Source organism: Bos taurus, chromosome 12 (genome assembly GCF_002263795.3).
Source record: "Bos taurus isolate L1 Dominette 01449 registration number 42190680 breed Hereford chromosome 12, ARS-UCD2.0, whole genome shotgun sequence".
NCBI lineage: Eukaryota > Metazoa > Chordata > Mammalia > Artiodactyla > Bovidae > Bos > Bos taurus.
This window is the reverse complement of record NC_037339.1, coordinates 24722915-24867093: the sequence shown is the minus strand read 5'-3', so window position 1 is coordinate 24867093 and position 144179 is coordinate 24722915. Positions and strand designations below refer to the sequence as shown.

The window sequence follows — 144179 nt, the reverse complement described above, 5'->3', positions numbered from 1 at the left end:
ATTCCATGGAATTCTCCAGGCCAGAATACTGGAGTGGGTAGCCTTTTCCTTCTACAGGGGATCTCCCCAACCCAGGGATCAAACCCAGGTCTCCTGCCTTGCTGGCGGATTCTTTACCAGCTGAGCCACAAGGGAAGCCCAAGAATACTGGAGTGGGTAGCCTATCCCTTCTCTAGTGGATCTTCCTGACCCAGGAATCAAACTGGGGTCTCCTGCATTGCAGGTGGATTCTTTACCAACTGATCTATCTACTTATGGATACCACCAACACCTGGGATGACATCTCTACAGCTATTTTTCATTATTTCTTTTCCAAAGACACCTTTGTGTCTATGTCTTACATTTCCCTTCCAGAAGAACCACAATAGAATCATGACCAAGAGACAAAGATCTCTGCCACTTTAAAAGGCTTCCAAGAGACTCCCCTGGTGGTCCAGCAGTTAAGACTCTGTTTCCACTGCAGGGGGCATGGATTTGTTCCCTGGTCAGGGAACTAAGATCCCAAGTGCCACATGGCATGGCACCCCAAAAAATGAAATTACAGGTTTTCAAAAATGATAATTTTCTAAGTTTCTCTGGTAAACAAACTTTATAAACCAGGCTACAGAGAACTGAAGAAAAATGATGATCCTTTTACATCTTAAGGTAGATAGAGTTCTATATATTAAGGCTATAGATCAAAAAAGGCTTATTTTACAAAGGAAATCCCTTCTAAGGAAGCACATAAAGAGGCTTAGATAGACTCTTTAAAAGACAAGACAGGCTTAAGAGTATTTATCTCAGAGGGATCATTTATGTAAGATATAATGCAAAAAGAGATCTTGGAAAAATAAGATGCTGTATGAATGCAAAGACTGTTTCATTCTAACTATATTAATTTAATCCATTTACTCCATGGGGATCATGCCCTAAATATTTCAAAAGATTTAGTCACCTTTCTCTGTTACAGATTTGCTTTAAATCTTTATCTCTTCAGCTGTCTACCTTTTCGTCTAGAGGCTTTTGGTACAAAATGTTTCCATTAGAAGAAATATTTGACCAACCCTTTAAACTCTTAACAAAATAACATCTATTCTGGATTGAAGGCTGGTCTTTGAATAATAAATCTTCCTGCAGTTAAAAATGGATAATTAAGGTCTGTTTCAGACACTTGATTTTAGAGAAAGGAAGCTCAGTAATTAAAGTGAGAATGAAAAAAGTGAAAATGAAAACTGATCAGGAGTGAATAACAATTTTCCATTTCCATTTAAAGGAATCTCTCAGGCACTAAGTGTTATTCATGTTGACCTAGAGGCTACTCAAACTATCTGCTTTCCAAATAGTCTCAGATTTTGAATAAAGGAAATGTAAGCTATGTTATTTTGGTTCTATAAGATGATGAAAGTGAAAGTGGAGAGTGAAAAAGTTGGCTTAAAGCTCAATATTCAGAAAACAAAGATCATGGCATCCAGTCCCATCGCTTCATGGGAGATAGATGGGGAAACAGTGGAAACAGTGTCAGACTTTATTTTTCTGGGCTCCAAAATCAATGCAGATGGTGATTGGAGCCATGAAATTAAAAGACGCCTACTCCTTGGAAGGAAGGTTATGACCAACCTAGATAGGATATTGAAAAGAAGAGACATTACTTTGCCAACAAAGGTCCATCTAGTCAAGGCTATGGTTTTTCCTGTGGTCACGTACGGATGTGAGAGTTGGACTGTGAAGAAGGCTGAGCACCGAGGAATTGATGCTTTTGAACTGTGGTGCTGGAGAAGGCTCTTGAGAGTCCCTTGGACTGCAAGGAGATCCAACCAGTCCATTCTGAAGGAGATCAGCCCTGGGATTTCTTTGGAAGGAATGATGCTAAAGCTGAAACTCCAGTACTTTGGCCACCTCATGGGAAGAGTTGACTCATTGGAAAAGACTCTGATGCTGGGAGGGATTGGGGGCAAGAGGAAAAGGGGACGACAGGGGATGAGATGGCTGGATGGCATCACTGACTCGATGGACGTGAGTCTGGGTGAACTCCGGGAGTTGGTGATGGACAGGGAGGCCTGGCGTGCTGCGATTCATGGGGTCGCAAAGAGTCGGACACGACTGAGCGACTGATCTGATCTGATAAGATAAACAGGAATGAAAGGCAATTCTAAAGTTTATGTCGCAGTGGAGGTTGAGAAAGAAGGAAAGAAGCAAAGACGTGTTGACCAGGAGTAACTGGACAATCCCCTCTGCCCTGTCCCTCCCCACAATGGCCTCTTTCTGGGAGAATCCCAGCCGGACAAGGTCATAAACCAGTTTTAAGGCTGCTATGTCTTCAAAGCCCATCTGCCTTTCAACAGCTTCCTGCTGTAGGTCTCCAGGACAGACTGTTCTACCAGAGGACCAATGACCTCACTAACCTCAAACAAGGATTCCTTTCATCCACTCTAGGGCACAGCAGTCAAGTATGTTCAACACCATCGTGGCTTTCAGGTCAGCCCTAACAACAGGAAAGAAGAACCAAACTCCTGGGAGAGAACCCCAAAACATCTGAATCATCCTCTCCAAGAAAATCAAAATCTCACAGAAACTATCAGGAGAGAACCACAAGAGGAAAATAAGGCTCATTTCTCTTTTCAAGACTAATAACACTGACATTTCCAATGATAATCCACAGCATTCACACCAAACTAAAGTGATTAATTATCTCACTTGTCACCTTTATAAAAGTTTAAGTTCTCCTTGATATGACTGGAGAACAGCTTAGCACAAATCAAACAAACTAAAACAAAACCAGTAATTGCTCATTATCAGTTGGAGGAGTTTAATTTTTAACATAACCTCTATTCCTCAAATTCTGTTTAATGAAGAAACTAAAGTATTAAAGACATCAATCCACACAGGTAAGGCTTCAGACCTTACAAAAGATCTAAGATAATTTAAAAAAGCCTATTATTAAAGGTTCCATGTGGGACAGTAGGGGAGTCTCATGCTGCTGCTGTCGGCCCTAGGTGGGCTGGCTCTACCCAAAGCAATTTACAGATTCAACGCAATCCCTATCAAGCTACCAACAGTATTCTTCACAGAGCTAGAACAAATAATTTCACAATTTGTATGGAAATACAAAAAAACCTCGAATAGCCAAAGCGATCTTGAGAAAGAAGAATGGAACTGGAGGAATCAACCTACCTGACTTCAGGCTCTACTACAAAGCCACAGTTATCAAGACAGTATGGTACTGGCACAAAGACAGAAATATAGATCAATGGAACAAAATAGAAAGCCCAGAGATAAATCCACGCACATATGGACACCTTATCTTTGACAAAGGAGGCAAGAATATACAATGGATTAAAGACAATCTCTTTAACAAGTGGTGCTGGGAAATCTGGTCAACCACTTGTAAAAGAATGAAACTAGAACACTTTCTAACACCATACACAAAAATAAACTCAAAATGGATTAAAGATCTCAACGTAAGACCAGAAACTATAAAACTCCTAGAGGAGAACATAGGCAAAACACTCTCTGACATACATCACAGCAGGATCCTCTATGACCCACCTCCCAGAATATTGGAAATAAAAGCAAAAATAAACAAATGGGACCTAATTAACCTTCAAAGCTTCTGCACATCAAAGGAAACTATTAGCAAGGTGAAAAGACAGCCTTCAGAATGGGAGAAAATAATAGCAAATGAAGCAACTGACAAACAACTAATCTCAAAAATATACAAGCAATTCCTACAGCTCAACTCCAGAAAAATAAATGACCCAATCAAAAAATGGGCCAAAGAACTAAATAGACATTTCTCCAAAGAAGACATACAGATGGCTAACAAACACATGAAAAGATGCTCAACATCACTCATTATCAGAGAAATACAAATCAAAACCACTATGAGGTACCATTTCACACCAATCAGAATGGCTGCAATCCAAAAGTCTACAAATAATAAATGCTGGAGAGGGTGTGGAGAAAAGGGAACCCTCTTACACTGTTGGTGGGAATGCAAACTAGTACAGCCACTATGGAGAACAGTGTGGAGATTCCTTAAAAAACTGGAAATAGAACTGCCTTATGATCCAGCAATCCCACTGCTGGGCATACACACTGAGGAAACCAGAAGGGAAAGAGACATGTGTACCCCAGTGTTCATCGCAGCACTGTTTATAATAGCCAGGACATGGAAGCAACCTAGATGTCCATCAGCAGATGAATGGATAAGAAAGCTGTGGTACATATACACAATGGAGTATTACTCAGCCATTAAAAAGAATACATTTGAATCAGTTCTAATGAGGTGGATGAAACTGGAGCCTATTATACAGAGTGAAGTAAGCCAGAAGGAAAAACACCAATACAGTATACTAACGCATATATATCGAATTTAGAAAGATGGTAACAATAACCCGGTGTACGAGACAGCAAAAGAGACACTGATGTATAGAACAGTCTTATGGACTCTGTGGGAGAGGGAGAGGGTGGGAAGATTTGGGAGAATGATATTGAAACATGTAAAATATCATGTAAGAAACGAATGGCCAATCCAGGTTCGATGCACAATACTGGATGCTTGGGGCTGGTGCACTGGGACGACCCAGAGGGATGGTATGGGGAGGGAGGAGGGAGGAGGGTTCAGGATGGGGAACACATGTATACCTGTGGCGGATTCATTTTGATATTTGGCAAAACTAATACAATTATGTAAAGTTTAAAACTAAAATAAAATTAAAAAAAAAAAAACAGCATTCAGTTACATGTCTGTGTGTTCAATCTGTCTGCTTATCTTGAATACTCTTTGTTAACTGCTGTATTTATATCAGGGCTTTCCATGTAGCACCAGTGGTAAAGAACCCAGCAACCAATGCAGGAGACATACAGACGTGGTTTCAATCCCTGGTTCGGGAAGATTCCCTGGAGGACGGCATGGCAACCCACTCCAGTATTCTTGCCTGGCAATCTCATGGACAGAGGAGCTTGGCAGGCTACAGTCCATAGGGTCACAAAGATCAGATATGACTGAGTGACTTAGCTCACTCATACATATTTATATTTAATTTTTTTCAGATAGTTTTGAGTGATGTACAGAGCTATAGCCGTCTTTCCAAATGACTTTTGTATAATAGAAAGATTGTGTCCAAAGCATTGGATAGTTTGTTCCACTCTTTTTCACCATGCACGCACAAACTTAATTGGATTAATATACTTGAAGTTTCTCATACATTTTTTAAACATCTGAGCATTATAAATTACTGACCAGAATAGTGTGACAAAGTATAAGGCACAATTCTTGATGTCACAGAGGGCAGGAAGGTGAGCTCAAGTTTCTGTGGGTCAGCACCAGCTGGGACCCTGGCAAGGTGACACATGGTTCTGAATGGTAGCTGCACCACTCCAGCAACTAGAGGCTGCAGGTCCTGAGAGCTGCATTGATCTTCACGCAAGCATGAGCCTTGTACGTACAGACCTGGGGCACCTCCTTGTTGTGAGCAAAGTGGCAGCTTGGACACGCAGGGAGAAGCACCTTGGGGAAGTTCCTGCATAGCCACTGGGAGTGGGGACAGCTCCCCACCATGGCTGCTTACACCCAGCCCTATGAGGTCCATCACAGCTGCTGCCCCAATTGGGAATCCTGATTTATTTTCTAATCTGAACTCTTTTTAACTGGCAAGTTTGGTCCAAATGGAAATGCACACTTTTACTGCAGTAAAGTTCAAAATATTTCTATTGTCCTATTTTGTGTCTTCTATTTGTCCTGCTATTTTGATGCTTTTTCTCTTTCTAACTTTTTGCCTTTTGATTGATTCAATTTTTAAAATGTATCTCATTTCCTTCTGAAATTTTGAAAGCTATTCACTATATTTTTATTGTATCTAACCCTTAATAAGCTCATCTTCATATGTAACTTTAAAGTTAATATTTTCACCTTCATTTAACAAGCAAAGATCTAAGGAAGTTTTATGTAAAACCACTTGTTTGCCAGATATTCTTACCCCATTTACATTTTGATCTTAATATATTTTTACCTGCAGAATTAAATATTTTTGTCAGGGACTTAGCATTTTAGATTTATCCATGTTAATCTTTGCTCATCATTCCTTCCTGCATCTCAGACACACCTTTAGTTTATTTTTTATTCTTCCTAAAGTTATTTTTGAAGCTTTAATGAGGATCTGTTGGTAATAAAGCCTCCAAATTTGTTTGTTGAAAATGTCTTTATTTTGCTCTCATTCTTGAATGCAATTTTAACTAGACATATATTACCAGATGGATAAATCTTTTTTCTTTTCTTTCAGTGTTTTGAAAATATTGTTCTCCATCTTAGGACCTCAGTTGTTGATGTTGTTGATGTTCAAAAAAATCAGCTCTCTCACTAATCAGCACAGCCACCTACAGGGTGGTCTAGAGAGCTTGTTGGAAATGTAGCTCTCAGCCCCTACACTAGACCAAGTGAATCAGAATGATCAAGACCCTCCAGAGTATATTAGGTAAAATCTCTTAGAAAATGTTCAAGACAATTTATATTATTAATACTTAGATTTTTTTATTGTAATGTGTTTCTTTGACAAAAAAGATCCCCATGTTATAATATCTTTTGTTAATATGCAATAATTTATTTTAATTGTTTTTCAGTGAAGAAACAGCCAAGCTGAAAAAAAAAATCCAAGATCTTTGACTTTTAAATTAATAGTTGTATTCATAGACTCCACAGAACATCTCTTTTATGAAATTTCATCAAGTTCGGTGATTTAGTTATCTTCATAGGAAAGAATGTCAGCAGTTTGGGAATACTGGAACCAAATATCCTTGTCTGAGCCCCTTTGTGCTTCCCCTCCACTGGCAGACATGAGGACAGAAAGTTTGAGCAGAAATAAAACCAGACACAGAACCTAATGGGAGAGGAGACATATTTTTGTTTAAAATGCTGATGGATGAATGGGAAACTTAAGACTTGGGTGTTTTAAAAGCTGGTGCTTTTAAGACTAATTATCTGTAATGACAATATGTCTGTGTGCTATGTAAATAGGAACCCAGAATGAGACATCTGTCATGATGAAATGTGACACCGGGAGAAGATAAACTCTGCCTCTAATTAATAAAATGTCCAATTGAGATGCTTACACTGGGACTGGGATGGCAATAGGATCAGATTGCTGCAGGAATTTTTTATGGATGAGTTATGCAGATTCAACCTGACTAATTCATGAAAGCTCAGCGGAGGCTGTGAAAACCCATCCATCAGCCATCGCTATTATCTGCAGAGGGGCTCAGCAACCTCAGGGAGCTGAGGCCTAGACATTGATATTATTGCATTGGTTTATTTACATCAAGTAGCTCCTCCAAAAGAAAGTCCTTTATTCTCACTCTCTTCATCTAGAAACCCTTATAAAACAGGCAGAAACATTGTGACTGAGCCTTCCCCCGCCTCACTCACCTCTCTCTCCTGTAACATCTATCTCTCCCTTTCAGCTGGCTCCCTCTCACGAGCCTAAATCTGCACACATGTATCTCCCATCTCAAAACAAACAAACAAACAAAAAAGGAATTAGCCAAAAACAAAACAAAGGAAGTCCACTTTGAATTCTGCCTATCCACTTGGAGATAAGTTTCTCACTCTGTCCCTCCACACTCAGCTCACTAAAAGAGTTATACATTTCCACATCCTCCCTTTCACATTCCCCTTTCATTCTCAAACCCATTGCAGTCTGGCTTCTGTCTGGAATCAGCTGGGATACTCCTCTTGCCAAGATCACCAACAGCAACAGGCTGGCGATGTCTCAGTCCTTACCTGGCTGACTATCTCCAGGGCACCCAGCTCCATTGATGACTCACTTCCTTTCTTCTGGAGGTTCTTTAGTTCCTTGCCCTCAAGGACCCCACTTCTCTTGCTGCATCTCACTCACTCTCTGTCCCACTCACTGTTCCTCTTCATCAATACTCCCTTTAAACAGTAGTGAGCCCCAGATTTCCATTACAAGGCCCTTTCTCCTCCCTGTTAAGGCTGTGAATTCCAAAATCTGTTATGCACTATTCAAACTCTCTCCTCATCCATCCTCACATAGATGTTCTATAGACACCTCAAACTCAATGTGACCAGAAAGGCTTTATTTATTTATTGACCATGCATGTGGGATCTTAAGGAGATTCCCTAGTGGCTCAGATGATAAAGAATCCACCTGCAATGCAGGAAATGTGGGTTCAATTCCTGGGTGGGAAAGAACCCCAGGAGAAGGGAATGGCAACCTACTCCAGTATTCTTGTCTGGAGAACCCCATGAACAGAAGAGCCTGGGGGACTACAGTCCATGGGGTTACAACTGAGAGGCTAGGCACTTAGCACTAGTGGGACCTTTGTACCCTGAACTGGGATTGAACGTGGTTCCCTGGCAGTGAGAGGGCAGAGTTCTAACCACTGAATTGTCAGGGAATCCCCAGAAAGGCTTTATTTAAAAACAAACAAACGAACAAACATCTTCCCAGTTACTCTAAACAGTAACCACACTGAGTGGGAGACTTGGGGAAGCAGGAAGACAGCAGTGGAAGCCCTGTCGCGGATTTAGGAGCCACACGCAATGGACGACCACAAGCAGCTCTGAGAGCACACGAGCTCACCTGTAATGGGCAGAGCCTCAGATTCTCTCAGCCTCACCTGTCAACCAACCCTGGGCCGTTTGTTCTGCCACAATGACCAGTTCCATGTGGGCCCATGCAGTCCCGCTGTTGAGGCTGACCCCTGGAGTCTCTGGCCCCTCTTTCTATTCCTAGACCCAGATGAAGCACTACAAATACGATGCATGGAGTCTGGCTCTCTGGAAGGTGCCTGGTGACGCAAGCCAGAAGGGCAGGGCGTTAACACTCTGTGGGTGAACTCTGTTCAGTGAGAGACAACAGAAGGGAAGGTGCCAGCAGGTGAATTCCCTCTCTATACACCCTCTTATGGAAGACTCTGAAGTGTGGGTTTTTGGGTCAGCCCATCTGGGGGTGTTTCATGTGGCTAAGAAACTGGCCATCTCTTCATGAAGCAACAGTCAGCACCATGATGTCAGACCTTGTGCGACCTCCCATCTGCCTGTGACTCATTTCACTGTCTCTCTGTCTCACTCCCTGAGATTACCCTTCCCAGGATCGCATCAGCACTTAATCCTTGCCTTGGGTTCTGTATGGAAAAGAACCTGGACTAAGTCTCATTGAACAGCTTTACTCTACCTAAAGAAAACCTCAGGTCCGGCTCCTGCTGACACTTTCAGTCTCATTACCTGATGTTCCCCTACTCCCATCCCTTGGTAAACCAGGCAGAATAACTGAGGGTTTCTGAGCTGCTCCTTTTTTCACAGCATCATCTGACTGCATCTGCTCTTTCCTCTGCCTGAATAGTGCTCCCCTAGCCACTCCCTCTGTGAACTTCCAATCATGCCATGAGTTGAGTCAGATAACAGTCAGTCCAGTACTTCACATAACATCATTAAAATGAATGAGAATATTTAGAAGCCTCTTTTGAGTACACTTGCTTTATATTGAAAGATGAAAAAAACAACAAACCACATATGACTGGATAAACACTTCTCCTATCATGGTAAAAATACTTGAAAAACAAGGAAACAAATGTGGAGAGAATCCAAAACACATTTATCTATCAGCAAATATCACTGAAAGATTCTCAACAAACATTGAAAATGTAAAGAAATAAAAAATTAAATTGTACACTACAAGAGGTTTTTTGTATAGATAAAAAACAGTAAAGATATTCCTGACATGTCAATGTATGAGACTTCTAGTCTGGTTCAAAAAAAAAAAATACACAAATAACTCATTTTCTTATGAACAACTAAAGAAAAACATGTACTAAAGAAGATATATTCTCAACAGTAATTTCTTTAATAAAAACAATGATTTATGGAAAAATATGCTTAATGGAATAGCTACTTTAAAGGAATAAAATATATTCTGGGATAAAGTCACAGAGACATTTCCACATATGAAATTCTGCACTGCTTCATTCATAGTCAAAATGTTACAGCAAAGAAGCTGAAGCCAGAAGTGCATCAAGTGCTAGATGTCAAAAATGTAGCTACTTTCTATGAAGACAAGACCTCTAAAATAGAGTAGACTCACAGTACTTTGCAGTGATGTGGGGAATAACCATGGTCATCTTTTAAATGACAGAGTTTTAGGGAGCTATTTGCAGCAAAAGACATAAAAGACCTGTTGACTATAAAGGTATTATATTATACATATCTACAAAACACCATGCTACAGATCTGCTGTCTTTCTCTGGGATGATGAATGGCTATCAGGATATATGCTGTTTGGAAGATATTTTCAAAGACATAAACACCCTTAATCACTCCCTTCAAGGCAGAGCTGCCATTTTGATAACTTCTATTTCAGTGAGGAGTGAGAAAATAACTGGTTCTTGAAAGACACATACTCAGCAGAGGATATTTTGAAAAACAGATGTTTGAAATGATTTCACATCATTCATTACATGATGAGACAACTAAAAACAATATGTGCCACCTGTAACAATTCTCTTATGTGCTCACTTTTAAAAAGTTGAAATAAATATTTCAAACCTACTTTTGAAATCATCCACATGTGAGATTTCAGTGAACCGACATCTGTTTATAAAAATACAAAATTCAGAAACTTTTGATGACTTTGAACAAAAACCTGACTAATATCAGGGAAGATGGACACCTGGTGGGGGATTTTCAACTAAAATCTTTGCATAATCTGTGAATGGAATTGAAAAACCAGCATAACGACCTAGAAGGCACAACCAACAATGAACATCTCCAATTTGGACACATATATCTTTGTAAGGTAACTTTTTCACTAGGACCACCACTAGAAGCAACTATGGAAAGAAAATGAATTTAGAACCAGAAGTTAAAACCACGTTTTTCAAAAACAATGTAGCATATTCAATCACAGGGATATGCAGTGAAAATCGTCTAACATAATTGCTTTTTTCATCTTTGTCTTATCCTTCCAAAATTTCAATTTTTTCTTGTTTGGTAGATAAGTCATGTATATAATAAATAAATATACATGACTATTAGGCAACAATTTCTTGGATGTGACACCAAAAGCACAGGAAACAAAAGGAAAAAAAGAGATTAAACTGGACTTCACCAAACAACAAACTTTTGTGTATCAATAGACAATATCGACAGGGTGCCCTGGTGGTTCAGTGGTTAGGGCTCAGTGCTTTCACTGCCATGGGTCCAGGTTCAATCCCTGGTAAATTTCCCAGGGTAGGCAGCACGGCCAAAAAAAGAGACTATATCAAAAGAGTGAAAAGGCAACCTATGGAATGAGAAAGAATATTTGCAAATCATATATAAGGAATGAAGAGCCAGAATAATTTTTTTAACTTCTGTAACCCAACAACAATGACAAAAAACCCCCAAAGAATGCAATTTAAAAATGGGTAAAATATGTGGATAAATATTTCTCCAAAGAAAACACACAAATGGCCAATAAACACATGAAAAGATGCTCAACAGCCCTAGTCATTAGGGAAATGTAAATCACAACCACAATGAGATGTCACTTCATATCCATTAAGATGATTATTATTAGAAAAAAACAAATAAATGGAAAATAACAGGTGTTTTTGAGAATATAGAGAAATTGGAACCCTCATACATTGCTGATGGAATGTAAAATGGCACAACCACTGTGAAAAACAGTATGGAAGCTCCTCAGAAATTTAAATATAGAATGATCATATGTCCCAGCAATCCCATTCCTAGATATATACCCAGAGAAGTTGAAAACAGGGACTTGAGCAATACCTGTACACCAATATCCATGGAAGCATTATTCACAATAGCCAAAAGGGAGAAAGAACCCAAATGTCCACTGATGGATGAATAGATAAATATGATATATACAAACAATGCAATACTATTCAGGCTTCAATTAGATATTCTGAGACATGCTACGATATGAATGAACCTTGAGTACATTATGCAAAGTGAAATAAGTCAGACACAGAAGGACAAATACTGTATGATTCCACTTATCTCAGGTACCTAGAGCAGTCAGATTTATACAGACAGAAAGAAGACGGTGGTTGTCCAGAGCTGAGGTAGGAGAGAAGGGGAAGTTACTGTTTAAGTTCAGCTTGGGAAGAGTTGGCTGAACAATAGAAATGCTCTTAAAGTCACTGAACTGTACACTTAAAATGATACCTTTTGTGCTATATGAAAATAAAAAAAGAGTCCAGGACAAAAATGTATGTATATCTGAAAGACAGATAGACATTAAGGGAAAACAATGGAGATGACTTCATCCTCAGCACAACACCTGTTCAATTAGTTCTTTTGGAAGGAAGACAGGAGAGAGAAAGAAGTCTGGCTTGGAAATAAGACATGGAGGCTTATTTCCTGTGTGTGTCTTTGAAAGAAACGACTGCTGGGCACCCTGGGCGATACCAGTCACATATTCTCCTAGTACACAGAGACTCTTCTCCATCTATCCTGCCCTTCTCCTTGCCAAATGCTGTCCCCACAGTGTTTTCAACTTCACAGCAGCTGTCAAACTTGCAAATGCTAAGTGGAACTTCTGATAACTGACAAGCACGCAGCAGTGAGTGTGGTAGGAGAAACCTGTGCCATCTTTCCTAAGCACGCAAAAGGAGCTACATTCAGGTAAAAGTCTCCCATGGAACTCATATGTAAAAGAATATTCTATCCGTGTGCCTAACACCGCGTCACAATGACCATCAGGCTCAATGAAGTAAGTCTGCTAAACCAAGACCCAGAGCCTGGTTATGATGAAATACCACGAGCAAATTTTGCTTGCTCAGTTTTCGTCCCCCAAAGCCTATTTTTGGGACTTTCAGTTCAGTTTAGTCGTTCAGTCGTGTCTGACTCTTTGTGACTCCATGGACTACAGCACGCCAGGCTTCCTTGTCCATCACCAACTCCCGGAATTTACTCAAACTCATGTCCATTGAGTCGGTGATGCCATCCAACCATCTCATCCTCTGTCATCCCCTTCTCCCACCTTCAATTTTTCCCAGAATCAGGGTCTTTTCAAATCAGTCAGTTCTTCGCATCAGGTGGCCAAAGTATTGGAGTTTCAGTTTCAACATCAGTCCTTCCAGTGAACACTCAGGACTGATTTCCTTTAGGATGGACTGGTTGGATCTCCTTGCTGTCCAAGAGACTCTCAAGAGTCTTCTCCAACACCACAGTTCAAAAGCATCAATTCTTCGGTGCTCAGCTTTTTTTATAGTCCAACTCTCACATTCATACATGACCAATGGAAAAACCATAGCTTTGACTAGACAGATCTTTGTTTGCAAAGTAATGTCTCTGCTTTTTAACATGCTGTCTAGTTTGGTCATAACTTTTCTTTCAAGGAGCAGGTGTCTTTTAATTTCATGGCTGCAGTCACCATCTGCAGTGATTTTTGGAGCCCAAAAAAATACAGTCTGTCACTATTTCCCCATCTATTTGCTATGAAGTGATGAGACCAGATGCCATGATCTTAGTTTTCTGAATGTTGAGTTTTAAGCCATTTTTTTCACTCTCCTCTTTCACTTTCATCAAGAGGTTCTTTAGTTCTTATTCACTTTTTGCCATAAGCGTGGTGTCATCTGCATATCTGAGGTTATTGGTATTTCTCCTGGAAATCTTGATTCCAGCTTGTGCTTCATCCAGTCCAGCATTTCTCATGATGTACTCTGCATATAAGTTAAATAAGCAGGGTGACAGTATACAGCCTTGATGTACTCTTTTCCTGATTTGGAACCAGTCTGTTGTTTCATGTCCAGTTCTAACTGTTGCTTCTTGACCTGCATATAGATTTCTCAGGAGGCAGGTCAGGTGGTCTGGTATTCCCATCTCTTTAAGAACTTTCCACAGTTTGTTGTGATCCACATAGCCATGGTGCTGGAGCGAATCTGAGGAGATACCCCATATCTAAGGGCAGAGAAACCCCAGCAAGGAAGTAGGAGGGGAAAAATCACATTTAGAAGCACAGCCCGTACTCGCCAGAGATGCTCAGAAGGTTCAAACATACCTTGTGCGCACCAGGACCCAGAGACTCCACAGAGACTGAGACAGAACTCTGTTTGGGTGTCTCCTAAGGAGGTACGAGTCAGCAGTGGACTGTTGCAGGGGCAGGGGCTCTGGGTGCAGCAGACCTGGGCATGGCACAAGCCCTCTTGGAGGAGGTTGCCATTAACTCTACCATAGAGCTGCCAGAACTTACACAGGACTGGGAAACAGACTAAGGGAGGGCACAAAGAGACCCTTGTGGACACCAGGACCAGGAGAAAGGAGCAATGACCCCATAAGAGACTGACCCAGACTTGCCCGAGAGTGTCCAGGAGTCTCCGGCGGAGGTGTGAGTTGGCGGTGGCCTGTTGCAGGGCTGGGGGCACTAAGGGTAGCAGTGTGTGCATGGAACCTTTTGAAGGAAGTCGCTATTATCTTCATTACCTCCATCATAGTTCGGCCTCAGGTCAAATAACAGGGAGGGAACACAGCCCCCTGACCATCAACAGAAAATTGGATTAAAGATTTACTGAGCATGGCTCTGCCCATCAGAACAAGACCCAGTTTTCCCCCTCAGTCTGTCTCTCCCATCAGGAAGCTTCCATAAGCCTCTTATCCTTCTCCATCAGAGGGAAGACAGACTGAAAACCACAATCACGGGAAACTAACCAGTCTGATCACATGGACCACAGCCTGGTCTACTCGATGAAACTATGAGCCATGCCATGTAGGGCCACCCAAGATGGACGAGTCATGGTGGAGAGTTCTGACAAAATGCGGTCCACTGGAAAAGGGAATGGCAAACCACTTCAGTACTCTTGCCTAATCCCATGAACAGTTTGGGAACTTACTTTAATGGAAATCTTTGGACCTAAATGTTACTAACAGTGTCATATACAATATGGGGTAATTCTTCTAAAAGAGAATGATATTTACAACCCTGTAATGCTTTCAGCTTAAAATATCATTCTATGCCTAGGGTGAGAGTCAAAAACAACAGTCTCCTTTTGTTAAAGATCATTCAGAAGACAGATAATATTTAGTATGTGTGATGGTAAATCTACAAAGAAAAAATATCAAAAGGCTGCTGTTAGAATCTGTGGTATCTCAGTGTTTAAACACTGAAAAACCAATAAAACATCATTCATCAAAACAGCAAGCTAATCTCCAGATATAGAAGTTAGTAGAATCTTCCTTTTTAAAAAAGGATATTATGACAGTACATTCTTATATAAATATTAATGCCTTTTATTTTACAAAAAATAAAAACTGATGTCAAGCAGCTCTGCTAGCTAGGATACAAAATTTAATTGCACAGGGAGAAAATAAAATGTCACGGGAATATGGGGTTGAAGAATCCTTGTTTTACCATTATTTTAAATTTCTCTCATTAGAAAGTAATTCCATAGGGCAGGGATTCTATCATTTTTGCTCATTTCCATATCCTCAGAACCTTTCAACAATGCCTGGCACATGGTAGGTATTTCATCATTATTGTTAAGTGAATAAATAAAAGAACAAAGTTAGGCATCCATTAATTGCATTTCAAAGGAAAATTCCCAAAATAGGCTGAAAAGTTGTTTAGTTGCAGAACTGAAACTCCATCTCACTAGAAGGACATGCTTGGACCATGACTAGTTAGTGGCAGAGTCTAAACTTAGACTAGTCTCTGCATTCCTCTCCCCTGAAATTGGTGCTAAAGTCACTTAAACTTAACGAGGGCCAAGTGCAGCCTGATCCTTTATACTGTGATATCAAGCTCTTCGGTAGCAATTGCCCAACAGCTGAGATAGAAAATTGGAAAGTGGAGGATGGAGCCCCCAGATCTCCTCTCCCACTAGGAAGAATGGAAAAGGGAAAACTTCAACAGAAGAGGTAGCAGATCCTGAAACAGCAAGGAAGAAGAAGAGGCGGGTACAGGGAGACATCCTTATCTGATCTGGGGATTCACCACCGATTTCACAATTTGTTTCATCCACTCTGATTTAACATTCTACGGGGTCCCTCTTAGTACTAACTTTCAATACCAAAGAACTGAATACAATCCTAAGTATTTTTTTCTGTATCAAATGCATACCATATTATTGAGCCTTAAGCACATGCACTGCTATACACCAAGCCAAAAATAATGCTTCATAAAATTAGGATTTGTCTTCCAACTACAGTTTTTTTAGGAAACAGTCTAAGGCTTTCTAAAAAGACTAAGCAACTTTTACTTTGTTGCAAAAGAATCAGACACAACTGACCACACACACACACACACACACACACAAAAGTTTAACTTTACTGAACAGAAAAAAATAAGTTTCCAAAGTTGCTCAAAAACATGGAAGAGGGGGAAAAAACAATTCTAAAACACAATAATACTTAGATCCAGAAAAGAGGAAGAATGTGTTTTTAAATGAATTATAAAAAGCGATGATCTAGTTAGAAAGCTCTGGTAGGTGTGCATGGCAGAAAAACTATCTCCGTTCTTCTGCCATCTCTTCAGTGTTTATAGAGCTAATGTTGAGATTTATCAGCAGCAGATGGCATGCTCAGTCACTTAGTAGTGTCCAACTCTTTGTGACCCCATGGACTGTAACCCGCCAGGCTCCTCTGTCCATGGAATTTTCCAGGCAAGAATACTAGAGTGGGTTGCTATTTCCTTCTGCAGGGGATCTTCCAGACCCAGGGACTGAACCCATGTCTCCTGCAGCTCCTGGATTGTAGGCGGATTCTTTATCACTGAGTCATCTGGGATGCAAGATTTGCTAATTCAGTCATGAAAATAAGCACAGAGTTCAGGCATGAGGGAAGAATACAATGGTACTTTTCTTTTATATTGCAAGTATTTAGTCTTCACAGTAATCTTTATGGGGGTAGGGAGGGTTGTTAGAGAAAATGAGAACTGCTCCCAAGGAAACAAGGGCCTTGCAGCCTATTCGATACAAAGATGGGGTGCCATCCTCCCAACATACACTCAACAAGTGCGTTTTGTTATTTTCCTCACCAGGGGTATTTGGTTCAGATTCTCTTTCTATACAGCAGAGGCTGTGGTGCTGGCTGACCCTTCTCAAAGTCTATCTAACAAAGAATGTTAATAGGTGCTACAAGCAAAACAAAATCTGTAATTATAAAGTGTGAAAGACCCTGGCTGAAAGAAAATTAGAATGGTTTCTTTGACACCAGTTTTTCAGACTCCTTTAATGTGCTAATGTAAATAGAGAATCTCCAAGAAGGTGATCTAAAAAGAAATGTTTTCCAAAATTTGGGGCATTTTTTCACTTCAAAGTACCATGGGAAGGGGATGTACTTCCCTCTCCACCTGTGTCAGAAAAGGCAACTCAAGCCCTTCTTAGCTCTAACTCCTTAGTGGAAGGGCTTCCCTGATGGCTCAGTGGTAAAGAATCCACCTGCCAAAGCAGATAGATGCAGGTTCAATCCCTGGGTGGGGAAGATCCCCTGAAGGAAATGGCTCCACTCCATTATTCTTGCCTGGAGAATCCCATAGACAGAGAAGCCTGGAGGGCTACAGTCCATGGGGTTGCACGAGAGTCGGATGGGACTTAGCAACTAAACAAGAATCACCTTAGTGGAAATCAATTTATCATATTACTTCCCTAATCAAAATCTGTCAGCAGTTTTAAAATATTTTAGGGTATTTTAAGAGACATTACTTTGCCAACAAAGGTCTGTCTAGTCAAGGCTATGGTTTTTCCTGTGGTAATGTATGGATGTGAGAGTTGGACTGTGAAGAAGGCTGAGAGCCGCAGAATTGATGCTTTTGAACTGTGGTGTTGGAGAAGACTCTTGAGAGTCCCTTGGACTGCAAGGAGATCCAACCAATCCATTCTAAAGGAGATCAGCCCTGGGTGTTCTTTGGAAGGAATGATGCTAAAGCTGAAACTCCAGTACTTTGGCCACTTCATGTGAAGAGTTGACTCATTGGAAAAGACTCTGGAGCTGGGAGGGATTGGGGGCAGGAGGAGAAGGGGACAACAGAGGATGAAATGGCTGGATGGCATCACCGACTTGATGGACCTGAGTTTGAGTGAACTCTGGGAGTTGGTGATGGACAGGGAGGCCTGGTGTGCTGCAATTAATGGGGTCGCAAAGAGTCAGACACGACTGAGCAACTGAACTGAACTGAACTGAACTGAAGGACACAATACCAAATTCTGACTTGGGCTTGTAAAAATGGTTCCTGTCTAAATCTGCAGTTTCTTCCCTTACTTCCCTGGAATTAAGCCCCTAAAGAGTGCCTAGCTCGCTCTCTGCGCCTTCGCAGTCAAGCCTCTGAGGCAGAGCCACTGGCCCGCCTGGGAAAGGCCCCTCTGGGCTCCCTGGCCTGGGTGACGTCACTGCCTGCCCTGGGGTCTAGGTTCTTGGTGCTTGGACTTTGGTGCTTCAGCTCTCCCCACACTTCACTTGTGTCTTTCACAAGGCTTTCTGCATAGGAGGTACCCTATAAATACTTGTTGAAGAAACTGATGGATGAATGAAGAGTTTTCACGTAACAGAAGTGATACAGAGTGGGAAGGGAGGAGTTTAATGTCAACAAGATGTTACAGAATACTGGTAATCAACACCTGGTTTTCCATATGATATTTGAATCACCCAGGAACTGGCCAAACACCCAATTAAGGTATAGAGAAAATTTCACTTTTATTTTTAACTCTATTAGATATATAAACATCACACAGTATGAAATCTACACACATATTCTTCCACCCACTGGTGAGTCACTGTTTTACGATTCTACTTCTCTATTACTAGATTCTCTTTCTTGACCCTTGAAGACTAATTAGCAAGAAGCTGATTTTTTTTTTCCAGTATTATTTTTTTAGGGAAAGAAAAAAAAATATTGATTTTTAAATAAGTATCAGACCATTGTAGAGTGGTACATTTTATGAAGTCAGACATACAGATCTAAATGAGTCTTCAGGGTTAAGGACTTAGGAGCTGTGATATTGCTCTATGTAAACGAGCTAATATCACCGATGATCAGTGACTCCTCACTTGGCTCAGCTCTCTCATTGCCCTCCGGCAGCCTTAGAGTGGCGGTCTCACCACGCTGCTGATACCACTGCAGAACTGCCAATGGCTTTGCCCACTTCTCTGCTCAAGTACAAAGGACAGACCAGGCACTAAAACTTCCAATTAGTTAGAGGGAAGGAAAAAATAAAATGCACGTTAATTTTCTGAAATAATAAACTAAGACATTTTCTTCTTTCTCATCCTGTTTTGGTTTCCTTCTTCAGTTTAATATAGTCTCAGAGTCAAATTTAAGACATGTCTTTCTATTTATATGAATTGTGGTCATCAGAAGCAGGGCTGTATTCATGCCTAAAGTAATCATCTATTTATTCAGACCACCTATGGGGTATGCTTCCCTTCTCAAAACTAATACCACTACTACCTCTTTTGAAAGCCTGAAAAATTGAGAGCTAGAGTCTAAGATAAAGTTTTTCTTTCTGAAGAAGTCTGTCAGTGTGGCCTTATGTAATACAGTGCTTTATATTAAAATAATATTTGACTCATATATATTTGCCCACTCTGAAAGAACTAAATACCTAAAGGGTCAAACTGTTTTGGAAAAATAAATCTACACCCACAAATACTTTACTTCATACTTTTGTTTAACATACATAATTCATTTTTGCCTGCCTATTTAATCTTTCACAAATCTAAGCACTCCATAAGTGTTTGGCAAATTGAATAAATCAATATCCTTGACAGTGATAAGAATTAAATATTTTAAAAACAAAATAAAGCAAAATCAGAAGTTTTCCGCAAAAGATAGAATTAATGGGTAATAAACATGTCAGAAATTTTGATTCACTGTGGCTTAGAAAGATGGTTCCAGAATAATGAGGTGAATGTGTCCTGATCCTGCAATGATGCAGACAAACTGCAGGAAAAGCAGCAGGCTGGGTTTGAGTCTGCTCTGAACATACAGACAGTCCTCGAATTCGTTTGTCTGACATCATGTGAAAAGTGAAAGTGTTAGTTGTTTAGTCGTGTCCAATTCTTTGGGAACCCACAGACTGTAGCCTGCCAGGCTCCTCTGTCCACAGAAGTCTCCAGGCAAGAATGCTGGAGCGCATGGCCATTCCCTTCTCTAAGGGATCTTCCCAACCCAGGGATCAAACCCAGGTCTCCTGCATTACAGGTAGATTCTTTACCATCTGAGCCACCAGGGAAGCCCTGTCTGACATCATATCTCTAAATTGTAATAGTTACTGAACAGATCATTGATTAGGTATGGCTTTTGCTTTGTATATGTTGACTTAACACTAGTTCTCTCTATATTACCAATCCTGAGGCAAACCAAAGTATTTCATTTTTTTTTTTTCATGTTTCAAACATTTTATTTTTTTTTAATTTTATTTTATTTTTAAACTTGACAATATTGTATTAGTTTTGCCAAATATCGAAATGAATCCACCACAGGTATACCTGTGTTCCCCATCCTGAACCCTCCTCCCTCCTCCCTCCCCATACCCTCCCTCTGGGTCATCCCAGTGCACCAGCCCCAAGCATCCAGTATCGTGCATCGAACCTGGACTGGCGACTCGTTTCTTGAAAACACCCCTTGTGGCTCTTAAGATGATTTCCTCAAAGATGTTATGGTAGGTTGAAAAATGACTTCTTAAGAGATGTTCAAGTCCCCATGCCTAGAATTTATGAATGTTATCTTATTTAGGAACAAAAGGTCTTTGCAGATGTGATTAAGTTAAGAACTTGGAGATGGGGAGGTTATCCTGGATTATGTAGTTGGGCACTAACTGATATCACATCCCAGTAAGACTTAAATGTATCCTTAAGAGAGAGAGATTAGAGACAGACACTTGGAGAGAAAAGTAATGTAAAGATGGAGCAGAGACTGGAGTGATGCAGCCATGAGCCAAGGAATGCTGGCTCCTGCTAGAAAAGGCGAGAGAGAGTTCTTCTCTAGTCTCCAGAGGGAGCATGGCCTTGCCAACACTATGATTTCAGACCTCTAGCCTCCAGAACTTTGAGAGAATAGTAAATTTCTATTGTTTTAAGTCACCAAGTTTGCGGTCATTTGTTACAGCAGCCACAGAAACCCAGGATGTAGTTTTCTCTCAAAGAAATTCCAGACTTCTAAGAAAGGCGATAAAACAGGTTCTTAAAAGATAGTCCTTGGGGACTATCACAGAATTAGTCAGAAGGATTTTTCAAAGATATGGCTTTGTGATTCATCATGTCACTGCTGCAACCCTTGGGTGTGTGGAAGAGAAACAAGGCAGAGAGGAAATGGTATAGATTCAGCTTTCCAACCAGCATCCCCACAGCACTGTGCCTTCAATGGGCTGCAGGTCTGTTGTGAGAAACTGATCCTGCAAGGCTCTTGAGTGGTCAGAGTTCCTAAGTCACCTCCAGGCATGGGCAGCTTCAGTCTGAACTCTAAAGTGAAGTGAGATCTCATGAAGTTCCCTGTAGAACCTGCACTGTTCCATGGTGGCCACCAAGAATTTGAAGAGACTGCCATTTTAAAGTCTTGACTAGGAACTGAATGCAAGCCACTCAAGCATTAAACATGTTCTAAAGAAGTTATATTCACAGAAGCAAACTCCAGTTTCTCAAAAAAAAGTTTCTTAAAAATATTTTTGGAGGTTTTCATTCTATTTTTCTTATCAGACTTATATAATAAAAAGAAACGGTTACGTTTTTTTCCACCAAACCTCCCATGTGCTTGTCAATGAAAAACTTACCTGCCATGGTATGAAATATAAAGATGCAATAAGAGGCAGTGATTGGGTCCTTAAAGGTGTCATTGCCTCCAAAAGCAAATTATTACTAGTAAAAAGTCATCCTTCCAGGGTCAAGGTCAGCTGTCAGGTGAAAAGCTTTGAAAGTTATATTTGAAGGGAAAATATGGGACCAATTTCTCATATGATTATTCAAACTCTTTAGTGTCAAACTTGGACTGAAAACATCAAGACCTTTGACCAACTAACAGCTATTTCCCACTTTGAAAAATCTGAGGAAAGAATGAACCATAAATTTAGGGGTCTTACTAAGCAGAAAGAACTGTTATTGCTTTGAATACTGTGGGTACATTTTGAGTCTGTCTTGTGGGATGTTTAGCACAACATATGAGATGGAAAGTTGTGACTGCACATGTCATATTTTTTGAGACAAAATAGAACTGCCAAGTCCTGAGATAAAAGAACGGAAAATATAAGTACACATAATGAAGACTGTAGAAATTTGACATAATAAAGTATTATGTTGTCTGATACATTGTCTCATCAACATGTTCATTATAATGCATTCTATGTTCTATTCTATTCAGAATTTCTAGCTGTCTGTTTGTGCATTGATTTTACACCTCCCACCACAAAGCTTGGAAACACTGATGAGCATCTTCCCATACTTTAAAACCTTGCAGTATGTGGAGGAGGACATTTCTATTGCTGTAATCTCTATAGATATGCTCACATGGTTCATTTGTTCAGTTCCAAGTCTTTGGTATCTTGTCACTCCTTTTAAATATACTGAATACACTTGTCACTCCTTCTGAATATATGTCCAGCCTGAGTTCCCTTTCCCAAAAGGGATCCTTAGTATAGCTTGGATTAGATTGCAAGTTGTACCAGAAAGTTTTGAAGAAGAGGTATGTGTGAAGGAGTATGGACCATGAATCTAGAGGTGTGTCTGTATCATTCCAATACACCATTATCAAGACCAAATTACCTACCATCAGTAACTAATTCTCCATGGTGGTAAATTAGTTTGTGGTCACTTACCTCCTCCCCTCATCCCAAAGTCTCTGCTTCTATGTTTAGCATCTCCAAGTTTCTAAATAAAAGCCCAGATTAAAAGCGAGACCCCTTGCTTCGTATGATTCCTAAGCTTCACAGGAATAGACAGGATGAAGTGAAACAAATGGAAGGAGTTAGGACTGGTTCTGGTCTCTGAGGAAGTTGGTGCTGAAGTAATGCAGTAGATGATGGGTGAGAGCTCAGCTGCTGAACAGAGCAGACGAAGCAGACAGAAGGCAGCTATGGACCAAAAACTACGCAGTGGGTTAAGGGAAAGACGGCAAGCGCAGGGAACATGTAGGCTGGAGTTCGGGCAATAGAGGTAAAGTGGAGACAGTGCAGAGAATTAATGAAAAGGAAGAGAATTAAAGAAAAGAATAGAGAAATATATGAAGAAGTAATACAGTATGGCTTTCCGATTTATTGTTTATGGGAGTGAGAAGGAAAGAAAACGGAACAGAGTAATGATTTCCAGGTTTTTAGTTCCATGGATGAGGTATCTGCCAATAGCTGAGGTAGAGAATAAAGAGCAGAAGTGAGTTTGCAGGAGAAGATGAAGAATTTAGTTTGGAATATGATTGAGTGGCTGTGGGATATTCATGGAAGGATGTAGATCTGACAGTAGGGTGTAAGAGTTTGATATGTGAAGGAAAGGTCTTCCCCAGTGTTCACTGAAGCATTATTTACCATAGCCAGGACATGGAAGCAACCTAAATGTTCATCAACAGATGAATGGATAAAGAAGATGTGGTACATACATACCATGGAATACTGCTGCTGCTGCTGCTGCTAAGTCGCTTCAGTCATGTCCGACTCTGTGCGACCCCAGAGACGGCCTCCTACCAGGCTCCTCTGTCCCTGGCATTCTCCAGGCAAGAACACCAGAGTGGGCTGCCATTTCCTTCTCCAATGCATGAACGTGAAAAGTGAAAGTGAAGTCACTCAGTCGTGTCCGACTCTTAGCAACCTCATGGACTGCAGCCTACCAGGCTCCTCCGTCCATGGGATCTTCCAGGCAAGAGTACTGGAGTGGGGTGCCATTGCCTTCTCTGCCATGGAATACTACTCATCCATAAAAAAGAATGAAATAATGCCATTAGCAGCAACGTGGATGGACCTAGAGATTGTCATACTGAGTGAAATAACTCAAGACAGAGAAAGACAAATATCATATGATATCACTTATATGTGGAATCTAAAAAACTGGTACAAATGAACTTATTTACAAAGCAGAAATGGAGTCACAGATGTAGAAAAGAAACTTATAGTTACCAAGGGGAAAGGGAGGAGAGGGATAAGTTGGGATATTGAGACTGGCATACATACACACTACTAAACATAAAATAGATAACTAATAAGGACACGCTGTATAGAACAGGGAACTCGACTCAATACTCTGTAATGGCCTACACGAGAGAAGAATCTAAAACAGAGTAGATACACATATATGTTATAACTGATCCACTTTAGGAGAAACAAATGCAACACTGTAAATAAAATATACTCCAATAAAAATTAATTTAAAAAAAGGCCTAGCTGAGTTGAAGGTATTTGGAGTCACCAGCCTCCGAGTGTATATTAGATCTATGAGAGCAGAAGACAGCAACCAGAGAGTATGGACATGAGTCAAGAAGAAGGTCATGGGTAGAATTCTGGGGAATACCATGGAAAGGCCCACAACACAAATGATAAAGGAGGCCAGAGACATTAGAAAACCAACTAAGTGGTATGAGGGAAAAGAGAATTTCAAGAAGAAGAAATTCACATTCCACAGAGAGGACTGATAAGCAGAGGACTTAAAAGAATCCTTTGAACTTAGCAACTAAGAAGTCCTTGGGAAACCAACCCAGGGCAGAATGATAGACTGTGTGGAAAGTTAGAATTTAAGATATTTGAAATAGAAAACTCCAATGATAATAAAATCCAGTGGAGAGAGGGTCATGCCTAAGGAGTAGGGTGCTAAAACAGAAAGTCGAGATCAATAGAGTTAAGGTCACAGAACATAAAACTAAATGTGTGGTTGAAATATTCCAGGATGGGTACTTCCCTGGTGGTCAAGTGGCTAAGACTCTGAGCTCCCAATGCTGGGGTCCTGGGTTCCATCCCTGGGAACTAGATCGCGCATGCCGCAAGTAAATATTCCATGTATTGCAACTGAAAAACAAAACAAAACAAAAACCCATATGCTGCACCTAAGACCTAGCACAGCCAAATAAATAAACCTATAAATAAACATAAAAAAAGAAATATACCCAGATGGCTGTTTATGTCAGTGGGAATCACTGAATGAAGTATCAAAATCTCCAGGGGATGTTGCAGATGCCTGGCCCACCTACTAATATTTAGGAGGGAGGGGGACTCCCCTGTGATCCAGTGGTTAGGACTCTGAGATTCCACTGCAGGGGCAGGGGTCCACCCCTGGTCAGCAAACTAAGATCCCACATGCCCTGCAGAATGGCCCAAAAAAAAAAAAAAAAAAAAGAGTTGGGAGGGAGGCATAGAAGGTGGTGTGGTAACACTTTCTAAGCCTTAAAAGAGGACAGCCACTGACTTGAGGGGATGGGTAAGATAATGGACATCAGCAAGTGGGGAGCCTGGTTGATGCTGAACAATCCCACTCCCCACCACCAGCAGCAGACCTGAAATACTGGGTGTGGGAGAACAAGTTCCCCCAGTTGGAAAGGGCTGAAAGAGATATGGTATCTTGTAGGAAAGAAGGGTGAAGTGAATGCTCTATGAAGGTGTTAAAGCAAAAGAGGGGGTTCCTTAAAATATATTATGATTCTCTAGTACTGAGTCACAAAGACTGTGGGTCAAAAAAGTGTAAAAGTCAGAGGGAAGACACTGAGCTGAAGAGTAGAGGGTACCCATGGAGGAGATGGTAGGTGGTGGGGATGAGAGGTGGAGAGCACAGAGATGGAACTGACTGACCTCAATACCCAGACTCAGGCACAGGCTGTTTGGGTGTCTGAATGGACCTGGCATTCTGGGACCTGGATGCAGTGGGAGGGATGGGCCGTACTCATAGCTTCCTGGCTGGGTGTCTTTGTTTGCTCAGAGAAAATGGTTAGAAGTGAGATTTGATAATTGAGAGAATTTTGTCCTTAGGACATGATAACTAAAACTCTGCTTGCCATCTTGCTCTATAGGGACTGAGTTATAAGACACTGCAGCCACTGACCTTCAGTACATCCTGAAAGGAGTTCATGGTGAAGATCAGAATGAGATACTCCGTCCTCTGGGAAAACTGGCAGAACAGAGCTTCAGATAGCTGGATATTTTCAGGAGAATTTTTTTTTTATGAACCTATATGCTTGCATCTCTCCATTTTTAGAAAAGCATTAAAATCATTAACAAAGATCATTGTTCCTCAGTGACTAGTAGCAACCTTCTATTGAGATCTGTATTTGGTTGCATGTACCTCCTTCACCAAAATCATATATATATATATATATATATATATATATATATATATATATATACACACACACACTGACCTCCTCCCTTACCCGCTGAAACAGTTCCTCAGAGTTCTCTCAGAGGCTGTCTCTCAGGCTACAGTCCTTAACCTGACATTGAGTAAACTGGACACATGGCTTTTACATTGCACATGTTTTTAAGTCAACAGATGGTTAGGTGAAGAATGCTACAGACACTAGCAGTCCATTTCAGCATTTGCACATCCTTTCTGTCCCCTCAGGGTTCCTTTTTCCCTTTGAATCACTATCACAGCTCCTGTTTTATAAAACCAACTTGCCTTTGCCAACTTGGCTTCTTTGAAGATAGATCAAGAATCCCATCTTGATGCCCCAGAAGCCAAGGAATGGTAATTGATAGGGGTGGAGAGAAGGGGAGGTCAGTGGATGCCTAAGAGGGTGGCTTACATGGGGAGGTGTCATCATTAGAGGAGGTGCTTGGTTTTTTCCTTCATTCCAATTTTTCAAAAATTTGCAACAGTACAACAAGGGTCAAGAAAGAGATCTAACTACTCTTGGTGTCCCATTTGCTCTTTCTTACCAGCCACCTTCTTCTAGAACCATCAAAAGTCTCCTCCACTATCTCCCTTCCTTCATGCACCACTTTCATATTCAGAGTATATGTGCTTGAGCAAAGCCCTGAGTTCAATGCCAAGGGAGCATATCAAAATGTTCTTCATGTAAAGGGACAATGACAGCTGAGGGCAAGGGGGAAAGAGAGCCCTGGAGATGGAGTAAGAAGGCCTGGGTGCAAGCCCTAGCTATGCCATTCAGCAAATTTTGTGAAGTTGGACAATATACCTAACCTGATCACCTATCTAATGGAGATAATAATACTTTCTTCAAAAACATTTTATGAAAATTAGACAAGATATGTCAAAGTGCCTTTGAAATGATAAGACTCCATATGATGGAATATGGTAATTAGAGCGAGAAAGGTCCCAATAGAGTGGTTTGGATATTCACAGGAGAGAGTACACCCCCACCTCATGTTACAGCTGATACTTTCCTTATGCTTTTACTATTTATAACAGACATAAATCACAGTTCCACGTAAACAGTCCCAGAATTTCTTCTCAGGTAAAGTAGGCCAACAGTCTGTTTGGTGGTATTTTGTAAGCTAAAATTGTAAGTCACAAATGTTGTTGTTGTTCAGTTGCCAAGTTGTGTCCAACTCTTTGTGACCCATGGACTGTGGCATGCCAGGACTCTCTGACCCTCACCATCTTCTGGAGTTTGCCCAAGTTCATGTCCATGGAATTGGTGATGCCATCCAGCCATCTTATCCTCTGTTGCCCTCTTCTCCTACTGTCTTCAATCCTTCCCAGCACCAGGGTATTTTCCAATGAGTTGGCTTTTTGCATCAGATGGCCAAAGTATTGGAGCTTCAGTCACAGATATTTATTTTTTATTTTTAGTAAACAGTTTAAACAGGCAAGATTCAAATAAGTAATTTTATGTATGGAATCATGGGCTAGATAAACAGAAACTTCCCATAGAGATAGGAGAATCTTGTCTATCTTTATCCTCCAAGAACTTTTGATGGTGACCATATAAATGTCATTGTGAGAGCTGAACTTTTTTTCATGTATTGCTATCTTAAAACCCTCTATACCATTCCTTCCAACCCCCAAATATGAATACATGAATAATTTTTATTTTTGAATTGCAGCAAGTTTTCACACTTGCCAGTAAAAGCCAACTCCATTACTGTTTTATAAGCTGAACTTTTGTTTCAGTTTTTTTTATAAAGGAATGCTGATTCCAGTCCAAGAAAGGCAATTTCTCTGAATTGCTTAAGCACTCCTTATTCATACTTGTGAATCATGGGTGCAAAAATGCAGGCACAAATCTGTCAGAAAACGTGAACGTCTTTAAAAACACCTTCATGTGAGAAACCATTAACATAAGACGGTGAGGTATGAAGTAAAATGAATTGCATCGATAACAGCATAAGCAGACACTACTCTTAAAGTAACTTATGAAGGATCTGCATTTATTTAAATAAGAGAAATGACTGCTAACAGGCATTGAATATTAGCTTTATAGTATGAACAGTGGTTGCCATTATACGTATATTAATTCATTTAATCCTCACAACAACCCTATGGGTTTGAGGAACCACCATACTGTTTTCCACAGCAACTGCACCATTAAATAAAAAACAAAAAACTTCCTTTTAATGTGTTCAATTTGAATTGTTTACACAATGCAATGGTATTTTGATATTACAGCATTAACATAGTAGTGCTTGATTAAAGATCAGCACATCTTTGTCATAACACATTAAGTTAAAAAATTACCTCAGAAGATAAATATGAAATTGCCTAACTTCTAGAAGCAGACAGTAGAATGGTGGTAGCCAGAGGCTGGAGAAGGAGGAAGGTACTGGAAGATATTAGTCGCAGGCCACAAAGTTCAAGTTAGGAAAAATCAGTAAGTCCTAGACATCCACTGTATAGCCCAGTGCCTATAGTTAACCTTAGTGTACTGTATACTGAAAAATGGGCTGACAGGGTAGATTTTATGTTGCTTTCTTATCATGCATATATTAAAACAGTAATAATAAACAAAAGGAGACAGGAGGAAGTATCTGGAGGAGATTGATGTGTTTATGGCATAGGTTATGGTGCTGGTTTCACGGATGTATACTTATCTCCAAGCTCCTCAAGCTGTATATATCAAATATGTACAGCTTTTTGTGTGTCAGTCATACCTCATTATTTTTTTTTAAGCAGTTTGTGGGATGATGTTTTGAGACTATGAATATCTTGTTTTCCCGCAACTTTTCTCCTGATAGTTTTAGCCTCAAATGATGATTCTTGTCTGTATCAATTACAACAATAGTGATTGGAGTAAGGTGATTTTTCAGTTCTGTAATTCTCAATACGTTTCAATTTTTAATGTTCAGCAATATATCTGGCTTTCAAAAGGAAGAACTCCCTAAGGGCAAGTGGAGGCTTCTCAGTGTGCTGAAAGTATAAATCTCCTAAATCTGATGTCATTCACAGACATATCTGAATGCTCCACAAGAGAAGGAAGAACCACCTTGTGGTATTCTAGAATAAACATATATGGATAGAAGTTGTTGAGAGACTGTGGCCTTAGTCTGCTATTATAAAAGTGCAAAAGTCTGATGATCTGGCCATTAATATGGATGCTTCTGCCTCTGGAGAAGGTGATCAGAAAACATAATTTTTAAAAAAGGGATATTCATGCTGCTGCAGTTAAAAATCATACATTCGCAATCAGGCAGTTCTCTTCTAGACATCTTAATTTTGCTTTAGCCTTTTCTTCTCTGCCACATGTGGATCATATTCTAGATGAATTAAAATCTGCTGCAAATGGGTGTGGCATACACGAAGTGATTCTTGGGGGATGAACCCCTGGTATGATGTGGGAGCCCACATCATCCTCCACTTACATTGTTTTTGTTTTGATGTGTATCATCAAACAGAGCTGACTGTTTAATGTTCTTGGGCTTTCTGGTGTTGTACCTCTTGGAGAAAGATTATCACTACAGCGAACAACCTGAATTTTCAAGCCAGCTCTCTCCCCAACAATAGGTCGCTGCTCTGGAACTTCAGCACCTGAGATGATAGGAACTGCGCTCAGCACATTTCAGCTCTCCCACCTGCACTTGCCTTGCTCGGTTCTGGAATTTCTATCACAGCCCCCACAGCAGCCGTGCACACCTGACTCAGGTTATAAAAAGGCCCTCACACTCTTGAAAAGTCTAATCTTATTTCTCCTCTAACAGATGTTCTCCTGGAAGGACCAATCAAGCTGTGAAATAAAATGAATTGTCAGGAAACTAGAAGCATCTCTACCCTTCAAAAAAATAAAGCTTGCATAGTGCAACTTCCTGATTTTTTTCTAGTTATTTCATATTTTGAATATTTAAATGCCTGAAATGACTGTGGTCATTTGCTTCCTGTAGTGCAAAATCATGTTTTAAATATTTTATATTTATATATAAATAAAAATTAAGACATATACATAATATTTTGTTACTTATATTTTGATATCTTCAACATTTGACCCATTAACTTTTTTAAAAAGGGTAATTTTTTAAAAAAGATCTAGTTAAAATGGTATAAGTATTAACATGGAGAGTTAACCTAAAGAGTGAAGATGGCCATCCCCTTATAGATAGGTATTGCTGTCACATAGTGTGGGCTTAGGAAATTGATAAACCTTAGGAAATTGTCAAAGAAATGGAAAAGCCCCCACCAGCTATATTCCCAATTCCCAGCCCTTTGTGTGCACACCATGGGTCTTCACTGAAAAAGACATGATTGACATCAGGCAAGAAGTCATGCTATGCATTTGTCAGGATTCCATTGGTGTTAACCTAACATGCTAGATTTTGAAAAAATCAACCTTATTGGCTCACAAAAGTGAAAAGTCAAGAGGCACACGTGGCAGGTTGAAGTCAGAAGTTCAAACAATATTATCTAGACTATCTCTTTCCTTCCTCAGCCCTGTTTTCCTCTGCGTGTAGCTTCACCCTCAGACAGGCTTTTCTCCAGCACCAAGAATGGTCACCACCTACTCTCCACCTACCTAGTCCTCAGAGGCAGAGATTTCAAAGTAAAAAAAAAAAACAAAAAAAAAAACAAGCTGCCTTCACCTGGCATCTATACTGTTAGTGAAAACAAGTTTTTATACATGACAAACTATAATTTAAAAGGAAACAAAAACAGTCTGCTCATCAACTATTTGCATTTATATCTGCTAACGGGAGAAGACTTTTGAGGAGGTGGCAGTTGATGGCAGAGGAGTGCAAGAAAGGCACACTTTGCTTCATTTTACTTTTTGTCATACCACGCAGCCTGCTGGATCTTGTTCTCCAACCAGAGGCTGAACATGCATGCCAGTGGAGTCTTAACCGCCGGACTGTCAGGGAAGTTCCTAAGAAAGGTACACTTTGGATGGCGCATTATTCTCTCTACAACATTTCCTTCACCTTTCGGAGAGTTTGTGATTATTTTGTACTGAATATAGCACAGAAAAATATCTTTAGTGCAAAATTATGGGTAAACTTAGTAGTGCGTCAAAATGCAAAGATGGTGCACATGTAAAGCAAGATCCTTCCACCTCAATTCTCTTACAGGGAACAGTTTTGAATTCATCAAAAGTGTGAAGTTCACACTTGTTCTTTTGATATCCTCTGACTATGAACTGTTGTGTCAATTGATGAATGTGTTTTTGCCTGAAATGGATTTAAAATTAACTGCATTTACTGTGCTATTGGGTAAAAACACATAAGTCAGGAAAAAAAAAAGGAGTAACTGTCCAAAAAGTGGTAGAATTTTTCAAGATTTATTAACTGAGCAGACAAATTATGTGGGAGTAAGTACATATTTGAAGCATTTATGACTGAGACTTTTCCAGAGTTGATGGAAGATATAAATCCTTAGGTTCTAGAAGTACAAAGATCCTTAAGCAAGACAAATCAAGGAAATGCACACTAAGAGATTTCACAGGGAAACTGCAGAACACTGAAGACAAGCAGGAAGTTTTAAAAGCAGCTGGAGAGAGAAGACAAACTATTTACAAAAGGACAACTGTTAGGCTGACAACTGACTTCTCAACAGCAATGTCAGAATCCAGAGACAGTGGAATAACACCCTCAGAGTTCTGAGAGAAAGTAACTGCCAATCTAAAACATACACCCAACTAAAGCATACTTTAAGAACAAGAATGAAACAAGAACAGTTGAAACAAACAACAACTGAGAATGTTTTCAACCTACTCTCACTAAAAAGATACTTTTTTAAAGGGTAAACTTCAAAAAGAGAGAATGTAAGATTCAAGAAGCAATTTGAGGGATACCTGCATTTTTAAATTTACTTGTGCATTTCTTGTAAATAAATTAGTACAGTATTTGCTCTCCTTGTTATGCTATTAGTAACCTATACATACCCATCTTTTCTTTGCCTTGTTTACTTCACATTAAAGCCTGGCAGTATTTTCTCAGCAGCATAAAAAACTAGTTTACCAGCACTTTTCAGGTTTATGATTGTGTCATGTTTGCTACTGTCTCATTGGAGATAGCAAGTTGCACAGAGGTCAGAGCCCATGTGAGAGAAGACTACCTGAGGGTGTAGACAGAGGGAATCATGAACAATTCGAGGGTCATTGTGGCAACTTTCTCCTACCTTGTGCAACACGGACCCCATGATCTTGGCTCAGGTATCTGAGGTTCTAAGACCTTGGCACACAGCTGTATCTAATGTTTTTTTATTTCTTCATTCTAGAAGGGTGGAGCCAGCCCACAATACTGAAAACATTTCAGTCTCTACACAGTAGACTCTCACATAGTAATGCCAGAGCCAGTGAGTAGAGGGACTGTGTGTTAAATCTTCTGAAGCCCTTAAAGAACTGCAAACTGGGTCAGACCTTTGGCACACAGCTTCTCAAACCACTTGTAATTTGGAGTGGAGAGGGCAGAAAGATACATCACCTAATGTGTGTATGCTAAGTCGCTCTTTGCAGTCCCAAGAACTGTAGCCCACCAGGCAATACTGGAGTGGATTGCCATTTCCTCGTCCATGGGATCTTCCTGACCCAGGGATGGACCCCGGGTCTCTTGTGTCTCCTGCACTGGCAGGAAGATTCTTTACCACTACCTGGGAAAGTCCATATCACCTAGTAATGATGTTAATTAAATAAAAGTGTTGACCTTTTGAAGATAAGACTGTACAAAGGATGGGTATGCTGGAGCTTTTATTCCCTACATTCTCTTCCCTGCCTTGTTCTATGTCAGCACAGGCAATAAGGGACACTTTGCCAGAGATTCACAAGGCAGAAATGAAGTAGGGGCCATCTTTTTATGCTCAAAAGGTTGGGGCAGAGAACTGGGCACTCAAGCACATCATCTCACCTGGCTGATGGGGGCCAGAGTGGGGCCCACAACATTCAGCGCCCATAGGATCCTTCCTCAGCTTCTCCAACTTTCAAGCCAGGTGCATGTTCTTCCTTCTTGACAAAGGACACCATCACCTCCTACAGGATGGCCTCGTCATCAGGGGTGGAGGCTTGGAGGCAGGAAGTGACCAATATGCATCCTAGCCCTTCCCTGGGGGCTTCAGTTGAGCCTTGCAGGTTCCAGTTCACATCCATCTTCCCTTTCCGGCCCCCTGCCCCCTGCATGCCAAGCCCCAGCACCAGGTACAGAAACATCAACTTAGACTTTCTAGTCAGCTGCCACAATGATATAAGGGCAATGTATTTGTTATCTATGGCTGCACGACAAACTACCTCAAAACAAGAGAAACACTTACTGTTTCACACAGTTTGGGTAGACCGGCAATCTGTTTAGTGGGTGTTTCTGTCCCATGAGGTTGCAGTTAAAATGGCAGCAGTGGTCTGCAATCTTTTCCTCTGAAGGCCAGGTAACAAATATTGTCAATTCTGTGGGCCGCACAGTTTTTGTTGCAACTACTCAACTCTGCTATGAAGGGGCAAAAGCAGCCATGGATAATACATGTACAAATGGTTGTGGCTGTACCCCAGGACAGCTTTATTTACAAAAATAGGTAGCAGGCTGGTTGGCGTGGGGAGTCAGTTGGCCAATCCCTGATCCAAAGGTTTAACTGTGGCAGCTTTCAGATCTCATCAACTAGCAGTGACTCTCCCCTGCCATTTCTCCTGAGTTGCTCATAATCAGATTATCTACACATGAAGAATTTTTTAAGTCGGTTAGTTCCCTACTTTTCATTCTTGCTATGAGTTTAATCTTTTCCTCTTGCTTAAAAATTCCATCAGCCTTCTACCCAGTTTCTTCACATCTTCTGACTCTGTATCATTTCCATACTAAATTCTGATTAGTTTTACTTTCCTGCTGTAAAACTCTAATGATGCACCAGAGCTAATAAATTAAGCTCAAACCATTCTAGCATTAAAGATTTCCTCTCAGTATATTATACTATAAAAAAGCTATGAACATAGAATCTTCTAAATTGAGTGCACATATGAGTGGGGTGTGAGGGTCTACTTTGCTTCATATTTCTTCCCAGGTCCCAGATACCCCTGGCTTCTCACTCATGGAGTGAGGAGAGGAGTGAATAATCCAAGTGGTAGATTTGGGAGCTGGAGCTCAGCCTCTTTCCCCCCCAGCATTCTCCTTGGTCTGCCTGCCTGCTGAAAACATGCGCTCCGGGCCTCTCTTAGCCTTGGCATAAGCTTGTTTTAGAGGCCTTGTGCCTGGGGAAGGTAAGAGAAAAGTGGAGTGCTGGGTCTATTCAGGATGGGCAAGCCCAGATCTAGCCCCAGGGTTTGGTATCAGGAATTCTATTGTTGCCACACAACTGAATCAATTTGAAGACCAAAACTAAAACATGTGGAAAGTGAGGCTTCTGAAAGCTGGAGGAATTGATTGGGATAATTTCAGTTTTGAGAGGACTATACAGCTCAGGACCTGCGGGGATTTTAAATCATTGAAAAGTTTTTTCACAGCTAATATTTGGTGCTTGGTTTTTCATGAAGTTGGTTCTTAGTTGCTTCAGCCTGTGTGAGTGAGATTAAGCCTCAGCTGCATAAAGATCTTGATCTGGTGACTTTGTATACAGGCAAGGGACTCTCTCTATATTGCCTGAACTGCAGGTACGGATCACTTCAGGTGATCTTGGTGGCCTATAACGTTACCCATATAGGTCTTAACAAGCAAACCTGGGTTGAGGTAAAATTTACTCTCTGGGCAGCTACAGATGACCTTGAACAACACATGTCCAGGAAGGTCTGTGCCCAAAGATAGGGCTTATATGGGGATTAAACCATCAAGAGAGAGCCTTGAATCTTCAAGGTAAGGTGAAGTTTATGCCTTAAGAGTCAGTTTCAGCAGCATATTTTCCTGCTTCTACTGCGGTTTTCATCCAGGTCAGCAAAGATGTTAAGTTCCTCATGAGTCACTGAGAAATAGCATGTAAGATTCTAGCTTTAAATAGTTAACATTAAGCTCAGGTAGGTAGTATCAGATTTTATTGCCCAAATTCTATTCTTTAATCAGAGCCAGAGGGATTAATCTTAAATTCATGTGACATGTCAACAGTCTTGCTGCTGCTGCTGCTGCTGAGTTGCTTTAGTCGTGTCCGACTCTGTGCAACCCCATAGATGGCAGCCCACCAGGCTCCCCCGTCCCTGGGATTCTCCAGGCAAGAACACTGGAGTGGGGTGCCATTTCCTTCTCCAGTGAGTCACCTTCAATTGTGCAAACTCAAGTTGGCTTGAATTTGTTAATTCCATAAATTCAAATGAAGGCTTTAGATTTCAGACTAAAATCATAGATTCAACCATTAAAGGCTGGTAGATTTACAACAAGAATAAATGAGTATCTGCAGTGAAAAAAAATCCATCTTCTTAGTTTACACTAGTGAAATAGCTGAAATAAACTGTTGCTGACCCAAGGCAAATAAAAAGGCTGATCATTTAAAAATACTGTGTCTAGGGAACACAACTGCATTGGTCTGCATTTGTACCTATATAATTATAGTGATTCTAAAAGTAAATGTACAGATTTCCTCATTTAGCTCTTCTTTCAAAATGTCAAATATAAATTTTAAATGTCGGCAAATATTCAGTTAAATATGTGAAGCTGGGTTTTACAGGTTTTTGTACAAATGAACAGTCACCAGTGTGCTGACTCTGCCAACGCACTTTTTCTAATTAAGCCAATGAACACACCAAGATTAAGCGAACATTTTATAAAGGGACATGTTGATCAAATTGGAAATGATACATACATATATATATATTTCCGATATTTAAAGAATACTAAAAACTGCAATACTGTCACTGGACTGTTTGACAGTGTTCTACGCAGAAGGAGACGAGTCTCATTGTTTTCTACAGAACATTAATGATCATGAAATATGGCATGCCACACAGTACTCAAGAAAAATTAGTCTTAGCTATAAAAACGATAACTACAAAAAGGATGAAAAAATCAAATTAAATCATTTCCTTTATTCCACTGCAATGTTGCTTTAAAAAGGATACAAAAGACATTGAAATCAACTGCATAACGTAAACAAGTAGATGAAAGCATCCTTTATGATAAAGAAGCTTTACTATTTGCATATAGAAAGTTTCCAAGGCCAGAAAAAAATTGTAGAAAAAATGTTATTTTTGAAATGACTGACAATGAATGCAAGAGAATTTTCAATATTTGAAATCCTCACCATTGCTTATTTAACAGATGAAGCATCAGTAATGTTAGTTCAGAGCCAATTTACAAAAGAAGCACCAAATGTTTTTAAAGTCACTTCATTATTCATCAACAATACTTACAAAACCAAGAATCTCAGAGAAAGACACCATAGATCAATGAATGTTTAAAAGTAATACCTTCAGTGATAGATTACCCATAATTTACCAAATGTCAGTGAAGAGTTTGAATGTCTTGTCCAAATAAAATGGTTCAAGATTTTGTTTTGTAAAGATTTGCCTTACATTATGGACTTTTGTGGAATTTTTTATATAATCAATGAAAAAATAAATATCAAATTTGAAATACTGCAAAACAGGTTTATCTTTTAAGCTAAAGATGATATTTCTCTTTATTCAATTAATAAATATTTTATATTTTGTATATTACTATGCATATTTTTGGCTTCCCAGGTGGCTCTATGGCAAAGAATCTGTCTGCCAAGCAGGAGATGTGAGTTCAGTCCCTGGGTCAGAATGATCTCCTGGAATAGGAAAATGGCACTCCAGTATTCTTTCCTGGGAAATCCCATGGACAGAGGAGCCTGGCAGGCTACAGTCCATGCAGTTGCAAAGAGTTAGACGTGAATGAGTGACTAGACAGCAGTAGCAACATGCCTATTTTTAATTATACAGAAAGACTAGGACAATAAGCATCTTTATTTTCACTACCTAGATTCAATAATTTATTTTGCCATAATTGCTTCTTATATGTATGTACATTTTGGCTAAAACATTTCAAAATAAAATATACATATCATGCTACTTCATCCCTGTATTCTCAAGCATAAATCTCCTAAATATATATTCCCATACATAACCACAATGTCATTATCACATCCAAAAAATACTGAAATAATTAATATCATCTAATAGTCCACATTCAAATGTTTCCAGTTGTCCCCCAGACACCTTTTATTATTGATTTTTATTATTGTTTTCAGTGGTCATCTAATTGTTTCACACACTGCATTTGTTTTCTGTATGACTCTTTAAATGCAAAAAAATGTTCGACACTATCTTTTAAAAAAAATTTTTTTACATTGATTTTCCACCAGACCAGTCATCTTTTAGAATTTCCATTTTCTAGATGTTTCCAAGTGTCTCCTCATTGTGTACTTTAACTTATTCCTTGCTTCCTCTCCTATAAATTGAAAATTATAAGCTTCATTTGATTTACGTTAAATACTTTTGGTAAGAATACATCCTGTGTGATGTTGGCACTTTCTATTCACTCATGTAGGAGGCCTGAGAGGTCTACTCTCTCCTCATTACTAATACAGCAATGTGGTTAAGGAGGAGCAGTCAGATGTCCCCAATGTATATGTACATTTACAGTGTAAATTGTGTGTGCTTTGTGCTCAGTTGTGTCACACTTTTTGCAACCCAATGGTCTGTAGCCCACCAGGCTCCTCTTCCAGGGGATCTTCCCAACCAGGGATCAAACCCACATCTCCTGTGTCTCCTGTATTGGCAGGCAGGTTCTTTACCACTGAGCTTTTTCCAATAGTCATGTATGGATGTGAGAGCTGGACCATAAAGAAAGCTGCGCGCCAAAGAATTGATGCTTTTGAACTGTGGTGTTGGAGAAGACTCTTGAGAGTCCCCTGGACTGCAAGGAGATCAAACCAGTCAATCCTAAAGGAAATCAGTCCTGAATATTCATTGGAAGGACTGATGCTGAAGCTGAAGCTCCAATACTTTGGCCACCTGATGCAAAGAACTGACTCACTGGAAAAGACCCTGATGCTGGGAAAGATTGAAGGCGGGAGGAGAAGGGGACGGCAGAGGATGAGATGGTTGGATGGCATCACTGACTTGATGGACACAAGTTTGAGCAAACTCTGGGAGTTGGTGATGGACAGGGAGGCCTGGCATGCTGTGATTCACGGGGTCGCAGAGTTGGACACGACTGAGTGACTGAACTGACTGACAGCACTAAGTGACTTCAGTCGTGTCCAACTCTTTGTGACCCTATGGACTGTAGCCTACCAGGCTTCTCTGTTCATGGGATTCTCCAGGCAAGAATACTGAGCCACTGGGGAAGTCCCAAATTATTAGGTCCCTCTTAGAAGAAAGGCAATCAATCTTATTACAGTGCGAGGAATTATCTTGACTTTTTCAACAAATCAAATATTTTAAAATAACCGTGTTCACTAAGGATTTTAATAGTTTCCAGCTTTGCACTATAGTCAATCTAACATGAAGAGAGATGAAAGGATACTCAGAAATACATTGCTCTCATGTGGAAGCTGTGATGATTAGATTTAAAGATCAGTTAACATTTTACAACACCAGATGGGGTGGTTTTAAGCAGATGTGGAACATGTTAGCCAGAATTTTCAAGAAAAATTAATCGAGCTTCAAAAGAACTTTGAGGACAAAGCATGATTTAATCAGTCTAATTAAAGATGTTTGGGATCCAGTTAAGACTTTCACACCCACTTGTTTGAAAAGAATCAACGTTATGGCAGCATTTCCTCCCATCTATATAGTTGAGAATGGTTTCAGCCTGTGCACTTATTGTAAAAGTCTACAGGATGTTTTAAACTAATTTAGTAGTATAAAAATGTTAAAACATAGACATAGGAAAACATGTCACTGAATTTTAATGAAAGATTTTTTTCAAATATTTCATTTTTTATATAACAAAAAATTTCTAAGTATTTTGATATTTATGTTATGAAACTTACATTTTGAAGCTATGCATTTATTTTTTGGTTACTTGGGTTTTTTTCTATATATTTCTGATACTCAAGACTCCCAAGAGATCTAGCATAATCTCTCCATAGCCTATTCATGGCTGGTTTTTTTTCCCATTTTTTATTCTTCATTACTTATTAGAGGATGTTCTTTCACATGTTTTTAAGTTCTAGAGGCTAGATGCAGCACCCAATAAATTGTAGGATTTTTAGATAGAAGAAATGTTATCTGAGATAATCTTATCTGTATCCCATGTCATAATATAAAAAAAAATTTTGCCTTTCATTTATAAATAATGTCCAACTTATTCTTCATTGCTTCCTTCCTTTGGCAGTCCATAATTTGTCTTTGAGTATTTTCCCTACTTCAATTAAATGTTTTCCCCTCTTTCTTATCACATGAAATTATCTGTTTTAACTTATCCTAAATTATTTCTATTCTGGTGTCCTCCAATGCCTCTGTTCTTTCTCTGTCCTGTACCCTTTGAACAAAAGACTTCTAATGTTCTTGTCCATTTTTAACAGATGAAGACATCTGACTAGATCATTTTATTTTCCAGCCTAACTGCCTGAAAACTAACCTGTTAGGTACACACATTATTTGATTATAAACAACTTTTTATGTTTCCTTTATATTACCTTTAGGGCAATGTTGATTTTTTCCAAAAAATGTGCTAAAATACACGTAAGAAATTTCCACCTTACACATTTAAAAATATGGCATGCCCTATCTAAATGTACAGGTTCAGTTCAGTTCAGTTCAGTCCCTCAGTCGTGTCTGACTCTTTGCGACCCCATGGACTACAGCACACCAGGTCTCCCTATCCATCACCAACTCCTAGAGTTTACTCAAATTCATGTCCATCGAGTCGGTGATGTCATCCAACCATCTCATCCTCTGTAGTCCCCTTCTCCTCCTGCTGTCAATCTTTCCCAGTATCAGGGTCTTTTCCAACGAGTCAGTTCTTCGCATCAGGTGGCCAAAATACTGGAGTTTAAGCTTCAGCATCAGTCCTGCCAATGAATATTCAGGACTTATTCCCTTTAGGATTGACTAGTTGGATCTCCTTGCAGTCCAAGGGACTCTCAAGAGTCTTCTCAACACCACAGTTAAAAGCATCAATTCTTCGGTGCTCAGGTTTCTTTATAGTCCAACTCTAACATTCATACATGACTACCAGAAAAATCATAGCCTTGACTAGACGGAACTTTGTTGACAAAATAATATCTCTGCTTTTTAATATGCTGTCTAGGTTGTTCATAACTTTCCTTCCAAGGAGGAAGTGTCTTTTAATTTCATGGTTGTAGTCACCATCTGCAGTGATTTTGGAGCCCCCAAAAATTAAGTCTGTCACTGTTTCCACTGTTTCCCCATCTACTTGCCATGTAGTGATGGGACCAAATGCCATGATCTTAGTTTTTTGAACGCTGAGTTTTAAGTCAACTTTTTCACTCGCCTCTTTCACTTTCATCAAGAGGCTCTTCTGTTCTTCACTTTCTACCATAAGGGTGTTTTCATCTGTATATCTGAGGTTATGGATATTTCTCCTGGCAATCTTGATTTCAGCTTGTGCTTCATTCAGCCCAGCGCTTCTCATGATGTACTCTGCATATAAGTTAAATAAGCAGGTTGACAATATACAGCCTTTACGTACTCTTTTCCCGATTTGGAACCAGTCTGTTGTTCCATGTTCAGTTCTAACTGTTGCTTCCTGATCTGCACACAGATTTCTCAAGAGGCAGTTCAGGTGGTCTGGTATTCCCATCTCTTAAAGAATTTTCCAGTTTGTGGTGATCCACACAGTCAAAGGCTTTGGCACAGTCAATAATGCAGACACAGATGTTTTTCCGGAACTCTCTTGCTTTTCGATAATTCAACAGATGTTGACAATTTGATCTTTGGTTCCTCTGCCTTTTCTAAAACCAGCTTGAACATGGGGAAGTTCACGGTTCACGTATTGTTGAAGCCTGGCTTGGAGAACTTTGAGCATTACTTTACTAGAGTGTGAGATGAGTGCAATTGTGCGGTAGTTTGAGCATTCTTTGGCATTGCCTTTCTTTGGGACTGGAATGAAAACGGACCTTTTCCAGTCCTGTGGCCACTGCTGAGTGTTCCAGATTTGCTGGCATACTGAGTGCAGCACTTTCACAGCATCATCTTTTAGGATTTGAAATAGCTCAACTGGAATTCCATCACCTCCACTAGCTTTGTTCGTATTGATGCTTCCTAAGGCCCACTTAACTTCGCATTCCAGGATGTCTGGCTCTAGGTTAGTGATCATGCCATCACGATTATCTGGGTCATGAAGATCTTTTTTGAATAGTTCTTCTGTGTATTCTTGCCACCTCTTCTTAGTATCTACTGCTTCTGTTAGGTCCATACCATTTCTTTCCTTTATTAAGCCCATCTTTGCATGAAATGTTCCCTTGGTATCTCTGATTTTCTTGAAGAGATCTCCAGCCTTCCCCATTGTATTGTTTTCCTCTATTTCTTTGCACTGATCTTTGAGGAAGGCTTTCTTATCTCTCCTTGCTATTCTTTGGAAGTCTGCATTCAAATGGGTATTTCTTTGCTTTTCTCCTTTGCTTTTCACTTCTCTTCTTTTCACAGCTATTTGTAAGGCCTCTTCAGACAGCCATTTTGCTTTTTTGCACTTTTTTCCCTTGGGGATCGTCTTGATCCCTGCCTCCCATACAATGTCAAGAACCTCCATCCATGATTCTTCAGGCACTCTATCAGATCTAACCCCTTGAATCAATTTCTCATTTCCACTGTATAATCGTAAGGGTTTGATTTAGGTCATACCTGAATGGTCTAGTGGTTTTCCCTACTTTCTTCAATTGAAGTCTGAATTTGGCAATAAGGAGTTCATGATCTGAGCCACAGTCAGCTCCCAGTCTTGTTTTTGCTGACCGTATAGAACTTCTCCATCTTTGGCTGCAAAGAATACAATCAATCTGATTTCGGTATTGACCACCTGTTTTAGTAGTGTTAAATACATTCACATTGTTGTCCAACAAATTTCCCGAACATTTCTATCTTCCAAAACTAAAAGTCCATACTCATTAAACAACAATTCCCATTCTTCCCTGTCTCCAGCTTCTCAGGACAATGTTGATTCTTAAATTATGTGCATAAGTATATTATATTAAATGTGAACTTTATTTTTGGATAAGGGATTTTATAAAATATTTGATAAAATACGAGGGACCTTTGGATCTGATATGTGGTAATTATTTTTATGTGTTAACTGAACTAGGCTAAGAGATGCCCAGATAGCTGGAAAAACATTGTTTCTGGATGTGTCTGTGAGAACGTTTCTAGACGAAATCAGCATTTAAATCAACTGAGTAAAGAAGACTGCTTTCACTGATGTGGGTGGGCATCACAACATCTATTGAGGGACTGAATAGCATAGAAAGGCTGAGGGAGGGCGAATTTGCCCTCTGCTCAAGCTGGGACATCCATCTTCTTCTGCTCTAGGTCAGCGCTCTTGGTTCTCAGGCCTCTGGGTTTGGACTGAATACACCACCTGATTTCTCGACTTTGTAGATTATCATGGGACTTCTCAGCCTCCACAACTGGGTGAGCCAATTTCTATAATAAATCTCTTTATATATATATATATAGTTGACTTAAAAAAGAATGCACACCAGGAGAATTGTGCCTTCAAGTTTTACTCAGGGGCTTAGTGAAGACTCTAACCTGGGAGACAGTTCTGAGGAACAACTCCCCAGAGGTAGGGGAGGAGCCAGCATATATCTGAATTGTTTAGCTGGGAAATACATATAGTCAAACACACAACTTGGTAAAAATTATTGCTGATCACAAAGAACAAATATCTCAAGTTAATAATTTCAGTGCTTTTCTGTGTATGAGGAGGGGAAAGAATGAGGTCACTGAAATTCTTCCTGAGATACATATATATAATTATTCCAAGCACAGAATGCCTCATCCTTTTTATCATCCTGAATTCCCCTCAGGGTGCAGTGTTGGTGGGTAGCGACAATGGATTGTGACTTACTCTTCTAGAAATGGATAACGAGTGACACTCTTTATTCTTTTTTGTTCTCACTATATATATGTATCCTATTAGTTCTGTTTCTCTGGAGAATCCTGACTTAATAACAGTGTCAAGGACCACTACTCTAAGCTACTTGAAAGAAGAGTGTTTTATTTATTTTGCTATTTCCAGGGCCTATATATAGCACTATGTAATAATAGAAGCTCAACAAATGTTTATTGAAAAAAAAGAATGATATGCTAAATGAAATGGATTGGAGAGGAAAAACTCAGAAAAGAATACATATTTTATGATACTATTTAATGAACTGTCAAAAATACACAAATGAATAGACATAGAAACTAGTGGTTACCAAGGGCTGGGGGAGGGAAAACAGAGAATGGGGGATGATTGTTAATAAGTGTAAGGGTTTTTTTTTGAGTTGAATATGCTCTAAAATTATATAATTGTGATGGTTGCACAACTCCATAGATATATTTTAAAACTCTGAATTGTATACTTTAAGCAGGTGAACTTTATAATATGGAACTATCTCAGTTTAGTTCAGTTCAGTCACTCAGTCGTGTCCGACTCTTTGCGACCCCATGAACCACAGAACGTCAGGCCTCCCTGTCAATCACCAATTCCCAGAGTCCACCCAAACCCATGTCCATGGAGTCGGTGATGCCATCCAGCCATCTCTTCCTCTGTCATCCCCTTCTCTTCCTGCCTTCAATCTTTTCCAGCATCAGGGTCTTTTCAAATGAGTCAGCTCTTCGCATGAGGTGGCCAAAGTATTGGAGTTTCAGCTTCAACATCAGTCCCTCCAATGAACACCCGGGACTGATCTCCTTTAGGATGGACTGGTTGGATCTCCTTGCAGTCCAAGGGACTCTAAAGAGTTTTCTCCAACACCACAGTTCAAAAGCATCAATTCTTCAGCGCTCAGCTTTCTTTATAGTCCAACTCTCATATCCATACATGAACTATCTCAATACAGTTTTTTTTTTTTAAAGAATGATGGATTGATTGAATAAATCTTAAAATTCATAGTTCCCATCCTTGACAAATCATAGGCCTTTATCAAATGTTCAGCCAATTTTGATTTTATACTTTCCTTTGAAATGCTAGGTATTTTCAGAATATCAGATATACAAATGCATTTTATATCCAAAACAAAAGTTACTATTTTATTTAACCATCAGAACAATTTTTATTCAAGACACCAACTCAGCTTTGTTATTGTTTGTTTGCTAAATCGTGTCCTACTCTTTGTAACCCATGGACTGTGGCCTACCAGGCTCCAAATCAGCAGTATAGTGTAAATTCAAAAGAAGGGAAATACTGATATTTCTTCCTATATTGGCAACTCACATTAAGCTCAATTAAACAAGCAAATGATACCTTAGAGGTAAGGGATAACTTGTCCAAGGTGGATCCCTTGCAGGCAGAGCTTCATAGAACATATGTCAGCCAACTATATAAGGAATAAACCCTGGTCAGTATCAAGGATTGGACCCTGGCACCTGATCTCACCTGGGAAATAGCTAGTGCTTCCCTAGCTGAGCTGGCAGATTAGGGCTGCAGTCAAGGTTCTGCTTTTGGATCTTAGTTCCTTACCATGCCAGGGGAGGGGCTGATGCTACCCTATGCTTGCAGTTTAAAGCTCCATAGCCCAAGGGCCTCAGTTGGATTCCTCTCCCAGAACCTAACATCTGACCCTCAGAAGGCAGTGGACAACAGGGGAATGACAGAAATACTGTTGCAACCCATGCCCAGCTCATCACTGTTCCAGAAGGCTTGCTGCCTTTCCAGCTTGGTCCTTTGCTATATTGACATACCATTAGTATACTCTTTATTTGTCCTATATGTATTACTAAGGCTGGAAGGGGAAAAGATTTTAAATACTGTTCAATTTTTTAAATCACAGTATTGTGTTAGTTTCAGGTATATAGCAAAATGATCCAGTTATATATATATTTTTTTTTTCAGATTATTTTCCTTTTAAGATTATTACAAGATATTATAGCTCCCTGTGCTATACAGTAAATCCTTGTTGCTTATCTATTTTATGTATATTAGTTTGTATATTCAGTTAGTTTTTAATATTTAGTCACTTTGTTAAAGAAAAGAAAAATCCAAGATAGTCCCTTACCATATTGAGTAAATACAGATGTACTGAGTGTTACGAATGCATTTAGTATGAATGTATGTAGTGTTAAACATCACCTTGGAGTTACTGCCCAGCTAGAAGTTACCTGACAATTACTTTTCCTTTTTTTGTTTCCTTTTGGAAATAATTAAATACTTCTGTTATTAATACTTGGTTAATAAGCTGGCACTTTGACTTAATTTTTCTGCTGAATTTCACTAGCACTTAAAGTTGTATTCTCAACTCAAAAGTATTTTTATTGCTCTCCCAGAGGATACAGCCTTGAATTTAGTATAGTTTTTGTCTTCTAATCTTAAAATGTTACACAGCGGTTCATTAAAAGCAGTGGTGAATATACATAATACAGATGGTGTGAAATCTAGCTCTGTTTTTTACCTTATTTGAAAAAGGCACTTCTATCAACAATTCTCCTTGTATTTTTTAACTTTATTTACATGACTCCTGAATTGATTCAACCTGTTTTTTTTTTTTTAAGAAGTCGTGTTCCCTGGGGTTACATTACAACAGGTCTAGATGGCCCTCCTGAGACAGAAGCTGAAGTTAGCCACACAGAAGGGGATACCTATAGAATAAGTAGATTTTCACTGACCATAAATGTCAATCAAGCTCAGACTAGCAAACCTAAAATAACCTTATGCAGATAAAACCTTTTTGGCTAGGCATAGAACTAGTGTTCCATAATTTAAGAAAAAGTATATTCATAAGTTGTACACTACAGCTTTAGAAATGATTTAAGCACTGCTACTGCTACTGCTGCTAAGTCGCTTCAGTCGTGTCCGACTCTGTGCGACCCCATAGACGGCAGCCCACCAGGCTCCCCCGTCCCTGGGATTCTCCAGGCAAGAACACTGGAGTGGGTTGCCATTTCCTTCTCCAGTGCATGAAAGTGAAAAGTGAAAGTGAAGTCGCTCAGTCATGTCCAACTCTTAGCGACCCCATGGACTGCAGCCCACCAGGCCCCTCCGTCCATGGGATTTTCCAGGCAAGAGTACTGGAGTGGGTTGCCATTGCCTTCTCTGATTTAAGCACACTGATCTGCAAAGTGTCCATAAAGCACTGGTGATTCTATTCTAGAAGAAATGGACTACTGTTCTCTGTGTACTGCATTCTGAGCACTTTAAAGGACAAAGTCAGCCAGTAAGATGGGCTGAGGGCACAGGTAAGGAGTTGCTGGACATCAAAGAGCCTCTCACAGTCTGTCAAGGCTCCTGGGATGACCTAGATTCGCCATGTGATGAGTCATTCCCATGCGAAATAGGTGGTTCGTGGGCTCACCTGTCACAGCAGTGAGACTGAGGGGTGCCAAAACACACTTCGAGGACAAACACCAAAGACTGTAGGGCATACTTCTATGGATCATTGCCATGATCCTCAAATCACTTATATAAAGTAGGAAACTTCATTTAAATACTTGCTAACAATGAAGACATGTTGCACTCTCTCTAACCTTCATCGGAGCTGTTTGTACCCAGGTCCCTGACATATTTTTGTAATTGCTCTTCAATCACTTTATACAATATTATCCTCTCACACTCAAGTCTCCTGGGAGTCTTCTGAATACTGTATTTCAAACTTTCCTTTGGTTCATGTCTACCTCCATATGCAATCAATTATTTTTAGGCAGAAGGTCCCTGTTCCCAGTTTAACTGGTTCAAGCTATGTCTCCAATCCAGCTTCATAGGCTCAGCTTCCCTCTTGGAATCCTCATGTTCACTACCTTCTTCTATGTTTCAGCAGATCCTCCTAACAGGCAGTATATTCCCTCTCAGAGCGTGAATCCCCTTTAACAGGCAGCCAAAAAGCCCACAGATACCAAATACCATGTAAGAAAACCTTCACATCTTCATCTCAGTTTCCCATTTAAAGGAACTCTCTTGATCACAGATAAGCATTTTTTCAAAAACACAGAAAAAAGAATGTACACGATTATGGAGAAATAGTAAAGCAATCAACAGAGGAAATGAAAAAGCCCCTCAGAATTTATACAATGCCTTGTCTTTAGTAGTAAGTTTTTCAAAGAAGATAAATGGATAGAAATATTGTTAAAATTTTACTTTGACTATAATCTGAGTTTCTACCATTTTAAAGTACTATATATGCAAAATCTTATTGGTTGGTGACAAATATACTATGTTAATGAATCTCATAGCAAGGATTATGTTTGCATACATAAATTACTAGATTACATTTTAGCTTTAGCAGATAAATCAGTGGCTCTCACTCTTGACTACTGATTAGAATTACTTAGAGAGCTTTCTAAAAGTATACATGCCCAGTCCCACACCAGACCAATAGAATCAGGATCCCAAGGAGTGGGCCTAAACACTGACTGTTACAGTATATTATAATCTAAACTCAGGACAGAGCTTACAGATCATTTAGACCAACTTGATCATTTTATAGCTGAGAAACAAAAGCCCAGAGACCCAGAGCCCAGAGAGTCCAGGTCCCCACCAGGTCAGTCGCACTAACACTTAGGGACAGAGCCAGGCCTAGAGCCCAAAAGTCTTGTGTCCATCCAGGTTTCTTCTTTCACCTTGACTCATTCACTTCTTAATATATTCATTCAGGAAATAGTTTGAGAGCCCATTCAAGGCTAAATCTTAGATAAAAAACTTGTTGCTATTATGGAACATTGCTGAAAAGAATCCAAATGTCCTCCAATGGTGAACAGACAAACAAGGCAATGAAATAACACTCTGCAATAAAAAGAAACAAACTACTGATACAATTAACAAAGTAGATGAATTTTAAAAACATTTATGCTAAGTGAAAGAAGCCAGGTACAAAAGACCATGTATTATATGATTCAGTCGCTCAGTTGTGTCCGACTCTTTGCGACCCCATGAACAGCAGCATGCCTGGCCTCCCTGTCCATCACCAACTCCCAGAGTCCACCCAAACCCATGTCCATTGTGTCAGTGACGCCATCCAACCATCTCATCCTCTGTCGTCCCCTTCTCTCACTCTCAATCTTTCCCAGCATCAGGGTCTTTTCAAATGAGTCAGCTCTCCACATCAGGTAGCCAAACTATTGGAGTTTCAGCTTCAACGTCAGTCCCTCCAATGAACACCTGGGACTGATCTCCTGTAGGATGGACTGGTTGGATTTCCTTGCAGTCCAAGGGACTCCCAAGAGTCTTTGTTCACCACAGTTCAAAAGCATCAATTCTTCAGCACTCAGCTTTCTTTATAGTCCAACTCTCTCATCTCATACATGACCACTGGAAAAACCATAGCCTTGACTAGACGGACCTTTGTTAGCAAAATAATGTCTCTGCTTTTGAATATGCTGTCTAGGTTGGTCATAACTTTCCTTCCAAGGAGTAAGCGTCTTTTAATTTCATGGCTGCAGTCACCATCTGCAGTGAGTTTGGAGCCCCCCAAAAATAAAGTCTGACACTGTTTGCACTGTTTCCCCATCTATTTCCCATGAAGTGATGGGACCAGATGCCATGATCTTCGTTTTCTGAATGTTGAGGTTTAAGCCAGCTTTTTCACTCTCCACTTTCACTTTCATCAATAGGCTTTTTAGTTCCTCTTTACTTTCTGCCATAAGGGTGGTATCATAATAGGTTCTTTAATGGTGTGTAAATTATGTCTCAATAAAACTTTAAAAAAAAACCAATCTGATGTCATTTATTGAATACTATATAAAAGGAATTTGTACTAGGATTTAAATAGTACTTCCCTCAGTGATGTGCTAGTATTTTTTTAAACCAGTTAACTGATATAAAGAATGCTTAGCACACAATTTACAATCAATAATACAATACATGACTCTTAATTGTAAACTCCAAACACTTATACTTCGGTGTGACTTGCCATTTCTTGCAAAACCCACTATCAGTTTTTAAAATTATTTCACCAACAATAGCGTCACAAATTCAAACAATAAATAAATGCTTGATATCTGGCTAATACAGCAAAGAAGCTGTGCACATTATTGACCAACAGTGTAGTTCGACAAGAATGTTGACTGATATTTTTATTTACTTTCAGGAGAAAAGTGAAACAATGAAGATGTATGCCAGAACTTCACTTGTTCTTCACTGAGGTAAGAAGCTTCTTTGCTGAAATCAATCATGACAGTTGTCAAAGAATGAAAGAATATTTTCTCAATTATGGATGGGTGGTATTGACTATATGACAGCCACAGACATGAAACATTTTAACTTTAATCTTCATTAACATTTTTGCTATCACTTTCTTAAATCTAGAGACAACCAACAATAAATTTAAGCCCTGCTTTGTAGCATTTGACAATTTCCATGGTGTTAATACTTCCACAATGGCTGGTTTCAAGCTACCACCACATCTCTTAATGCAGAGCTGAGAAGAGATAGGCAGTATCAGACCAGTAAACAGTATTTCCACATACAGATACAACCAACGTAATTTATCTTATCAGCGTAGCTAAGAGTAAAACAATTATGAAGAGATGAGTTTTGAGTTTTGTGATCTTTGTTTTTAACATAAATTAATTGTAAATTTATGTAATTTAATATATTAAATATATTTATGTAATTTAATGTAACAATTAATAGTATAAAGTATAACAATGAGCTTCCATCCACTGGTTCTAACACACAACCAACTGCCCATTTTTCCAGCAAGAAAACTGAAGCTCACAGAGATTGTCACTAACTAGCCCTGGTCACACAGGACAGTGCCACCCAGGTCGGTCTATTTCAAAGCTTCTTCCTCTCCTTAAAATGTAGCTGGTTTTAGCAACTACTACAGGCATCAACCAGTAGCCATCAACACTGGGGCAAGACCCTCCACCACAGCCGGCTTCCATCAACTACCTCTAGTCACATGAAAAGACTAACTTGCTGAAGGCTCAGATGATAGTTAATAATTTTTTTTAGAAATAAAATGTTTTTAAAAAAAATTTTTAATGTAATTAAGACCTACCCACATAGCAACATCCAAACACTTTCCTGTGAACAGATTTATCATTTGTTGGGTAACCACTGCTTTCCTTTCCAATGGGTGGAATGGGAACTCTGACTAGAGAAGGAGGAAGAAAAAAAAGGAGAGAGCACATCTACCTGACAGTTTTGCTAAGGGCAAGGAAGGATCCGATTTGACTGAGTCCAGATTCAGTGACCAGCAATTGCATAACAACTGGTAGGAATGATAGATCATTGTCTTTCTAACGTTTGCCATTTGATAATCATATTCACACATTCCCGTCACTATAGTTCGTGAAAACTGTACTGAAGACTTACCTTAGAGGTCTTAGCAAAGGCCACGTGCTGTGCGTCCTCAGTCACCAACGACTCTTTGCGACCCCCTGGACTAGCCCATCAGGCTCCTCTGTTTCCTGGATCTTCCAGGCAAAAATATTGGAGTGGGTTGCCATTTCCTCCTCCAGAGGATCTTCCCAACCCAAGTCTCCTTTGTCTCCTGCATTGGCAGGCGGATTCTTTACCACTGAGCCGCCTGGGAAACCCAAAGACCACGCATTTTAACCAATTTCCAAGAAAGAAAAAGGTTTCAAGAGTAAACCATTTAGTTCTCCACAGAAATACATCCCGGCCCGGGTCTGGTTCACTCCTTCTCCTCCGTGGTACCATTTTCACATCGGCCGCCTCTGCCTTCACTGACTGCTATCTAGTGGGGCCTGGTCGTGACACGGCCACTGCTCAGCCTCTCAGCTCCCATTCCTGTCAGAGTGGGGTGAAATATTATAATGCAGTCCTGATGCCGCATAAGAAGGCTCATGAACAATGTGAATTTACACTGTGGAGTTTCAGTAAAAAAAAAAAAAAAAAGTGCTTCGAAACATTTAGGCAGAGTCGGTTCCAGTCAAAAAGCGCGGCCAGGCCCAGCTCCTCAAAACCTCAAGGGCAGGCAGCACCAGACGCAGGACAGAGCGCCACGCAGCAATCTCCCGCCACCGCGAATCGCACATGCGCAGTCAGCCCCTCGGGCGACTGCTCAGCCCCACCCCTCAGAGACGCAGGGTTTCCTGAAGCCACGGAGCGTAGAGACGCTCACGCGCCGGCGGCAGACGCGCAGGCGCAGTGGGGGGCTATCGCGGAGCCCTCTCGGGTGTTTCTCGCGGTCCAGGGAAGCTGGTTTGCTAGGTGCAGTTGGGCCCGTCAGGTGCTGAAAGGCCGGGCTCGTGGATCCCCAACACCTAAGTCTCAGCAGCACGGAGGTTCAGGGTGTCACCGAAGGCGCGGGGCCGGGCGCCGCCAGCGGCGCGCTCCGCCCCGGAGCCCCCGCCCCTGCACCGGGCCAGGCCCTGACTCCAGCCCCCGTCCCGGGCGCCTCGGCCTCGCAGTTCGCTCTTCTGGTGATGCACCCCTGTGGAGGGCAGGATGAAGCCGCGGCCGAGGGCGTCCTGCGGCCGGCTCCGGCCCTGGGGGGCATCGGCGGGCCCGGCAAGCCCGTTCGGTACCTGTGCGAAGTGGCGGGGGATGGCGAGGAGGAGGCGGGGGAGGACGAGGCCGACCTGCTGGACACCTCGGACCCCCCGGGAGGAGGCGAGAGCACAGCCAGTTTGGAGGATCTGGAGGACGAGGAGACCCACTCGGGGGGCGAGGGCGGCGGCGGGGGAGCCCGGAGACGGGGCAGCGGTGGTGGCGGCGGCGGCGGCGGCCTGAGCAAGACATGCACGTACGAGGGCTGCAGCGAGACCACGAGCCAGGTGGCCAAGCAGCGCAAACCGTGGATGTGCAAGAAACACCGCAACAAGATGTACAAGGACAAGTACAAGAAGAAGAAAAGCGACCAGGCCCTGAACTGCGGTGGGGCCGCCGCGGCTGGCAGCTCAGGAAACGTCAAACTGGAGGTATGGCCTGGGGTCTGGGGGAATGGGAGGTGAAAAAAGAGACCCAACTCCTGCCGCAGACCGCAGCTTCAGCGCCTGCCCACCGGCTCCCAAAGGGGCCGGGTTTCCGTGGCTGGACTTGTGGCTGAAAGTTAGCGAGTGCTTGCCCTCAAAAAGTTTATGCAGACGTAGGCAAGCCTGAACAGTTTTGGTACACCCTTGTAGAGATGAGTAAATTTCGATGAAAATGGTGTGACATGGTAGCAAAGCTGTAATTTCAAAGATCTGGGATATGGGCTGGAAGGGCAGGTAGTAAATTGAGCTGATTCATCACTGGAGGAGTAGGCAAAGAGCATTAGGAACCCAACTGAAATCGGTCCTTTAGAGAAGGTAATCTCTTCCTTTTTTCACTACCCTATTCTCAGTATCCTTTTCTTGAGTATACCTAATCTTAGTACCCTGTTCTCAGCACCTTTCCACTAGCTAAAGTGGAAAAAAGAGTACTTTGGTTAGTATTCTTTGTGTTATATTCTTAATCTTATCTCAGTACTCTGTTCTTATTAATAGTGCTTAGTTCTGTTCTAGTGTCTTTCTCTCAGTTAACTTTATTTTTAATACTCCAGTTCTCAGTAAATAAGCATCTCTCTTATTCAAGAATGAAAGTAAGGGTAGTCGTTTGACCCTCTGTTCCAAAGGTACTCATTCACTTCAGAATTCTTTACAGACTGAGAAGATGATACACTTCTTTTCAGGAAGGAAATGTTTTACCTGTAACCACTTTCTTTTTCTTTCTTTCTTTTTTTAATTGTCAAGCATTTACACCTACAGTTTGAGGAAAATACATAAAAGGCAAGTAGATACCTGAATTAGAATCTCTCCATCCAATCCCTACAAAAAGAAACTTAAATTTTTTCCTATTCTGAAATAACTTGCATGATTTCTTAGGAAAGAGAATTTCTATACTCAACAAATAATAGCCATTTACTTAAAGGACACTATCAGTTTGAAGAATCAGAAGCTCTAAGTCTTTGTTGAACTGAGTGGAAAGAAAAGAACTAACGGCAACAGTCAGGATACAATAAGGGCCAACTGTAAGTGCTGCTTTCTTTAGTAGTGGAGAGGATAGATCACTGTAGGCTGAGATATTCTAGAAAGGCTTTGCAGAGAAAATGCAACTCAGTATAAGCTAGAAAGGACGGCTAATAGTTTGTGTTTATCAGCTCAGTTTCTTATATGCCAGGCACAGTGCTCAGCTATAAATGGAGTCTCACCCCCTTCAGCAGTGAGATAGATACTTTACTTTCCATAAGTGGAAGCTGAGGCAAAGAGAGGTTAAGTAACTTGGCCCAGATCATGCAGCCAGCAAGTACTCAAACCCAAGCAGTCTGGTTCTAGAACCTTCAGTCTTATCCCCATGCTATCCTGCTTCCCTAGAATTTTGGTGGTAAAAAGAAAGAGAAGCACGTCTTAGTAAAGGAAGGAGAAGTGGGAATACAGGAGCTACTTTTCGGAAGACTAAAGTGGAGTATCTGTGTGGTAAATTCACAAAAGATAAATTTGGAAAGAGTTTGAAGCCAGTTTTTGTATGATACTGAATGCCAGGCATTGGGATTTGAATTTGGAGGCTTCAAAAGAAAGTTCCTAGTTAGGCAGTAACAAGGGCTCCTATTGTAATGGTGTGGGTTAAAGTCAAGGGCCTCTAGATGTAGAGATTTTTAGGAGATAGCTATAGAAGGACTGGTAGGTGGTGACGGGGTGTGCTGCCATAGTATGAGTAGCAAGATTAGAAATTAAGGTATTTAAAAATCAGTATTCCTTAAAAAAAATAAAAATCAGTATTTCTGACACAAATCAAGGTTAAATGAGGAACAGATGTATATAATGTTTATTTATTTATTTTTTCTTTGTGTACACATTTAGTTTTATTATAACAAAGCAACTTGTACACTTTTAACGTTTAAAACTGAGCATCATCTTTCCTTTCCAGTGAAACAAAAAGAAAAATTTAAAAATAAACAGGAACAAAATTACAATAGAGAATGTCAATTGCAAATAAGATCCTACAGGTTCTGCTGATTCTCCCATCGAGTGGCAGGGCTCAAGTCATCATTAGGAGAGAATTTTATTTTAAAAGTGTCATCTTAAACTGCAAGGATGTCCATTAAACATCACAATTAAACATGCCAAAGAAGAAGCCATGTTGTCAAAATGCCCACTTAACCCACCCAAACATCTCAAACCCACCCTTTGCTGACCTTCTATAACCCCATTTTTTTAAGTTTTTTTTTTTCTTTTTTTAAACAAGAGAAAGTAGACAGATACATGTTGGTAAATGCTAACTGTCCATATTCACATAGAAACACAGTGTAATCTCTGAGCCCAATATACAGAGAAAGGAGGAAAAAAGCTAGAATTCTATGCACTACTACACAGGGGCCTAGCACCCTCCAGCTTCCAGCAGAGCTAAGGGAGCAGAAGGTTTTTCTTTTTTTCCCACAGAGCATGGTGGTGTTGATTCCATAGTTTTTGTTGAGACAGGAAGGGATAAAAATGAATTTGGAACAGAAAGGGGTAGAGATTCTTGTCCCACTGAATTCTGCTCAAGGTATTTCCCCCCCCAAATAAGTTGTGAACCATGGTATAAAGGAGAAAAGAGACCTCAAAAACAGCGCGACTGACCACAAGAGGAGGAAAAAAAAAAAAAAAAAGACTGCAACTTGCTCCCAGGGACTGGAGAAAATTAAAAAAGGTTGGAATCCATCAGTGTTCCATTAGTCATCTTCTCCTTCATCTTCCTCTCCTTCCTCCCCCTCATCATCATCTTCATCTTCTTCACCTTCATCCTCATCCCCTTCTTCATCAATGTCTTCCAATCCTTCTTCCTCTTCGTCGTCGTCGTCATCCTCTTCTCCTTCCCCTTCCTCATCATCCATGTCAGGAACCAAGTAGTACTGTAATGGATTTGGCCAAATATCATCTTTGATGACCTCTCCTAACTCATCTGCACCTGCATCAGAATGATCAGTAAACCAGGTGAAGCAGCTTTCTGGTTCCTCATGCTGTCTCTTCCTGCTGGCTTTATTCTGTGTTTGACTTGATCGTTTCGTCAAATCCTTTCCAGATTTCCATTTGATTTCAGTGGACTTTGAAGATGGATCACCACTCTCATTCAGATGAAATTCTTTGGAGAGAATTTTATTTTCGAAGTAAGGGTTTTCATCAAAATAAAAATCTATTCTGTAACCTGATTTAATGTCTTCAAATTCTGTCTCTTCAACTCTTGTCAAATAATGCAGTGCCTCTTCATCCTCCTCCCCAAGCAGTGCAGACACTTGTGGATGGTTAACAGATGTTATAATGTTTAGTCCATGTATCTAAAAATGGTGCTGTGTGAGTGACACAGAAAGGAACCAGGGATGAAAGCAGTGACCTGTGGGATTGATTATTATCATAAAATGTCTAAGAACACTGTCATTTGGAAGAAGCAGTAGAGTTATTTTGCATAGTTCTGAAGTAACCAGGACTCAGGTGAGTCACAAGGGTTATGTGTTTCAGCCCAACCTAAGGAAATGCCACCTAAACGTTAGTTACTCAAAACCAAATCAGTTCAGTTCAGTCCCTCAGTCGTGTCTGACTCTGCGACCCCATGGACTGCAGCACACCAGGCCTCCCTGTCCATCACCAAATTCTGGAGTTTACTCAGACTCGTTGTCCTTTGAATCGGTGATGCCATCCAACCATCTCATCCTGTGTCGTCCCCTTCTCCTCCCGCCTTCAGTCTTTCCCAGCATCAGGGTCTTTTCCAATGAGTCAGTTCTTCGCATTAGGTGGCCAAAGTATTGGAGTTTCAGCTTTAGCATCAGTCCTTCCAATGAATATTCAGGATGGGTAGCCTCAAAAATTGGTAACTCCTTAGAACAAAAAGTGTTGACGATTTCTATAATTCCAGCACTTGCAGAAGTTAGGACTGGATGACTGAAGGTTATTTTCACTGCAAGCTTCTATGATTTTGTCTTACTAACATTCTGAAAGTATTAATGCACAGTGATGTGTGTGAGGTGGTGAGAATACGGGAACTCCACGTCAATTTCAACATCCCATTTCTAGTGCACATAAGAATCAATCAGTCCCATAAGTAGTTAATCTTGTGGGGAGAGAGAAAGAAATTATTTTTGTTTTCTCTGAGTATTAGAGTCTCCTTTTTACAGGTGTGTGTGTGTGTGTGTGTATTTGTGAGGCTTAAAATGTTTAGGGGTTGAATTTTTTTTAACATTAAATTGATAAACTTCTCATAGTGAAAGAGATAAGGCGAATAGTCTAATAGATAACTCAGAAACCAGTAGAAAGAAAGTCAAAGGATTTCCCTGGTGGTGCAGTCGTTAAGACTCTGCACTTCCAATGCAGGGAGCATGGATTTGATCCCTGGCTGGGGAACTAAGATCCCACATGGCATGGCCAAAAATAAATAAAATAAAATTGGAAACGTTTTAAAAAAAAAGATCAAGAGAAAAAAACAGCTTAACATCTAAATAATCTTTAGATGAAGAGCAGAATAAGAGTAAATTTATACAAGGCATGGCTTATGTGACTTTATATTTGTCAGAATTTTTGTATATAGTCAGCATTTTATAAGAGTCAGAATGTTTCAGTAAACTTAACATTTTGTTGGCCAGGAAAATTGTAAGTATTTAAGATCCTACCAGGTAACTGGGGGAACATAATTGGTAGTAAGTGCTGCTGATTTTGAGTAAGGATGCCTCAGGGTATGGTGTGATTTCAGGACTACCTGTTTTGTCTATACCGGTGGCAAGAGATTACTTACACCAGTGCTTCTCAGTCTTTTCAAAGCCAGTTTGTCATTTTTCTCCTGGTGACTTCCAAATTTTGAAATCTTTGTGTATCAATTGCTTTTCTTTAAGTAATATTTTACTGCCCACCCCATTTTTTGGTTGGTGGTGGTTGTTGTTTGTTGGGCAAAAAAAGCAGTGAAGAGTGTTTCATTAGCACTATATAAATGGCCTTTGCATTCACATACTCCATCCAAAGGCAGGCAGACAATTTGACCTGGATAGCTTTATCTGAAGACAGTGTTCCGTTTCCACTTGGCATTGTTTTGTAATGTTGAAAATCGCTCACAGCTATTAAAATAGGTCCCCTTCCTCTACCCCTGCCCCTCTGTTGATTTTTGAGAACTTCTGGAGACTGAAGATCCCAGATTGGAAATTCTGGATGGTGAGGGAGTGAGGCGTGTTATGTAATGTCAATACTTTGCCTAGTGACTTAAAGAGGGACTTTCCCAAAGGCTCCCAGGAACTGGGCAATAAGGAAGAGAAGCAAAGCATCATTGAAATGCCTGTAATCATGGATTATTATATCAACTCTTAATCCTATTTGCATTTTGTCTTTTATCGCAGGAAAGTGCAGACAACATACTCTCCATTGTAAAACAAAAAACGGGATCCTTTGGAGATCGACCTGCAAGACCTACCCTTTTAGAACAAGTGTTAAATCAAAAAAGACTGGTAAATATCTGTTTGTACAGTAGTTCCAAACCTGACACATTTGTTTGTTATAAATGAAACTGTTCAACTTTTGAGATTTTTAAGCTGGTTATCACAGTTATAACTCTGCCTCTGCCAGTATACATTGGAATCTCATAAAGACAAAATTACGGAGAAAATATAATTTCAGTTCAATTCAGTCGCTCAGTCGTGTCCAACTCTTGGCAACCCCATGAATTGCAGCACGCCAGGCCTTCCTGTCCATCACCAACTCCCAGAGTCCACCCAAACCCGTGTCCATCGAGTTGGTGATGCCATCCAGCCATCTCATCCTTTGTCGTCCCCTTCTCCTCCTGCCCTCAGTCTTTCCCAGCATCAGGGTCTTTTCACGTGATTCAGCTCTTCGCATGAGGTGGCCAAAGTATTGGAGTTTCAGCTTCAACATCAGTCTTTTCCAATGAACACCCAGGACTGATCTGCTTTAGGGTGGACTGGTTGGATCTCCTTGGAGTCCATGGGACTCTCAAGAGTCTTCTCCAACACCACAGTTCAAAAGCATCAATTCTTCAGCACTCAGCCGTCTTTACAGTCCAATTCTCATATCCATACATGACTTTTAGCTACATAAAAATGAATACTGTAGTAAAAAAATGGCAGCATAAAAATAAAAATGCAAACTTGAAAATAACAGGAAAAAGAGTTGCAATAAATATATAAAAGATGATGTTTGATACGGTTGACATTTTTCTCATACAGATTGATGAAGAATTTTGCCCTCAATACATTGCAAAAAAAATATAAACGGAAAAAAGCAGAAATGCTTCCCTTATATGATATGGAAATGTATTTCATATCAGTAAAAAAATCACATAATAAACAGTTCAATAAGTGAAAATTATTTAAATGATAAAACACAGTGATGTTGAGGACTCCCATGAAAGGGACTCTCATTCTGATGGCATCTTACATTAGTACAACACTAATATAATATTTATTATAATATTAATAAAAGAAAGCAGTTGGACAGTCTGTATCAAGAGTCCTTAAAATGGTCATTCCTTCACTCAGAAATCATTTTACTGTGAAGACATACGCAGGAAATGAATCCTAAGTATAGATAAAGTTAAGCGTAAGGACATTCCCAGAAATGTATTTATCACAAATAGTAAAATAGTAATTTAAACAACTTCATTGTTCAGTAGCCTCATAACAGCTAAGTAGACTGTTGTACATTTACTTAATAAAGGTTGGGCAGTCTTTACAAGAGTTGGACACGACTGAAGTGACTTAGTGGGCATGCATGCATTGGAGAAGGAAATGGCAACCCACTCCAGTATTGCCTGGAGAATCCCAGGGACAGAGGAGCCTGGTGGGCTGCCGTCTGTGGGGTCGCACAGAGTTAGACAGGACTGAAGCGACTTAGCAGCAGCAGCAGCAGTCTTTACGAATAAATTTTAAACAAAAGCATTTAATAAATAGGAAATATACTATGCCGTAATGTTAAATTTTAAAATCAGTATTTAATGATGGTACTTCCATCTTATTTGGTTTATCTTGTTCAGTATATTCGGTTCAGTTCCTGGCATGTTGTGATTCATGGGGTCGCAAAGAGTTCAGTATATTAGGCTCAAGGTTTTTCTTATCAATTTATATAAATACTTTAATAAAAACAGTCTTATATTTGTTATGTGAGTATAACTATATTTAAAAATGGTCAATGTATAAAACTTATTAGTTCTTTTAGAGCAGTTGTATTTCTTTTCTGAACTTTTAGTAGCGTGCTAATATTAGTTTTATTATACATGTATACCTATATTTAAACACACATACCTATACACACAATCATACATCATTTTTAATTTCTTCCAAAAGACTTAGTGAGCTAGTGGGAGGAACTTGAGCTCCAGTACTTGTCAAAAATGTATATGTTTCTAAACTGGAATTTTAACTGCCATGTTTACATGGGGTATCTTTTCATTTCCTTTTTTTTTTTCCCCTTGCTGTAATCTTGGGCCAGCGCTCTTTTTGGCCCTTAGGTTTCATAAAGAGTATACATGCTGGCATATCATAAAAGCATTTCCTTTGTGTGCAAAGTCACCAATAAAATCAGGCTTCCCACATGAGTTTTAGATTTTAGTATTTGATGCATGATACCAGATTTTATTATTATTAGTTTGAAGTTTAACTGCAGTACATCAAATGAAGAAATGAATTCAGTTCAGGAATTTTTTTTGTAAGTATATTATATCGGGTATAAGGATATAGCAGAGTAATTTTACAGCATGAATACAATCTCATAAGAATACTGCTATTAATAAACATATTTTCTCTTTCTCCTTTTTAAGTCATTACTAAGAAGTCCAGAAGTGGTGCAGTTTTTACAGAAACAGCAGCAGCTATTAAATCAGCAAGTTTTGGAACAAAGACAACAGCAGTTTCCAGGAACATCGGTGTGAGGAAATTTATTAAGAAGATCTACACGTTTTTTATCTTACTGTAGTAGACAGACGGACATATTTTTATACTACAGATAAATGGAGTAAGACATGCCAGCAGATGGTAAACATTTTCCTGTGAATGTATGTGTGCATTTGGAGACAAATAAGCATTGCACATTGTGCGTCTAGTCCTTTCAGATCACCATGGATTTGAGGAAATCAGCTTATCTTTCCAGGGTAGTATTTAAATACAAGGTTTTTTTTAAAAAAACTAAGTTTCTCTTCAGTCATTGTTACTGAAGGTAATACAGCAGTTGCTTTCTGTGGAAGTCATGAAGTTAATAGATATTAATCTTGGATCATCTAACCAGTGGTTCTCATCAAGGGGCAATCCATGGCAGTACAAGGGCCAGCCAGCCATCCAGTTGGAAATGGATGGGTATGTTTTGTCACGGTGACCTTGAAAACTTGCTGTTTTTTAGTGAGTGGGCCAGGAATGCTAAGTGTCTGAAATGGTCCCCCACAGTTCAGAATTATCTTACACTCGGTGCCAATAACCCTCCTCTTAAGAAACACTGAGAGCTCTTTGTGTTGATAAAATGTAGTTAGGGCACCTGGAGTTGGGTTCTCATAATAACCTTTTCTTTCCGGTTAAGACTGGAGCTGTCAAGGTGGTAAGCATATTTTTTATGTGTAAAGAAAGGGATCATTATTAAATATCTGAGAGAGTAGGATGTGCACCTCTTCTCAAAGACGTGCTGGTAAAACCCAGGAGGGATTAACTAAGTACCCTGGAATGAGTGCGCCTCCTAGAGTCGGCCTCTCTGCTTCTATCAGTGTTCTCTTTTAAAGCAAACAACTTTTGTGTACTGAATTTGTGAACAGTACAAACGTATGTCCTCTTACCAGTGTCAGAACAAAACTACTTTTTTATACTCATTTCTTTTTCAAAAAGAGATCCCCAAAATAACACTCCAGCATTTTTGTCAGAAGATCGTATTATTCCTAGATAATGTTCAGAGAGTGATGGGCAATCTGGATAGATACTTTTTTCTTGTATTTTCTCCTAGTAAAACTTTTAAAAGGCAAAGCTTACCAATAAGAGTGCCAAATCAAATGTCAAGAAAGTATTTCTAGTGTTAGAATAATAAGTGCATAGGCCTGAAAGTTAAAACTGTGCAGAAAGTTGTTACAGTCTCTTGAGTTTTAAGCTATGAAATATATATCAAGTTGAAATTTAGTCATGAATGTTCTAAGATAACCTTAAGGAGAGAAGGAATCTTTTTGTTGACTTTTTATATCTGTTTTTATACCTGCATATCTGTGCAGAAACACTTTTACCAGAATTACTCATTAAAGTCATTATCGACCTTTGAGTTGTCTGATTCACTAATTCTCTTCTTCAGTTGCTCTACACCAGATGCAGAGGAATTCATTTACATTTGTTATCCACTGTTCGCTTGTTTTCTTAATTGTGGAGCTGGGAGCTTTTTTTGAATCCCTAGAGTATAAGTTAACATCTGTAGTTAAAAAGCAGCTTATCCTTCTTCAAGTGAAACAGGATGAGGAAATTAGAAAGTAATAGGTCAGTAAAAGCTGAAGGAACTTAAAATATATTAAAAGAAAGGAACTACTTAATATATAAAAAACAATCAAGTTTTTACTTATTTGGGGTAGGTTTATTGCCGTTTGCCCCCAACTTTGTTTTACCCCTCCATGTATGTGTAACTTTTGTAATGTGGCTTCACTGTTCGTCCCACTGAGGGGTTGAGTTTATTTATCCTTTAAATCTGGAGAACTGGCCTTGTGTGTGTATCCTTGGATGGCCTCAGGGAGCAGAGACACCATCCTAGCCTGGGACCCCCTGTTTTGGACTGCTGTGTGAGAGGCAGTAGATCTTGTATTTCTTGTATCTGCCATGGTTATTCAGGTGTTCTGTGACATCCAGCCAAACCAATATCCTCAATAATATTAGTATTATCCTCAGTAATACTGTATGTAAGAGGGTTGATGAGCAGCATTGAAGATTTGGTCTGGAAACCAGGAACCAATAATGGCAATCTGCAATCAGGTGACAGTTTCACAGGGCTCCAACAGACATAGAGGAAGAACGATAAATTGCAAGCCTGAGCTCAAATTCATTTAGTGGAAGAAGTGGAGGAAGTTAGGTTGCTTTTGTGAGAGTACTCAGTAATGGGAGCTAGAGTTCTTGCTGAACAGAGAAGAAATGAGGCCAACAGGAAGTGGAGTTTACTATGACATTGCAGAGCAAGTGTAGGAAGAATCCGAGAACACGGGGTACTTCATCTAGGAAACTAGCAGTACTCATTACAATGAGTTAGCAACTGCCCCAGTCTTTATAACACTCTGTAACAGTGAGTATATCAATAACTCAAGCTTCTTTATGCCTTGGTTCTAAGACCATTCCCAGACTTCCACTTGAAGAGTGGGATTTGGAGGGATTGAATAAACAAGCCTGTAGGATTTAGTGGCAAGTAAATAACTCAGGGATGGCTCTCAACTCAGGGAGAAACCCACAGGGCTTTGCTTCAGCTCATCAACCAGCAGCTCTAGTGCACCACCAAAACTTGTTGACAAGCAATCAGAAAAGGAAAGGGAAAGAAAGAAAACGATGAAACAGATGTTTTGCATCAGAAGTAGTTAATCCAAACAAGATGGTCTTCAAAAGAGGTGTCCATCAAAGATTGTATTAATCAAAAATTGTGAGGGGACTACAGTTAGTTTTGAATAGGCAAAAACAAAAGATCATAAATAATGTTACCAAAATTATATGTAAATGTATAATTAAATGCTCATGCAAGCTCATATGCAAAATTGGAAGTGGTAAAGGAAAATTGGGTCACTGGTGTCATGGGGTAGAAGAATGGGGTGTTCAGTGGTTGGGAGATCTTTTATCAAAATAATCCTTTGAACGCGTAAATTTTTACCACGCACAGATGACTCTTTCCAAAGTGTTTTTGTTATTACAAACTGAAGTCCTATTACAAAGTGAAAACAGTAGATAGGCTATGCTTTTTCCTTGGCTTTCTAGTTCAGTTTATAGAAAGAAATATGTTTTTACTGCCAAATCTGTATTTCTGAATATGTAGCACTTATTTATTGTGAGAGTCCCCTCTGAGAGTTTCTTCCCATCCATGTGAGATCTTAGTTTCCTGATCAGGGATTGAACTCTGGCCCCCTGCATTGGGAGCATGGAGGCTTACCCAGGGAAGTCCCTGGTAGAAGTTCTTTTCCTCGCATTTCTACCAGCAGTAGGAATTGCTGTTCTTTTTTTTTTTACCTCTTGCCTTTCTGATAGCTATATTACTGTTGACTGTTGCATTTACTAGCATTTCCATGAATCCTGGTAAATTTGAGAACCTTTTCCTATGCTTATTGGCTACTTAGATTTGGCTCTTCGCTCCATTAGCTAGTCCTGTCTTTTGTCTATTTTTTTCCATTAGCCTCCTTTTTTCCTAAAATGTGCAAAAAGTCTGGTGACTGTTACGAAAATGAACCCTGTCATTTTTCTTTTTTCATGTCTAACATTGGTGTATTTACCTTTTTATGGTATCTCTTGCCCATGTGGGTTTTCAAATTTTGAATATTTGGACATATCTGACACTTCTTTTATGGCTTTTGGTTTAAAAGGTCTCAATTTGGGATCTTTGACGTGATTGTTGATTTAAAACTTCCTGTTTCTTTTTCTAGAATTAGAAAATGTAATTAGTACAGCTGTGGGCAGGTAGTCCTGATTTCCTTTGTGTAACTAATTGACATGGAAATTTTAGTATTCCTATCATCATTACCCCCTCAGTTTCTAACTTTATGTAGCTATGAAAATGAGTATTATAATCATGATTACAGATGTTGTTGAATGGTGCATGCATTAAGACTGCATTCAGATAGTCTAGCTTATGATTTAGAGATGGGCTGAACTCTCATTTGTTGAGCAGACTTGTTTCACTGTAGAAAAAAATTATTATTAAAATACTAATTAAAATGCTGCTTTTACTGAGTTTAAACTGAATATTTTCAGAACTTTTTAGTGAAAATACTTGACATGTTTAATAATTGAGTTGATCTCATCTTCTAATCAGGACATGGGCTGCTTTTCCCTGTTCTCCTTATGTTATATTGCTCCACCCTCCAAATAATCATTTGTATTATTCTAATGCAGCAAAGGTAAGCTTTTATTATTATAAACTGCAGCAAATTAAATGATACTTTCTATTCATAGCTTTACCCTAGTAATACAGAAATGCATGCAGCCTTTCTTACAATGTAGTCATTGAGCACAGATACTGATTTTCATTAGCTGTTTGTAGTTTGGGCTTAAAAGGGCCCAAGAGTATATGCAGCAGGAAAGCAAAATCAGAGAGCTAAGGAAAACAAGCATAAAAGAAGTAACAACTAGTGAGATTTTCTATCTGTTTTCCTCTCTTATAATTGCAGTCTGGGTCGTTTACTGTCTTTGGTTGGAGACCACTGTCCACTGTTAAGATTTTATAGTGGTTGCCTTTGAAAATCTAATAAGGAGCAGGGTATATTAACATCAGATATTTGCACAAAATTATATTACTGTTTATTGAGGTAATATATTAAGTAAAATACACATACTTAGGTGTACTTCACCATCATGTTGATTAGGATCATCTCTGTGGGTGGCAGGTGAGGGTTAATTGTGACAGCATTATTTTCTTTCAGAAAATGAGTCTTAGAGAAAGCCATATATTTCTAAGATCACCCAAAGTTGTCTGCCAGTATGGAAGCTCCATGTCGTACTCAGGGACCCTGTTTCCAGGCTCCTGTGATGCTTGCAGAGCTGGCCTTTCCTTTCTAAAAGACCCTTCAGGGCTCTGACACCCTGCTTTTTGTGCCAGTGAGTGGACCCTCCTGGGGTCAGGGGTCTGCCAATGTGAGAAAAGCCAAGCCTCCCTCCCTTATCCAGGTACCTTTCTTTCTTCATGCCCAAATGCTCCGTGGCCATGTTTCCTGTGTCTCTTCTTTTTCCTATTCACCCCTTTAGCACCAGCAACCATCAGAATTGCCCTTTGCTCCCTAGTCGCAGACATTCACTACCTTTAAATGGTGTATAAAGTCCATCTAAGACCTTGAACATTTCCTGCTTTGTTAGCAATTGGAAAATGACCACAGCCCCTGCCCAGGCCAGGCACTGCCTATTCTGAAGGGCAATGAGAATTTAAGACCAAAACTCACTGAGTAACTCACAGGTACCCAGTTTGGAGAGGAGGGCTGGGTGTTTTGGGGCCAGCAGAGCGCTGGGCTCTAGCCTCTTCTCCAGCCACAAGATGAAGCCTGGGATCACCGTGGTGCTCCCCACCACGTGGGTCCTCAGAGGCCAGTGCTGCCTAACTGCCTGCACTGTGCCCTCACTGGACAATGCCAGGGCTCACCTCTGGTGTTAGTAACAGGAGCCAGGAATTGAATGCTTAACCTCTAGCAACCAAACTGGCAAGCCTTCCCACAGAGCCTGAAAAAGAAGAGTATTTTGAACACAGATCTCTTAAACAGCTGTTGCAGTGGCAGAGCAGATGGAGCCAGGGTAGTGTTCAGAACCAAAATAGCAGTTGTATCACAAATTACAGGTGCTTCCAAACAGGCTTGCCTGCACTTTGTGACAAGAAGCCGCTCTTCCCACCTGAGGGTTCAGGACGAACCAGAGACAGAGCTGCATGAGCTTCCCGCACGTTGATGGCGACTGTGTCAGTTATCTAGCACACCACCCCGAAGCATAGTGGTTCACAATAATCACCTCCCCTGCAATAGTGTTAAGGGTTGGCTGAGCTTACTAGAAGGCTTCTGGTGGTCAGGCTCAAGGGTATCTCCTTGAGGAGGGATTCAGGTGAGGGCACAGCTGTGGTTGGTAACATTCAAGACGCTTTATCCTCAGGTCTCAGCGAACTGGGGGCCCACTCCAGGCCAAATCCAACCCACAGTTCATTTCTGTACTGCCACAGGCTAAGAATAGTTTTTACATTTTTAAACGGTTGGAAAACCAAAAGAAAAATCATCTCGTGACATGTGAAAATTACATGAAATTCACATTTCGACATCTGTAAGATTTCACTGGCACAGAGCCACCCCTGGCCACATACATAGTTTATGGCGGCTTTTGCACTGTGGTGGCAGAATTGTGTAGTTACAAGCGGAAAATTTTTACTATCTGGCCCTGGATGGAAAGTCTTCTGACCCCTACTCCTAAGTGTCTCTCTACAGACAACTTCATTAACCATCAGTGGGTTATTTTGAGAATGTTTAGTTTTTTTCTTTCTAAATGATGAGGCCAGAGAGAATCCAGCTTGTCACTTGCAAGCATTATCTCCAAATAATGTACTGCGTGCAGGTGTGAGTAATTTGGGGCTTAAAACAACCGTGCATATAATTTTCATTATATTTACTCCATCTTAACATCATCTTTCAGATTACTGGAGTAAATCTGAGGCCACAGTTAACATTTTTATCAGATGTATGCAAATAATAGAACCATCTATGATGATCATACAGAGATAAACATTCAGAAGTGTTATCTTCTTTATATGCCATGTTGACTTATTCTATGAGAATTCTTATGCTTCTTTACTCAAATTCACATTCTGAAAATAAATGCTTAGAATAGAAATGATTTTAACAATTTTAACTGTCAAAGCTGCCTTTCCTTGCTGCTACTGTACAGCTGAGTATTTGCAAACTAAGTCATAAGCATGCTTCTGTCTTCCCCACCAGCTGCAGCATGGTCACCAGACATGCAGTTGGAAGCTTGCGATTATTTTTATTTTGGGAAGAAATTAAATAATTGCTGATTTTAAAAAAGGAATCAGAAACAAATACCATTTCTGCCTTCATAATGGGAACCCCAAATGCCTTTCTAAACAAACAACAGCTGGAAAATGCTGAACACAGAATCCTTGCCTTTAAAAAGTTCCCGGCCTTGTAGAGATGAATGGACAAGAAGACATTATGGTATAGGGATTGGTAGTGGATCGTTGATGAGCACAAATTACGATGGGGGCACAGAGACTGGGCACCTAAGCTGGTCTAGAAATGTCTGGGAGCCTTGCTAATGGGAACCAATGGGAAGGAAGGCAAGGTGGATCAGCCCAGAGGGTACACACCCAGGCCTGGTGGAGAGCTCATTGCTAGGCCCTCCAGCAGCCTGTCCCAGCTGATAGCACATTGACCTTTATCAGTTTACTTGTTCATCTTTCTCCACAGACTTGGAAGTTTCTTTAAGGCAGAAACTGTCATCTGTCATTGTTATCTGCAGTGCCTGCCTGGTAGTAACTGATGATCAAGAATCATCTAATAAGTGAATATGTGGAAGTTTCTAGGCTAATGAAAATATTCTGTCTCTTAGGCTAATGTTTAAAGAAAATATTTTATGTCTATACAATGGTATATTTAAAAATATGTACTAGTTTGTGGTTGAAGTGCCAATACCAAATTTTGGATGCAAGAACAGGGTCAGGAAAAATAGGAGATGCAAAGACAAGCAAGACACAATCACTGCTCTCCATAAACTTCCAGCTTAAGTAAGATGAGATGGTTGGATGGCATCATTGACTCAATGGACATGAGTGTGAGCGAGCTCCGGGAGTTGGTGATGGACAGGGATGCCTGGTGTGCTGCAGTCCACAGGGTCGCAGAGTCGGACATGACTAAGCGACTAAACTGACTGAGCCCTCCTCTGTGCACCCAGAATAGCTTGTCTTTCATCTGTTTACATTTTGAATAAAGGGCTCCATTTTTTTAAAAAAAAGAAAACTTTAATCAATAAAAGACCAAGTTTTCTCAAAATACTTACATATTCTACCCCCCCCCCCTCCCCACCGCATTTAGACTGGAAGGAAATTTAATGGAGAGAACAGAAAATTTACATTTTTAGATATTTTCATATTCCTCCTGGATTCCATCTTCATTTGTCCTGAGTTGCCTTTAACACTTTTCTAACAGGTATTATATAGCAATGTACAGATATTTACAGTAATGGTTCATTCCCATATATTGTAATATCACTTAATATTTGCCAATACACAGGAAAAAAAAAGCTTCTATGCATATCCTTTCTAAAATTACTGCAAAATATCAAGGTTCTATATTTTTTTCTACTTTATATACAGTAGTGTATATGTTAATCCAAACCTAATTTATGCCTCCCCTTCCAAGGTTCTATATTTAATGCCAGTTATTCTAAGATGCTTAATTCAAAACTGTTATCTAATTTCTCTATAGGATGTTGGATTTCAAAAAATCCAATTTTCAAAACAGGATTGTATAAGATCATCTTAAGGACCCATATACAACGAATCCTTCTATGAGGTTTGTAGGGAATAATGAGCCAAAAGACATTTAGGTACAGTATTCTTTATTATAAACAATCAGATAACAGTGTAAGTGTGCATTTGAAGGATAATTGAGGCCTAGCTATAATAAAAAACATGACTTAAATAGAAATAGTTTCTTTTTTGTTAGTTTGTTTTACATTAATTTGAACTTAACATATGCCAAGATCATGTAATTTGTCATATAGTTCGGCCATTAAATCGTTAACAAGAGCAGACAAAATTTGGAATGCATGTTCCATTTTGCTTTATTTGTTGACTACGTATACCGAATATTCAGGACATACTCAAAGTTAAGCCGGTGCTTGAAGTCTTAACAGGCAATACCTAAAAAATGTTTTTGTTGCTGTGACAGGGTATTCACTTCCTAAGAAGACAATGAAAAGGAGATTCTAAATGCTAGGTGGTTGTCCAACCTTTTCTGATTTAAACTGAGTGTGAAAAAAATATAAAGTAAATGTATTGAGGATTGACATCTTAATAGTTCCAAAGCACTGGCAGGCATTAAAATAGCATCCAACTAAACACTTTTACATCTCAAAGTTTTAACAGGAGAAAAAACAAAACCCAGACTTGAACAGCACTATTAATGTTCTGAGTCTTGTCAGCAGGCCAGATGTTACTGTTCTCTATTGCCTTGTCTACGGCAACCTTAAACATGTTTGGCAATTGCTGATGCAATTAATGGCTCAGCATGTCCACTTTGCTCACGAGCCTATAAAAGAATGTGAAGACATCGTTTGGACTGTCTACCTCAAGGATTGAATGTTAAATAAGCACATTTAGAAGTCAGAAATCAAATCCTTGCATTACAATTTTTAACAATTCTTACCAGAAAAAAATGTAAAAGCCTGATCTAAAATGTGACTATGTTACAATGACTTAAGGGTTAATTTCCCATCACTTCTAAATTCTCTGAATTTCACAGTATCTTGATAAAGGCTTTTGGTGAGATAGACCTGGTAGTGATGCATACGTACCACTTTAATCATTTATTTTTTGAAGATGTCCTGGTTTCCCAAAGCTGCGTGGAAAGCCAGTGTATCTTTTCATGTCACTTATAAGCAACTAGTACCGATTAATTCTGTAAAGGTGTAAGATTACCAGAGGAGGAGTCTGACCACTGACGGATAAAGCGATGTTTGATCCCTGGAGCCCAGACCACATGTACCTCATGCTGTTTTGTGCAGCAGGACTCGTTTGAGGAAGACTTCACCACACTAATGCCTTTTCCAAGGAAAGGGGACATAGGGAATTACTGGAAAACAGGGAAGCAAGAGGAGAAAAATCCAGCTTTGAGACAGAAGAAAAGCCTCATTTATCCAAGGATGTCTTCATCCATGACTTGATTGCTCAGAAGAGCAAGAAAATCAGTTTCAAAATAGAGAATTAGGAAAGCAATTACACTTTTTTCAAGCATAAGAAAGAGCGCATGTTTTGTTTTAATAGTTCTTGAAACATGAGGATGATTCTACAGATTTCCGTGTAGACTTTCAGCTCCAGAGGGCTGGGACGGTTTCTTGTGCACATTGACTCCACAGTACCTAACACTGTGCCAGGCACATACATAGTTGGTGAACCAACAAACTACAGCATTCTCTAAACACTAAACGGACCACCTAACTTTACTGTAAAATGTGATATTTTCTATTGTATATATGAAAGCTTCTAGGTAACACTAGTCATTACAAGAGGTGACGGCAGTAGCTCACGCATACATTGTTTTCATATGATCATTCCTACCTTGAATACAATTTAATGAGAAACAGCTACTATATACTAATGCTAGAAAGAGTTGAGACAGAATGTATAAATGAAGAAACCTCCTGGATCACTGAAGTACCCTCTGTTAACAAGCATAATTACCTTCTTAAATTATACATTTTAAAGAGGGTGTGAAATAATTTTCCAAGCAATGCAGTGTTTAGTGGGTCAGAAATATATATATATGTATCAAAGTACCTAGAAATTTGGTAAATGGCCCTCTCTTTATCATCCAAGGGTAAATAACAGGTTTTGGTATTTTGTATGCATTTTTTAAAATGTCCTGTTATTTAGGACCACTGTTCGTCAGAAATGATAGGGATTATGGAATTACTCTTATTTGGGAACTTATTTCCAGGTATGAGGCTTTAGTTTTATAAGAGGCTACCACCTATGACCAGCAGGTCACTTAATCAGTAGAGACACTAAGTTAAAGAACTCACATGGATTGCAGCAACGTGTCTAGGTTTTCTCAGAGGCTTCAGTGAACGTTGAGTCATCTGTGAAGAGTTAGTATTTACCAATGTGTGAGGAACATGTGGCAAAATGTGCCCTCGCCTAGAGACTGTGAACGTGGGAATGTGAGAAGGAATAAGTAAACACAGGGTGTTTTTGTCCAATGCTCTTATTCTACTGCTGCTTCTACACACACACACGGGACTTAAACACGAGGCCAGCAAGCATGCTGTGCAGACTAAGATCTGCAGAGCTGCCTGCCCTGAGTCACCAGGAGAACTTACGTGGAACTTAATGTGATTTCCTACGTGGAAGGCAGGCATCTCTGTGGGTGATGCATGGATTAAGAAAGTGCTGGTCTTATTTTGCAGTTGGGGGATATAGCTCATTTCATGCTATTTTCATATTTATAATATCTTCCCATATTAGAGTCATTTATTCTATTTTTTCTGTACAGTGGTAAGATAATGAGGCAACCTGGCTCTCAGCTTCACAGTTTCTTTCTTTTCCAATCACAGTTTTAATTTGTTTAAAAGGTACCATTCATATCAGCACAACAGTCTACCTACAGGTATTTCAACTTCAGAAATAAAGCTTATATGACTTGTTTTACATAACTGATTTTACAAGCTTGATTTTCTTTTTTTGTCAGCATTTGAAGTGAGGTTATTTAAATGTTACAGGTTTGTTTTGTCCAAAGTGTTATTTGCCCTAGTGCTGCTAGTACCTGATTTTTGCTACGTAAACAGTTTTAGTATTTTTCTGGACTGGCCACACAATATGCCTTATGTGACACGGCAGACGGAAGCTGCCTTTGTTCTGCCAGCACCCTTCAAACACTGTCCACAGACTTGCCTCTCATTTGTTCTCTCCCACAAAAGAAGCTGCTGCTTATTAGAGCGTAGGCGCGAAAAACCTGCTTTTCTCATTGCGTTGTAGTGGCATCAGGTTAACTAGAAAGCACAAACCAAGATGGTGATACAAAATATGAAGAGTATATATTAAATGTATTTACATGTGTACTTAGAAACTTCAGTTAGTCATGAATCTGAAATGATATAAGCCACTGCTTGCAACAGCATCTACCCTATAGAAATGTGTGGTGAGACAGGACTGTTAAGACACCGAAGAAATCGGGTTGTGTGGGGAGCCCATCTGAGTCAGAACTTTGTCCAGCCACTGCAGCGGTCCATGAAGGTGGATCTCAATCCAGCAGGGCGTGCTTGTGACATCCTGGCGATGGTACTCGGCTCCCCAGCCCTGAAAAGCAAAAACGGAGCCACGTGATTGTGCCAGATTTCCAGGCAGCCTCCAGGGGCACGAAACAGGCCTGCTGGACACAGCCCACCCACCAGGGCAGCTTCTGGGACCTGAGAACATGAACTCTGCATTCCTGCAAGTACAAGACAACCTTTTCATCAGCCAGACACCCTAAGATGAGTTCCCATCCCAGGTATCCTCCTGGGCTCGCAACTAAATCCATGGACCTAGAGAGGGCCTGGGTTCCAGCCACGTCAGAGACACTGGGAAATCATGCTGTCTTCCCCAGGGAAGGGAGCTTGAATGCATGTTCACCCCCTTAATGCTGAAGTCCGTGTTTTGCATGAAACAGAACAATGGCTGGATCTGAAAGTTGTTAAGTGAGAGCTGAAGGTGCTCTCTGTTACTCAGGGTTGATGAAGAAAGCTTGTTTCCCCTCTCCCATGCTGGCTCACTTATGGCAATTTGCCTTTGGTGACCATCCCCAGGAGAGATCACAAAAAATAAGTTTTGTTAACATCCATGACCTCACATGGTTGCAATTTTTTATTGTGGTGAGAACTTACCAATTTCTTTTACACTGATCACCTATAGTTATATTTGCTAGGAATCTTTTTTTTTAAGTCCCTGCAATATTAGTAACAGTTTATTTTGTGAATTATGTGGTTTTATGAATTTAAAGGCTACATATATGAGAAGTACATCTAGTTGATCTTAGGAAAGTCAAATTCCTATACAAGTTTATAATACAGTAAAATTATTATGTCTGAGACATTGGCCATCTCATCCCAATTTTTAAAACAGGCCTAGAAAAAAGTACGTCAAATGGTTGCTTATTATTGCCCTCTGCTGGCTCTAAAGCATCAGAATGTTTGAAAAGACTTTCAGGTATTTGTTAATTGCCTGACGGTGTAAAAATGCTTTTAAAGCTTAACAGTAAATTTGAATAAGGGCTTCCCTGGTGGCCCTTAGATGGTAAAGAATCTGCCTGCAATGCAGGGGATCTCGGTTCGATCCCTGGGTCAGGAAGATCCCTGGAGAAAGGAATGGCTACCCACTCCAGTATTCTTGCCTGGAGAATTCCATGGACAGAGGAGCCTGGGGGGCTACAGTCCAAGGGGTCACAAAGAGTCGGACACAACTGAAACGACTTAGCACGCATGCAAATTTGAATGAAACTGTTTTGTCACCATGAAAAAAATGAATTCAAGAAGTCATTTTCTAAACTGGAAACTCTATTCTTGATTCTCATTTTTTAAATACTGAAATTATAAATAAGAGTGTTGAAAAATGGGACACATTTTTCTGTAATTCTGTAAAATGGTAATTTTACAGAACTAATAAATACATTTTTCTGTAATTCTGTAAAATGGTAATTTTACAGAATAAATAAATTTTTTCTTTGAAAAAATCTGGAACAAGCCATACTGATACCCCTTGAATAGATAGGTCACCATGGGAAAACTGTCACATATACTCAGTTTGACAAACAAGCTCAGATTTGGAAACACTAGAATTATTTGCAAGTGCTTTGTGAGGAATGAAACAGATGATAAGCTGAGGGCTTAGCTTCAACGCGCAAATCCAGTTTTTCCTTCCCACTAAGTTAACTCCCTCCATTCTCCAACCTTCACATCAACTTTAATTAAAGAACTAATTGAGAAATTCACAAATATTCATAAGCAGAACATCTACTACTGCATGAGAATTAATCATGAGCCCCATAATGTTTTTATCCCAACCTGTTTATTCCTTTGTAAACAGCACTTAATTCATACTCCCTTGTATTAGACCCAGTCCTGTTTTGTAGCTTATTTATAAATACAATCGCCTCTGTTTGCCTGTCTGCTTTGTAAGAGTAAGGAGAGTGTCTTATTCAATTTCAGGTAAATTCACCATTTACTGAGTGACCATAGTGCTCAGCAATTTGAGGGAAGAAAAAAAAAATCTCTGTAGCATTAAGTCCTATACAACCATCATAGTCACTTTATCTTCTTTATTTAAAGAAAAATCAGGTAACTGTCTTAACTTGGATTTCCTCCAAAAGTAATATACTTAAGAATTTTCTTAAAATTGCTAAACAAGAGATGTCATACTCACGGAGGAGCTCTTCTGAAAAACAATTGAGAGTTTTCCTCCCAAAATGCTGTCTACTTGCCCTGGCTGTCCAACTGTCACATCAGTCGAAGACTGTTTAAAAATATATATATTTTTTACTTATTTATTTTCTTATTTGGCTGTACTGGGTCTTAGTTGTGGCACACAGGATATTTAGTTGACCCACGTGGGATCTAGTTCCCTGACTAGGGATCGAACGTGGGGCCCCTGCACTGAGAGCAGGGAGTCTTAGCCACTGGACTGCTCCGGAAGTCCTGTGCTCTTGGTCTCTTTCTTACACTCGGGAAGTGAGCACTCCTTACCTTGACAAAACTCATCCTGATGGTGCACATCTTGGTCAGCTCGTAGACGACTTCAAATCCGTGGTGCACAGACTGGGCGAGTAGCTGAGCGAACAGCTGGTTGTTGAAGATCTTGAGGCTGCAGCCGCTGGGGATCTTGCAGACGGTGGCTGGGTGGAAGCCGTGCTGATAGTTGCAGTTCCGGCTCTGCACGAAGATGCTGCTGTCACTCACACACTCGGCATAGACCTCTCCCCCGACGTAGTACAGGTGCACGCCTGTGAGGCAAAAACAGTCTTCCAACACCAGCACTGAATTCCACTTAGACTTAGCCCCCTTCCCATCTCATTCGCCTCTGTCACCTAAAGAGACGTGACTATCAACTGTGAGGTTAATTTTAATATCACCAATCATTGATTAGTACCACGAGTGCCCCCAAGGTTGACCTGCTTTAATTATCACCTGTATTTTCTCCATGAGTGCATTTAAAAGTATATTGCAACTCAGGCTTGCATAGCCAAGAACAAAGAAGGAGGCTGGCATGTATTAATACTGCTCCTGTCACTTGCAGCCTCATGCTTGTTCATTCTAAAAGGCAGATCTCATACTATTAGAGGCAAAATAACAACATAATGCAGAAAACATCAAATAGTCCTTCAGGACATGTAGAAGTAAAGAACTTGACACAGTAAGTACCACGGTAATGTTACTTACATGAATATACTAAATCCACTTCAGAGGACATGATAAATGAAGTCTACATTTTATTTTACTAACAATTATAAATCCTTTTCTCTTAGTACCTCAAAGAGACCTATTCCATTTTAAAGCTTATCACCTACATTTACAGGTCATAGAAATAATGCCTATTTTTACCTACAGTGAAATTCATGCCACATTTTCAGATAAAATATAAAGACTCAATCAAAATGTAGTTTATGCTATTTCATCTCATGTTCTTAGAACTAAAAGGTGAAGAGGGTCTTGAGAATGTTGTTGCTCAAAGTACATTTTAGTTGATGCTCTTCCTCCAAATTCTGGGTTTAAGACTCAACATAAATTTGTAACAAGGGACTGGAGTTAGGTGAGGTGAAGATGTTCTAGTCTAGGGAATATTAAATACCAGAACAACTGTTCCCCAACCTTTTAGCAGAAACAAAATCTCTTATCTCCAGGTGTCAACATGGTTGTAAATACAATCTCCATGCAGTGGCAAGGGGATTGTAGAAATTATCTTGAATCTACTTATAGGGACAGATTTCAGTACTTAAAAAAAACCAAACACACACTTTTAAATAATACAACTGAAAGACTTCCAGGGCTTCTCAGACCTGCATTTAGGAAACTTGACCGACATAGCCACTCAGTTTCTTTGTCAGGATCTAAGTAGCAATGGAGGCAATTTTTGCACTATTATGTAACTACTTCCTGCCAGCTTTATGGTTTCCTTTTCCCATCTCCTTTCCCTTAATACAATTTTAGAAAAGAATGGCTTTCAGGGTCATGTATGCAAACCACAGACTCCAACACAGTCTGAAGAAACTGATTCAGGGTCACAATGATAAAGCTCTTGATACTCGGGTCAAGGTTCCCCTCTCACTGCCTCAGTCAGACCAGGTCCCCTCCTCTGCTCAGCCTTCCTTTTCTGCCTCACCTCCATGATTCTCTCTCCTGAACGCCCTGGGGTCTGATCCCCATGGCCCTGGGCCTGAGGAGTAGGCAGAAGGATGGTCCTAATTGGCTGGGACACAGTGCTGGACCCACATGTGGGAGGTGTGTGTTATTAGTTGCTCAGTCGCGTCTGACTCTTTGCGACCCCGTGGACTGTATGTAGCCCATCAGGCTTCTCTGTCCATGAGATTCTCCAGGCAAGAATATTGGGAGTGGGTTGCCATGCCCTCCTCCAAGGGAATCTTCTGGACCCGGGGACTAAACAAGGGTCTCCTGCATTGCAGGCATATTCTTTACCATCTGAGCCACCTGGGAAGCCCAGACTTACTTGGCTGGACCCACATATTGGGAGGTGAGACAGGGGCAAATCCAACCAGACTTCATTAAAAACTCCCAGGGGAAGGCCTGCCTCTGGGGTGGCGGGAGAGCAGGTCATCAAATTGCCAGAGCATGGGGCTGCTAAGTGTTCAGTATGTCTTTGAGTTGAATGCCCTTCAAATACATAATCCTCCTAGAGCTTACTAAGAACAGATAAGATTTTTTTGCTATCTGACTCTGGTCTTTATTTAGGGGATGATTTTCAATCCTGTTAAAAGTCTTATCTGCAACCACAGACATCCTGGCGGAGCACAGAAAGCAGAGAAGAGCCTGGATGGGGAGGCAGCAGTTCAGCATCCTGAGTGAGAAGAAGGGGCAGAGCGGATGGGATGTGCCCAGAGAAGCCCTGAGCCGGCCCTGGTCACCGGAACAAGGAGGGATATTCAACCCCATGATGAAGAAGGCTAGAGACAGCAGCATCTAAAGAGTCAAGTAAGCAAGGGATTTTATTCGCATCCATTTGACAGGCCAGAAGCCTGGCTTTAAACCACATCTGCGAGGTGCTAAATTGCCACGGAGAACAGTGAGCAGATAAACACCCAAAGAAGGTGCCACAACTCGTGAGCCCACATGCTACAACTACTGAAGCTCTAGAGCAGGTGCCCTGCAGTAAGAGAAGCCACTTAATGAGTAGCCTGCGCATAGCAACTAGAGAGTAGCCTCTGCTTGCTGCAATTAGAGAAAGCCCAGCACAGCAATGAAGACTCGGCACAGTTTGACAAGAAAACACAAAACTAAAGTAAATAATAAATAAATAAATTATAAAAATAATATAAAAGTAAAGGTTTCCAGACCTACAGCAGGGCTTTGGGCCAGAGGATGGAGGTGGGCCTGCCCAAGACTGTGACCGCAGCTGTGCACTACACAAACCCAGGGTGTGCCTCAGACATCCGAGATTTGTATGGTTATTACAAGACTCCTCCAGCAGATGGCAGCAGGGGCTCCTTTCAATTCACACAGAGCCGCCTCCGGGCTGGTACAAAGTCAGTCCCCTCAAGCTATTACTTGAAGACATCTCTGGACAAATAGGATGAACAAGCAAGCAGATTTGGGGCTTCCCTGGTAGCTCAGCTGGTAAAGAATCCAATTGTAATGCAAGAGACCCCAGTTTGATACCTGGGTGGGGAAGATTCCTTGGAGAAGGGATAGGCTACCCACACCAGTATTCTTGGGCTTCCCTGGTTACTCAGATAGTAAAGAATCTGCCTGCAATTTCAAAAACCTGGGTTCAATCCCTGGATTGGGAAGATCCCCAGGAGGAGGTAATGGCAACCCACTCCAGTATTCTTGCCTGGAGAATCCCATGGACAGAGGAGCCTGGCTGGCTATAGTCCATGGGGTCGCAAGGAGTCAGACACGACTGAGTGACTAAGCACAGCACTGAGCCCCAGTGAACGCCCCACTGTGCATGCACACACTCAGTGATTCTGCCAAGGTGGGTGCCCCTTGGCACTACTTTCTCTCTCTCTACTCTCTCACTACCACTCTTGACTGCAGCAACCCCAGCTCGCCTGGACATACCGGGTCCCACCCCATCCTCACAGGAGCAGGAAAGCCCACTAGAAGAAATGTTGAAAATACTGAGATGCAAAGAATACAGATCAGCCACAAATCCACAACCTAGAAATAATCAGTACTAACATCTGTCATATACTTTCAGTCTTTCATGTGTACATTTTAAATAAAATTGGGATCATACTCTATAGGCTTTTTTATAACCTTTTTTCACTATTAAAATACTGACAACATTTTCTCATGATATTAAGTATTCTTCAGTATCCTGTGTAATTACTGCAACAGTATGATGTTCTGTGTTAAATATTTTTTAGGATTTGCTTTTTCAGGGATGAGAAACTTCACACACATTCAAAGGCAGAATGGAAAGGATGTTTTGAGACCAGGAAACTAAATCCACTGGGAAAGAAGGGATCCAAAAATCACCTTGAGGGACTTGCCTGGTGATCCAGTGGCTAAGACTCCACACTCCCAATCCCGGTGTCCAGGTTCAATCCCTGGTCAGGGAACTAAATCCCTCGTGCTATAACTAAAACCCAGCATAGCCCCAAAAATAATTTTTTAAACAATGAAAAAAAAAATCACCTCGAGGTACAGACCCTGCTTCTAAGGAACTGACAAACTAAACCCTTGTCTCAGGATAATTCCTTACACGAAAAAGGGAAGCATTACTAGATCTCCACAGAACAACTTGAGATGTACAAGAAAATAAAGTTTCATAAAGAAGTGAAAAACTGCTTCTCAAAGCAATTCCATGATTTGAAATCTATGATATTATGTCTGGGAAGGTCCAGGTTTGCCTCATTCAGTGCGTGCGTATGTGTGCTAGGTCATTTCAGCCTTGTCTGACTCTCTTCAATCCAACGGACTGTAGCCCACCAGGCTCCTCTGTCCATGGGATTCTCCAGGCAAGAACACTGGAGTGGGCTGCCATTTCCTTCTCCAGGGGATCTTCCTGACCCAGGGATCAAACCCACGTCTCTTAGGTCTCCTGCACTGGCAGGCGGGTTGTTGACCACTAGTGCCACCTGGGAAGCCCCGGTAAAGTTCAATACGTGGGGCTAATGCCTCAGGAACTATCAGTCTCCCCTCTCTTCTCCCATGGGAGGAAGAACAGCCAGCAGCCAGGACACACGCAGCTCGTCTACAGCTGCAAAGAAGAAACATGTCCGTCCTGCCCAAGTGTTCTTTCACACCAAGAGCTGGGAGCAGGCTCCTCATGTGGGTCAGTGGCGCTGTGGGCAGTGACAGCGCAACCAGAGGTGCTCAGAACGGACACTGCTATTGATTAGGATTATATTATGTTGTGCATGTCTAAGAAATATAACCCGAACTCGATGACCTTAAGAGCACACGTATGCCCACGCAGTCCTTTCAAAACTGCGGCTTTCCTCAGTGTTTGGAAATCAGGGCCATCTTAAAAGCCACTCTAAAAAATCAGGCATGCTGTATACTCCAGTGACCCAAACTGGCTATTCCATCATTCCCCAAACCTCAGGAAATAACCTTGCCTTTATTTTGGGCAATCACAGACAGGTATGACATGTCAGCAGTTCTTCATCTTTTTCCCCAATAATGATGCTAATAATCCTCCCATGGAGTTCAGTGTAACTCAGTGTGGGACTGCTTTTCTGGAGTATTCTTGGGGGGAAAACACAAAATATTTTCTGGTTTACATTTTTAAAGTAAATGGTTGTACAATTTCAACACTGCAGTACTACGAGGGCCTTATTTCCACATCTCAGAGTTGATTATGACATATTGTGGCTGTGGCATACGACAACCATTTTCATTCCATATCAAAAGATTCAATTCCTCAAGCACTGAACCAAGAGGGGTGCTGAGACGAAAAACCAGGAGGGTCACTCCCCTCCAGCAGAAGGGAGCAACTGGGCCTGAGAGACAGAGCCATGGGTGCAAAATCTATCCCTTGTGGGACCATGGGTAAGCTACTGAACTCTTCTGAGCTTCTGCTGCCTCACCTGTAAAATGGGACGAAGAAATCCTAACTTGTAGAGTGACTACAGAGCAGTAATATGTGGAAGTGCCTGCAGGGTGCCTCTCGGATCTGGGATCTGTGGGGGTAGCTGAATCATTCAGGAGAGGTCAGGCAGTTTGCCTGGTTTTTAAGGAGGAGTATGGACAGACCTCAGGTTAGAAGGCAGTGTTCCAGGTTCTTTGAGGTCCTGCCTCTGATACTGAAGCTGCAGCCTCTGAGATTCTAGCGCTAACTTGCTAATGGCTATTTAAAGCTCTTGGCCAGAGAGGTCAAAGCAATAGATGTGTTAACTGTTGCAAGGTTACAGAGAAAGGCTTCGTGCCAACCCCTCTGCCTCACGGTGCATGGCATTAGATGGAGAACAGGATGAAAGAGCACGGTGAGTCAGCCCGTGAACCATCACCACCACAGACAAAAGCTCAAAGAACACGCACTGCTGACAGGGCGGCAGCACGGATCTCTTCAGTGGATCGCCATCTTCCATAAGTGGCAAGAAACACGCGCCAGAAGTGACCTCGAAGCCACTGATAACTACTGAGGGGAGAAATGGCCCATTGTTAACTATAACAAAAGAATCTTTATAGATGTCTCACCCCCCACAACGCACAGGCTCATTGCGATATAATAGCCAGGAGATCCTTTTACAGTGAAAACTCAGATCTATAAACTCCAACTTAACTCCACCTTCTTGTGTCACACACACAAAGCTAAAGCACTCCGCATGGCTCCCAGGCCATGTGACCCGGTCCTGTCCCCTCCTCCTCTATGACTTCCTAGCCCCCTTGCTCACTCTGTTCCACTCGCCCTGGCATTGCTGCTGTTCCTCACACTGTGCCAGGCAGGTTCCAGGGCCCTTGCACATGCTGCTCCCTTTGCTCAGAAAGGTACCCACACTGCCGAATCCCTGTTTAGCTCTCGACTCAGATGTCACTTCCTTAGCAAGCCTGCCTGCCTGCCTAGCTCCCCCATCCTCCCCCATTCTCTTCCCCTCCTTTGTTTTTCTCTAGATACTTACCATTTGACTGTGTGTGTGTGTGTGTGTGTGTGTGTGTGTGTGTGTGGATGTATGTATGTGTATGCATGCGTGTGTACTAAGTCACTTCATGTCATATCCGACTGTTTGTGACCCTGTGGACTATAACCAGCCAGACTCCTCTGTCCACGGGATTCTCCAGGCGAGAATACTGGAGTGGGTTGCCACGCCCTCCTCCAGGGGATCTTCCTGACCCACGGATCAAATGCATGTTTCTTACATCTCCAGCATTGGGTGGCAAGCTCTTTACCACTAGTGCCTCCTGGGAAGCCCCCATGTATGTGTGTGTGTGTGTGTGTGTATAATTTCTTGTTTGTCTTTCTTTAGTAGTAGATAATCCACAAAGCCAGGAGTTTTTTGTTTTGTTTTGCTTGTTTCCCATTGCTATATCCCAAGTGGCAGAATTGCTTGGCCCAGAGTGGATGCTCAATAAATATTTGTGAGATGAATGTGTATCTCTGAAGTTTGAGCATCTCCCGTAACTAACTCCGCAGTTAACGGAATTAGTTAGTTAACTAACAAGCTAACTTGCTCCCTAACCTTGGGATGCGTTTGGCTGCAAACTTACTCAGGCTGGTGCTCCAGAAAGCCATGCAGCTAAGAACCAGGGAAGCCACAGGAGCCCCTGAGAGAGGTCCCCCTGACCTCACATAAGACCAATCACTCTTGCTTTGGAAATATTCCATGCCATGCTTTATGGCATGTCTTGTAGCCACCCTCCACCCCGCCTTTTTTTCCCCCAGTTCAGTTCAGTTGCTCCATCGTGTCCGACTCTTTGCGACCCCATGAATTGCCACAGCACGCCAGTCCTCCCTGTCCATCATCAACTCCCGGAGTTCACTCAAACTCATGTCCATCGAGTCGATGATGCCCCCCAAACCCCACACATCAAGGCAATTCCAAAGCAGCTTTCTGAGAAAACTGTGCCTTTGCCTTGGGTACCCTGTTGAGGCTGGGGTGTCCTTCCATCCAGGTGAGTGCTTCCTAGGCTCTCTGGATCTTGCTCTGATGTTTTTTTAACCCTGTAGATTATCTCTCAGTTAGTAACATGACACCAGCCCTCCACGTCTATCCATCCACATCAGCAGCACCTTGAACAAACTGCTTTCAGAAAGCTTCCCAGAAGGTATTCAACACTCTCTGCATATTTTAATTCTATTTTTAGATCAAGTGGCTTAAGTAGAAGTCTCTCTTGCGGACCAATCTGCAAAGCCCTGCAGCAAATGGCTCTACAGCAGCACATTTTAACATTCTATCTTTAGATCACCTGACGATTCTTATAAAAATCATTCCAAAGTAAAACCATCCTGAGAAATTTAAGAAGTCAAAAGTATCACTTCCTGTGAGGACTGACTATGTTTTCCCCTTGGGATAGAAGTTACAGATTAAGTTTCCGTTTTCTGAACTCTCTGGGAGCCTAGGGGAAAATTTTAACCACAGTCATAATCACAGTGCTAATTCTGAGGGATGACATACTTGTACTCATCTCCTCGACCCACTCTCAGCTTCTGACTTTCTCTTTTTGATTTATCATTTCTCTATAAAGGCTTCTCGTAAGCCACCACAGAGCCACTATGGGAAGATACAGGATAAAATAAAGTAACTGTCACCATTAAGGGTTAACATCAGTGAACAAATTCGGCCTGCCTCTAATCGACGGTCTGTAGGTTGACAACAGGAGACGTTTGGGAGATAGTTAGGAAAAACACAGATTGCATCACACATGAAATAATGGTCTTCCCTGGAAACTTGAAAGAAAAGTCTTGTGGCTACTTCCCAAGGTGGTAAGTGCTCGACGGGGAGAGAAAAGATCAAATGGCCCTGAAGCCTCTTTACACCTGTGATTTCAGTGGACAACCAGGCATCATTCAGATTGCCAACTCTTCGGATAGGAAAGAAAATATGAGGGCTTCCCTGGTGGCTTCCTTCCTGACAATGCAGGAGGCACAGGTTCCATCCTTAGTCTGGGAAGATTCCACACGCCAAGGAGCAACTAAGCCTGTGCTCCACAACTACTCAGCCTGTGCTCTAGAGCCTGGGAGCCACAACTACTGAAGCCCTCGCAACCTAGAGCCCGTGCTCCATAACCAGAGACCTGTGGACCGAAACTAGCGAGCAGCCCCTGTTCGCCACAGCTAGAGAAAAGCGTGCGCAGCAACGGAGACTCAGCACAGTCAAAACTAAACAGAAATAACTAAAGATCCTCAACCAGGCCTCAGGCTAGGCTGAGACAATCACACCGATGAGGTGGGTTCCAAAGGCGTCATTTCCAGACCCGAGTGAGGCCTGTGCTGGTTCAGCTGTTGTAAAAGTACCTAGACACAAGAAAACCCCAATCCCCTACCAAAGGCTTCTAAACAAACAAGTCATCGGATTTTTAATGAGCTCCCTTCTCAGTCTCTAAAAGTAACTTTACCTGATACAGATTCCTCCTCTTCAGAAGTCATCCTATTTAGCATTTGAGGCAACTCAAAAATAATTCTTGCTACATCTCTTCAATCATTTCATCCTGTCTTTGTATTTCTCGTCTTGTTCATCTTCTAACACCCACCCTACGCCATCCCCCAGAAGATGCTGTGTCTACCTCAGAGGTGGAGACACTAAAAGACCCCAAAAGCTCTCACGCTCTCCCCAACAGAATCCCCAGCAGTCTCCCAGCTCCCAGCCCTGGGAACATCCCACTGGGCCACGCAGCCAATCCGTGGCTCGTTTCTGTTGCCGTGTTTGTTAGCTCAGAAGAACATATGCAGTGGATTACACATTTGCCTTTACCCTTTCCTATGTGTCTTCTGGTATTTTCTATCGTTGAGTTTCTGTTTACATTAGAAAGAAGTCCGAGACAGAATCTGTTCCTGTTATTTGAAGGATCTGTGAATCCATCGATCAGCACGCTTCGGGAGGAAGCCTGGAATGTCTCCCCGACGCGGTTGTTCAGTTCGTAGTAGGCGACGGAGCACCAGTGCTGCGGCTCCTCGTAGCAAACGGGCCGAAAATCTGAAACAGAAGTGAATCAGACAGGACATCACCACCACCGTGCCCGGGGCCTCCCAGCCCACGGCTCCACCAGGAAACCGAGGTGACCGCTGTCCCCCAAAGGCTGGCTGTGAGAGCCACTGGACTGCTGTGCGTTGTTTTCAAACTTGCCTTTTTCACGGAAGCTGCTTGCAGGCTGCTCACCTGGTCCACATACCTGGGAACAGGGGCCAATGTCCTGATGACTCTCCCAAGGCTGGAATCTTTGTAAATAAGTTTATTATTTTTGAGGGGCCAGGCAACATTGGTATGATTGGATCTGTGTAAACTTCATCCCCCTACCCAAAGGAAACACGGCTAAAAGGAAGTTAGAAGGTCATGTCACCTTTACAGCTGAGAGACAGCATTTTACTGCCAAACTGAATTCCTATAGCAAAGAGTATCCTTTTCTAAAGAACTAAAGATGAAAAATAATTGTTCAGATATGATAAAAAAATCAAAGCAAAAATACTGCATATGATTTAAAATTGTTAAGAAAGAAAAAAAATTCCATATAGACTCACATTCTTCTTTGTGTATATATGGGATTATTATTTCATGCCATAAATATACTTTAAAGGGAGAGATCTAATTCATTAGGAAATTGATGAATGTTATGTTTTCACCCCAAATTTTTCAAAGTAAGTTGCCAGTAAATTCAGAAACCCAATTTCAGAGTTCTTTCTTTCTTTGCCACTCACGTTCTTTTTCTGCCTTTCTATTGATTATAGTATCTTTCTTTTCTTTGCGTATCCTAGTAATTCTTGTATCTAGAGTGTGTTCTTATAAGCACTAAAATATAAACTTACAAAACAGATAAATTAGGGGGTTGTTATTTGGTTTCCAAATGGACCTTCACTTATGAAAGAATTCCCCCTGAGATATGTTGAATAGTAAAGTCCTTTAGACCCTCCCTTCTTGGTGTGGTTCCTGGGACCACAGCCCCTGCAGCAACCTAGGAACTTCTTAGGAATGCAGATTCTTAGAAGCCACTCCAGATGCAGGGAATCAAAATTTGCATTTATAAAAGATCGCCACACGGTCTGTGTGAACCTTAAAGCTGAGCAACATTTACCTAGCTTATTACAAGGACACAAACTGGAAGGAAATCCACCACAAACCTTTGTTGTTGTTGTTGTTCAGTCGCTCAGTTGTGTAGGTGGATTCTTTACTGTCTGAGCCACCAGGGAAGCCCATGAATCCTGGAGTGGGTAGCCTACCCCTTCTCTAGGGGATCTTCCCGACCCAGGAATCAAACTGGGGTCTCCTGCATCACAGGTAGATTCTTTGTGCTGGACGCACAAAAGAGAAGGCAACTGATCTCAGAGTGGTTGACAAGACACAGTGTGCCAGATGTGACAGTAGATACACATGGAAAATAGCAGCTGTGCTATTGAAGGGCAAAAGGAGTGACTGACGGTGTAACTCAGTGTGATAGATATGACAGTAGATACACATGGAAAATAGCAGCTGTGCTATTGAAGGGCAAAACGAAAGACTGATGGTGTGAGTCAGAAGGGAAGAGGAGGGACAAAGCCCTTATCTTCCCACGTTTTATAAGTTTTCTGAGGACGGGAATAATTTCAATTAACATTTTAATTCTCCTTTCTGAACCCTAAGGCAATGCTTGCACACAATAAGAGCTTGACAAATAACTGTCAAATAGTGGGTTGGCCAAAAAGTTTGTTGGGGTTTTTCTGTAACATCTTAAGGAAAAACCTGAACTAACTTTTTGGCCAACCCAATGACTATGGGAAGACATGAGAGGCAGGTTGCAGCATCTGGCACCAAATGCATTTGTGCACACCCTTAAAAGGGCTTCTCAGGTGGCGCAGTGGTGAAGAATCCGCCTGACAGTGCAGGAGACATGGGTTCAATCCCCCTGTCGAGAAGGTCCCTTGGAGAAGGAAATGGCAACCCACTCCAGGATTCTTGCCTGGGAAACCCCATGGGCAGAGGAACCTGGTGGGCTACAGTCCACGGGGTCACAAAGAGTCGGACGCGGCTGAGCAACCAAATAACAACACCCTTAGGAACTTGTGAGCTGGGGGTATTCTTTATCTCACTCTCACAAGGTATGTAAATCTCTCCTTCATTATCTGACTTAGATTCACCTTTCGAAGGAAAGGACTCCCTTGGATTGCTGAGAAAGGCAGTCAGAGAAGAGACCTACCACTGATTCCGCTACACTGTCTGCCCTCAGGCCACGTCTTCCTGGTTAAGTATTTTATAATCTTACTTCTAATTCCTTAAATTAAAAAAGAAAAATCCCTGGAAATTCCCAAGGATGATGTTCAAATCCATCTAGTTTCTCAGAGCTCCTGCACCCCAGGCAAGGCTTGCAGATAAAAAGAGCTCAAAATATCTGTTAAATAAATGAGCATAGGAAGACCTGAATGAGGTGGATGACAGCAGCCAGCACCAAATGCATTCATGCATGTCTGCAGGAACTTGTCAGCTCCTGATATTCCTTATTTTACTAGAAGAAACTGATAACTCATACCAAGTGAAGCAAGTCAGAGAAAGACAAATATCATATGATATTGCTTATATGTGGCATCTAAAAAAAGGCTCCAAAGGAACTCATCTATAGAACAGAAATAGAGTCACATATGTAAAAAATAAACCTATGGAAAAAAACTTATGGTTATTGGGGGCAGAGAGGGGAGGGATTAATGGGAAGATTGGGATTGATACATACATACATACACACTACTAGATAGCATATTGAAAAGCAGAGACATTACTTTGCCAACAAAGGTCCGTCTAGTCAAGGCTATGGTTTTTCCTGTGGTCATGTATGGATGTGAGAGTTGGACTGTGAAGGAGGCTGAGTGCTGAAGAATTGATGCTTTTGAACTGTGGTGTTGGAGAAGACTCTTGAGAGTCCCTTGGACTGCAAGGAGATCCAACCAGTCCATTCTGAAGGAGATCAGCCCTGGGATTTCTTTGGAAGGAATGATGCTAAAGCTGAAACTCCAGTACTTTGGCCACCTCATGCGAAGAGTTGACTCATTGGAAAAGACTCTGATGCTGGGAGGGATTGGGGGCAGGAGGAGAAGGGGACAACAGAGGATGAGATGGCTGGATGGCATCACTGACTGGATGGACGTGAGTCTGAGTGAACTCTGGGAGTTGGTGATGGACAGGGAGGCCTGGCGTGCTGCAATTCATGGGGTCGCAAAGAGTCGGACATGACTGAGCGACTGAACTGACTGACTGACTATATATAAAATAGCTAATTAATAAGGACCTACTGTATAGCACAAGGAACTCTACTCAATACTCTATAATGACCTATATGGGGAAAGAATCTAAAAAAGAGTGGAATATGTATATGTGTAAGGGATTCACTTTGCAATACACTTGAAATTAACCAACACTGTAAATCAACTACACCCCAATAAAAATTTTTTAAAAAGAAAAAAAACTGATAACTGCTCCAAAATGGATTGAGTCCTGATCAAGAGGGTGGGCAGGGTCCAAGGGCCCCCTAGAGCCTGTGGTTTGAACTGCAAGTGACAAATGATGCTCACGATGGCCCCGCCCACACAACCGCGTTGGATCGCATCCCAGGAGACCGCGGCCGGCACTGACCTGAGTGCTGGAAGGGGCTCTCCGGCTCGGAGGGGCTGCCCGGGGAGTGGGGGTAGCCGGCCGTGCACGGGGACGGCGGGAACGGGGCCCCGGGCGACGGCGGGAAGGTGGGGCACGGAGGCTGCTGGAAGGAGTCGGGGTAGGTGGCGTTGTGCGGCATGAGAGGCTCGCTGTGCAGGGACGCGCTGCGGAACTTGGCCAGGAGGCTGAGCTGCGGGTTGTACTCGCTGTGTCGGGGTACCAGCACAGGCGGCAGCACTGGGGGAGGAAGAACCCACGCGTTAGATCCTCCGCTCGGCGCCCCCAAATACAGAGTGGACGCGGGCTGCTGCTGTCTTGTCCACTCGGGCCACAACCTGTTCATCATTCTGTGTGCTCCTCCTAGCACTGTCCAAGATGGTCCCATCTCTTCTCCAAAAGGGAGCTTGGCAATCAAGCTAAAGCAATGGTTTCACTCCTCGCAGCCAATTTAGGAAAAGTTTAGAGGAGAATCCTCCTGTTGTCAGTAGTCTAAGAACTGCCTATTCATTCCCACAGCAGAAATGACTAGAGCTGCCAGCCCTGTTACCTGACCTTGTGGGGATCTAATCGTTCACCTCTTCCTCTGATTCTGCCATTAAAGTGTTTTTTCTTTCTTTCTTTCTTTTAATCAAAATCCGTTTCTATTGCTCATGATGAAACCCAAGTCATGCCCTGGATATTTTTATTCAGATATTAATATCTCAGGAACTGTGTTGAATTATTTAGATGACTAGCCTAAATTTTTTAGGCTCCGTGGTGCTGGTTAAGTAAAAATATTCTACTTGTCTTTACCAGAAAGATTTAAAGGTAACTAAAAATTATAAAGTAAAAGATAAACAGTGAATAATAATAAAAGTGAAGAAGTAGAAGATGAAGCAGTAATAAGAACTTATCTGTTCATTTTAGTAAGTTTCCCTCTGGGTTCCCTACTTTAAAAAGAACATGAGTGTTTTTGCTCCTGACTCAACACAAAAACAAGGACAGATGCAATTCTCAAAGGCAAGCATTGTCCAGACATCCCTAGTGCCCACTAGCTTCTGAAGTGTCCCCAGGCTTGGCAGAAAGAAGTTATTCCATGGAGTGTTGTTGAGGGGTGAGCTGGGACCAACCTAAGTTGCAGAAGGAGAAGCAGGGGAAACAGACAGAGGAAGTGATCAAAGAAACAACAGGGGAAAATGTCTCAGAGCCTGAAGAAGGATCTATGTCATCAGATTGAAAACAGCCACAGAGGATACAGCCCAATGAGTGAAAAAAAGATCCATCATAGTCATACCATCTTGAATTTCAAACATCTAAGGACAAACTGAAAAGCTCCCAGAGGATCACCTCAAAGTCACCACAAGGACATGAGAAACTGATTTATGACATCCCGTCATCAATGCTGGACAGCAGACTGGATTTCTCTGCCGGTCCAGTGGTTAACAATCTGCCTGCCGATGCAGGGGACATGGGTTCGATCCTTGAGCCAGCAACTAGATCCCACATGATGTGAACAACTAAGACCATGTGCCAAGGCTCCTGAAGCCCCAGCTCTAGAACCCATGCTCTGCAACAAGAGAAGCCTCTGCAATAAGAAGCCTTGCACTGCAACGAAGATCTGGTTCAACTAAAACATAAAATAAGTAATTTTTTAAAAGGCAATGGACTAATAATCTTCTAAAGGGAAATAATTTGAACCCCCAAATCCCACACTGGAAATATACAATAGCAAAAAACAACATGTTATATTAACTTAAATAATAATATAATATAAACCAAAATATAGATTGAGAAAAGGAAGAAACGATAAAGGTGATATAAATTAACTAAATCTTCACCTTTTATGTTAGAGTCAATGAAATTAGCTAAAAGTGATAAATTTGGAAATAGATGTATAAGCATATTATTTAGAATTATCTATTTTTTTAGTAATAATGGAGAGAGCTAGCAGAAGAACCAAGCAAGAATGATTAAAAGAAATTGTTCCTGGAGATAGCTGAGGTAGCACTTGTTTCAAATCACTCTATGGATTTCCATCACATGCAAGTATCTATAAAAACTCTCATAAAAAGTAAATATTTTGGAGTAAACAGACAATAAGAACAGTATGGTAATAATCATATCCATCACAAATTTCACCATTTACCCACTATCATACATTTATCTCTTCTTGAAAGTGAAGTCGTTCAGTCGTGTCCAACTCTTTGCGGCCCTGTGGACTGTAGCCCACCAGGCTTCTCCATCCATGGGACTGTCCAGGCAAGAATACTGGAGTGGGTTGCCATTTCCTTCTCCAGGGGATCTTCCTGACCCAGGGATCAAACCTGGGTCTCCTGCATTGGAGGCAGATGCTTTAACCTCTGAGCCACCATGCAAACTATCTCTTCTTAACAAGCAATAATTTTCAGTTCTACAGATAGAATATAAACTCCAAGAGGCAGATGAACAGTTTTAAGCTAAACCACCACAAATGAGGGTGGCAGGGAAACAGTGATTTCTTCCTCCTTTAAAAGCCAGTATTTGCATATATTGCCTTATGAGATTATAGAACAATCCTCAATATCATGACGCAAAAATGACACAGACGATAAGCCATTCAATCTCCTTTTACTTATTCCATGAATATCAGATCAGATCAGTCGCTCAGTCGTGTCCGACTCTTTGTGACCCCATGAATCGCAGCACGCCAGGCCTCCCTGTCCATCACCAACTCCCGGAGTTCACTCAGACTCACGTCCATCCAGTCAGTGATGCCATCCAGCCATCTCATCCTCTGTCGTCCCCTTCTCCTCCTGCCCCCAATCCCTCCCAGCATCAGAGTCTTTTCCAATGAGTCAACTCTTCACATGAGGTGGCCAAAGTACTGGAGTTTCAGCTTTAGCATCAGTCCTTCCAAAGAAATCCCAGGGCTGATCTCCTTCAGAATGGACTGGTTGGATCTCCTTGCAGTCCAAGGGACTCTCAAGAGTCTTCTCTAACACCACAGTTCAAAAGCATCAGTTCTTCGGTGCTCAGCCTTCTTCACAGTCCAACTCCCACATCCATACATGACCACAGGAAAAACCATAGCCTTGACTAGACAGACCTTTGTTGGCAAAGTAATGTCTCTGCTTTTGAATATGCTATCTAGGTTGGTCATAATCTTCCTTCCAAGGAGTAAGCGTCTTTTAATTTCATGGCTGCAGTCACCATCTGCAGTGATTTTGGAGCCCAGAAAAATAAAGTCTGACACTGTTTCCACTGTTTCCCCATCTATTTCCCATGAAGTGATGGGACGGATGCAATTATCTTCGTTTTCTGAATGTTGAGCTTTAAGCCAACTTTTTCACTCTCCTCTTTCAGTTTCATCAAGAGGCTTTTGAGTTCCTCTTCACTTTCTGCCATAAGGGTGGTGTCATCTGCATATCTGAGGTTATTGATATTTCTCCTGGCAATCTTGATTCCAGTTTGTGTTTCTTCCAGTCCAGCGTTTCTCATGATGTACTCTGCATATAAGTTAAATAAACAGGGTGACAATATACAGCCTTGACGTACTCCTTTTCCTCTTTGGAACCAGTCTGTTGTTCCATGTCCAGTTCTAACTGTTGCTTCCTGACCTGCATACAGGTTTCTCAAGAGGCAGATCAGGTGGTCTGGTATTCCCATCTCTTGCAGAATTTTCCACAGTTTATTGTGATCCACACAGTCAAAGGCTTTGGCATAGTCAATAAAGCAGAAATAGATATTTTTCTGGAACTCTCTTGCTTTTTCTATGATCCAGTGGATGTTGGCAATTTGATCTCTGGTTCCTCTGCCTTTTCTAAAACCAGCTTGAACATCAGGAAGTTCACAGTTCACATATTGGTGAGCCTGGCTTGGAGAATTTTGAGCATTACTTTACTAGCGTGTGAGATGAATATAGAGGAATAAAAAGATGTCTTGCCTCATAAATACTCTGAAAGTGAGGGGCTGACACACTAAATGACATAGGGCTTATTTTTCAATGATGCTTCTTGAGCACAGTGTTGACAATGATCAAATAAACACTCACTTTTCTTTTTTGGATGAAGAATTTGAATACTCTCTGTGACTTCAGTTCTAATATACCTACAGGGTATCCTTAACATTGATAAACAGAATTCCTCATATCTGAAAGCAGAGACCTTCATTCCTCCATGGCCTGCAGATCTGATGCACCAAAAGAGAAGATGAATTTGTCTTTATTGAGATAAACATCTTGATAATGTATTTCTATCATCTGAGTAAAACTAAAGGCAGTGGAGATTTGTAAGGAAAGCTGATAGTATCATCAGAGTTGTAATTCAGCCTGACAAGATCCATTAACCTTAGGATTGCACTGATCGTATTTGTAAATACTTTCACTCAAAGCACAGCTGTCTTAGCCCCTGTGGACTACTAGAACATATAGACCATAGACTGGGAAGCTTATATACAACAGAAATTTCTTTCTCACAGTCCCAGAGGCTGGACAGTCCAAGAAGGGGGTACAGCCTGGTCAGGTTCTGGGCAAAGCCTCTACAGAAGGGCTGTAGGCTGCCTTCTCTCTGTGTCCTCATACAGGAAGGGACAAGGGTTCTCTCTGGGGACCTGTTTATAAGGACACTAATCCCACTCATGGGGGTCTGGCTTCATGACCTAGCCATCTAAAGGCACTGCCTCTTAATATGATATCATCCTTGGGCATGAGGTTCTCAATATATGAATTTGGGGGGACACAGATATTTAATCTAGAGCAACAGCTATTCTTAATCACTCAGTTCTATTTCTGTGTGACAACTGCTGCTTGCAAATAAGACCTAGTGAGCTTACAGACATTGGTCTCAACATGTGCTCAGTCGCATCTGATTCTTTGTGACTCCATGGACTGTAGCCTGCCAGGCTCCTCTGTCCATGGGATGTCCCAGGCGAGAATGCTGGAATGGGTCACCATTTCCTCCTCCAGAGGATCTTCTCAACCCAGGGATCGAACCTGAGTCTCTGGCATCTCCTCCACTAGCAGGTGGATTCTTTACCACTGAACCACCTGGGAAGCCCCTCAACACAATGCTACCTTTTAAATACCACACCATCTAAGCATGACCTGGGGGCAGATCACGGAAGGAGTTAACTGTCTTATAAGGGACTGCAGAGCAAAGCTGAAAAAAGCTTTTGTATCTTTTTCAGAAGTCATGTGGTTTTGATAAAGTGTAGGAATTTAACACAGAGGAGAAATTATACTGAAATCACTTCCGGCTGCATGAAGAAAAATTGTTATGAGCCCCAAAAACATTTTTGCACGGCTTCTACGAGACACAAGCCACACAAAGTGAGGTCTGAGGACTGGTGAGACTTTACCAGCTGTTGGGTGCCAGTCCATCCAGATACAAGTATTCAAACTGAAAGTTTGTGTTTAGAAACTTAATAGCCACTTGACAGAGTAATTTTATATCTGTTGAAATGAATAGTAAGAAAAAAATTGAGGTTGTATTTTTTAAAATCAAGCTTTCATTTTTAAGTCTTTTAAAAATTTCATCTGCCCAGTAATTTATTTGTATTGTAAAAATATTGATATTTGACGGATTGGAAGCTTTTTTAAAACTGGTGCTTCACTGCAGATAGTTTGAAAAGCACTAAAATAGATTATTTTAATAGTTTGTGAGAAGGAAAAAAAAAATCTAGAATGCAGCCTTCAAGGTTCCAAGCATGGGTGGTCAAAAGATGAGAGATTTCAAAGGCAAAACTTCAGTTGTTTTATGGTAATTAGGGACCCAGCACACTTGCTGAACATTAGCATCTTTCATTGTTCTCCAAATATTGACTTTAAGCCCGGACAGAAAGCTAGATATAAAATTTGTCTTTTTATTTAAAAAATCAAAGTTAGGAATAAAAAAAGACAGCTTAAACATCACCTTAAAATTAATACCATATTTAGCCATCTTTCATCTTGGAAACTCAAACCTAAAATACCAAGATATGAAACCTGCCATATGTAAAAACATTCATTCTATTATTCCTGAAAGAACCTCACATAATATGAAAAATGAAAACATCAAATAATCCTCTAAAATCAGGGTTTCGAGTGTTCAAAAGGAATGCCTGATACATCTTACAAACACATCTAATAACTACATTACTGAGGAAGAGAAAAATGATTTCCTGATGAACATTTTTCATGGGATATATTCTGAATGCTTACTATAACTCAAACTTAGAAACAAAAAAGAAGTCGTTTCTGTCATAAACTCCTTAATGACATGTTTTTAAAGTAGATGAAGAAAGCCCAGAGAGAAGCAAGAAAGAGAAGAAAGCAAAGAGGTATATGATGTAGGGGAAAACACACTGGATTCACCAGGAAGGTGGGCCTTTCTCATCATGGTCTCATAATGTATCCTGAGTGACATGACTGTGAGAAGCGTCCACGCTGAGGCGGGTAACATCCTTGACATCAGTGTAACAGCATGATGGCAAGATTCAGGAGCCTGAAAGGTCACCTCACTAAGATTGCTCTAGGCTGGGCAGGACTTAACAGGGATGGCTACAAGGTTAACTGAATCCAGGAGGGAGCCAGGCAGCAGGCTGGACTCCCCCACCACCTGTGTTCCTAGACAGAGCCGCCTCCTGATGGACATGGGCTGCTTCCCAGAGCGCATGAGCCGGCCCCTCCAGGAACGGGGAGAGGAAGCTCCCTCAAAAATTGCATCCCTGTAGCTGCAGAACCCTCCACTCAAAGAGAAAAGCAGTCCAACTGTTACACCAGTGTGAAGGAACAAAGATGAACACTGGACTTAACACACACGTGCGTGCCTGAAACGTTTTAGGATTAATACTTTCCTATATTTAAAGTCATATTTAAGAAGAGCTGCCAATCTCCCCTCACACCCATTGTTTTCAGTCTTGGAAGGGTTTCCAGCAACTCTGCCATCATCTGCTTAGTTTAGAGGACACCTCTGCTTACTTTAGCGTGGGGAGAGTGCAGCTGGTTTAGTTCAGTACAGCTGAGTTCAAGGGGAGGAAACGGGGAGAAAGATTTCTTTTTTAAACAGTTGATCACGTCAAGGCCATATTTAGACCTTTCAAGAACTGGACGATGACTCGAAAATACATCAAAATAAAATGCCGTTTTCCAAAATCACACAAAGCTTACATCTATACTGAAATGAAAGATCTTCTGTCTAGGTTATTCTGACTACAAAATTTTGGATCGGCCTCTCCAAACTGAACCTCCCTCGTTCTGTCTCTCTTGCAGTGGTGGTAGGGGGTTCCTCCTCCTGACGGTGGCCCATGGCTCTCCACTAACCAGGATGCGCCCTCTTACCTGTCACGGTTAAACCATGAAGGAAACCCACCTGGCGTCTCCACGCGGCGGTAGTGGTAGGGGTTGATGCACACCTCTTTCTGCTTGGAGCCGAATGGGAACTCGCAGCACTCCAGCGGCTTCAGCTCGTGGTGGGACTGCAGGTCCGGCCAGCGCCACACCCGGCAGTAGATGACGTGGGGCAGCCCCTTGCGGTGGGACACTTGAAGCCGCCCGTCCAGGGAGCGGGGGATGGTCACGCACTTGCTGGGCTGCCCCGGGCAGCTGAGCGCCCTCTCCAGCTCATCCATGGCTCCTTTCTTCTTCTTTAACTTCTTCACTAGAGAGTCCACTGCCTTCTCCGCCCACTTTTCCTCTTCATCTCCTTGCTTCCAGCCGAGCAGTCTCTTCACTGCCGGGCTGGTGAAGGAGAAGAGGGAGCTGATGGGGGTGCTGGAGTGCATAAGAGGGGGGAACTGCAGGCGTCCGGTGCACACAGGAGCTGGACCCACAGCCCTTCACTGCCTGCAGGGACTGAGCAAAGTGACCAAGGACGCCCCTTGGGAGGTCATAGGTCCCAAGTCCCCAGGGACGTCATAGGTCTTCCCTTTCTTCTGGAAGTGACTATGACCAATGCAGGCTGGGAAGCAGTTGACTTTCTCCAAAGCCCTGAGGTGGGCAGGACAACTCTGGGGGGAGGAAAAAAAAAAAAAGACTTCAGTGAATTTCACTGGGATAATTTTAGAAAAGGGTAAAGGTTGGGTGTAAGAGAGAAAATATTTTTCAGATGTTCTATACTTGAAAACACTTAGGATTTCCCTGGTGCTCCAGTGATTAAGAATCCACCTGTCAATGCAGGAGACATGGGTTCAATCCCTGCCCTGGGAAGATCCCACATGCCACAGGGCAAATCAGCCACAGGCCAAATCATGCACCACAGCTACTGAACCCATATGATAGCCTGAGAGCCACAGCTACAGAGCCTGTGAACTGCAACTACTGAAGCCCGAGTGCCCTAGAACCCACGCTCCACGGCAAAAGAAGCCTTCACAGTGAGGAAGCCTGCAGGCCACAAAGAGTAGCTTGGGCTCGATGCAATTAAGAAAGCCCGTGTGCAGCAACAAAGCCCCAGGACAGCCAGAAATTAATTAATTAAAAATAATAAAGGCAGATACCAAAAAAAAAAAAAAAAAGAAAACTCTTATTAGTCATCTTGACTCTTCCTTCTGTTTTATGCCCTATTCCAAGTCTTGGTAATTCTGCCTTCAAAACGTCTTTCAAGTTTGGGAGGTTTCTCTCCGTTTCTGCCAACATCTAAGCCTTGCCCCACCTGACCTCTCCCTTTGATCACTGCAACACTTCTGAAGGAGCTCCTCTCTTCCAATTCTAATCCATGGATAGAGGAGCCTGGCAGACTACAGTCCACCGGGTCGTAAAGAGCTGGACACAGCGGAGGGATTAACACAGTAATCTCACCACTCGTTTATGCTTCCAAACTACTTTATAGGATAGTGGTTCTCAAAATGTGACCCAAGGGCCCCTGGGAGTCCCAGAGTCCCCTTTAGGGGACTGTGAGAGCCTCTCTTTTCCAACTAAGACATCTGGGTGCCCTAAACTTTCCCCCATGTACTTGAACCCAAACAACAGATCACAACAGATTGTTTGCAGGAGCAGTTATGAGAATCCAAGTGTCATAGTCAACCAGGCATTAAGGAGACTTGCAAAAATACAAAACAATAACACTCTTCACTATTGGGGGGTAAAAGCTGATTTTTAAAAAATAAAAATGTTTATGTTATTCATAATATATAATGAGTTTATCATTGTCTTTAATAAGTCAGTAAACGTTCTAAGCTTTTCAGTCTTAATTCCTAAAATGGGGCAAAAAAAAAAAAAAAATGAGCCACATCAACAAAGGTTCTTTGGAGTTCTCAATAATTCTTAAAAGTAGAAAGGGGTCATAAGACCAGAACGTTCTAGAAGTTACACACAGTCACACACACAACACGCATACCATCACTTTTGTTATTCTCCCTTAAAATCAGCTGAACTTTTCTTTGCCTTCTCATCCCAAGGAGACATTCCTCCCCAGTTTTTCAACAGTCCCATTTAAATTTCCTGAGGTAGCTCTGCATTTTCTCTTCTGTGAAAAAATAGCTGGCTTAAACAAAACCCTCTGCTTCTTCCAGATTTTAGAAACCAGCTCCCTTGTTTCCCTTGTAAAATGGTTGCTGGTAGGATTTTGGAGAAAGCTGACTCATTTTAGCATCTTGGAATCAATCTAGTTCATCATCTCCAACAACTGCGCGTTTAATACGCATGAGACGTAATTTTCCCCTTTGCCTCCCTGGAGTTGCACCTTTCTGGGTTCAATTACATACACGTCTTTGGACAGAGGTGCTGTCACAACGCCTGCTCTTATGATGATCATCAGGCAGCTCTGTGAAGAAGGGTTATTGGTGGCTCAGACAGTAAAGAACCGGCCTGCCAATGCAGGAGACACGGGTTCAATCCCTGGGTCAGGAAGATCCCCTGGAGAAGGAAATGGCAACTCGCTCCAGTGTTCTTGCCTGGGAAATCCCATGGACAAATGAGCCTGGTGGGCTATTGTTCATGGGGTCTCAAAAGAGTAGGACATGACTTAGCAACTAAACAACAATAACAGAGCTGTGTGAAGAGGATGGCGGTCTGATTACACAAAAATGGGTGACATTCAATAAACATGAAGCAACACGTACTTCGCTTTATTCCTTGTGTAGACTTTAGTTAGCCCTGTATACAGAGAGAGGGTAAACTATGGTGAAAGGAGAGTTAAAGACTCCATAGCTGTTCTTTTTCTCCTGGCAGTTTGACTTACACTCAGTTTTATTTGGAAAGGTTGATTTTGTGGCTTAACAATCATGAATTTATAAAGTATAGTTAAGTCACTGTGTTCAAGCTCTGTTTACTTAATTGAGACAGGCTGCCTTAAAGCAATCGTTGAAGAGGATGAAGGGCTCTGAGGAGGAGAAGCAACATGACACAGAATAACCTGAACCTCAAAAGAGCTCTGAATTCTGCTTAGTTTTACACAGAATTTTTTATTAGTAAATCGTGGCATAACTCTTGAAGCTTAGGCCATCAGTAGAAAACAGCTGCTTATAAAGATGTTCAGTAGAGTTAAACTAAAAGACCCTTTAGAAAAACTTTTGCTCCAGGAAACAAATCACAGTTCTGCAAACCCAGGTTTGCTGCTATTGTTTTAACTGCTCCAATCTACTAATGGCCTGGGAAATCAATTTATTGGAACAAATTGCGTTTGTGGAAAAAAAAAAAAAACAGACCCTATTTCAGTGCAGCTAAGAAACAATAGGTATTATTTCATGTAAAAGCTTCATTTGGAGGTACGTGTTCCGTGTGTGTGTGTGTGTGTGTGTGTGTGTGTGTGTGTGTGTGTGTGTGTGTGTGTGTGTGCATGTGCGCCAAGTATCGAAGGTCACTTTGCAAAATTTGTTATTGTGGGTTACAGTAGAAAAATGTTTGAAAAGCATTACTCCTAAATGATACATTTCCTCAAGCCATGTCTGTGTGAGCTGTACCCTGATGAGTGACTTTCGGGGTCCACTGTCCCTCCTTGTCCCCTGGGGAAATTCCAACTAGTCAAGAATCTAGGGTCTGAGAACCCTGGTTCTGCAGTCTGATTTCACTGCCACATTTCAAATCTTTATGAGTCTCACCATGGCTCCAAAACTATGGTTTTATTGGCACAAGACACAGCTCCTGTTCCATCACACAGAGCCCTTGCCTTAGCGGGGAGGCCCCAAAGAATCAACTTTAGAATCTCTGAGTAACAAACGCCAAATTCATAATAGTGACCTCTGGATAGGGAAGGAAAAGAATACAAAATACCAAAAGGTTATAGTTAAGGAATTAAATTTAATATCTTGCAAAAACCTGTAAGGGAAAAGAATCTGGAAAAGAATATATAAAAATAGTTGTTGTTTAGTCACTAAGCTGGGTCTGACTCTGTGACCCCATGGATTGTAGCCTGCCAGGCTCTTCTGGCCATGGTGTTTCCCAGGCAAGAATACTGGCGTGGGCAGCCATTTCCTTCTCCAGGAGATCTTCCAGACATAGGGATCGAACCTTCGTCTCCTGAACTGGCAGGTGGATTCTTTACTGCTGAGCCATTGGGGAAGCCCATATGTACATGTATGTATGTATGTGTGTGTGTATACACACACAAACACACACACACACACACGTACATATACACTGCTGCTGCTGCTGCTAAGTCACTTCAGTCATATCCGACTCTGTGCGACCACAAAGACAGCAGCCCACCAGGCTCCCCCGTCCCTGGGATTCTCCAGGCAAGAACACTATAAGCTGCCATCTCCTTCTCTGATACATATACACATATATGTGTATAACCGAATCACTCTGCTATATACCTGAAACTAACACAACATTGTGAATCAAACTTTAATAAAAATTTTTAATAAAAACAAATTAAATTGAAAATACATAAATTTAGGTTCTGTTTAATGGCACCCCACTCAGTACTCTTGCCTGGAAAATCCCATGGATGGAGGAGCCTGGTGGCCTACAGTCCATGGGGTTGCTATGAGTTGGACACGACCGAGCGACTTCACTTTCACTTTTCACTTTCATGCAGTGGAGAAGGAAAGGACAACCCACTCCAGTGTTCTTGCCTGGAGAATCCCGGGGACGGGGGAGCCTGGTGGGCTGCCATCTATGGGGTCGCACAGAGTCAGACACGACTGAAGCGACTTAGCAGCAGCAGCAGCAGGTTCTGTTTAAGAAAAGTTAAGGTCTAATAAAGCTGATTGGTGGGTCCAAAGATGTTTAAAATATGATTCTCTACACTTGTTTGATGTATATATTTTTAATAGGAAAACTAAGTGCAAAAAAACATATTAAACTTGGACTCTCAGTAACACTAAGGCTTCAGGTTCCTGTCAATGTTAATAGTTCCCATTTGTCCAGGGGTGCAGTTTAGGGTTCCTAAAGGTTATCCCATTCTCATTCCTGTAATACTGTAGCCACTAGTAGAACAAAGGGTCCTCACTTATCTCCAGCTGGTCATCACTGACACCCACCGTGCAGGCCACCCCCACCCTGCCCAAGTCTGTCCAATAGCATCAATCTGACTCAAAACGGCTTTCTTCTGTCAGATAATTTAGGTTCGCATAGACTATATGCTCTAACCAAGAGCAAGCTCTAACCTCCTGAAAATACCACTGGTCAGACACATAATAATCTTAGTAATTAACACATAGCATCCCGGGGAGTCATTAAAAAACTGTCACACAAATAGGAGCCGGGGGGTGGGGGGCGTTACTAAAGCTTGTCCGTACTCCATTCCTATAAAGTACAAAGAAGAATGAAACAGAATAAACTATGAAGATGAATGTACAAGCAGGATTGATACACAAAAACAACCAGATGACATCTACAAAATATAACAAGAGCTACAGAAGAGAGGCAATAAGTGGCGTAGGAGGAAGAACCCTTGGCCCAACTCAGGGGGTTCTGGAAGGTTCCAAAGAAGATCTCTGAGCTGCACGAGGAAGGTTTTAAGTCACAGTTAAAAGATAACCTAGCTAGGCAGGTGAGGACAACTTTATAATAAGCTTTTTGTGGTTAAACTCTCACTTCTGTAAGGAAAGTGTAACCCTGCCATGGACCGACTGTGTGATCCTGAACTAGTCTTGCATTCTCTCCAGGGCCCCTCATTTCCTCATCTGTGGATCAAGAAGGGCTCAGCCTCATGGGGAGGGTCTGGGCGCTGGGTCCATGATCCCATGGCTGTGGTGTCACAAGCGATTACACAACCACCACACGTAATCCCCCACATGGCTTGTTTTTCTCCCACTTTAAAGTGAAACCGAACGATTTGTTTGTGCTAAAGGAATGGAAACACCACATTTCCACGACACGTTTCCAATAGCATGAAGAATATACTTCTTTGTCCACTGCACTTACTTTTACTGAGTGAAACAAGCCTTCCTCGATGCTAATGGCCACTTGCCTCTACACCTCTCTTCTGCCAAGCAATGAAGTATTTTGTGGCCATTATGCCAAGATATTACTACAACATTCATTTCAAATAGTATTTTGCACCTTTAAATATTTGTTCAAATTCTGTTTCAGGGGAGCGTAAGTATGAGTGCAAAGGGGAAACAGTACTTTTCTCTCAGCTGTTGGTGCTATGCTGCTACCACTGGGGAGTCTGAAAGTAAAGCTTTTCACCCATGAAGATATATCACATGGACCGGGGCAAAACAACTTCTCTCCATGGCTGTCAAACCGGTCCTTTTTATGACAAATGTCATCTACCAATTATAGCACAGTGCCCACTTTTCTCTCCAGCTTTCTGTTTCTTTCCAGCATTATTTTTATCAGCCCCAGGGAATAAGAGTGAAAACATACGCGTGGTGTGATTGGGTCTACCACCATTTTTGGCGCCTGCATCCGGGGGTTCATGGGGCCAGACATCCACAAACGCCATCTGTTGACCATTAGAGCTTTCCTTCTGTGGGTGGAAGGAAAAAAGCAGCAGGGCCATGCCTTCTCCGGTTCACTCGTGGTCCACTTCACGCACTCACAGCACAAAAACAGTACTGTACTCTCTTTTTCTGGCAACTGAGTTTTACAATAAACCCGAACTGAGTGAGCAAAACAACTTCTCATTTTCAAGTTTTTTAAATAAACAGAACCACTTAAAAGGAAACAGCACTATGGACAGCCAATAAACACAGGAAAAGATGCTCAATATCACTAATTATTAGAGAAAAGCAAATCAGAACTACAATGAGGTATCAACTCACACCAGTCAGAATGGACATCATCAAAAAATCTACAAAGGCTGGAGAGGATGTGGAGGAAAGGGAACTAACTCTCCTACACTGTTGGTAGGAATTAAACAGATCCAGCCATTATGGAGAACAGAATGTAGATTTCTTAAAAAAAAAAAAAAAAAACTAGGAATATATCTACCATATGACCCAGAAATTCCACTACTGGGAACATACCCTGAGGAAGCCACAATTCTAAAAGACCTATGTACCCGCAATGTTCACTGCAGCACTCTTTACAATAGCCAGGACACAGAAGCAACCTAGATGTATATCTATAGATAAATGGATAAGAAAGATGTGGTGTGATTCACAAAAATAAACTCAAAATGGATTAAAGATCTAAACGTAAGACCAGAAACTATAAAACTCCTAGAGGAGAACATAGGCAAAACACTCTCCGACATACATCACAGCAGGATCCTCTATGACCCACCTCCCAGAATATTGGAAATAAAAGCAAAAATAAACAAATGGGACCTAATTAACCTTAAAAGCTTCTGCACATCAAAGGCAACTATTAGCAAGGTGAAAAGACAGCCTTCAGAATGGGAGAAAATAATAGCAAATGAAGCAACCGACAAACAACTAACCTCAAAAATATACAAGCAACTCCTACAGCTCAACTCCAGAAAAATAAATGACCCAATCAAAAAATGGGCCAAAGAACTAAATAGACATTTCTCGAAAGAAGACATACAGATGGCTAACAAACACATGAAAAGATGCTCAACATCACTCATTATCAGAGAAATGCAAATCAAAACCACTATGAGGTACCACTTCACACCAATCAGAATGGCTGTGATCCAAAAGTCTACAAATAATAAATGCTGGAGAGGGTGTAGAGAAAAGGGAACCCTCTTACACTGTTGGTGGGAATGCAAACTAGTACAGCCACTATGGAGAACAGTGTGGAGATTCCTTAAAAAACTGGAAATAGAACTGCCTTATGATCCAGCAATCCCACTGCTGGGCATACACACTGAGGAAACCAGAAGGGAAAGAGACACGTGTACCCCAATGTTCATTGCAGCACTGTTTATAATAGCCAGCACATGGAAGCAACCTAGATGTCCATCAGCAGATGAATGGATAAGAAAGCTGTGGTACATATACACAATGGAGTATTACTCAGCCATTAAAAAGAATACATTTGAATCAGTTCTAATGAGGTGGATGAAACTGGAGCCTATTATACAGAGTGAAGTAAGCCAGAAGGAAAAACATAAATACAGTATACTAACGCATATATATGGAATTTAGAAAGATGGTAACAATAACCCGGTGTACGAGACAGCAAAAGAGACACTGATGTATAGAACAGTCTTATGGACTCTGTGGGAGAGGGAGAGGGAGAGGGTAGGAAGATTTGGGAGAATGGCATTGAAACATGTAAAATATCATGTAAGAAACGAGTTGCCAGTCCAGGTTCGATGCACGATACTGGATGCTTGGGGCTAGTGCACTGGGACGACCCAGAGGGATGGTATGGGGAGGGAGGAGGGAGGAGGGTTCAGGATGGGGAACACGTGTATACCTGTGGCGGATTCATTTTGATATTTGGCAAAACTAATACAATTATGTAAAATTTAAAAATAAAATAAAATTAGAAAAAAAAAAAAAGAAAGATGTGGTGTGTGGAATAATGAGTAATGGAATATTACTCAGCCATAAAAAGAATCAATTTGAGTCACCTCTAGTGAGGTGGATGAACCTAGAGCCTGTTATACAGAGTGAAGTAAGTCAGAAAGAGAAAAACAAATTTCATATATTAACGCATACATACAAAATCTAGAAAAACGGTACTGATGAACCTATTTGAGGGAAGGAATGGAGACGTAGATGTAGGAAACAGACCTGTGGACACAGCGGGGGAAGGAGAGAGTGGGATGAATGGACAAAGTAGCATCAATATAGACCCACTACCCACGTGTGAAACAGACAGCCGGTGAGAAGCTGCTCTGTAACACAGGCAGCGCACTGGTGCTCCCAGATGACAGAGGGGTGGAGTCAGGGAAGGAGAGGAAGGCTTAAGAGAGGGAGGGAACAGCTTTCCCTGGCAGCTAAGATGGTAAAGAGTTAGCCTGCAGTGCAGGAGACCTGGGTTCAATTCCTGGGTCGGGAAGATCCCCTGGAGAAGGGAATGGCAACCCACTCCAGTATTCCTGCCTGGAGAATTCCATGGACAGAGGAGCCTGGCGGGTTAAGACCAAGGGGTCACAACATGAATGAGCAACTAACATTTCACATGGCTGACTGCGTTGTTGTACAGCAGAAATCAACACAACGTTGTAAAGCAAATGTTCTCCAATTAAAAAATAAATTTAAAAAAAGGGGGTGGGAATAAAGCAGAACTAACCATGTGTACTCACCATGATTTAACTGTACATTATTCCACACTCAGATCTAATTTGGCTGGATAAAAGTGTGGGAGAAATGAGACTTTAAGTTGTTAGTTTAAACTGAACTTCTGTTACCAGTTACTCAATCTTATTTCCACTTACTTGGCCTCACTGGAAGATCCAACTGGTGAATTCAATCCTGAAGAAGATAAAATTCAAAAATTACTGCTTAAGGTGGATACCTTGGTTGTCTGCTCTGGAGCATATGGAACCACTGAACAGTCCCTCAAGGGCACTGCTTCTTGGTCAACCCAGACAAGAAAAGTCTCCATCACCAACCAGGCTCTGCAAGGGCCACTCTGGAAACATCCAGGACAGAACACTGTTATTTCATTATTTGTTTTGTTTTTTAATTTCTCAACCTCATCAATTTTTAGGGGTTTTGAAGAAGCCTCATTTTATTTTCTAAAAATTGAGGTATAATTGCTTTACAATTGTTGTGTCCATTTCTGCTGTACAATGAAGTGAGTCAGCTAAATGTATGCATATATCCCCTCCCTCTTGGACCTCCCTCCCATCCCCACCATCCTACCCATCCAGGTCATCACAGAGTACTGAGTAACCTTGTCAATTCTGATCCTCTGATCCATAGCCAGCATGAAGTACAGCTTGGTATCCCCTCCATAGAACAGTTTACTATAGAAATTTAGAATCTGAACACACTTTCCAAAAGAACATTTAACCCCCTTAAAGGAACAGACTTTTTCTTGACTACTTCTCTATCACTCTTTCGTATATCAGTAATTAATATGGCTTTGAAAGGTAAAAAGAGACCCCAAAGAACATCTATCTAGAAAATAGTTGGCTGTTATTATTACTATTATCACATATATATCATGTCATATTATTGAAGAGAAACCAGACTTAAAACACACACATACACAAATACACAGACGTATTCAGATCAGTCCTCACTTAAACTAGCCTGTCATCCCTACATGCTCCAAATGAATGGCAGTCACAGGTTTGTCTTGTAAGGTATAAGTAACTACCTCATACACATACCAGTTTAATATCATTGGATAAACATGCCAGTTGGTGGATAAATATGGAAACGGTGTCATGATTTCACACTCTGGTAAAGACGTTTTTCTAACAACATTCAAAGACTTCCTACACGTCTATGAGAGGGAAGTTTCCATTCACCAGTCCCTTAGTGAGCATCCTGAGCCACGGGTAGAATACCTCCTGCCCAGAGTGTCAAGGGAAGTTGACAGACATGCATCGTTGTAACAAGGGCTCCCATGGTGGGATTTCAGGGCACCTCTGAAGGGCATCCCTGGTGTCTCTGCAGTAAAGAACCTGCCTGCCAATGCAGGAGATAAGGGTTTGATCTCTAGGTCGGGAAGATCCCCTGGAAAAGGAAATGGCAACCCACTCCAGTATTCTTGCGGGGAAATCCCATGGACAGAGGAGCCTGATGGGCTACAGTCCACGGGGTTGGAAAGAGTCAGTCATGACTTAGTGACTAAACAATAACAATAATGGACCTCTGAGGAGCCTCCAGGTGGCTCAGTGGTAAACAACTCACCTACCAATGCAGGAGACACGGGTTCGATCCCTGGGTCGGGAAGATCCCCTGGAGAAGAAAATAGCAACCCACTCCAGTATTTTTGCCTGGGAAGTTTGATGAATGGAGAAGCCTGGTAGGCTACAGTCCATGGGGTCTCAAAAGAATCAGACGTGACTGAGTGACTAAGCAATAACAACAATGGGTCTCAACTATCGGCTCTTACTGGGAGATATATGGATTTTTCAAGGCAATCAATCCATAGGTAATTTTCTTCAAAGTCTTAAAAGAACTTGTGACCACCAAAAGATTTTATTAAAAAAAAAAACAGACCCATTGAATTAGAAGAAAGAGGAGAAGGAGAAAGTATGAGAGAGAAGGGGAAAAAGCTGAAGAGACTAAATAGCTGACTATTCAAACTAAATTAGGTGGTGGTGGCAGAGGCATGGGGGACAGTCTTTAAAAAGACTAAAGGAAGAGGATTCTAAGAAGATGGCAGAGTATGAAGCACCAAGAAACTGTCTCCCCACCCAGACAACTATTACACTAGCAGAATCTGTCTCGTAATTATTTCGGAACTCTGGTCAATTCAAGGCTTGCAACTGCAGGTGAAGTCAGTCAAAAGCTATGGTTTTTCCAGTAGTCCTGTATGGATGCAAGAGTTGGACTATAAAGAAGGCTGAGCCCTGAAGAACTGATGCTTTCAAACTGTGGTGCTGGAGAAGACTCTAGAGTCCTTTGGACAGAAAGGAGACCAAACCAGTTAATACTAAAGAAAATCAACACTGAATAGTTACTGGAAAGGACTAACGCTGAAAATGAAGCTCCAATACTTTGGCCACGAGATGCAAAGAACCAGCTCATTGGAAAAGACCCTGAAGCTGGGAAAGATTGAGGGCAAGAGGAGAAGGGGATGACAGAGGATGAGATGGTTGGATGGCATCATTGACTCAACGGACATGAGTTTGAGCAAACTCCAGGAGATAGTGAAGGACAGGGAAGCCTGGCGTGCTGCAGTCCATGGGGTCCCAAGAGTCGGACAGACTGAGTGACTGAACAACAACAACTCACAGGACCAAATAGGGTTGCAACAAAGTAGACTTTGTGTTATTCAGAGCCTAGTCTTAATTTAGACCCAATTCTAACATGCTTTACTGTTATGTATTAGAATGCTTTGACTAAAATTTCATATAGGCACAATGTATATTGCATATTACTGAGAGTGCAATTCTTTATTTCCTCTCTTCTATATTTGTAACTCTTGGTGTGTTTATAAAACATTCCACATTCTTAAGTAAAGTAGAATCCAGGTCAACTATTTCAACGTGGATGATTTATTACTTACAAATTGAAGATCCTTAGAAATCTATTTTTACTTAACTGTTTATAAACTGGTGAATAACTATTGCCCTTTAAAAAAAGTCAAACTTTCTGTACCTTAGCAACCTCAAAAAGAATAAACAAGACCTTACACAACACAAGGCATCTTAAAGGGGCCCTTACTCCAGGCAGTTCTGATCTACGAAAATTTGGGTTTGATGCAAATATAAATTTGGGAGATTCCTTTTCTTACAAGACGAATCATACTAAATGTAAAATTATGATGCAATGGACAAAAATCTGATTCACATACAGCTTTTTCAGGAAAAATATCCTTTCAGTCAATAAATACTTACCAAGTTGTCTATGTTGCAGTTCCTTGAATGAACTGTTAAACTTTACTTTTGTAAGTATATCTGATAGTAACAATCTAGACACCTTAGTAAAATTAAGAGATCTCACATTACATTGCTACTTTTAAAATGCAAGTCTAACTTTAAAAATGTATTCTGGCCATCTCATCATCAGAACACTTTGGTTAGGCACTAAAGAACACCATTGTTAGCAAACTGCAGAACAAATCAAATTAGCTTTGGGGAGGCTTTATCTTCTAAATACTTCGCCCATCAAAACACCAAACATCTTTAAAACTTCAAGAATTTTACAACTGTGCCAGCTTTTTGGGTAAGCAATATGGTATTATTTTACTGATGCAGTTAATAAACCACTTTTAAAAAATGTTCCCAGTGTATCCTTCAGAAAACTCTGTTATTCTATCAGATGATATCCATGTAGAATAGCTTAGTTGAAACTCAGAAAACAGATATTTCCCTTTTTCTAAATAGATGTTTTGAAATTGTTTTTGTAGGTAAGGAAGTATATTTCTACCTTCTCATTGTTATAAAGTCACCCCAGGACACCCCGGATCTCATTCATTTTTTAACCCTGATGAGTGTTTAGGAATAGAAATCCAAAACATGCATCCTCTTTTTCTCCCTCCCTCCCTCCCTCTTTTATTGTTTCTCAATAAACGCAGTTTGGCCCAAATACGGGGGATGCGGTGCGGTGAAACAGCAGGAACAATGCATGACAGCCACACCACGCACAGCACAGAGACATGGTTCTCCAAAACTTTCCCTATTTTTCATTCAGAAGGTTTCATATGTCAACACACAAGTAACGTGCAAGGAGCTTAATCGAAAAAAGATTTTTAAGTTCATTTCCAAAACTCCAGCCTGTAATTACGGTAAACACACAAGTCACCTTCCCCTTTTCCTCTTCCCACTCTGTTCCTCCGAGAAACGCAAATCAACACAATGAATGGCCCTTTGCCCTGTAGGACCAAAAGCAACTTACTACCCTCCCTTGTGCTTAGGTGCATTGCTAGAAGTAGGGATTATTTCCCAAAAGCCCTCTAAAATATATGCTGTGAAGCCATCCTGAAATAATTCTCAACATTTTCTTTCTCTCTTCCTTCCTTCCTTCCTATGAGGTACAGGTGACTTACGATACTATATTAGTTTCAGGTGTGCAATAATGATCCAATATTTTTATAGATTATACACCATACAAAGTTGTTATAATACCACTGACTACATTCCCTGTGCTGTACATTATATCCATGTGATTTATTTATTTTATGAATGGTAGGTAGTTTGTACATTTTCATTCATTCTTTGAATCAGTCAACACATCTTTATTGAGTCTCTACTGTGTGATGGGTGCTGTGCTGTGCTAAAACCATATACAGCTTCCCAGATTTAAAGTCTTCTTTACCTAAGGAATTAAAAGAATCTAAGTCAGGAAACCATCCCATTAAACTATTTCAAAATATTTAGAGTCTTAAAAATACAAGGAGGGGAAGGGGATATTTTTGGCTTTGCCAAATGGTTTATGGGAAGGTTTTGCTTTATTTTTGTTTTAAACATAGGTGACAAAAGAGTGATTTTATCATAGAGAGTCTAAAGCTCTGGGTCAGCCCAGAAGCAGTCTATTTGCTTCAGTGAACCAGGGCCAGGGAGACCCACCATCTGTAACTGGCACCCCTGGGGCAGTTTCCCTATTGCAAGACCTGTGGATGGACCGTGAGGCGTGAACTTGAACTGCTCCAACCTGTTACATTTTCCTCCAGGTGGAATCTCTGAAAAGGTAGCTATGATGTAACTGAGGAAACGACACCACTTCCATGGCGGTGGTGTAACAATGTTAGGAGTCCTAACAGTTCTGCGTTGTCAATTTCTCCTTCCACTCCATCGGGCATCTGTAAACTGCTACTGCCCCACCTTGCAAGCAAGGGCTTCTTTAAGTCTACAGCTTGGATCCTCGCCAATGAGGAAGAATTCCAGAAATTAAAAACAAAACAAAAAATGGAATCTGTGCTGGAGTCAAAGTGAGCTCACCCACTGTAACGAGCCCTGTTCATTTTCAAGCTAGAAAAACTCACACCCAGAAGAATGAGAAGGTGCAAAGCAGTGCTGGGAAAGATTCTGTCAATGATGATGACAGTATCACTGCAATGTACACAACATGGCATTATTGGGTGATTAGGCTTAACTGGACCACTGACTTGAAAGATTAAACTGGAGGAAGTTTACCTCCTGTTGGGGTCACCTAGTCCAGACAGACATAAGGAAGGTGCCTTACAGGATGACAGGTGATGGCCCATTAACCAAGAGGATAGCTGTGAATAATGAAGTCAATCACTGTGCAGAGCAAAAATTCTCCGTTTGTAGATTCAGTCACTGAATCTAGACTAATAAGTAGATTTTTATGTGCCAAGGAGTCATGAAACACAGCAGGAGCCAAGGGAAAGTGCCCCGACGAAAAGAGGCACTCCCCTGGCAAGTGTAAAAACAGCAGGAAAGACATTCTCAACCTTACAAGTGATGACAAGACCCACAAACTAGCTAAACTAGGTTCTTAATAGAAGCCTTAGATGTCAGGTTGGTTCTACAAAAGGACACATTTTGACATAATCAACCGAAACTTCTCATCAAACAGCCTGCTTTATTCTCATCAAACAGCCTGCTTTTATTTCACTGAGCCTCTGAGCTTTAAACTGATATCAAAACTACCGATAAAAATTCATCTTTTTCAAATGAAGCGTGTCATACTATATCAAGGACAACGTATCTGTTTTCTCAGTCAGTTAAACTGTTACTTAGCAGATAATATCTCAGGGATGCTGAACCTTAAAATAATCAAGCACTGAGACCACAACTGAGAGAGATTACTGTTTGCATACTTGAGCAGCAAAGCAAATAGAGTAACAGCAAGATGTACTTTCAAGCAAAGAATATGTGAAGCATTTGCCAAGCAAGATCTCAAAAAGAATACAGAACAACTCAGTGTAGTTCAGTCTTCTAGAAGTTCTGGCACTTTATTTGGCTAGAAATTTTTAGTCATAAGATTAGAACATAAGTCAAAATTCTTAACATGTTCTCACTTGTTCATTAAGTTAATAGACTTCTTGTTGAAAACCTAATTTTGTTTGAAATACCAAGTGTTGATAAGAATGTGATTAACACGTTAACTGGCTGTACCCTAATACAAAATAAAAAGTTAAAAAAGAAACGTGATTAACAAAAATTGATAGGAATAGGCTGATCAGCACTTTGGGAACAATTTGCTATCATCTTGTGAAGCTGAAAGCTGCATATCTTTAGACCTAGCAACTCCACAACCTGGTATATGTCCTAGACTAGTTTTCAAACCTCAGATAGAAATGGTTAATAAAATCAGTTCACTGGATTTCTATCAGGATTCTAAAAAAATATACTGGATTTTTATCAGAACCATTGCTCAGAGTATGCTATGCTATGCTAAGTCACTTCAGTCGTGTCCGACTCTGTGCGACCCCATAGACGGCAGCCCACCAGGCTCCCCCGTCCCCGGGATTCTCCAGGCAAGAACACTGGAGTGGGTTGCCATTTCCTCCTCCAATGCATGAAAGTGAAAAGTGAAAGTGAAGTCACTGAGTCGTGTCCGACTCAGCGACCCCATGGACTGCAGCCTACCAGGCTCCTCCATCCATGGGATTTTCCAGGCAAGAGTACTGGAGTGGGGTGCCATTGCCTTCTCCGTTGCTCAGAGTAGGGAAAAATATTATATCTAGAAGTTTGAAGTGATAGTTAGGTACACAAATACACAGAGAGAAGTAAGAGAGAGACAGAGCTATTTGTATTTCCTATTGAGTTATAGTGAAAACCATTTGGGAGGCACCACTCTAAGTAACGGCCTTTCCAGGTGGTGCTAGTGGTAAAGAATCTACCTGCCAATGCAGGAGACATGAGATGCAGGTTCGATCCCTGGGTCAGGAAGATCCCCTGGAGGAGGGCATGGCAACCCACTCCAGTATTCTTGCCTGGAGAATCCCAGGGACAGGGAAGGCTGGCAGGCTACAGTCTGTGGGGTTGCAAAGAGTTGGAAACGACTGAAGCGATGTAGCACACACGCAGCACGCACGTCCTAAGTGACACTATTGCATATACTGTAACATTTATAGTAGCACTATTCAGGATAGCACCAATCTGGAAACAACCCATCCATCAGCTAGGGAATGAACAGATAAACAATGGAATAATCTCACAGTGAAATATCATATAGTCATCAAAATATACTAACTATACTGACAAAGATTAATCTTCCATGTTAAATGGAAAAACAAATTAGACCCTAAAAGACTACACGGAGGGTTAAACCATTTTTATAAAGTTGAAAAACAAATGAACAAAATTAAATATCATGGAGATACACACATGTTGTCGATCTGTATTTTAAACATCAAAGCAGTGAAAACACAACACTCACGATACTCATACTTGAGGCAGCGGACCAGCACAAGGATTTCCCGTCTGCTCTGCCTTGCCCTGCCCTGTGTCTCCTCCTCCCTTCTCTCTTCCTTCCTTTTGATTTTAATTAAGATAGGGCATTTTGATTTTAAAAACACTTTACGTTCATGAAAAAGAAAAACAAAAACAAACAACAACCTAAAAACACACACAAAGAAATTTCCTAAAAAGAAAACCCCAAAAACCCTTGCTCAATCACAGAGAAATGCTGATCACTTGCAAACATTTTTAAGAATTTAAAAATCTTTGTTCTAAATATATTTTAAAATAGGATTAGTTCACAAGATATGTCTTATATTTTGCCTATTTCAATGAATGAAATATTGTAAGCATTTTCATGTTGGTAAATATTTTGTTTTTAAAGTTTTGTGATAGAGTAATACTAAGCTTTCAATTTTAATTCTAAGTTGCATGTTTATTTCACTTACAATACTTTCTTGTTCCATAGTTTGAAGTAAAAGAGGAAAAAAACAGATTTTGAGCACTCCTTGTACAGATTTTTACAGCTGGTTGTCAACAGTTTCAGAGTAATTGCTAAAACGAAAGCAAAATAAACCCAGAGGCATTTTATTTCTAGTCATACATAAACAAGTCAAGGCACTTTACAGCTCTAATTACATAAGTTCCTCATTAAGATATTATTCTTACAAAAGTTAAAACATGGACAAGGTTAAATTTCATTTGGTCATCAACTACAATTTCCAAATCCTCATGCCCTTCCTGGTATAACTACTATTACCCCTTTGGGCTTATTTTTTAATATTTTCCTCTGCATGTGCACATATAGACAGATCCTCACAAAAAAAAATACAGTATTCGTTTTAATTTTTAAAAACATTTAATCATTCTGCAATTTAAGGGTCTTTTCTATGTTGTTGTTCTTGTTTAGTCACTAAGGCGTGTTTGACTCTGCGACCCCATGGACTGCAGCCTGCTGGTCTCCTCTGTCCATGGAATTTCCCAGACAAGAATATTGGAGTGGGTTGCCATCACCCTCTCCAGGGGCTGTTCCCTACCCAGGGACCGAAGCCACGTCTCCTGCATTGGCAGGTGGACTCTTTACCTTTGAACCACCAGGGAAGCCCATTTTCTATGTGAGCATTATGTAAATCTACTTCATTCTTTTAAACTGCTGCATACAGTATTCCATATTACGACAAAGCCTTTTCCTGTTTAGGTTCAACTTCCCATTCAAAAAAATCTACGACAGTGTGGGAAATCTAAAATATATTCATGTTTATCTGCTCAAAAACTGGCATCAACTTAAAGAATGTGGTGTATCTTGAGAGGACGTGAAGTGTTGTCTCACTGTGGTTTGATTGGCATTTCCCTAACAATTAATGATGCTGAGCATCTTTTCACATGCTTGATAGCCATCTATATATCTTCTCTGGGGAAAAGACTGCTCACGGCCTTTGCCCATTTTTTTTTTAATTTAATTTTATTTTTTAACTTTACAATATTGTATTGGTTTTGCCATATATCGAAAGGAATCCACCACAGGTATACGTGTGTTCCCCATCCTGAACCCTCCTCCCTCCTCCCCACCATGCCATCCCTCTGGGTCGTCCCAGTGCACCAGCCCCAAGCATCCAGTATCGTGCATCGAACCTGGACTGGCGACTCGTTTCATACATGATATTATACATATTTCAATGCCATTCTCCCAAATCATCCCACCCTCTCCCTCTCCCACAGAGTCCAAAAGACTGTTCTATACATCAGTGTCTCTTTTGCTGTCTCATATACAGGGTTATTGTTACCATCTTTCTAAATTCCATATATATGCATTAGTATACTGTACTGGTGTTTTTCTTTCTGGCTTACTTCACTCTGTATAATAGGCTCCAGTTTCATCCACCTCATTAGAACTGATTCAAATGTATTCTTTTTAATGGCTGAGTAACACTCCATTGTGTATATGTACCATAGCTTTCTTTTTTTTTTTTTTCCTCTAATTTTATTTTATTTTTAAACTTTACATAATTGTATTAGTTTTGCCAAATATCAAAATGAATCCGCCACAGGTATACATGTGTTCCCCATCCCGAACCCTCCTCCCTCCTCCCTCCCCATACCATCCCTCTGGGCCGTCCCAGTGCACCAGCCCCAAGCATCCAGCATCATGCATCGAATCTGGACTGGCAACTCGTTTCCTACATGATATTTTACATGTTTCATTGCCATTCTCCCAAATCTTCCCACCCTCTCCCTCTCCCACAGAGTCCATAAGACTGTTCTATACATCAGTGTCTCTTTTGCTGTCTCGTACACCGGGTTATTGTTACCATCTTTCTAAATTCCATATATATGCGTTAGTATACTGTATTTATGTTTTTCCTTCTGGCTTACTTCACTCTGTATAATAGGCTCCAGTTTCATCCACCTCATTAGAACTGATTCAAATGTATTCTTTTTAATGGCTGAGTAATACTCCATTGTGTATATGTACCACAGCTTTCTTATCCATTCATCTGCTGATGGACATCTAGGTTGCTTCCATGTCCTGGCTATTATAAACAGTGCTGCAATGAACATTGGGGTACACGTTGTCTCTTTCAATTCTGGTTTCCTTGGTGTGTATGCCCAGCAGTGGGATTGCTGGATCATAAGGCAGTTCTATTTCCAGTTTTTTAAGGAATCTCCACACTATTCTCCATAGTGGCTGTACTAGTTTGCATTCCCACCAACAGTGTAAGAGGGTTCCCTTTTCTCCACACCCTCTCCAGCACTTATTGCTTGTAGACTTTTGCCCATTTTAAAACTGCACTGTGAGTCTTTTTGTGTAGCCCTGTAAGAATTCTTTATATAACCTGGATATACAGATATCAAGATTACATGATATGCAAATATTTCTCCCTTTATGTATATTGTCTTCTTACTTTCATGATAATGCTCTTTGACGCACAGTTTTTTATTTTGATGACATCCCCTTCATTTACTTTTTCTTTTATTACTTGTGCTTCTGGTGTCCTATCTAAGAACTTGTTGCCAAATTCAAGGTCATAATTATTTACCCTTACATTTTTTTCCTAAGAGTTTTGTGGTGTTAGCTTTTTAATTTGGGTCTTTGATCATTTTCAGTTAATTCTGTGTAGTGTGGGACAGGAGTCTAACTTCATTCTTTTGCATGTGTATACCCAGTTATCTCAGCACCATTTGTTGAAGAGATTATTCTTTCCCCATGGAGTGGTCTGTTAACACCGTTGTCAAAAACTCAGCCAGCCATAAATCCACAGACGGTTGGTTTTATTTCAGGGCTTTCAATTTCTATTCCATTGTTCTAACTATCCTTATGCTAATACCACACTATTTTGATTTCTGTAGCTTTGTAATAAGTTTGAAACTGGGAAGTGTGAGTCCTCCAACTTTGCTGACCTCTTTCAAGATTGTTTTGTATATTATTGATTTTTATTGTTTATTGTCTCACTTCTCCCACCACGACGCAGGCTATACTAGGATGTGGATTTTTGTCCATTTTGTTCCCAACTGTACCCCTACTCCTAGAATGGGGCTTAGCATGTAGCAGGTGCTAGATGCTGCTGCTAAGTCCCTTCAGTTGTATCTGACTCCCTGCTACCCCATGGACTGTAGCCCACCAGGGCTCCTTTGTCCGTGGGATTCTCCAGGCAAGGATACTGGAGTGGGTTGCCATGCCCTTCTCCAGGGGATCTTCCCCACCCAGGAATCGAACCCAGGTTTTCTTCAATGCAGGCAGATTCTTTGCCACTGAGCCACCAGGGAAGCCCATCGCAGGTGCTTAATATGTGCTAAATGGATGACTGCGGTCTTGAGAAGACAGAATCATCCACAGCTCAGAGAAAATGCTGGGGGTGTGAGGAGAGAGGAAGAAAATATGGTTGAACAAGCCCTGTCAGACTTGAGACGGCAGGAAGGTGGGTGGTTGAAGCTTGGGATGCAGTGACGAGGAACCCCTTCAAAACCATACTGCCAGGGCTCGCAAGGAGCTGCAGCCATCGTGGTGCATGTGTCGGTCTTTGGTAATTCAAATGTACTAAAGCTAAAAATCATTTTGTTACTATCACATTAACATTTTATATTTTTCAAAAACAAGACATCAGATAAGATGAAGTAGAATAACCATGAATTGCTCTCTCTGAACTGAGAGGAAAAAGAGCTTTTGCATCTTATCTCAGCTGTCTCCATAGCTTTTAGTGTACATAAATAATTATTTTTGATAAGTTAATGTAATTTTACAATCATATCGGAAAACATACACCGCAATGCAAAAGGACCGTATTGACCTTTAAAAAAAATTCTGAACAAAATCTTTAGTAAACACATTTATCACATTTAGTTAAATTAAATAAGTGGGCAGTGACATCAGCAAGTCTGAACACTATTGTGACTAATGGGACAGAAGCCAGTGAAGAAAAAGCAGAGCTGGAATATGTGGTGCAGTTTAAGATAAACGCTTTGGCAATTTTCTTTGATGCTCATTGCTTCCTTTTGCTGTGTAAAATTTTTTAAATGTAAATAATTAAGGAAGTATGAAGAGCCACCACTACTGTTGAATATATATTATGTAAATTGCCACTGAATAATTGCATCTTTCCTACCTAACAGCAAATACTGCTGCTATGAGATGAAGCAACATACTGCCATTCTAAAAAATTAAGCCATACGGCCCCATCTGTTTCCAGGTTCCAAGACAGCACACCTACCAGTTAATAAAGAACCTATTAACCAGAGGATGCAAACATGCCTCTTATTTAACTTTTTCAAAATCAACAAGGTGTTGTTGATATAATTTGGCAGTGTATCTGATTTATGAAGGGAGTGAGATACACACCTCTTTATCTGTTAATGATTTAAAACAATATGTGAAGTATATAAACTGTCACTAAAATGGCACAGCTCTGGGATTTGCCAGGTGCTAATTGCTCTATTCAAAGCCTCAGAGAAAGTGTACAATTGCCCTGGGCAGTCATCCCAGGTTTAATTATGTTCCGGGAGCTTTATTCCCTGGACAGAGGTAACAGTCTGGAGAGAGCTTTGCGTCCACTTGGTCTTCAATTTAGCGACTGAAAGACCACAGGCAATTCACTGCCTCATTTGCAAAACCCACTCCAGGAGGCAATACTGTTGTTCATCCCTCAAATTCAGCCCACGTGACTTCCCTGAGAGAATTCTCTTCTCAGTTGCTTGTGCACATTAGTATTTTCACTTGGGATTGTAATGTATTTGTTCATCTGTCTCTCTATTAAAGAAGTCTTTTAAGGACAGCAACTATCTTCTTGTTCTCTGTAGTTCCAATCCCTTGCATAAAATCTGCATTGAATACACACTTTATTAGTATTTGTGTTAAACGACTGTGTCACCTAGTGCTGGCACCTGGGAAATAGTAGCTGCTTAATAAATATTAATTACTGGAAATTTTTTTTTTTTGGAAATTTTGTTTACTAAAAATTCCATTTGTTTTCCTCTTTTTATCACATCCTGCTGTTAGAACTCAACTCAGGCTCTTACTACCCTAGACTAGTAGTTCTCAAGGAGGGGGTGGGGGAATTTTGCCACCACAGGACATCTGGAAATATCTGGAGGCATTTCTGGTTGTCATGACCAGACAGGAGGGAGCAGGTGCCACGGGCATCTAGTAGGTAGAGGCCAAGGGTGATCTAAACATCCTATAAGCAGAGGACGGCACCCCATAAACAAAGAATTATTCAAGCCCAAAAGGCAGTAGAGAGAAGGCCGAGAAATGCTGACCTAGACTTTCATTTCTTGACATTGACTCCTGATCATTCTACTCTATTCCTACCCCTTTCTCTCCTCTGTTCTTCCAAAAATATCCCTTTTTTTTCTAATTGAAGTATAACTGAAATATAACATTATATTAGTTTTGGGAGAGCAATATAATGATTTTGTATTTGTCCATATTGCAAAATAATCAACACAGTAAGTCTAGTTACCATATAGTCATATAATTTTTTTCATGCGATGAAAGCTTGAACTCTCTTAGCAACTTGCAAATATGTAGTAAAATACAGTATGATCATGTGTCACCATGCCATACATCACATCTCATGACATTTAGTTTATAACTTATACCTTTGACCTCCTTCACCTATTTTGCCCCTCACCCCACTTCTGGCAACCATCAATCTGTTCTCTGTATCTATGAGCTTGCCTTTTTGTTTTGGGTTTGTTTGTTTTTTCCTTTGATTCCTCATATAAGTAAGACTAAAACTATTGTCCTTATCCTGTTCAAAAGGTCTTACATATTTAAAAAATCTTTATTTTTCAATTAAGAGTTTTGCTGGATTTTCAATAACTTGGTTTAAAATAATTGTCAACATATAATTATGTCAAAAGCAGAACCAGAACCAAGTTTTTGAAATTCTTATTTCTAATGCACCTACTTGACAGCTCTCTTGCTTCAGATGAAAGCTTTTGAGAACACTGAGGGGGAAAAAAACAGACTTAGGGGGTGGCAGCTAGTTTTTCTTCAGTGATCCAAATTTCTAGAGCTACAAAGACCAAATGGCCCTTCAAATTTCATTTGCAGGACAAATGCTGTGTCACTGAATGTCAATCACACCTCAGACTGTTATCTCGCATACTTGCCAGAAACTAATTATGATTCATTTGAAGTTAAGATCTAAGACTAGTGGGTTTTAGAAACAAAGAATTTTTTAAAATATCTGATTTCTGTTACTTCTATGACTGTATGTTATGAAACTCCACAGAATTTTAAATATGAAAAGTATATACACAATAGGGAGAAGTTACATATATGTAGTTCTTTAGACTCTTTCCATTAAAAATCATGTTCCATGAAAATCATATATCTGATTAGGAATTCATATCCAGAATATATAAAGAACACAACAATAAAAAACCAAACAACTTAATTCAAAGTGGGAAAAGCACTCAAATATTTTCTTTCTCCAAAGAAAATATAGAAGTGGCCAATAAGGTGCTACTTAATGAGCACCACGATAAGATGCTCAACATCATTCGTCATTAAGGAAACTCAAATCTAAACCACAATGAGATAGCACTTCATACCCTTTAGGATAGACATTACCAACAAAACAGAAACTAACAGGCATTAGCAAGAATGTGAAAAAAATAGAAACTTCGTGCACTGTTGATGGGAATGGAAAATGGCTCAGCTGCTACGGAAAACAGTTGGCAGCTCCTCAAAAATTAAACGTAGAGTTACCATATGAGCCAGTAATTGCAATCCAGGTACATACACAAAGGAACTGAAAACAGGTACTGAGACACGTATTGGTACTCAAACTATTGCTTGTAGCAGCATTATTAACAGTATTCAAAAGGTGGAAAGAACCTAAGTGTCCATCAACAGATGAATGGACAAACTGTGGTATATGTGTGTGTGTGTGTGTGTGTGTGTGTGTATGATGGAATATTCGACCTTTAAAAGGAAGGGAATTCTGACATACACGACAACATGAATGAAACTTACAGATGTTATGCTAATGAAATGAGCCAGGCACAAAAAGTAAATTTTGTGATTCCACTTACACGAGGTAAATAAAATAGGCAAGCTCGCAGAAGTTACAAGGACTAAGAGGAAGGGGAAAGGGGAGTTTCTGTTTAATGGGAAGAGTACTAAATAAACTCCAGTTTGGAAGGATGGCAAAGTCCTGGAGATGGAGAGTGGTGGTGACGGCACAATGTAGACGCACTTAACGCCACTAAACTGCATACTTAGAAATGGTCAGAATAGTCAATTTTATGTATATTTTATCAGAAGAAAAATCTTACTCAAAATGTTATGACAGTTTGCTTCATCACTACCTTCAAGGGATTTTACAAATAAAGTCCAAAATTAGATGGTTTCTTAAAACTCTAATTTTGAGATGAAAAATAATGTGCCATTGGTATGTAGAAGCCTTGAAAGAAACTAGGGTTCCTGGTAACATAAAATGCTGGAAAATATTCATATACAGCCCAGGCCCAACTGTGGAGGTTCCTCACCTTTCAATAGCCACACTCACTGCAGGACAGCTGTAGTTTTGTGCAGTCCTGGCATTCTGCCTGCCTTTCAGATCCTTTCTTCCACTTAATGCTGAATCATATAAACATATCAATTTTCTCTGACAGTGGCAGTTGGGCCCGGGGAGAGGAAAGTACTGTTTTAAAAATAACATTTCCTTCTATGCTAAGAATAAGAGGAAAATATGGAACTATCTCTAGAGAGATTATTTTTTAAAACGAGATCTACCTTCTCAAAACCAACCAAGGGCAAGTTTACTTACCACTAATTTATACTGTGTGTGTGTGTGCTAAGTCACTTCCATCGTGTCTGACTCTCAGACCCTATGGATTGCAGTCCACCAGACTCCTCTGTCCATGAGATTCTCCAAGCAAGAAAGCTGGAGTGGGTTCCCATGCCCTCTTCCAAGGGATCTTCCTGACTCAAGGATTGAACTCATGTCTCTTATGTCTCCTGCATTGGCAGGTGGGTTCTTTATAGCTAGCGACACCTGGGACTCCCTTAATTGGTATTACTGAGCTTTATTTTCTTGGAATCAGTTATTCTCATAGTGAAAACCATAAAACTTCTTCACTCATAATAAATTATACAAGCATTCACAGATTCAACAACTGTAAGCATTTTGAAAGAAAGCAGAAATATGAATTCCTTTTCATGCACTATCATGTCTGATGTGTAAAGTTGTATTAAAACCTACTAATATTCCAGAAACTCTATGACTTCAAATCTATTGGGAGGTTCACACGATTTGAAATTCATTCTTCCATAAATTGACTTTATAATCCTTCCTGGAATAGAACTATAATAGAATCTACTGCATGGGAAGACTATTGGGTTAAACAAATTTATCTTATACTACACACCTAAGTGGGCTTCCCTGGTGGTTCAATGGTAAAGTATCTACCTGTCAGTGCAGGTGACGTGGGTTTGATCCCTGGGTTGGGAAGATCCCCTGGCAAAGGAAATGGCTACCCAATCCAGCATTCTTGCCTGGAGAACACCGTGGACAGAGGACCCTGGTGGACTATAGTCCTTGGGGTCGCAAAAGAGTCTGACGTGACTTAGCGACTAAACCACAACAAACACCACACCTAAGAATAAGAATATTTGAAGTTAACTTAAATATATGTATTTTTAATCATCATCGGGTATAGTGTGGCTCAGAGGAAGTGACATAATGATTGCTTGAGCCTCATCTGATAAAAGCCCACAAATATGTCAAAACCTAATAATGCATAAAGCATACAAACAATCTTACTTTAAAATAGAACTCCAACAGTAGCTTGGTTTCTTTTGATATTAATACTGAATTTCACACAAAACAAAGGTCCTAACAAAAAGTGCTGTATCTCGCTTAAACCAAGATGTTGGTTATACCAGGCAGCCTTGTAGTCATGATGTAAAGTACTAAGGTAAGCTGATGTCATTTGAACCTAAGCTTAATAAGCCTTTGAGAAGTCTTGATCTATGTTCACTTAAATCCCTGAGACACAGCTCTCTTGGTATTCAAAGTCTGGTTTTTCAGCTAGAATGTCAATGTTGGTTAGACATCATTTCCTAAATTTCAGTCTCAGAATTATTTTGGAATTAGAATTGTTGGAGATTTAGAATTATATACTTTTTAAAGGGACAAGATACATTTTTATTGATGCTCATTGTCCTTTCCTTTGGAGATGGAATTATTATTCCATGACCTATTTGGTGTTTTATTGATGCCAAATAAAATAAAAGGGAAGTGGAACAGGCATTAGAGCATCAAAGAGGCGTGACAATGAGTAAAAGAAAACCTCATTCACAATGGAGTCAGGAAGTCTGAGCAGCTTACTTTATACATACCAGCAAGCAGCTTAGTTTATATATCCCAGCAGGAAGAAGGAAGATTTTCTCTTTGGCCAGCAACAAACCAACCAATGAGAAACTGCTGTAACTCAGCCAATGAGAAGTTGCCACAACCCCAAACTCTTGCTCTCCTCCAATGAACTTTCATTCAAAACAGCCCCTCCCAACTTCCTCATTTCCTCAATAAAAGAATGCTCCTCTCTTTTGGTCTCCAGACTTGCCTACAATTTTCTATAGTTTGTTTGTCCTTAATTGCAATTCTTCTGCTATTCCTGAACAAACTTGATTTTTCTGGCTAAGTTACTTACTACCTTTTTGTTTTAAAGGTTAAGAGAAGGAATCTAAAGAACATACCTAATGGCTAGGTCACTTTTAAGGTAGAGTTAGAATGCTATCCATTTTTTAGGTAGTATTCTGAACATTAAGAGCAAGATCAAACACTTTTAAGAGCAAGCAATTCTCAACATTTATAAGAGAATGTCAACACTACTTTGGGAAGATGATGGCATAAGTTTCTAGCATTCCAACCTATATCCTTTACACTGTCCACATATAGTTGGAAATAAAGTACACCATCCCACAAGTGTGATACCTTATTATTCAAGTTTGGAAGGGCCCACAATTTAACCAGTGGTTCCACGAACAAGAGGCTACATGATGTAAGCAATTGAAAACACAGGAATTAGTGGGAGAACGCTTGAATCTGCATGCTAGCTCCACTGCTAGCTAACTGAGACCTTTAAATAATTAACCACTTTGATCTCATTTTTCTCCTCTGTAAAACTGAAACAGTAAGCCTTACCTTTCGTACTAACAGGATGTGTGAACAAAAGCAATTTGAAAACTGCAAACTATAGAAGGACACTCTTTTTATTATTACATTAACAGTTATGCTAATTTTTTCTGCATACCTCATTATAGAAATAAAAGGTGTCCAAAAGATGGGGGGAAAGGAAAGAAAAACAATCTAAGAAATGGATCTGAGACAAAGAAATGGAAAAAAGTAGAAAGGAAGATAAATGTTCACATTAAAAAAAATACTATCTCTACTATCTCATATCAGGATTTCATTAGGAATTAAAGGTATGGCATTTGGACTTCCTTGGTAATCCAGTGGTTAAGACTTTGTGCTCCCAATGAAGAGGGCCCAGGTTTGATCCCCTGATCAGGGAACTAGATCCCACATGCTGCAACTAAAGATCTCATATGCAGCGACTAAGACCCAACACAGCCCCCCTCCCCCCAAAATTATGACATCATTTCCTTCCTAATCAGCTTCAACTGCTACTATTCACCCAGCGAAGTTGGTGTCTAGAAATTCTTGAGCCCATAATATATACTTTTTATATAATTCCAGGATCAGACGGAGAGGGAAGGTTAGAAGACAGACGGACGCTGACAGAGACGGAGTGAAATCTGCACAAAATCTGACTATCCAGTAATTGCTTTTGTACAAAACATAACTGAGAAGCAGCAACAAGCGAAAAAGAGGCCTGCCTGCCAAAACACATGTGTTATCAAGCCTGCACAAAAAAAGATCATGCAGGACCTATTCGCTACTATTCTCGACCCGGTTTAAATGAGCATGTTTCTAGGACTCGCAAGCTTACAGCGAATCAGAACTGCAAATGGATAAGAGGAGGTGCTACCAGCAGGTAGGACAGCAAAGTGACATCAAAGCTGGCAGCATGACCCCGAGGAAGGGGACCAAAGCAAACAAGCAAACAATCGAAAACTAAAACAACAAAAAACAAAGCAAAAAAATGTATCAAGAAACAGACATCAGATCTCTAAAAGCCCAAGAGTTTGAGGTCAGTGTGTCTGGGAACGACCAGCCCCTCCCTCTGAGCTGCAGAGCTGCTTACGTGCAGTTTCCAAGGGGGGTTCCTCAGGATTCTGGAGACTGGAAGGAGCCTCGGACACAGCAACAAGGGGGGAGGGGGAGTGGTAGGAGCTAGACACCAGGGGAGGGAGGGGGGCATGCACGATTCTCTGTCCCCCGCCCCGCCCCGGGTGGACACCACCTTCCACCAGAGCAGGCCTGCTTCACTTGCCTTTACTTCCTGAGGCTTCCATGATGAAAGGGCCTGCTGACTCAAAAACGAGTTTTAAAAAAATTAATACATGACTACCACTAACTCTCTGGTGTCTCAGAAGGTAAAGAATCTGCCTGCAATGCAAGAGACCTAGGTTTGATCTCTGGGTTGGGAAGATCCCCTGGAGAAGGAAATGGCAACCAGCTCCGGTATTCGGTATTCTTGCCTGGAGAATCCCACGGACAGAGGAGCCTGGCAGGCTACAGTCCTCGGGGTCGCAAAGAGTTGGACACGACCGAACCACTTTCACACACACACACACTGCTAATTCCAGAATCCCCCAGAGCAGTACATCCAAATGCAGAAATGGGATCTATTCCAGGTGCTGGAGAGAGGAAGTGACAAGCAGAACACAGACGATTTTCAGGGCAGTGAGACTGTTCAGTAGGGTAGGACAGTGGTGGAGGCAGGTCATTACACTTTTGTCTAAACACATAGAATGCACAACACTAAGCGTGAACCCGGATGTAAACTGTGGTCTTGCGGTGATAATGTACCCACTCCAGTGCAGGGTATCAGCAGCGTGGAGGCTGTGCAAGCAGATATATATGGTAAATCTCTGCAATTTTCACTCAGTTTTGCTGTGAACCTAAAACTGCTCCTGGGCTTCCTTGATAGCTCAGTTGGTAAAGAATCTGCCTGCAGTGCAGGTGACCCTGGTTTGATTGCTGGGTTGGGAAGATCCCCTGGAGAAGGAAATGGCAACTCACTCCAGTATTCTTGCCTGGGAAATCCCATGGACAGAGGAGCTTGGCGGGCTACAGTCCATGGCATCACAAGAGTCGGACATGAGTTAGCGACTAAATCTAAAACTGCTCTAAAAATAAAGTTAATGTTTAAAAAAAGAGAGAGAGAGAATTAGACCCTCTTATGTCACTTAACGGAGAAGGCAATGGCAGCCCACTCCAGTACACTTGCCCGGAAAATCCCATGGACGGAGGAGCCTGGTGGGCTGCAGTCCATGGGGAGGCTAGGAGTCGGACACAACTGAGCGACTTCAGTTTCACTTTTATGCACTGGAGAAGAAAATGGCAACCCACTCCAGTGTTCTTGCCTGGAGAATCCCAGGGACGGGGGAGCCTGGTGGGCTGCCGTCTCTGGGGTCGCAGGGAGTCAGACACGACTGAAGCGACTTAGCAGCAGCAGCAGCAGCAGCAGGTCTCTTAAAGCCCTGTTCTTCTCCCTGCTGGGAGCACCACTCTCTAACCACTAGTCTAGACTAGGAACCAGGAGCCACCCTTGACCCTGAACAGTCCTACAGAAATTCTATCCCTTCGTCTTCCTGAATCCACAGGTCACCAGATCCTGAGCTGGGCCCTGCCACGCCCTACTGAGTATGTCCTGTCCTAGACATCCTCAGTGAGTCCGAATCACTCCAGGCAGCTGTCATGGACTGTGCCTCCCCGCCCCCAGCAACCCACCCCCGTGACAGCCTCCTCCCCGTGGGGCTCTCATGGGATGTCCTTCCCAGTCCTGAGTGACACCCTGCTGTGAGTCTGCAGCCAAATGGCCAGGAACTGTTTACAGCAGTGGGGATTAAAACTGCTTTGTTTGTGCTTTAAAATTTCTTGTTCAGTCGCTCAGTCGTGCCCGACTCTGCAACCCCGTGGACTGCAGCACGGCTGAAGGACAGGCTTCCCTGTCCTTCACTATCTCCTCCTGAAGTCTGCTGAAACTCATGTCCATTGAGTCGGTGATGCCATCCAATCACCTCATCCTCTGTTGACCTCTTCTCCTCCTGCCCTCAATCTTTCCCAACATCAGTCTTTTTCAGTGAGTTGGCTCTTAAAAAGAGTTTTATCCAAATTTCTCCTCTAAGTATTTACTTATTTTATATAAAAACATAACAGTAAATATTACTGTGGAGTGGGGTATGATTTGATGCTTTTGGCACTGTTTCAAATCAGGCTCGTCACAATCTGGCCTCCCCAACTATATGTTCCAGCCTCAACAATCCTCGTGCCCTTTGCCCTTGACTCCCTTCCCTCTCCCCAGGAGGCCTGTATGCAGCTGCCTTCTGCTCACTAAAAACCGAGCTGGAAGATTTCCTGGAAACCATCCCTGAGGCCTGAGCACTAACATGGATCAGCCTCCACAGCGCCCCTGGGCTTCCCCATCACCTGACACTGACCTTCACTCCTGACACCTTATATGTTGCTTGTTTTCCCCAGAGATGCCAAGCTCCTTCTAAAGGGCACAGGCTGTGGTCTGGACAGCTTCACACCAGGTCTGTACTACAATAAATGTTGCATGAGTGAAGGTAAATTCTAGTTTTATCACTAATAGTAACTATTTTATTATTAGGCCGTATACTATTAGTCTAACTGCTGAAAGTGAAAGTGAAGTCGCTCAGTGTCTGACTCTGTGACCCCATGGACTGTAGCCTACCAGGCTCCTCCGTCCATGGGATTTTCCAGGCAAGAGTATTGCAGTGGGTTGCCATTGCCTTCTCCAACTGCTTTGTTGATGTGATACAATAAATTCTTCCAAAAGGCAGAGTTATAGAATGCACTCCCTCCTTCCTGTTCTGGTTAATCATCTGTCTACTTAAGGTGACATTACAGAGAACATCAACCTGTACTTGAATACTCACAAAGTGTTCAGTGTCTGTGAAGATCATTTCAAGTGTTTTTAATAATGATGCGTGGGAAATTTAAAACGTTTTATTGATGTGTGCGTATTGTGGGAGGTTGAGTTTCCTGGCCACAGGCTGCCTGAAGGATGAGATTAAAAACCAATAGAGGAGAATCACTAATGAGGTGTGTTATGCATTGAAGTTTGGGGAAAGGCAGATTTTTAATGGCCCAAGGCATTCATGGTGTATCAACCAACTCACCAGCTTCACCGGGTCCTAATGTGGGCTAATTCACATGCACCATGCCTCTACAACTGGTCTTCACCTTCCTTCAAACCCCTTTGAGTATGCGATTCACCTGTTCAAACACTTAAGTACTTCTCTTTTGACCAAAGGTTAAAATGGAATCGTTCTCTTGTGCCTGGAGATTAAAATCCAAACGCTTTCTTCCTTTACTCTACAAAGCACCAATCTATCTTAGGGGAAAAGAAAAGGACAAGGTCAAAGGAAGAACTAAATTCATCAAATAGTGATGAGGAACCAGACATGGTGCCAGGCGCTGAGTATCTCAAAATAAAAACGTGGTACCTTTCCTCTAGACATTACAGTATTCAGAGGGAGACAGAAATCTAAACACATTGTCATCAGACAGGTGACAGGCGCATTATTATAACTGTTACTAAAAGGGCTGAGGAAGGTTTCCTATAGGAGGGGCCATGCAAACTCCCTCTTGAGACAGCAGAGGATAACGGGGGAAATCAGAGTGGTAAAGTTTCCTTTTCCTGAAAGACACAGGGGTGCAATTCCAGGCCCAGGGATGCCCTCAGCATCCTTAGATTTTCACAGGGACTTGCTGACAGCATCACTACTCCCATGATGCCTTCTGTTTCATCTCTGCTTACGGTCCTCTGTTGCTGTTCAGTTGCTCAGTCATGTCCGACCCTTTGTGACCCCATGGACTGCAGCATGCCAGGTTTCCCTGTTCTTCACCGTCTCCCGGAGCTTGCTGAAACTTATGTCCATGGAGTCGGTGATGCCATCCAACCATCTCGTCCTCTGTCGTCCCCTTCTCCTCCTGCCTTCAATCTTTCCCAGCAGCAGGGTCTTTTCCAATAAGTCAGTTCTTCACATCAGGTGGCCAAAATATGGGAGTTTCAGCTTCATCATCAGTCCTTCCAATGAATATTCAGGACTGATTTCCTTTAGGATGGACTGGTTGGATCTCCTTGCAGTCCAAGGGACTCTCAAGAGTCTTCTCCAACACTACACAGTTCAAAAGCATCAATTCTTCGGCACTCAGCCTTCTTTATTTATATGGGGCTTTGGACTGTAAGGACCATACTGTGGTCCTAATTATCCTTGTCAAGAATGACTCAAAATTCACACACAGTTACAATGGAATTTTAGCCAGAAAAAGAGGCGAGAAATCAGAATACAAAAATCAGATGACAATTTTTGGTATAAAAAGTCTTGGGTAAACATTTTGATATTTGCTTTCCTGACCTCTCTCTCTCTTCATTAGGCTAAGAAGTCCTGGAGACCAGAGTTTTACTTTGTTATGTTACTGTATGTGGTCACCTTTTTATATGGTCCCGAGGGCCTGGTTTGGGGCCTCACAGGCAGTATAGGTACAAGAGACATAGAGTAAATAACACTCAATGAAAGACCAAATGTGTCAGTCCCACTTTCCAGAGCAACTTTTACAGCCACAAATCACATTTTAAGAAGACCCCAAAACATAATCAATACAGTATTTAAAAACATTTTTTAAATGACTGTTTGCAGTCAATGTAGTTCAATTATCACACAAAGAAGGTAACACTCCTTTGAAATAACACCCAGGCACCAATCTGTCACTGTTTGCAAGCATCCAACACCTAACAACTGCCTTGGGAAACACAAAATAAATAATAAATCCTAAGGAAAGCATATATGTACACAAGGGTTTGTCTTTGACAAACATCACATTCAACTTTTGCTCCTAAAAATGAAATCCAACTACTCCTAGGAAATAGAAATGGATTCTTCCCTGGTAATTCAGCTGGGAAAGAATCCGCTTGCAATGCAGAAGACCCCAGTCTGATTCCTGGGTCAGGAAGATCCCCTGGAGAAGGGAAAAGGTACCCACTCCAGTATTCTGGCCTGGAGAATTCCATGGACTATGTAGTCCACGGGGTCACAAAGAGTTGGACACGACTAAGCGACTTGCACTTCACTTCACTAGGAGATAGGGCAAGAATGATATAAAGGTGTCAACAAGGGAAAGAAAAGCATTTGGGGCAGCATATCTTTTTAACGTAACACATTTTCTCATTTTTCACACTCACTGGCTTCTAATAATCACTCATATCATTAATAATAATCACTCATGTCTTTAACCCCTGGCGGTCCCACTTTACAAACAAGTCATATTCATTTCTGTGTGGTCATCGGAAAATTGGAATTCCTTTCCCCAGAGAAACGATGTCCTGAGAGATGATAAATTCGCTGGCCAACCCACCAAGAGGCTCTCCACTCCTGGTACGATTCAGTTCAGTCGCTCAGTTGTGTCCAACTCTTTGCGACCCCATGGACTACAGCAAGCCAGGCTTCCCTGTCCATCACCAACTCCACAGCTTGGTAAAACTCATGTCCATCAAGTCGGTGATGCCATCCAACCATCTCATCCTCTGTTGTCCCCTTCTCCTCCTGTCTTCAATCTTGCCCAGCATCAGGGTCTTTTCCAATGAGCCAGTTTTTCGCATCAGGTGGCCAAACGATTGGAGTTTCAGCTTCAGCATCAGTCCTTCCAATGAATATTCACCTGTACTCCTGGTACAGGTGGCCTCTAATATTGATAAAACTAACCCAAATAGGTGATGTCCACCTTTGGCATCTGCCGACCTGCTTTCTGCTGCACCCTCTCAAGCTCTGCTGCTGCTGCTGCTAAGTTGCTTCAGTCGTGTCTGACTCTGTGCGACCCCATAGACGGCAGCCCAACAGGCTCCACCATCCCTGGGATTCTCCAGGCAAGAATACTGGAGTGGGTTGCCATTTCCTTCTCCAATGCATGAAAGTGAAAAGTGGAAGTGAAGTCGCTCAGTCGTGTCCGACTCTTAGCGACCCCATGGACTGCAGCCTACCAGGCTCCTCCATCCATGGGATTTTCCAGGCAAGAGTACTGGAGTGGGGTGCCATTGCCTTCTCTGCTCTCAAGCTCAGGTGCCTCCAATCCTTGCACCTGTCCTAATGCACCAGCTTTTAAATGACCTACTCTTCCTACAGAACTCCAATTCTGTCAAGTGTGAGTCTTAGTAAATAAAAAGGTAAGATGAATGAATGGATTTATAATGAAGTGTGATTAACAGGAGATATTAAATATTCTACCAAGAGATGGAGAATTCTGATGGAATTTGTCATCTTTATCCGAGTTGTTTTCTGAAATGTGGTACTACCAAGTCAATTAAATTAGATACAAGTATTCAGAAAGCAGGGCTTCCCTGGTGGCTCAGCAGTGAAGAATCTGCCAGCCAGCCAGCCAATATAGGAGACATGGGTTCGATCCCTGGGTCAGGAAGATCCCCTGAAGAAGGAAATGGCAACCCACTCCAATATTCTTGCCTGGGAAAACCTATGGACAGAAGAGCCTGGCGGGCTATAGTCCATGGGGTCATAAAGAGTTGGACATGACTTAGCAACTAAACAACTCAGAAAGCAACTTGTACCACTTCAGATGAACTCTACTATCCATCACCCTCTCCTTAAGAAAAAAAACCTGCAAATCTGCTCTAAACCTTCCAAAGCCCATAAGTGCTTAGGACAAAGTCCTTCCAGGCTTTTGATAAACTGCCTCAAATACCTATTTCACAATGGACTGTAGTTTCTAAAAACAAACACACACACACACATTAACTAGAGCAAATCTACAATCGATCAGCTTCCAAGCAGTTTAACAGATTAAAAAATGAAAAATATTAGGCTACACGGAAGAAGATATCTCATGGGTTAAGAAGGGTTTATGAAGGCAGGAGCCCCCCACTGCCCACCCGGCTGGGGAGGTGCTCTCAGAATCGATCAGGTGAAGCCGTTGCTCCTTCAGAGTGTTGACACCTCCACCACTTCCAAACCTTCTCATTTGCTTCAGGACGAATCCCCAAGGCCATCAACACATCTGGGTGGCCCCTAGAGCACATGTGAACTCTTATCTGTCTAGTGCGAAGGAAACTAGATGGCCATCCCCGATAATCCCAGTGTTTGTAAACAGAGACAGCTTTGTACAACTGCAGCCCTAAACCCACTGTGTGATTGAAGAATACATGTTTCCTATGTACAGTTCCTCAAAGGCAATGTGACAAAGGGGGAAAAAGGAAGTCATCGGATATGAAATATTAAATTTCCCTAAGAGAAATTTATATATAAAAATAATCCCCACCAGTGATATCAGATAATCAGAAGGGAGAGAGAGAACGATTTTGATAGTATTTAGCCCCCACCAAAAAAGAAAATAAAAGCTGTCTTTTTGGAAAAATCAGGACTTTGGAGAACTCCTTTACACTGATTTCACGGATTAAAGTTTTGTCTTTGAATTAAAAATGGTTTAGGGAATGAAGCACGAGAACCGACAGCTCTTTGGTGGTTAGGACTTCTGACATGATACAGCTCTGCACATCCACATTTATCATCTGTATCTTAATATTCATGCATTTTTCACTTTAAATTTTGCATTTAAACTTTATTTCAGGTCTCTTGAGTTTAGAAAACTGGTTTTGAGTTCATTAGACTTCCCAATTAAAACTGTATAATCAACTATATTATACAGGCATGATATTTATATACAATTTGTATTTTTTACATTATGTTAACTCTATTAATTCGAACCACTAAACAGAACGTGATGCATGTTAAGACGGGGTTTAGTATCTTTTGGTAACGTAATGAGTAATAGACAGAAGGGGGATTCAGGTCTTCTGACAAGCCTGATGAGACCCCTTCTACATCCAACCTGATCAAAACAGAAGCTCATCTCAGCAGCAGTCAGCTTCTTTTGTGAGCAGAGTTTGAAACATATACACTAAAAACAGTTTTTCTGTGGCTACTGCTGGTGGGGGAAGGGGGTCGGCATATTGTATTAGCAATTTTCTGTGGAATCGAATTAGGGTTTCATTGTGGTAGCCGTATCACATTAAAAATCTGGGTTTTTCTTTGCTAAATGGTTTCCATTGTGTGTGTAGTGAATCTGATATGGAAAATTGCTAATGCAATAAGAGTATCATAGAAGCATTCCTGACTCTAACACTCAACCACAATTTTCAGGAGAAAGAGGCTCCACTGGCCAGGGGTAGGGGGTGGGGTCACTTTCCACAGTCTCTCCACAGGTCCTCAGTCCTCAGCTCCAGCTCAACACTGGCTTCGTAAAGATGGACCGTTAACACCTATCATTTAGAGGAAACTCCTTTACAGATTTTATTTCAGACCATGGGTTCAGTGAAAGACGTGCCATTGAATTAATATTTATTGACAAAGCACTAGACAGGGCACTGTAGTTGGCATGAAACAAATGGAAAAGATAGATAAAACAAGGTCCCTTCCTTCATAAAGTTTTGACAGGACTGTCTGAGGAGAAGAACGAAATTAGCAAATGAGGAATTCACCAAGAGGCAAGATACAAGGGTGCAAAATGCCAAGGGCCATTAGGTGTCAAAGGAAGACGCACCTGGACAGGACTGTAAAAGATGAGGAAGGTGCTGGCAGGTCTGTAGATCTGGCGAGAGGTGAGGAGGCAGAGGGAGGCGATCTAGGCCTTGGCGTGAGGACACGTGCAGAGGAGCGGAAAGCCAGGGCAATGAGCAGGGGAAATCACAATTCTTTATTTTAATTGCAGCATAAAATATGGAAGAAGTGAGAAGATAAGCCTGGAAATTGGTCTGGGGTCAGCTCAATGCCGACACAGAGAGCAGTGGGTGCTGTTCAGGTGGTTTGGGGTGGCAAGTGTCAGGCTGTGGGCCACTGGCAAGAACACTCAGCTTCTATGGGTCTGATGGTTTCTAACACTAACAAACATCTTGAAATCTTAACTCTACTTAGCCCACGTTTCTTGAGAGACATAATTTTATAGGACTATTTTTAAAGGTTAGTTTATATCCAAAAGATATTTATTTTTTTCTTGTTGTTATGCCCCTACTCTTGTCATGGACAGTTCACTAGGTCAATGTTCTAACGTGCTCATACCATTAAATTCACTCACAAATTTACTGTTTGCTTTTTTCCCCCTTTTAGAATAACTTTTCAACTCACTGGCAACAGTAACCAAGGAAATATAAATCCAACAGCCTAGAATTACAACTATTTGAAGAGACTCATGCTTTCGATGTACTGTTACATTTATAGTTTCATTCCAGACTATTTCCCGCTTCTGAATTTCTCACTAAATGTTAGATGTGATGAGCAGAAAATCTGCACTATGCCTCGTTAGAGCTTTAAAATTCAAGGTAGTATGTTTTCCAAATTTAAGAAAAAACACTTCTTCATTTTCATAACTTTTAGCTTTCCTTATATCAGAGTACATTTTGTGTATAAGTATTATTTCCAACATACTTAAGCCAAACATGATGAAATTGCTGTTTCATTTATTGCAGAGGGGATGTCAGATATAAACTAGTTAGTTGCCTAGGTGCTATGGTGACCACTTATTAAATACCAACTCTTCAAATACAGCAAAGGAAAATTGTACTCTCTTTAAGAAGAATGAAACTGTTTGTAAAATTGAAATTGACTTTTAATCTTTATGAAATAATTTCTGGACAGAGTTTTTTCCTCCAACTGACCACATGATTAGAAAGGATAAACAAATTTACCAGTTGTTTATTACTTCTAGAATCCTTAGCAATGTTTCATTAACAACAAAAACCTTTCTGTCTCATCCCATGCATGGTCTTGGGCAATCAGAGAGTAGTAGTTGACATTTGTGAATATTTTCTGATTACTCATTAAATGGAAATATATCAAAAAAGAAGAAAATTTTAAAAGAAGCAAAGTCAAATAGCTCATGCTGACTTTAACAAATAACAAAGATGTGAGAATTACAAAGTATTTAGAGGTTTAGCCTAAAATTTGTTTGTATCTTTGATTTTTAGCAAACGCTGTACTGATAAAAATGAGTTTGCTCAGATCAAGAGTATGTTGGCATTTTCTTAAACATAGCTTGAAACCACAGAGCCCAAGCAAAAAACAGCTCTGACAAAGATGGCCAGTCAAGCATAAAAATGGGAGTTGGTTGTGTCAGAATAGATTAACAGGCTGAAGGCTGTCCGCTAAAGACAGTTGTCTTGCCATCAATGAAGGCGATCATTGTCACTAAAAGTTACTTTTCTGATATGTTATTTGCAACTTCTATCATAATATATTTTAAACACTCCTTATTTATAAATGATTACATCATTTTCTTATCTGCAGCGTCCTTCTTGGATAACCACAAACTTGAAAGCGGTCCAAAATCTTGCTCATGGTTTCCTACAAACATAGGGGCACTTACTAATTGAACTGTCTATCTGGAGTTAGAAGAATGTGTTTGGGTTTTACTTTTACTTCCTTTTTAAATATAGATCACTATTTCTACAATGTAAACATTCAATGGCATTCCCTCACAGCGACAGGAATCCCAAGGCAGAAGATACGCTGTAGGATTAATTTATCACCCACCCAGAAGGATGCCTCAAATGTCTGGCTCAGTTATGGCCAAGGAGCTAGCATTATTAAGTGCCTTATGAATTTACAGCTATCCTCTATATTCCTGTTCAGCAACGCTTCCAAAAGATCATCCGAGAAATCTGGCAAGCCACTGAAAATGGTACTTGTAAACTGGATCCGTTCAAAGCCATCCACAGTGACCTGTGGGTGTGTATCCGACTGTGAATTACTGGGTAAAGAATTTACGTGCAATTTCATTCCCAAACTCGATTTTACCTCATTTGTAGCTTATTTCTCACGAGTACCCAGTTCCCGCCCAGAAACAAGTCAACGGAGTATTTCTAAACCATCATTTCCAATTTCCACTGTCAAGGGTGGGAGGAGGAAGGAATAGTAACGGGAAGACTTGTCAGCGATTAGCCATCCATAAAAACGCACTCCCCTGCTTCCCATCACAATGCTGGCGTCACTTCGTCTCCTGTATCTGTTCCCCACCTCGCCCCCCTCCCCTCTGCGGAGACTTGGCACCGAATGGCAGGCGAAGGAAAAAGACAAACACCCCGGCTCCCAACACAATCCAAGCGTTAGCCTAGAGACACTTGAACAACATTCCTAACTTTTTTTTTTTCCCTTGCTCATTTCGCGCGCCTCAAAGGTAAGCAGAGTAAAAACGGTATGAGACAGGAGGCCGAGGAGGCCAGCTGAGTCACATTCGCTGCCCTGCATGCACCCCGATTTCTCCAGTGTCCTCCCCAAGCCCTCCGGCCACGGCAAACGGTTACTCAGCTGCGAGTCTGGGTCTCCACGGAGCCTGTCCCCGGGCCGGGGGCGGGAAGGGGTGGAGGGGACGGACGGCTAGCGCGCACCTCTGCCCGCTCCCCGGGCCACAGCCCCGCACGCCGGCGGGCCGAGCCTTCGCTGACAGGTCCCAGGTGCCGGCGGCCCGCGCGGCCGTCTCCCCGGAGCCGTCCCCTCCCGCCCCACCTCAGACAGGCCCCACCAAGGAGACGCAGGGACGGGGAGCACAAAGAGCCCCGGCCACACGCCAGACCCTTCCCTGTGGAAGAAAAACTTCGCTGCACACGCGTCCAGACACTCACACGCCCGGCGCGCGCCGGGGAGGGCATCTCTTACCTGTCCCCGCGCAGCTACTCATCGCCCCCCCTCACCCACCCACCCACGGAGGTCTGGCCGCCCCCCGCCCCTTGGTGGGTCCCCCGGCCGCCCGCTCGGAGCAGCTGCACTCACTGCCTGGCTGCGCGCGCCCAGCGCCTGCAGGGCCCGGCGGCGGCGGCGGCGGCGGGGACCGAGACAGCGGCTGCAGCAGCGGCGGCGGCGGCGGCCCTAGCCGGCGTCAGTCAGACTGGAGCCGCGAAGCCTCATCGCCCGTATTAGTGCGCCGACCTGGAAAGCCGCCAGGAGCCCTGCTCGCGGGTCCGCCCCCGCCCGCCGCCGCCGCGCGCCCAGAGCCGCTTGGGGAGCCCGCGAGGAGGGGGAGCGCGGCCCGCCCCGCGGCCACGTGCGCGGAAGCCCGCGGCGGGGGCGCCTCGGGGACGTCCCGGCGCGGGGTCTCCCGGGCCCCCGGGCGGCGTCCTCGTCCTCCCGTGGGACCCGACTCCCCTTGTCCGCGGCTCGGCCCCCTCGGCTGGGCGGCGGGGGCACCTCGCGTCTCTCTCCCCGAGACGTCCTGCCTCCCCACCTGGAGCCCGAGGCCGGAGTACCGTTTCCAGAACTCGAGGTGTGGGACCGACAAATCGGTTTGGAAACCGCCACCCCCAACAAGTGGCTCTTCCCGAAGTGTTTCTGGGCCCCGAGGGTGGCTGTTCCTTGCTGTTTGTCTCTTACTTGCTTTGCAAGAGTAAAGGGGGTCATTACCCCCAACCGACAGCGCCAGAGTAACTGGTTTGCCCCTGCATAAGCGGATGAAAATCGACTCACTCAGAGTGGTGAGTGGTGGTTAAAACTAGGTATGTAATTTTGTGGGTTGTCGTTTCCTTACCCGTATTTATTTGCTTAACAGCCTAGCCTATAATATATACTGTTATCTAATCTAATAAAGGTACAACCTTATGGGCACTGAGCAACGTTAATGGGTTAATGGACAACCTTCCTTGCTCACGGCCTGGCTATCTCCCTGGATAGCCTGCCTTTGGAGGTCGCTGTGGGCCCCTCAGAGAAGGCAATGGCACCCCACTCCAGCACTCTTGCCTGGAAAATCCCATGGACGGAGGAGCCTGGTGGGCCGCAGTCCATGGGGTCGCACAGAGTCGGACACGACTGAAGCGACTTAGCAGTAGCAGCAGCAGTGGGCCCCTCGAACCCGCTCAGAATATGTGTAAGAAATGCCACTAGCTTACTGATGGCCTTTGACCCCCATCAGCCAGCGGTTCTTCATAGAGAAGGCATTTACTACAGGGATGAAAAAATACTAGAAAGGAGAATAAAGCCACAAGGGACAGTATTCAGTTTGCTCCTGTATGTAGGAAAATCGGTCCTCCACAAGGTCCTGATACCCCTGAAACACAAGGCCGTGAATTGAACTGCCTTTTCTTGTCCTCAAAGCACTGCACTTTCTTCCTGTGGCAGATGCCATGTTTGCATTATCACACTGTTGTCCGCTGAGCAACGACCCTGTGTAAAACAGCATTTGTGTTAGCACTTGAATCATCTTTATACATCTGTGCTCCAGGCTAGGTGTTAAGTTTGAGATCGCTCTGGGTGTGAAAGTCCAGGGAACCTTTGGACTGCTACCAATGGCACCTCCTGGGCATTTTATTGCAGGTAAACTAATTAGATCCTCAGAATTGATACCCTGTAGCTTATTTGTTTTTTTAATGTTGTTAAGAAATGACCCAGCCACTGTTTTCTTCCCTTAGGTGCATTAGACAAGGCAGAGGACTCAACGCAGAGCAAGAAGCCATAACCTCTGCAGTGCTGGCTTGGGCTTCCAGCACAGTCTTTATAGGTTCTCCGAGTTCTCTGGGCTCTTGGCAGGACTTGCTTCTGCAGATTCTTTGAGTATGTGGAGTCTGTGTTTTCTGTACATTCTCGTTTACATGCCAAGAAATTTTGGCATCCAGAAGTTAGCCTGTCACTTATTCCATGCCTATCATGTATCCCCTAAACCTAGGAGAGCAGGTTAATAATCCTTTAGACCCCCTGAACAATCAGATCTGATTTCCAAGGAGAAAATGCTAACTCTGGGAAGGAAGGCTCAGAGTTGACACCCCATTTTTCAGAAGCTGAATATTCTTACAACAGGAAATCTAAACACTATTTCTCTCCTTTTGATTTTTTGTTTGGCTGCAATTGTATTGCTGGTTAGAGCAGGTGACACAGGAGACACGGATTCGATCCCTGGTTTGGGAAGATCCCCTGGAGGAGAGCATGGCAGCCCACTTCAGTGTTCTTGCCTGGAAAATTCCACAGACAGAGGAGCTTGACGGGCTACAGTCCATGGGATCACAAGGAGTCGGACAGGACTGGGTGAGCATGCACACGCATTACAGCTTCCACCAAAAAACTACACTACAGGTCATGGGTTGTGATTTGGTAGAAATGCCAGTAAGATTTTGGTTCAAAACCTGAAAACCATGGCAAAATGAAACCCCCCTCCCTTTTCTGAATTACAAGTACTTGGCAGAACGTGAGCTTCTGCAGCCCATAAACTGGTGGTAGGGTAGCCCCCTCACCCGTGAGAAGGTTCATTCTTTTCACTTGTCATATGCCCAGCACAGTGCAAGGTCGTGACCAAGTCTGCAGTAAACCATAGATGCAAAGATCCTGCTTTGTACATCTGTTGTACCAATGCCTGCCTCTGGTCTTCTTTTTGAAAATCTAAAATAATTGTGTGTTTGTGTGTGTGTTGAGGGGTGAAGTTAGAGGCGATTCATGGTCGTTTTGGGGAAGCGGTGGGCACGTTGAAGGACTTGGAGAGAGAGTCATATAGTTCACAAAACTTACCTTTATAGTAAGGATAAGGTTTATTCTTATTTTTATGTAGAAGTTAATTATTTGATGGTATATTTTACATACACTCCAAACCAGTTATAATGACTTTTTCATTTAAATATCATCCGCTTATTTCAGTATCATTTTTGTGGGTTGTGGTGCTTGATTTTGTGGCATCTGATCCCTCCAGAACTCTATGGGGTCCCATTCTTTTTGAATAGCAGGAGTTTAAGATGAAGATAAATTTAGTTTTGATTTGGGAACTTTGTGAATATGTTCTGAAATAGAAGGCAGTATCCTAAGGCATCACACAGTTATGGTTGAGTTTTGCTATTAAGCACGGGTGTCTTAACCAACTGAAATTTATTTCTCACAGCAGTTCTAGAAGTCCAAGATCAGGGTGTTGGCAGATTCGGTGTGTGGTGAGAACCCTTTTTCCTTGTTTGCACATGGTTGTCTTTGCGTTATAGCCTCATGTGCCCAAGAGAGCAAGCTCTCCTCTCTTTCTCTTTTGTAAGGACACTGACTCTGTCATGGGGGCTTCCATGTGACCTCAGGTTCCCTCATGACCTTATCTAAACCTAATCATCCCCAAAGGCCCCACCTCCTAATACCATCCCTTTAACCAAACGCTTCAAGTCAAGTTTTTGCCTTTAACTCAAATTGATGAGGAAAAGTTTCTCCCTTTCTATTTTAAAGGACAGGCTGAGCCCACTAGACCAGCAAGTTGCCTGGCTGGAAGATGCAAGTTTCTCCCTGGTGTTTATCAACAGGTTGACTTTTTGCCATGCTCTGTGACATTTTCTTTTTTATAAGGGCTTGATAAAGTTTATCACATACACACTGCTCTTTATTTTTAATTTATAGATGACTTCTGATGGAATGAATCCTAGGAGAAATAGAAGAGATATTCAAAACTCTTTAAATGAGACTAAAAGAACATCTCTGAAAGCATTTTCTGTACAAATATAATGTTTCATGTTCATACAGAATTTAAGATTAATAAAGGATCTTAATCGTTGTCTGTGCTTCTATCATACTGCATATTGTTTGGTAAGCCTTAGTCTACTTTTAAGACCTCTATTGAAAATAGTTAAGCATAGAAGAAAACAGATTCATTACTTTTGGCTTTCCTCTTTAAGAGAGAAGTTTGGGTGGAGGGAAAAAAAAATCATATTACCTTAGAATAAAGGTCATAAACAAACAATAAAATATGAGATATTATTCTGCATCTATTATTGTTTAGTCACTAAGTCGTGTCTGGATCTTTGCGACCCCATGGACTGTAGCGCACCAGGCTCCTCTGTCCATAGGTTTTCCCAGGCAAGAATACTGGAGTGGGTTGCCATTTCCTTTTTGAGGGGATCTTCTCCACCCAGGGATAGAATCTGCATCTCCTGCATTGGTAGGTGCATTCTTCACTGCTGAGCCATTCTGCATTTACCAAGTACAAAAATATTCTTTTTGATGTGTGCATATGTATTATTTTACATTTCCATAAAACTTTTCTTTTTAAAGCTTAGGCTTGCATTATTTCATTTAATTCAGAAGTAACCCTATAGGGAGGCAGCTCGTGTACTATCTCTGTCTTATCACTTCATAGATAAGAAAACTGTGATGCACACAGCTTTCATCACTGGAAAAATGTCTCATGATTCACCTGAACAGTATCCATCCACATCTGTTGTCTATCCAGAGGGAAGAATGATGTGCAAGAAACCATATTTTTAATGAAATTTCAATTTCTGACATATATTTCCTATAAGAAATGTAAATAAGTTTCAGTTTTTTGGAAGTATGTTTTCTGAAATGGTCATTTAAAAACATTGAATGTGATGTAATTGCAGCTAAAACTCAGCTGTTGTGCACTGATTTAATCATCTGCAATGGTGAACGCACAGGTATTTGAGAAATTTAAAAAACTGTATGGGACTTCACTAAAAAGGCTATGGTTTTTCCAGTGGTCATGTATGGATGTGAGAGTTGGACTGTGGAGAAGTCTGAGCGCCAAAGAATTGATGCTTTTGAACTGTGGTGTTGGAGAAGACTCTTGAGAGTTCCTTGGACTGCAAGGAGATCCAACCAGTCCATTCTGAAGGAGATAAGCCCTGGGATTTCTTTGGAAGGAATGATGCTAAAGCTGAAACTCCAGTACTTTGGCCACTTTATGTGAAGAGTGACTCATTGGAAAAGACTGATGCTGGGAGGGATTGGGGGCAGGAGGAGAAGGGGACGACAGAGGATGAGACGGCTGGATGGCATCACTGACTCGATGGACATGAGTCTGAGTGAACTCTGGGAGTTGGTGATGGACAGGGAGGCTTGGCGTGCTGCGATTCATGGGGTCACAAAGAGTCGTACACAACTAAGCAACTGAATGAACTGAAACAGGATTTTAAATTTTACAATCTCGATTCATTTCTTTCTTTATATAATCTTGATTCTCTCTTCTCTTTAATGGAAAGAGAATAGTAATCATAGTGGAAAATACTGGGTCAAACGCTTACCCTACCTTCTTCAGTATGAGAACCTGTTACCCTCTGCTAATACTTTTTATCTTAAAAAAGACAGATTGGGCTGTAATTGCACACTTAGCTTACTGATTCTCCAGCAGTGGGTCATAGCTTCCCAGCTGTGATGTCAGAAGATTGCCTAGGGGATTGCAATGCCTGTAACCTCTGTTTTTGCCCCTTTACCCTCCCTCATCTATAATAAACTGTCTTATAAATTCTGCTATATACATTTAGAACCACATCAGACTTTTATAGTGTTTGCTTCCACCATCAAACATAATATAAAACTCTTGAAAAGAAGGAAAGTCTTTTGTATTCATCAATATTCTTACCATGTATTTTCTTCCTTCCTAGGGTTCCAAGTTTCCTTCCTTTGATGTTTTCTTTCTGTTTAGCCATTGTTTTAGGGTAGGTCTGTGGGTGTCCAGTTCTCTTAAGCATCTGAGATTGTCTTTATTTCCCCTTTATACTTGAAGGTTATTATTTTTTTTCTGAGATTCTGCACTGACAGTTTCTTATTTTAGGTACTTTAAAAATAGTGTGCCACATCCTTCTGACCAGCATACTTTCTGATGGTAAATCCAGTCATTCTGATTGTTTCCCTATTATAGGGATGCTGTCTTCTTCTTCTTCTTTTTTTTTTTTTGGTGGCTTTCTAGATTTGTTCTGTCTTTAGTTTTCCAAAGTTTAACCACGTGTCTTGTTATAGATTTCTTTGGGTTTATCCTATAAGGAATCTGATTCTGAGATTCTATGCCTTTTACCAAGTTTGAGGAGTTTTCAGTTAGTATTTTTTTTTTTTGATAATACTGTTAGATCTTATTAGTTTCACTGAGCCGTTTTTTTTTATTATTATTCTATTTTCTCTCTCTTGATCAGACTGAATAATTTCTATTGTGCTATCTTGAGTTTACTGATTCTTTTGTCACTCCCATTCTACTGTTGAGCTTATCCACAAAGCTTTTTATTCAGTTCTAAAATTTCCGTTTGGTTCTTCTCAGTCTCTTCTTTTTCTTTGCTGAGTTTGTTTCTCTGCTGAAGCTTTCTGATTTTTTCATTAATTTCAAGCCCGTTTGTAATTACGTGGAAGCTTTATCATGGCTGCTGTAGAATCCTTCTCAGAGAATCCTAACATCTCTGTGATCTGTGTCAGCATCTCGTCTTTTTTCACTCAAGTTGAGGTTTTTCTGGTTCCTGCTTTGACGAGTGATTTTCTTTTGAAACACAGACATTTTTTATTACGTTGTGAGACTCTGGATCTTATTCAGACCTTTTGTTTTAGCAGATGCTACTCTGGTTGATAAGGAGAAGCACCATCTTGTTACACTGCTGGGGCAGGTGTACGTATGGGCTCCCCATTTGGCCCCCACTGACACTCAAAGGAAGGGGGACTGTTCATTACACTTGGGTAGGGGTAGGAGTTCTGGCTCACTACATGGTCTTCATTGTCACCACGGTGGGGTGGCTTCATTGCTGCTCAGCCACGGGAGGAAGTGCCTCCTCTGACCCCATCCCAGCAGTGAGGGAGCGCAAGTCCAGGCACCCCCGGTGAAGACAGGGTTGGCTGTTGGGGGTGAAAGTCCTGCTTGCTGCTGGGCCTTCTGTGACATCGCCCAGGTCAGGGTGTCCAGGTGCCTAATTCCAGCCTTATGAGGGTGTGCATCTAGGCTCCTCACTCAGCCTTTGCCGTTGTCGGCAGGTGTGAGGCTACCATTCTTTTCTGTAGTGTTTGGTTGTAGAACAGCAGTTATTGTCTAAAGGATCAAATCTGTAAGGTATTGCTTTTTGAGATCATCAAAATACTAATGAGTTTTAATTCAAAATCAGAGCATTGTAAATGAGTCCAATATAGGATGGACATGTTAAAATCATTAGTTTGTAGATTTGGTGCTTTTGAGTTTGCACAAAAACAAAGCAACCCATTAGACTACTTCAGGGGATTTAGCTGTCGATAAAATGGATAACTTCATTCATGTAGTTCTTTTCTTCAGCAAATGAATTGTAATGGTGGCATTATCTAACCATTTGGGGAACCTTTACTGAACAATCACAATTTAGGATGCTGTGGAGACACACAAATAAAAGGCAAGGCTATTACAAGTGAATGAAAACAAATTGGAAAACAGAACTGGGGAATCAACTATGGACAGTGGAAATACACGGTGACACAGATACAGCATTACAGATGGCAAGAGACATTCAGACATAATCTTGAGTCTAACTCATGTATACATACATATTCTGTAAGAACAGTCGGACGGTTGAAAGTAAATGGTAATGTTGTCTGATTATAATGAGACTGTGTCTTCAGTTTAATCTCACCCATATATGTTTCCTATTGTTTTATTTTTGTAGAAGCAGGACACTGGCTATGTGTGATCACGGGCCAACCACTTGTCTAAGCCTGCGTCATTTCTGCAATGTGGAAAACCATACCTATATACGATACATGTTTTCTCTTACAGAGTGCCTCCGAGTCTGTACCACACTGTTAGCTTAGGTGAACCTGTGCTTCATATCAAGCATATCAGAAGCCTGTAACAGTACTCGGGGGTGAGCTGCCTAAAAAAGTACTGACACTTTTCCTGAAACTTCCCCTATGCTTCAAACACATTTTTACCACTAACTTGCAAACAGCAATAAATTATTTTATTGTCTTATTATAGTTTCATTAAGGATCTTATTTTTGGCTCAAGGCTTATAACTTTAAATTCTTATAAATGCTCAAGGTCATTCTGTTTGTTTTCTCTCATTTCTACTTGCATAAGCCTTGTTCTGTTGAAGTGACTTGTTCTGTTCTTGTTCTATTTAAGTGATTTAAAGGTTCTCGAAACCTGGTAGTGAATAATTTGTTTATTCACTTGATAAATAATTAAGTGTTTATGCTAAGCACTGTACTGGGAATACTAGTTTTTAAAAACATTTATTTTTATTTATCTATTTTTTGGCTACGCTGAGTGACACGCGGGATCTAAGTTCCTCGACCAGGCCCCTGCAATGGAAGTATGGATTCTTAACCCCTGGACCGCCTGGGAAGTCCGTGAGAATACTAATGTGAATAAGAAATGGTTTCTGTTTTATGAGAGCTTCCAGTCTAATGCAGATGTAACAGTATCACTGTTGTTGAAACTACTGGAGTCATTTTTAGCTTATTTACTTTTCCACATAACTTATAATGCTGTATTTAATGTGCTTCTGAAGCTTTCTATTTACACGTCCCCAGTTATCATACCTTCAGAAACTGAAGTAGCACGGTCATGAAAGAGCGTAAGCCCCGGATCCGGGCTTTGTGGGCTGGAATCACACTCCTCCATCTCCTAGCACTGTGAGCTGGGCAGGTGACTGCTCTGTGCCTCAGTTTCATCTCCTTTTGTAAAAGTTAGGTGAGTGATTATGTACTAAGTGCTTACAACAGTGGTCAGCAGATAGTCAACACTCAATAAATGGTAGGTATTATCATTACTTTCTCTAAAACATCAGAAACAATCAAATTCTGAGTTTCAGGGGATCATTATAATGGCTGTTTTTTAGTCTTTAGCTTCTTAAAAACACATTAGGGTTCTGATGTTAAGTAAATATTTACTAATATCATAAAACTTTCTTTTAATAGAGAATTGCTAATTTTTATTAACAAAAATTCAAGAGAGAAAGGCTGACAGGAGGTAAGAAAGTATGGTATATATAAGAAAACTTAGGCAGAAGATAAATAAGACTAAAGTATTAAGCACATGGATACCTTTGTGAACAAGCCTATATCCTTTCTTTAAAATACAATTTCCTATACTTTTTAATAGGATCAAATATGAGTTTAATATAAATTTATATACATTTAAATATTTATTTTTA

General features: G+C 41.2%; 3 protein-coding genes and 2 long non-coding RNA genes across 8 annotated transcripts; 2 read left to right on the top strand and 3 right to left on the bottom strand.

Annotated features, from left to right (window-relative positions):
• Positions 1-6557: 6557 nt before the first annotated feature.
• LOC112449127 (uncharacterized) lies at positions 6558-7943 on the bottom strand. Its single transcript, XR_003037622.2, has 3 exons — positions 7661-7943; positions 7400-7480; positions 6558-6854 (listed from the first exon to the last, which is right to left on the bottom strand). It is a non-coding gene; the product is annotated as an uncharacterized lncRNA (long non-coding RNA).
• Positions 7944-51339: 43396 nt separating this feature from the next.
• RFXAP (regulatory factor X associated protein) lies at positions 51340-61415 on the top strand. Its single transcript, XM_015473814.3, has 3 exons — positions 51340-52121; positions 57515-57622; positions 59947-61415. Exons 1-3 carry the CDS (start codon positions 51627-51629, stop codon positions 60055-60057), a joined length of 714 nt encoding a protein of 237 aa, XP_015329300.1. The 5' UTR covers positions 51340-51626; the 3' UTR covers positions 60058-61415.
• LOC101904963 (protein SET-like) lies at positions 54365-57209 on the bottom strand. The gene is made up of 2 exons (XM_005213755.4): positions 57165-57209; positions 54365-55474 (listed from the first exon to the last, which is right to left on the bottom strand). Exons 1-2 carry the CDS (start codon positions 57207-57209, stop codon positions 54872-54874), a joined length of 648 nt encoding a protein of 215 aa, XP_005213812.1. The 3' UTR covers positions 54365-54871.
• A 6989-nt stretch (positions 61416-68404) lies between the features above and the next one.
• Positions 68405-135245, bottom strand: SMAD9 (SMAD family member 9). 2 transcript variants are annotated; one of them, XM_005213671.5, is made up of 6 exons: positions 135118-135245; positions 94812-95448; positions 87487-87744; positions 83650-83871; positions 74303-74559; positions 68405-71882 (listed from the first exon to the last, which is right to left on the bottom strand). In XM_005213671.5, the coding sequence occupies exons 2-6, from the start codon at positions 95221-95223 to the stop codon at positions 71739-71741; spliced, it is 1293 nt and encodes a 430-aa protein (XP_005213728.1). In that variant the 5' UTR covers positions 95224-95448; positions 135118-135245; the 3' UTR covers positions 68405-71738.
• Positions 135246-135422: 177 nt separating this feature from the next.
• Positions 135423-142691, top strand: LOC101906508 (uncharacterized). 3 transcript variants are annotated; one of them, XR_009496691.1, is made up of 8 exons: positions 135423-135836; positions 136559-136650; positions 136746-136887; positions 137195-137355; positions 138197-138242; positions 138520-138593; positions 138688-138873; positions 139782-142691. It is a non-coding gene; the product is annotated as an uncharacterized lncRNA (long non-coding RNA). The 3 variants fall into 3 exon arrangements; XR_009496690.1 differs by having other exon boundaries at positions 135434-135836; positions 137200-137355; positions 138688-142691; XR_009496689.1 differs by having other exon boundaries at positions 135435-135836; positions 138688-142691.
• The last annotated feature ends 1488 nt before the right edge of the window (positions 142692-144179 follow it).

Coding starts and splice junctions, on each gene's coding strand:
- SMAD9 (XM_005213671.5), bottom strand. CDS start 95,223: ATGCACTCCAGCACCCCCATCAGCTCCCTCTTCTCCTTCACCAGCCCG. Junction 74,560..83,649: donor CAGAAGACACATAGGAAAGG/GTAAAGGCAAAT, acceptor TTTGCCTCACAG/GCGTGCACCTGTACTACGTC. Junction 71,883..74,302: donor TCAGGATGAGTTTTGTCAAG/GTAAGGAGTGCT, acceptor TTTGCTTTTCAG/GGCTGGGGAGCCGAGTACCA.
- RFXAP (XM_015473814.3), top strand. CDS start 51,627: ATGCACCCCTGTGGAGGGCAGGATGAAGCCGCGGCCGAGGGCGTCCTG. Junction 52,122..57,514: donor CAGGAAACGTCAAACTGGAG/GTATGGCCTGGG, acceptor CTTTTATCGCAG/GAAAGTGCAGACAACATACT. Junction 57,623..59,946: donor TGTTAAATCAAAAAAGACTG/GTAAATATCTGT, acceptor CTCCTTTTTAAG/TCATTACTAAGAAGTCCAGA.
- LOC101904963 (XM_005213755.4), bottom strand. CDS start 57,209: ATGCCAAGTGGAAACGGAACACTGTCTTCAGATAAAGCTATCCAG. Junction 55,475..57,164: donor CTTCAGATAAAGCTATCCAG/GTCAAATTGTCT, acceptor CACCATTTTTAG/ATACATGGACTAAACATTAT.